Source organism: Peromyscus eremicus, chromosome 3, assembly GCF_949786415.1.
Source record: "Peromyscus eremicus chromosome 3, PerEre_H2_v1, whole genome shotgun sequence".
NCBI lineage: Eukaryota > Metazoa > Chordata > Mammalia > Rodentia > Cricetidae > Peromyscus > Peromyscus eremicus.
The window spans coordinates 137,521,519-137,665,697 of NC_081418.1; the positions used below are offsets into that span (position 1 = coordinate 137,521,519).

A 144,179-nucleotide genomic window follows, 5' to 3' on the forward strand; every position below is an offset into this window, starting at 1 on the left:
AACCCCGCATCCCTCAGAGACGCGTCTGTCTAGTGTCATTGACCTCGCTGTCCTCTAGGGTCACCCTCTTCAAAGACGTCTCTTCCTTCTATCCCCTCCCTGCCCGCTCCACCTCATTTAGGTTGAAAGCATGTAATCCTTTAGTTATTTATTTTCTAAGGATCAAGCACCCAACTTGGTATCTTCTTCCCTGGTGACTTTTAGGCACTATTCAATCCTGGGTTTACAATGCACACATCCACATAAAAACACCATTTAGTGTATTTACAAGGGAGCATTTCTCAGCTTTCTCTTCTCATCTGTTGTTTTCCACTGTATTATATTGATTTTTCAAATTAGCCAATCAGAGCTGGCAAGACTGCTCAGTCTCACCAAGCCCAATGACATGAGTTTTATCCCCAGGATTCACAGGCAGAAGGAAAGAACTGATATCCACATGGGACACCATGGTATGTTTGTGCCTGTACACACAGACACACAGACACAAACACACACACACACACACACACACATACACACACACACACACACACACAGAGACACACACACTAAAAGAATGCAGTACAATTTAAGAAAATAATTAACCAATTGGTTACCAGATCTGTTTCCTAATTGTAAAGAGGTTCCTACTGTAATATTGTTCTGTCTGAAAAACAAAAATAAAAATCTTGCCTGCATTTATTCTGTCTGCTAGAGTAAGTGTAGAATCGCTTCTGGAGGATATGCTGAAAATTCCGTTTCAGTTTTCACTGAGATTTGATACATTTTGGGTCATGGGTCATGAGACGTCACTTTTGTGTCACATGGAGACATGTGAGGAGACTAGAAGAGAGAGGACAGAGAGTTCTGGGTAGAGGAAACGACATGGCTAAAACATGGGTGGGCTGGCGAGAGGGTTCAGAGGGTGAGGGTGCCTGCCACCAAGCCTGAGCACCACAGCGCCATCCTTGGGACTCACACGGTGGAAGGTGAGAGTACGGGCTCCTGCAGAAAGTCCTCTGACCTCCACATGCATGCTGTGGCATGTGTGAGCGCACAGACGGACGGACAGAGGCACAGACAGATACACACATGCCAAAAAAACACAAACACAACCCCACCGTCCACAGATGTTTTCAAGAACACCATTCAGAAACAATCTGTCGAGCTGTGTTACAAGGCAGTCTACAAAATCAGTAGAAGCCAAAATGTGTTGAGTACTTCCTATGAGCTGCACACGACTCTAAGTCCTTTCTGGCCATGTCTTGGGTGCATGCTGCTGCTGAGCTGCATCTCCAGTCCTCCTAAGAACTTTAAGTGTATGGACGCATTCATTCTCACAGCAGTTGTGAGCTTTATTATTCCCATTTTAGAGATGAGAACACTAAGGCACAGGGATGTTCGCACATGTGGAAGGTAAAAGACGAGGCCTGCAACCTGTAGGACGCTGGGACTCGGATCGTGGGGTCTAGGTGTGAAGGGTTGTGTGTACTGAGCAGGGAGCTCCATCCTGTCCACTGGCAGATGTTTTCTGAACTTTGCTCTGCGGGAGCCAATGCTCTTGGAGGAGCTATTTGACAGAACATCAGGGTCGGTGAACCAATCCTTTCTAGGTGTTTTATTTGACAGGTTGCTGTGTAATCACTTATTTGGGAAAACAAAATATGCTGTTGTTAAAAAGAATGTCCCCAGGCTGAAGAGGTGGCTGGAGAGTTAAGAGCACTGGTTGCTTTTCCAAAGGACCTGAGTTCAGTTCCCAGCACATACATCAGGCATCTCACCACAGACTGTAATTTCAGCTCCAGGGATCTAATGCACTCTTCAGGCCTCCTAGGATACCGCTACACATTGCTGGCAAATATTTGAGAAGGCTTCTTGCATGCTCACTACTGGGTTATTCTTTTATGATATTTTGTTTCTTGAACTTGAAGACAATTCTCTGCGCTTATCACCTCCCTACATATCCATGCTCTGTATTGAACTATGGTGTCCGGCTTTTCCCCTGGTCTAGGGACTGAAGGAAGGCTAGAAGGACTGATGCCTTTACCTGCAAGGCCGCCTACCCAGATTCAGCCTGTGGTTCCAGTTGACTCCTTAACCGTACCTTTTGGAAAGTCAGTTTGACATCTGAATGAAGTCTGGCATCAGCATTCTCACGGGCGGTGCTGTTGATGTTGTATTTTGTCCATTTTGGATGATTCTCCATGTGAACAAATGGCATCTCCAGGCAGAAAACACCTTTAACAGCATATGATGACTTTGGCTGCCGGGGACAGTAGACACGCAGTGTCGATCCTGCGACTCAGTTGCGAGGCTGAGCACTGCGTGACCGCATCCCCTTGTCTCACCTGTTCATCCCCCAGAGACCTTCCAATGACTTGTATCTGTTGGCTGTTGAGAACCACGTTGCTATGGATGAGAGCTCAGAGCTCAGGTATTTCTTTAAATGACCACACAGGAGGGGAGTTCCTGGATCTTGTAGCAGGCAGTGTTTTCAGTTCCCATTGACAGTATACAAGTGATTTTCTTCTTCCCCCTGTCCTCCCCTCCCCTTCTCCTCCTCTAGCCCCTTCTCTCCTTTCTCCCATCCTTTCCTCTCTCTTCCTCTCCCTTCCCTGTCCCTTCCTTTCCCGTCTTTTCTGTCTTCCTTTGTCTTTCATTTTTCCTTCCCTTTTTGAGTATTTTCACCATGCTAGGGATTGAACACAGGGCCTTGATTACGCCATGGAAGGGCTCTATCCCTGAGCTACACCCTAGCTGCTGCCCTCCTCCTCCCTGCCTTGACCTTCTGCCCTTTATTTTAATAATTAATTAATTAATTAATTAATTAATTAATTAATTAAATGTATATGGACATTTTGCCTGCAGAAGAGGAGCAGAGGTCACTGGATCCCTGGAATGGAGTGATAGGTGGTTGTGAGAGGTCATGTCAGTGCTGGGAGTTGAACCTGGACCCTCCGCAAGAGCAGCAAATGCTCTTAACCACTGAGCCTTCTCTCCAGCCCCCTTTCCTTCTTCTTTTCCTCTTTTTCTTCCTCCTCCTTTCTGCACCTTGCCCCATCTTTTTTGAAACAGGATCTTATTCTGTAGTTCAGGCTAGCCTCAATTCCTGATCCCCCTGCTCCAGCCTCCAGGGCATTGGGATCACAGACATGTTCCATGGCGGCCCTGCCTAGCTAAAGAACTTTTTACATTGATTGTCAGAAATATCTACAGACAATAGATTTCTTTTAAATTTCTATGATAAAAATGCTGCTGGACATGGTGGCACCACCTTTATTCCAGCACTCAGGACACAGAGGCAGGAGGACATCTGTGAATTTGAGGCTAGGTTTGTTGACATAGCAAAATCCAGGCCAGCCAGGCTGTGTAGAGAGACCTTGTCTAAGGCAAACAAACAAATCTTTATTTCTCCTTATTTTTGAAGGCTACAAAATTCCAGATTGGCCAGTTATTTTCTTCAATAACATTTCATCTGCTCCTTTCTTCCTTGCATGCTTTTTGGTGAGAATTTGGATGATATTCTTATCTTTCTTCCACTACAGGTAAGACTTTTTTTTTCCTTGGCCTCTTCCAAGACTTTCCCATCACCCTTTGAATATGCTGTGCCTGAACGTAGGGAGTTTTGTTTGTTTAGGACACATCTCACTTGTGTTCTCTGAACTTTTTGGATCTGTGGTTTTGGTGTCTGACCAAACCCAATTTGGGGAAATTCCCAGTCATTATTTCTTCAAACAGCTCCCCGCCCCCTGGGGTGTGTGTATGTGTGTCGGCGGTGGGGGTGGGGTTGAACCTGAAGCCTTCTGCATGCTAAACAAACGCTCCATGAGGACATGCGTCCTCGGCCCACCCTGCCTTTTCACTTTTGATACAACCACCTCACAAACGTTTTGCCTTTTTTTTCTTGAGTTTTTCTTTTCTTTATTTTTCTTTCCAATCCTTTTTCTTTTTGATTTTCCACACTGGAAGTTCCTAATGACATACCCTCACGCTCAGGGATTATTTCCTCAGCTCCACCCAGGCTACTAATGAGTCCATCAAAGGCAGTCTTCATTGGTGAGGGTTTGCAGCCCCTCATGCTTCCTTTGGGCTGCCCGTTGCTTACAATGTCCATCTCTGTTCACAAGGCCCATCTGTTCCCGAGAGCTGTCTCCTTCATCCCTTCCGGCCCTTGCATATGAATCAGTTTGTTTTAAAGTCTCAATCCAGCAAGCTCAACACTCCTGTCATATCTGAATCTGGTTCGGACCCTCGCTCTGCCTTTTCAAACTGTCTTTAGCCGTTTAGAGCTCCTTTACCCTAGAGTTGGGCGTGGCAGAGTGAGTGGAAGGTAGCGCAATTCCCGGGCCTCTGGAGAGTGTGGGTAAGGCAGGGAGAAGCAGGCCACACTGTGATCAGGTCTCAGTGCTTTGGTGAGCTTGCACCCTGACAGTGAATTCCACCAGGGCTGCTCAGTCCTCCACTCCTCTCTTGACAATATAGACAGAAGGGGCAGGGGTTGGATATTTCCCTGCTCCCAGGCCAAGGAAAAGTAAAGGATAATTTTTTTTCTTCTAAAGTAAGGAAGAAATAAGGAATTTTTCATGAAAACAAACGGAGCATCAGGTTCTTCTGCTCAAACCCCAGGGCAGGCCTTGGGAAGGACAGACACTCTGGTGATCCCTGTAAGCACACAGGAGCCACCCTGGACTTGAACTCAGACTCGTCCCTCCAGACCCTGCAGCACCCTGCCGGCTGCGGTCTGGCTTTCTCCCCGCTCCGGTGCCTCCAGTGGTTTCTGCTAGTCCATTTTTGTGGTTCCCGTGTTTGGCAAGCTGCTTTTACCACCTTGGGGTCAGCCGTTTACCCTGTGACCTCACTTGTCTGATGGATTTAAGAAGAATTAGGTTTTCAGTTTTTGGTTTGTTTGTTTTTTGCCTCGTGGGTCAAATGGTAGTTTCTATACTTCTTGAGCAGTACACAGGACACCAGGAGGAAGTCCATGATACCCTACACCAAAGTCTGGGCTCTCCTTTGTTCTTCACAGCAGGCCTTCAGGTGGTGGGTGACTGCTGCTTTGCCCCAAGTGTTGGGAGGGGCTTAGAGGGAAGCCCGCAGTGTGCAGGAACAACACACCAATCAGTTAGAAATTTTAAAGAGATCTTGTCCTCCAGGGAACAGCTAGAATTATCTGAAGACTTGTTGTTGTTGTTGTTGTTGTTATTGTTATCACAGATGGGGACGTACCCCTGACATCAAGTACACACAGGGTGCTGCTTACCCCCCTTCCCCAGCCCCCACAAAGAAAGGTCCTGTCCCAAAGTCTCAGTGTTGCTGGTCACAACCCATCCTAGGTTGACCTTGAGGCATGTTGTCCCAGCTCGGCTCCCCTACCCCTGTTTTCAGGGTTGAACTAAGTTGATGCTTTCAACACGACCCTATGGGTTTAGTGTTCCGTTTGACTCCCTTTGTGACCTTGCCATGAGTGGTTAACCTTTTACCGTGTCTCCGGCCCACCAGGCAGCATGCGCGCTGCTTCTCCTCATTATCTGGCTTCATCCCTTCTCATCAGATGTTAACCGAGTCTCTCCTGTGAGCCAAGTACACCATGCACTGCAACATGAGGGTCAGGGGCTGCTAGCCTCGCCTTTTGTACACGGCAGAGCTGAAGCTCAGAAAAATTGTGTGACATTCCCAGCTGAACTGGGTGCCTACTGTTCTTTAAATAATGTCGGCTACTGCTACATGAGCCAAGAGAAGCCACCACAACGGCTGTCTTCGCTGGGGGCTTGGGGATGCCCAGACACTCAGGGTTTGCCAAAGCTGGAAAGGTGAGGCAGGGTTGAGAGTGAACTGTTAAGGCAAGGAGAGGGCTGGACGTGCTGCGGTCCAAGTCCCCACCCAGGTGCTTGACGGGCCTCCCAGAGAGACTGAATGGGTCTTGGTGGGGATAATTGTCCCTCCAAACACACTCAGTGCTGGCCTTTCTCATTGAGCCCTTCAGCTTTCAAACGCTTTGCTGCACAGAGCAAAGGATGGGTGTTTTGTACCACCCCCCACCCCCCAACCCCCGCACGCCTTTTTCTTTTTTAGGAAAAGCAATTTGCTCCTTTCTGATTGAGAACAAGATCTGGCAGGGAAGGCCTTGTTTTCCCCTCTTCCCTCGCTCTCCCAGTCTCTCCCCACCCTTGAGTGGAAAAAAAAAAGTTCTGGGGGGAAAGAGAGGGAATAAGAACACAGGATCTATGCTAAGCAAAACTATTTGCATAAGCTGTACACTCGTGCTTAGAGCCTGGGCCCATCCAACCTATGACGAATTCCTCTGTCTCGGCTACCTGCCAGCTGCGTTTTCATGGGGCTGGCAAGGCAGCAAGGTCTACATTCTGCACTGATTAAAGACCTTCAGGGAGAAGACCACCAATCGCAATGCCAGCACACTTTGCTTGTTAAAGGGGACAGGGGGCCTTGTTGGACAAGACCCAGGCTTTTTTCTTTGGGTGGTGGGCGGGTAAGCAGGCCAGGGAGGGTAAGGGTTGGGCTGGAGGGGGTGCACGTGTGCAGTAAATAGACCAGAAAGACAAACCTCAAGTGGTAAAGAAGAATCTCATGCCAGATCCTTGTGAGGCACCCTGGGCTTCCGCTAGGTAACCGTGGCTGGAAGGGAAGGGTTGGGGATGTGGGGTAGGACTGAGAGTTGCAGGTGGAGCCCATGCTACAATGAAGAGCCCCAAATAAAAACACCAGAGCTGCCTTGGTCACTGGCTCTGTGCTAGGGGCTTCTGGCCACACCTACAGTGCAGAGAGGCATCTGAATCGGTAGCGTCCTCCTCCAGAGCAAAGATCAGAAACAAGCAACTAGTCGCCCTGGGAGGAAAGCTCCCTGCCCCTGCCCAGACCCCAGCTTCACTTTCCTTTAGTAGTGGGTATGTGGTAGGAAGGGTGAAAGGCTAGTTCTCAGGAACGCTTGGCAGGAGGAAAGGTGGCCCTTGAGCTCACCTCCTGCCCTGCCGCTGCATGGCAGGACTGTTGGACCTTTCTGTGTCTCAGGCCATGATATGAAATGGTGGAATCTCCTGTCTCTTTTCTTCAATCCCAGTTGCTTCTTGTGAGGGCTTGAAAGGGCCTTTTAAGAAGCCATCTCTCTGGCCAACCTGACCCCTGATGGATGGGGACACAGGTGGCTCCTCCAGTGGCCTTCTTTCCCAGACACGTGTTGGAGGTGTACAGAGTCTCTGTCTAGGTAATACATCCTCTTTCAGACTCTCCTCTCAGTTGCTCAGTCCCAGGGGAGCAGCGGAGTCCTCTCTGTTCCAGAGAAGCTCTTGGCCCCCAATCATCAAAGCTTCGATTTCTTTCTTATAGACACATCCGTTGGGACCATGAGAAGTAAAGGGAGGGGCGGACAACGGTCCTGCCCTCAAGAAGGAGTCTGATGTAGAAATATGGGGTACCTCTCTGCTTACTCCAGCCTCTGCACGCCCCAACCACCCCCATATCACCAGCCCCATGCTTCATTAAGGCAGCACAATGTGTCCCCGTGGTCGCTTGCCAGCCGGGATGTCCTGTGTGACAGCAGATGCAAAGAGAATGAACAGGCGGCTGAAAGGGTTGGGGACAAAAAGAACGCATTGTCCGGGGCTCTGAAAGGGCTGCCTGAGAGGGGACATATGCATGTGAAAAAAAATACCCCAGTGGGTCCCCCCCTGCTGGCCCCAGCCGGCCCTCACCCAAACCTTCCCTTGATGCTGCACCAGGATGTCTCCAGGCTGGGCAGGGTCAATCTAACTTGGGCTAACAGCAAGCAAAGAGTGAGGGTAGAGGCCAGGCTTTGTGGCACAGTTGCTCAAGGGGACTTCCCCATCCCCAGATGGCCTGTCTGCCATCAATGCACAGGGTTATTGCACTATAGTCGTCCATACCAGCCAGATCCACCCATTTGACAGGTGAAAAGACTGAGGCTCACAAAATAGATGGATGACTTGGTAGACCTTGTCAGCAGAGGCAGAAGCTTCCTGCATGTAGTTCTCTCGTCTCCTGACCTTGTACTCTACTGGGTACCAATTTTGACCATCCAGATAGGATTCTGAAAGGGGTTTAATATTTCTTCTAGGTTATCCAACTGTGGCTCTGTCAGGGTCTGGAGCCAAAACCCAACTAAATCTCAGGCTGGATTCCATGAGTCTTGAGCTCCAGGGAATGGAAGAAGAAGGAAAAATTACCTTATTCCATGAGCTTCTCTTTTGTGAGAAACAACTTTGTGCTTCACAGTTTCCTAGAAGGAAAAGTGCCTGGTTTGCAAGTCGGCACCAGAGTCCCAGTTCTCTCCTTCCTAGTAAACTTGGGCAGTTTCTGAACGGACATCCCTTCCAAACCCATCAACCTCGGCTTTAAGAAAGTAGGTGCAGCAGCCTAGGGACGGTGCCCCAGCGGCAGTAACTCCAGCACCAACTCTCCTGCATCTCCCATACGGCCACTTGAGGCTCTTTGTACACAATCGAACACTGTCAACACTAGAATATTATTATTTTTTTTAACATCCAAAAACTTGGCAGGGGGCTGCCATTGGCCATGACATGACCTTCCTTTGTAGGGGTATTCTACATCACAACTGCTCATTGAACTGAGATCTGGGGAGGAGAGGAGGGTAATTTGAAGGGAACCAGGAGCCTTTTCAAAATCAGCTGTCAGGCAGGCCGTGGAACACACCTGTACTGCTCATACTCTGGAAGTGGAGGAAGAAGAATCAGGAGTTCAAGGTCATTCTTAGCTACTTATCAAGTTGGAGGCCAGGTTGGACTACTCAACACCCTTTCAGCTAAAAACCAAAAAAAAATAAATAAATAAATAAATAATTGTCACTGAAAATATAAGGGACAGTGAGAGGGGAGGGAGATTCTGGGGGCGGGGCAAGGGAGCTAACAGAAGAAAGGCAAGCTAGCTTACATTTTCTCCCATATGCAGACTTTGGATCTGGACGTACACCACACACACACACACACACACACACACACACACACACACACACACAGAAGGGGGACTACCTTAGGGAAGGAAGGAGACCAGAGGGTAGAGAGGGGCATGGAGAGGTGAGGGAGGCAAATATGAGCAAGTTATACTGATACTGGGTATGAAACTGTAATGAAACCCATTATTTTATACACTCCCTTAAATCAATAAAAATTAATTACTAACCATTACGTTAGGGAATATGAATAGGAACATGTAGATAGGCTTACAATATTTTTTCTTATATCTGAAATACATTTCTAATTTAAAATTTTGTGGGATTAGCAGCCTCCCCCTGTAACTATCACAACTCCAGGGTGTTTCTAGAAGGAAACTTCTCAATGGAGGAAAGAGTCTGCAGGACCACTCTCCCTGCGGCTGTCTCCAGCGGATTTTCTGACAGGAGGAAGCCCCACCCCCAACCCCCTGCCCACCAGGGCCACTTCTTTTCTCTCCCTCCCAAAGCATGCTCTGTTCTGGTGGTGGACCGCACAGGTTGACTCCCTCACCAGGGACATGAGCTCACCACTTGCTAACAGATGTGAGGAAGTCTGCGTGATCTCTACCAACAGCTGTCCAAGATTCTTTTCCCCTGAAACTCTGCAGCTGCCTGGGCGGAAGTGTGCAGGGGGTTATGGACAGGCCAGAAAGAATGTCAGCTCTCCATGCTGTCTGAGCTTAGTCGGTTTCTTGGGAAGGCTCGCTGTCTGCGACACACATGTCACACAGGATGGAAGATGTCATTAGTGAGTTTATTTTGTTCCAGATGAGTTACACCAGGAGCTCTGGTTTGGACGTACATGTCACGTTGCCATGCCAACACACACACACACACACACACACACACACACACATTCTCACACACTTACACATAAGGTGTCTCAAACTGGGCTTAACACTGGTGAATAGGTACCGGGGCTGACAGAAATTCTTTTCTCTCTTTTCTTTTTTCTTTTTCTTTTTTGCTTTCAAAGGATGCTCTCACTGTGAAGTCAAGTAGCAGTTCGTTCCTGAATCATCTGGGGTCCTGGTGAGTGCCCTTGGACCCCAAGGAAAGAGGCTTCCTTTTGGAATAGGCTGGCCAGAGAAGCTCTGTGGAAGAGGCATGCTTGAGTTGGTCGATGGAGGGCACGACTGGACCAGGAGGGCAAGAGCTAGGTATCATTTGCTGGCCACGGTGGCATGAGGGAGAGGCAGTGGGCAGAGTGAGGTCTTCACTCTCCTAGATATATCAGTAAACAGCCAGTGGCTACGGAAGCGTCACTAGATCTCAGGAGCCAAGGGAACGCAGGCTGCTCACCCAGGACAGATTCCAGAGTCTTCGGTAAGTTATTCAGGAGTTTAAACACCCCAATGACTAGCAGATCTTTGCTCATATTTGCTTCTGCTTCCTTTGGCAGCAAGTCATCCACAGTTGAAAAGTGAATCACAGACTTCTGGACCTTCAGACTCCCAAGAGTTCTTACATAGCAAAAGGATGTCATTCAACAAACTCCTTTTAAAGAAAGATTTATTTATTCTTATTTGCATGCAGGTGTGTGTGCCTTGCATGAATTTATGTTCACCACATGCATGCAGATGCCCATGAAGGCCAGAAGAGGGAGCTGGATTCCTCTGGTACTGGAGTTACAGGCAGTTGTGAGCTACCTGATGTGGGCACCTAGAACTGAACCCAGATCCTTAGACACAGAGCCTTTTCTCCAGCCCCTCAACAAAAACTAATGAATGCCAACTACTACATGCAGGCTCCAATAATTTATAGATAAATTTGGGTGTTCCTGGTTCAGGGCATAGCAAGTAACAAAAGCACAGTATCAGAAAGTATACTATAAAATACAGCCCCCCTCCCCCCAAAAAAATCTCACAAGAAAGTGTTATTAACTCTTTATCAAAGGCCAAGAAATACTAAGTCAAGTTTCAGAGGAGGTGATAGCTGCTCTGGGCATTGGGGGATGCATAGGAGTTTTGCAGGCAGAAAAAAGAACTTTTTTTCAGACATAGGAGTCAGCATTAATATGCAGAAGAGTTCCCCTTTCAATATGTGTGAACTCAGGAAGAGGTGGAAGAACACCCTCCAGGATCTTGCTCTCACACTTAACACAGAGGCAACACTGAAAGATTAATATATAAACATAGAAATCATCTGGGTTTTCACAGATTCATATCAGGGGTTTGACGATCTTAGAGGTTCAAGTGTTCATGGGGCCCAGGGCAGAATGTCCAAGACTGCTAAGGCAAGAGAGCAGAAGGCTTGGGGTACAGAGCGCACACGGTCACTGGTTTGTTCACAGGCTGCCCTGAGCAAAGAGACTCATTCCTACACGAGGTTCTGCAGAACGTCAGCAAAAGCTAGCATAACAAGAGGGGGTTGGGCAGGCTGACGTGGTCCAGTGGAGCCAGCTTCGTCACGCTGTGCCCTGAGGCTGTCCTCGGATGGTTCGCTCCTACCACATCTGTCCACTTTTTTTCCAGTTCTCAAGCACTAAAAAAGAACCCTGGGCCACAGAGGTAGCTGCCGTCCTGGTAGAGATGACAAAAATGCCACATGAGCCAGACTCGCCCTGGCCAGGACTTCACATCCTAAACTCCAGCCTCAGTTCTGCAAGGTAGGTAGATGTGAGTGGTGCCAGGCCCTGGGCTGCCAAAGGGAAGGATGTGTCAGCTCAGGCAGCTTGTCCAAGAGCACAACACTGCTGAGCACCAGAGGCTGGGGGGGGGGGGGAACTCAGGCAGAGAGGTTCTGAATTCCAGAGCCAGGCATAGGGAACCACCCGCTTGGTCCTCTCGTGAGGACAGAGGCTGAATCTGAGCTCACCGTGTGACTCCTGTACCTGTTTTTTGTGTCCCTGCCATCTTGTCTTTCCCCAGCATCAGCATAAAGCCAGAAGGGAGCAAAGCAGACGTGTGTTCTGGGGAGGACACTGCATGCCGTGGGTTGTCAGGTCATTGATAGGGGTCCCAGGTACTGCCAATTCATGGACATCCTGATGGCGCCAATGTTACTCCTCCAAAATGTTAAAAGAAAGATATTTCATTGTGCAGATGAGAACCCAAGACACACCCACAGCAGGTCGTGGGTGTTTGGGGCATCCTGAGAACCCAGGGCAAGGTAGAATAAGACTCCAATCAGACGTCCTGCCCACCCCTGGGCTCTAGCCAAAACACCATGCCCAGAGCCCGGGGGATGGCAGCCTTGTGTGTGGTGGTCCATGAGTTTTTTTTGTCTCATGGCAGGACTGCGTTCAGAACCTCCTTCACCATCCACTGTCCTGGACTTCACTGCTCAGGGATTGGCAACTCAGAATTTAGGTTATGACCCTTGTGACCTCCTGGGACCATGCTGGGGCTAGGGAACTTATTTGTTGTTGCTGTTTTTTTGTGCTATGGGCACATAGCCCAGGCTGGCCTCTAATTCATTAGGTATCTGAGAATGACCTTGATCTTCTAATCCATGCCCCTCCTCTTGGCTTACAGGCATGCACCACTACACCCAGTTTGTACAGTGCTGGCAGTCAAACCCAGGGCCTTGTCCATGCCAGGCAAGCACTCTGGCAAATGAGCCAAACTAGCAGCCCTCAAGGGGAACTTGATCTAGAACCGCACCTCCTCCAAGGGGAACTGGGCATGCTCTCACTATAAAGTCATTGAGTTAGCTACAGTTTCTTCCTTCTTAGCTGACCAGGGCAAGAAGAGCAAAGTTAAAGGCAATTGCCTTCTACTGGGTTTAACATTCCCCAAGCTTAGGATTGTGCAAGGCGCATTTAGACTGCATTGTGAATTGCATCTCACAGAGTTGGGCAGTGCAATCCACACAACTGTCCCCCGAGGTCCTCACTGTCCCTCCCACCATAGTTTGATCTCTGTTGCTGTGATAAAATACTCTGACCAAAAACAATGTGAAGAGGAAAGGGGTTATTGGAGCCACACTTCCAGGTCCTAGTTAATGAGGGAAGTAGGGTCAGGGACTTGAAGCAGAAACCGTGGAGGAATGCTGCTTGCTGTCTTGCTCTCTTGACGCATGCTCAGCTAGCTTTCTTATATAGCCCAGACCCAACTGCCTAGGAGTGGTGCTGCCCACAGTGGGCCAAGCCCCTCTATGCTGATCACTAATCAAGACAACGCCCCTAGCCACGCCCACTGACAAATCTGATCTGGGCAACTCTTCAGTTGAGGTTCTCTCTTACCAGGTGACTCTAGGTTGTGTCAAGATGACAATTCAAAATCACCAGCACACTGCCTTTGGGCAGCTCAGGATGTCTAGTTAGGGTGGCCTTTAACAAAACACCACAATAAATCCCATTGCAGCGCTCTCAGGGTACAAACAGAAAAGAGAGAAGGAGATGGGAAGACAATACAAGCGTTCCTAAAATGGGACAGCATGGAAAAGAAGTCCCCAAGCAGGATAGGAAAGGGGGAACTCATGACAGGGTATTAAGCTCGTGGACAGCGACTAAGAGTGGAGAGAGAGGGTACAGGGCAGGGTGGAGGGTGAGGGGGTGAAGGTGGGGTGAGGGGGTGGGGGCAGGGCTACATTCTTAGACTCCCTGAAGCTTACCAGGTCCCTCCCAAGATCCTCTTGCCTGGGATGCTCAGGCTGTCTGGGAATAAAAGGTCCCCAGAAGCCACCATGTCCAATGCAGAAGGGAGAGGATGAGATCCGGGGTTTTCTAGCCACACCCACAAGCCTCAGTCCCACAGTACCTCAGTGTGTAAAGGGAGAATAACAACCTCCCGCCTGTTCCAGTGAGCTGGAGCAGGAGGTGTGCAGGGCCTGAGGCAGACAGGAGCTCTTCCCAGAGGCTCCTGGCTCTGTCTGTGAAGACAGAATGGAAGGTTTTCAAACTAGCCAGTTTGGCATCCAGGAAAACCCATGACATGTGAGGAATAGGCAGCTGAGTCTGCCAGAGGTAGGGCCAGTGCTCTGAGGCTCTTTGTCCTGTGTGGTGATCGATCCTCTGTGGAAACCAGAGGTGCCCCCACCTTGGAGCTCCATCTCAGCTGAATAGAAAGGCTATGTCCTGGGTGGGCAGAGGGAGGGAGTGGGAATATTTGGAGACGACTGCTTTCCCAAGCAAAGCTCTGAGGAAGGAACCACCCATCTCTGATGGGCCTGTCAAAGCTCTGTATGCAAGGTTACAGAGGGGAGTGCCCACCATGTATGCTTACAGCTGCCATCTTGGGGCAAGGGGCACAGAAAATCCACATAGCCTCAAGCCACAGGGTAAACGCTGGCTGGCGACTGTGGTGTGGGATGGTTGTCCAAACTAGAAGCAGGATTCATGGTCACTGTTACAGAGACTTCTGATCTTGCCTTTGAGTAGAGTCCAGTGCCCACATTATGGCTGATTAAGATCCAGCCCCCCCGACCCAGCCCTTCACAACCTGTGTTGAACATCCAGTTTTTCCATTTCCTCCCTCTGTCTACTGAAAACTCAGCTCCAGCTGATACCCACCGAGGCCCACGATCTGTGCTTTATCTCCTCCGTAAGCTCACATATGCTTTTGTTATCTTACTTGGGCTGAAATAAAGTTCAACTTATAAAATTAAATTATGAGTGACTGGATCTTTCTCTGGAGATGAGACTTCTTAAGTGGGGGGAGGGAAAAGGGGAAAGGAATAAGGGGAAATCGCCCCCCTTCCCTGCCGCCCTGTGTGTGGAAGCATGCGGAAGCCAGAGGACAAGACAATCTTAGGTGTTGCTCCTCAGATGCTGTCTGCTTTGGGGAGTCAAGGTCTCACACTGGTCTAGAACTCACCAATTAGGCTAATCTGGCTGGTCGGCATGCCCCAAGGATCCCCCTGTCTCTGCCTCGTCAGCACTGAGGTCGCATGCATGCAGCACCACACCTAGATATTTTCAAGTGGATGCTGGGAATGGAACCTGACTCCTCCCGTGAGCGATTCAGTGACTGAGCCATATCCCCAATCTGACAGCGATGTTTAATTTCTATAACTTGACTGGGTTAAGAAACAGCGCACAACGAGGAACACCTTTTGGGTTTGTTCTTGAGAGTTTTTCCGGAGAGGGCTAACTGAGGAGGGAGGACCAGCCCTGAACTCCGCCCATTCCGCAGGCTGTGGTCCTGGACTGGACGAAGGGAAAAGGAGGATGCCAATCGCCAATCGAGTGCTCTGCTCACCTTCATCTCCTTCAGCCTCTGGGCTGTGAGTGTCATGTGACCAGCTACCTCAAGCCCCTACTGCCATGACTTCTTCACTGCGATGCCTATAACCCTTGAACCAAACCGTGAGCCGAAATAAGCCTTTGCTCATTTAAGTTCCTTCTTGTCAGGTGTTTGATCGCAGCGGACAGGAAAGAAACTCCTACAGAAAAGAAGGAAAGGGGGGAGGGGAAATGAAGGGAAGCTGGAAAGGAAAGGCTAGGAAGAACAAGTAGGCGGGAGGAAAGAGAGAAGGAAGAAAGAGGGAAGGAAGGAGGGAAGGCAGGAGGGAGGGCAGGAGGGAACAAATAAAAGGAAGGAAGAAAGAGGGAGGATTTCTTTGAAAACTAACATTTAGTGAGATGATCTCATATTATTTTTCTAAAGACTTTTTTAGTACTGTGTGTGTGTGTGAGAGAGAGAGGGGGGGGGGGGAGAGTTTATGTGTACCACATGTGTGCAGTTGCCCTTTGAGGCCAGAAGGTCTCTGATCCCCTCATACTGGAGTTCCAGGCAGTTGTGAGCCACCCGATGTGGGTGTTGGGCATCAAACCTAGGCCGTCTAGGTCATCTGCAAGAGCATTAAGTGCTCTTAACTGCGGAGCCTTCTCTGTTCTTGGAGGCAGACCTTACAAATATGCCCTCCTATGCAGGTATAGTGAGTCCCATCTGAAGGAGAAAAACTGCAGGCATGTGACGGCATTGAGTATTCTAATCCATGAACAATATTAGACACTTTCAATACAAACGTGTCATTATTATTTTTCGGTAGTGGTTTCTTGAGCACTTGCTCCATGATAGCTCCTCCACTGACAATCTGTACAACATGGAGCCCTGCATGGACTTTGTCCTTAGAAAAGGCTGAGTGTACCCGGAAAGGGGAGACATGGGCCCAGCACCAAAGGAGGGTCAGAAGCCCTGTAAAGTGTTGAGAAATGGAGAGGGCGTTCTATCTCGAGCTTTCCCATTGAAGGCCTGGAGCTTATAAATCACTTGTTCATTGGCAAAAAAGGTTTGCCTTGGAAACGGAAGAGACTCAGACTCAGACCTGGTGATGAAGTGTCTCTAAACTGGGTCAGGGACAAAGGCGAAGGACAGGCAACACCATAAATAATGAACTTACAGGACAGACGGTGTCAACCCAAGCGTTTAGAGGCTCTCTTCAAGGGACATGGAACCCAGAATATAATGAGTTGCTGGGAGGCTTTGGGAGATGTCAGCATCAGTCCATTGACTAGTTATTTAGCTCAGCACTTACCTAGCCGTTAGAACTACTTCTGATTCTTCAGACTTCTGTCTGTCTTATCTGTCCTCTGCAGATTTCCAAGGTGGATCTTTCTGCAATCAGATGGGCATTCGAGGTCATCTAACTTATGTTCTGCTTCAACAAGCTCTCCAGGACAATTGCCCTGCACTGAGGTTGGAGAGTTTTTCCTACAGGGATTAGCTTGTCTATAAGGAACTCATGTTCTCCCAGAATGGGGGTGTTTCCAAATGCATCTGTGAAGCTCCTTGGCCCCAACATTAGTAGCATCCATGTGCTTAAGAAAATATGGAAAAGCAGATGGTGCCTTCTGTGCAGAGGCTACAATCCGGTGGGTGCCAGGTTCTGAGGGAAGAGCAGTTAGGTGCATTACTATGTGCATTTGTTTAGTGTGTGTTGGGAGATGGGAGAATCAGGACACAGAGCACCTAAGAATGGATACAGTGACTTACAGCAGCATGAACATGGCAGAGGTGCCGGCTACTCTAATTACGCGTCTTTATGTGACTTTGCAGGAACTGGCTTTTCTCTTTATCTGTAGTGATAAACAGCAAACTAGAGGATGAGGCCAGGACAACGATGATTGTGGTGGCTTGGAGGACGGTAGTGATGGTGACAGGAGTTGTGATAACGGTGGTGGTGATGACAGTGACATAGTGATGATTGTGACAGAGATAAACACACTGATGATGATGGCGATGACTGTGGTGGTGGTGATGGTGGTAACAACGGTGATGAGGATGTGACAGTGATGGTGGTGATGATGGTGGTGGTGACAGGAGGACGATGATGGTGTTGGCAAGGATGATAGTGATGATGGAGATGGTAGTGTTGATGGTGATGGTGGTGATGGCAGTGATGATGGTGATTACCATGATGATGATGATGGTGTGGTTGAGAAGGGAGAGATAAGGTCCCAGCACTCTGACACAGTCTGCAAAGGGCAGCATGGGGGTTTAGGTCAGACAAGAACACTCTTGGTACAATAACAGTATAGGTTCTTCTGAATTGCCTTCCCTGGACATTTTGGGTCTGTGGTTAGCCTGCTCGCTCTCTCGCACAACTAGACTCTCTCTACTAATGTATCCAGTTTTGATTTTGTTCCCATCCTCCTTGCTACATATACACCTCTTGGGGTGATGTGAAGGTCCCTTGTCCCTAACTTGGATGGACTTTTCTGTTACACCGAAGATCTTTGAACCCGCCCTTCACCCTAGAACATTCTTTTCATTTCCATCCCACAAGATCAGACATGTCATGATACGTAACAGACACACAGAAAGCTACAGTGCTATGTGACTCCACAGGACCAATGCTCAGGGGCCTCACAATGACTAAGTAGTGTGTCGCCTATGACTTACTGTGTGACCTTGGGGCCAGCCACTTGTCCTCTCTGTGTCTCAAGTCTCCCGTGGTGGGATCATAATATCTACCGCCCAGCAGAGTCGGGAGCATTGAATGAATGATTATCTCGAACGCCCTCTGAGCTTCTGGGACAAAGGTGCTATGTAAATGCTCAGCACCCTTCTTCGTCTTCTTCTCGTTAGTATTATTCAAACCCAGATGGCATTATTATTGTTGTTGATTGACAGCCCTGCATAGCCCCATTCACGGGTGTCAGAGAGCCAGGCGGTAGTTAACACAAGCAAAAACCATGTTTAAAACAAAGCCCAAGGAACACTCCAATAGTCTGTGCCTTGGGTTGCTATTAAAGCCACAGCAGCTGCGGCGGCAACACGGAGAGACAGGGCAAAGGAAACGCATCCCAGAGCACAAAGAGGGGAAAGTGGGTCTTGACACTGATCATATAATCGTGCTGGGCTTTTGTAGACGCTGGGAGGCCTCAAACAGAATAACTGCTTGAACTTGAGCCACGGTTTACAGGCAGCGGCTGGGAAGGTCTTTGTTGCTGTCCCTGCCATGTTAATGACCCAGCTTGGGGCTCAGCCGCCACCGCCGGCCGCTTCTTCCAAAGAAAACAAATCAAAATGAGGAACTCCATGTCCAGCAATGAGTTTTCCATTATATAAAAATAAATATAACTCTGTTGCGGTTGGGTAGCCACCCACCATCATGGAGGCTAGTGAAGGCATCAAGGTGGCTGTGACACTCTGAGCCCCACTCACCAGATCATCCAAAGAGGGGCCTTGTCTTTTGTAATTACAAATAAACTGATAGAAATCCATGGTGGTGCTCTCCAGCTCTGAGGATGGTGTCTGTTCTGAGAGAGCCTCGAGGCAGCAGCTGCAGAGGGAGGGTTGGGGGCAGTGACTGGCTTCTTTGCCCCATCCCCTGTCTACATGGGTAAGACTCTCCCAAGGGCACATGCTGACCACACAGAAGCACCAGTATGTGCCACCGGAGGACTTGAGTCCTATGGGTACTCAGAGGACATACAATCCACAGCCTGCAGTTTTGTTTGTTTGTTTATTAGTTGTTGGCACAGGGTTTCATGTAGCCCAGGCTGACCTTACTTGCTCTGTAGCCAAAGATGACCTCAAACTGCTGGCCCTTCTATTTCCTTCTTCCAAATGCTGGGATTACAGCTAGAGCCAGGGTTAGAAACCAGGGCTTCATGCAAAGCAAGCACTCTCCCACCTAATCCCCTGGTTAACAACACTGATGGCCCATAAGTATCTGGGCCACCCTCAAAGTATCTGAGAGTCCTTGGTGATATTGGTAGATGCAGTGCACTTTCACTGGGGCATATGGACAAGTGGGTATATAACATATATCTCTGTCATTTATCCCCTGGGACAAATGTACATGGGAAGGTAAGTGACTCTATAAAATGTGGTGAGGCAGAAGTAGGGACGGTGGGGCAAGAGAGAAATCTTGGGAATGGGACCCTGTTGGGGAAGGCTTGGGGATGCAGTAGAGGGAGTGAAAGAAAGGGAGACATCTGAGTTCCATGTAGCTTGGCAAATGGAGTCCAGGGAGGCAACGGGTCCTTAGAGATGCTGGCTGTAGTGTCTATGCCATTCCCTAACTACTCCCCATTTCCCTTAAATACAGCATCAGGAGCCATGAAGCAGACAGCACTGATCCTAGCCAAAGTGAACATTCCTTTTATCTAAATACTTTGCAACTGTGCTTTCTTCTCATCTCTCTATTTTATCATGCTTTTCATTTGTATCCAACTCTTCTCCCTCATTGGCCCTTTCCAATGGCCTTTTGATTGATACCAGGAGGGCACCCTCCCACCCACCCATCAATCCATCCATCCATTCATCCACCCATCCAACCATCCACTCACCCACTCACCCATCTACTCACTCATCCACCCATCCATCCATCATCCATCCATCCATCCATCCATCCATCCTTCCAATGAACTCCATGGATTCCCTTTCCACATCTTCCATCCAGAAACTGTGTAAAGTATACCAAATGCTAATTAGCAGGGTCTCTCTTCCAGAGCTGATTCCTTTCTAGGGTTGGGAATGACACCATGGTGCTCACAGAGTGTTAATACAGAACTAAACCCAAGTCATTCTGGGCAGCTTCAATGGGAGAGAGGTAAAGCAAAAGGCTGGGACAAAAAGCAAGCTTGATAGTCAGTCACTGGGGATGCAAACGGAGAGGGTAGTCTAAAGTAAGGGGTGTAGGAAGTGAGAAGCAAGTGGGGTGCTGGTATAAGCTGGAAGGACGTTGAAGGGGATTTTAGTGAAAATACATAATGTATTAATATTTTCTTGTCATGTTGACAAAATATTCAACCAGGGCAACTGAAGGGAGGAAGGCTTGATTTGGCTCACAGTTGCAGATGACAATGTTCATCACGTCAGGAAAGAATGGAGGCAGGATCAGCTCCATCCACAGCAGTGGGAGTTGAAGCATAGCAAGCTCACATCCTGGGGGAAGATGTGAGACCATGAGGCCAGAAGCTAGACAAAGTGATTACCTTCAAAGACCCACTTCCAATGGCTGACCTCCACCAGCCTGGCCTCACGACATCCCCCAACACAACACCACCAGCTGGGAACCAGGTTTTCAACACACAAGCCTGTGGGGGGCCATTTCACGCCCAACTGGAACAGACTCACAGTGACTGTTGGCAGATACCCTACACCTTAAGAAGATTGCCTATCCAGCACTGAAGAAACATGTGAAAAGATGTTTCTGGAAGTTGGAAAGAAGAAAATCTGTTATGAAGCGGCAGGAAGTTTGGCAACACACTTTCCTACAGTCACATGGGAAGTAGAAGCTGCACCTAACAGACAGGGTCGTATATGAGGAGATCTCCAGAAAGGACTACAGGGGGTTGTGACCGCTTCTTCCAGTAGAACTTGAGGCAGGAGATAGCTCAAACTAGAGACTGTAAATACAAAGGAAGCAGGTTTTCAGAGTTTGAAAACCTCCAGCTTTTCCAGATAGAAGCAACGTGGATCAACAAGGCTCTGGACAAGACTGAACTTGGAGAATGATGAAGAGAACCTGTTCCAAAGATGAAATGAAGGCTATGACTGTAGCATCCCCTGTTAAGATATTGGGGGAGCTGAGGGAAAGCCCTGGAAAATGGTTCATTCAAAATAAAAGGGAGAACAAGAGGACAGGATTTTTTTGTTTGTTGGTTGGTTTGTTCTTTTGGTTTTTCAAGACAGGGTTTCTCTGTGTAGCCCTGACTGTCTTGGAACTCACTCTGTAGATCAGGCTGGACTCAGAGATCTGCCTACTTCTGCCTCCCAAGTGCTAGGATTAAAGGCGTGTACCACCACCACCTAGCAACGACAGGACTTTTAAGAATCCTGAGCAGCAGCTGGGGCTGGAGAGATGGCTCAGTGATCAAGATACTAGCTGCTCCTGTGGAGGACCTGGATTCAATACCTAGCACCCATGTGGAGGCTTACAACAGTCTGTAACTCTAGTTCCAATGGCTTTAACACTCTCTTCTGGCCTCCAAGGGTACCAGGCGCATATGTGGCACAGACATACATGCGGACAAACACTCATACACATTATATATATATATATACATATATATATATATATGTATATATATATGTGTGTGTGTGTGTGTGTGTGTGTGTGTGTGTGTGTGTGTAAATCCTAAGCAGATTCAACAGGAGCCCAAAGTCAAGAGTGGTTTACCAGGGAGAGAGGCATTGGTGTGACTTTTTTCTTACGGTATGAACCAAGAAGGTGCAAATTTTTGTTTTTATTTATTTATTGTCTTTTCTGTCACATAGTATGTACTAAAAACATCTCCTAAGTTGTGACTGGCAAATGGGAGGAGGAAGAAATGAGAAAGAGTGGGAATATTCCAGACGCTTTCTGTCGATAGTTAAATGAGTAGGATTGTTTTTAGTGAGTGGTTTGTTTACAGAGCAGTGTCACCGGGAGGGTGGTTTAGTAGCGCCAGAATAAGACTACTTATGATTATGTCATGGATGTCTGTCTCCAGAAAGCCTCCTGCATCTAGAGTGACTGCTTTCTCCCAGGTCTTAGGATCACCCCTGAGAGAGCACAAGGCTAGAACCTGCAGCTTCCCACTGTCAGGGAAATGCCACCTGAATGCCAGTGAGCAGGTCATGAAAGAGATGGTTCATGATGGACTGAAACAAGATTTTATCAAAATATTTGCTCATCTGTTCTTTTTCTAGTCTCCCCAAGAAAGCCTCAGAATCCAGACCTAAGAATTATTATAGATGTGCACATCCCAAACTACACACAATATATACAAAGGTGGTCCGGCCTGCAAGATGTGTTTTAAGAGGGAGAGGAAGCATTCTTTTTTTCTAGGAGGACACAGCTCTGTGACAGAGCTTGGTGGAGTAATGTGACAGTGGCCTTACAGTCTCATTCACCACCTTGGCTTCAGGCATCATCTCCAACGTCAGTCCCCTTGTTCTGGAGGCTATCATTCCATCAGTTGGTCCTGGTGTTTTAGAGGGAACAGAAGTACTGTCACCCACTGCTTTGTGAAGTGCAGGGACTCCTGGATACTGAGAAGATGTGAGGATAGACTCAGCTCCTTTAAGTGAACAACACACTATTTACTGCCAAATGACAGTGACCAGAGACCCAGCCAAGCAGGAGATACAGAGTGTTGCGGTTTGAATCTGAAATGATCCCTTCACATTTTGAACCTTTGTTTCACTGGCTGATGGGGGTGTTTCAGGAGTCTGTGGAACTATTAGGAGGTGAGAGCTAGCTGCTGGAACTAAGGCACTGGGAGCTTGTCTTTGGGGGTCTGCTATTGCAGCCAATTTCCTGGGACTCAGCCTCTGCCATACCTTCCTGTCCCTGTGAACTGAGCTGCCCCACCACAATGGACCAAAAGCCTCCAAAACTGCGAGCCAAAGTAAATCTTTTCCTTTTTAAGTTGTTCCTGCTGGGTGTTGGTGACACCAAAGTAAACAACAGAGCAAGAAGCATGCCAGGGTAGTGGCATCACCCACTGAGAGGGCAGGCTGGGAGGGTTAGCTGGAAGGCCACAGGTCATCACAGGAAACAATGGTCACAGTAGAGGAGATGGATAAATTCACTAACTGACAATTCTCAGATCCACCTTAGACCTGGGAAGGGAGATATGGGTATATAGCTCCAGAGATTTCTTTCCTGGTACTCAAGACTTCCTGGGCTATCTCTCTGTCTGGCCAATTTGTTCTTGAGCCTCAAAGCCCCATCACGAACTGTCTCCAAACTCAAGCCCATAAGAAGGTTGGCAGAGTGGGTATGGGATGGAGAAGAAACGGAAGAACAACAGCTGATGAGCAGGTAATCTAAGGTGTATGGAAAGGGTTCTGAGCTGGGCGCCTCTCTTCAATGTCATTTCACAAACTCATAAGCCCGAGAAAACCCTGTGATACGTAAACCTGTGTGTGTATGTGATCACTGTGAATGTAAACTCATAGTTCTTCTTGGGCACAGCATGGCTGTGTGATGCAGGGATTGGGGGAGCCATGTCCTGTGAGGTTCTGTATACTATGGTATTTATGGAAGTCTGGGCTGCCCTTTCCCTAGGCTGGCTCCCATCTAGCAGGTAGAAACCTGTGGGTGAGGTGGGAGTGAGACATTTATTAGTTACTTTATTATTTAAAAAGTGGAAATTCAGCAGCTGAGGGTGATAGTACATATTTATAATCCTAACACTTGGAAAACTTAGGCAGGAGAATTGTAAGTTCGAGGCTTGCCTGGGATACAAAAGAAGTTTGAGGCCAATCTGGATAAGAAAATATGACTCTCTCTCCAAAGAGTGAAACAGTTTTAAAAAGGAACATTCAGTTATTTGTTCATGAACCATCTGCTGTTGCTGTGAAAAACCATCTTTTTTTTTTTTTAAACAAAATACTTTGCTTCTTACATAGCAGGTTGTCCATGAGATCAAGAGGTTCCTAACAAGATGGAAATTTGAGCATCATGGATCCCTCTTCATTGCACCAGTACTGGGGTGTAGGACCTGAGCTGAGGTAGCAACTTTAAAAGCTGGGAGCTCCCACAGACCTCAGGCAAGATGGCTGCCCTTCTGCAGGTGATGGTCATTCCCTTGTGTGTGTGTCCTCTAACACAGACACCTTCAGCTTTCACACCACGTTATCATCCTATAGTGTTCCCACTCTTTTTCCTTTTTTTTTTCTAGACAGGGTTTCTCTGTGTAGCTTTGCGCCTTTCCTGGAACTTACTCTGTAGCCCAGGCTGGCCTCAAACTCACAGAGATCCGCCTGCCTCTGCCTCCCGAGTGCTGGGATTAAAGGCGTGCGCCGCCACCACCACCCCGCTTAGTGTTCTCACTCTTTCCTTAAGGCTCTGGTTCTTAGATGTGAGCCTATAAGAGTCTATAACCAGCAGTGCTGGTTCTGTTGGTATCTCTGGTGTCCAGTATGGTAGCCAGAGATGCACCTGGCTCCTGAACCCCTGATTCTGGGTTAGAACAACGTAAACTGTGCTGTGTGTGGTATTCAATAAACTGGATGTGATGATGCATGCCTTAATCCTAGCTTTCAGGGGTGGGAGGGACTCAGGAAGTAGGGCAGCCAAGAGTTTGAGACTAGTCTAGGCTACATAGTGAGCTCTAGGTCACCTGTCCCAGGCTACAGAGTGAGATATTGTTTCAAACAAGCAAAAGAACAAACAAACAAACATACACACATCTTAAAGATACTTTGGTGATAAAAATAAATAAGCTCAATATCGTTGTATACATTACATGTTGAAATGATGTGTTAATGTTTTGGTTGTAATGGGCCAAATACAAACATGTATATTAATTTCATGTTTTTTTTTTAAAGTTGTTATTAAGTGGTACTAGGGTGAATCCCTGGTCCTCCTCTTTATAAAGCACAGGGTCTACTGCTGAGCTGCAGCCAACAGAAACTCTATACTTACAAGGCTGTTTTGCACGTATCTGTGATGAACATGGCTGTTCTAGAACTTAATGCCATTCCTAGTCATAGTGGAGCCACTAAGTAGGACATGATATGAAGCTAAATGTAGACAGTTTGTGTGTGGAGCTGTGATTGGTGCCTTTCCTCTAAGCTATAGTCTTTCCTTAAAGGTTGTGGTAGTTTGAATATAACTGACCCCATAAACTCATAGGGAGTGACACTATTAGGAGGTGTGACTTTGTTGGAGTAAGTGTGGACTTGTTGGAGGAAGTGTGTCACTGTGGAGGCTTTGAGGGCTCATATATGCTCAAGCCACATCAAGTGTCTCAGACCACTTCCTGTTGTCTCAAGAATCAAGATGTAGCTCATCCTGCCCTCTCAGCTCCTTCTCCAGCACCATGTCTGCCTGCATGCTCCCGTGTCCTGCCATGATGACAATGGACTACACCTCTGAAACTGTAAGCCACTCAATTAAATGTTTTCTTTTATAAGAGTTGGCAATGGTCATGGTATCTCTTCACAGCAATAGAAACCCTAACTAAAAGAGTGGCTATTATCTTGTTCTCTTTTCCTTTTTAAGACAAAGTTTCTCTGTGTAGTTTGTTCTCTTTTTCAAACACGTATTGTTGCTTAGCATTAAAGATAAAATGCTAAGCCCCAAAGCCCCAAATATTTTTTCCTAAGAGCCCAAACTTTCTTTGCTGTTCCTCCCACTCCTTTTCTCTGGGTGTGCCCACTCTCTCCACCTCAGTGGGGCAGATGGACAGCCTTGAAGGAAAGGCAACTTGCAGACTTTCGTGTTATGTAGTGTATGTATTATGTAGAATGTAGAGATTGGAATTCTAGGTGATCTTAAGTTAAATTCTAAATCATCCCCAGGAACTTACCGTGGATTCAAAGTTTGTCTCTTGGAAGTAGAACATTAATTGGGGTAAGTTATTAATAATTACCTCTTAAATGTGGTGATGTGAAATAAAGCTGTGAGCTTTCATTAGGCATGTGCAGAAATAGCAATTTGGAGAATTTTAAGTCTGGATTTGTTAAATCATCAGAGAGGGAGAAAGAATCTCACACCAGTTAAGTCCAGCTTTTCAGAGAAATGAGCTCCTGGAAACAAGGAGTAAAATTCAAGTTGAAGGGCGAGGATGGCACATTTGCCATCTCTTTTGCCCACACTTCCAGCATGGAAGCTTTGCTTGGTACATCCCAGCAAGACCACTGGGCCAGGTGAATGCCATAGGGGGATTTCTGACCAGAGCATTCTGGGAAAGGACCATGTAGAAGGGGTGCAGACAGGCACCAGAAGAAGGCTGTAGTTTGGGGGTATCTGATTCTTTGTTTAATTGCTTGTTTGAGTGCATTAGTTTTCCTCTCCCTAGAAGATACACAGATTTGAGAAGGAATTAAGATGATTCTAGAACAAAAATCCTACTCAGTTGACTTTGGTCTTCACCATGACTGTGCCACTGAACTGGAAGAAAAGAAGGCTCGGGTCACTCTCCAAGGATGAAAATCCTTCTGTTTGTCCCAGGCTACTATGCTATCTTTTGCTTCTTTTGCTATGGAAGAGAAAGTAGCCTGAAGGATTCCTGGAAAGTTAAACAATTGGGCGAACATTGCTGTTTACACACCATACCACTGGGTACCATTTTCCTTGACAACTGACCTTCTCTTTGTCGAAAATGGACTAAAAAGTAGTCCCCCTCTTGAGATCCAAATCTAATCTATGGATGGACACATCTGGGATTTTATAAATATCAAGGCTATTAAACACACTGGAGCTTGAAGTAAATGAGTCTTTCCCACCGTGTTTGTAGCTTTTCTGAAAATCCGAGAGCTGGTGCTGACACCCTGTCCGTTCTTCTCTAGAGCGTGCAGCACCGTGAGGCCGAGGAAGGATGCGCAACTGGTTTTGCTCTTGTGCCTTAGCAGCTGCAAACACGGCACTTCTCCAAAGGGTGTCTTGGGACAGGTAGCTCATCTGGCTTGTGCTGGTAGTTTACTGTCCAGATGGTAAGGGGAGCTTCACTGGGAAAAATCATGCCCACTGCGGTATCCTCATTTCTAAGTGCAGTGGGTAAGTATAACACGTTATAGAAACATAAATAGTGATTGTTACTCTGGAGACAACAACATGGTAATAAAGCACGTGTTCCCTCTATTTCCCATGTATTCTCATTCATTCATTTATTCATTCATTCATTCACTCAGTACGTGTACGCTGAGTGCCTGGCTTTTATCAGGTCTTTACTAACCTCCAAGACCTCCATTCAAGGCTACGGCTTGAATGGCATTTGACTTCAGGAATCGCTCAGCCCAGCTGGGGAGATATCAAGAACTAAAACTTAAAGCTTGGGGAAATAAACAATAGGAAAAAAAAATTAACAATAGCAGACTAGGAAAGTGCTCTACGGTAGTATTTAATAGTGCTCTCTTGCCCTCAGAAAAGGTAAACAAGTTCATATGTAGGTTCCGGAGCCAGTTTCCTGGCTAAAATGACTTTTGATGAAGAACTTAAAAATAAAATGTACAGTAGGAGGGCTGTCTGGTGGAGGAAACAGCACATGCAAACAGAGTCATCCCTCAGTGTTCATCCATGGGGGGTGGGTGCTAGGAGCGTCTGCAGATACCAAGACCTGTGGGTGCTCGAGTTCCTCTGAAAAACAGTGCAGTGTTTTCATCCCCCCCCCCCCGCTTGATACTTTAAATCATCGCTAGATTGTGCATAGTAAAATGTGAATACTGTTAGAAATATCTGTCATCTGCTTTGCTCAGGGAATCAAGACAGGAAAACTATGTAGGGGCTGGTGCTACGGCTCAGAGGTTAAGAGCACTTGTTGCTCTTACAGGGGATCTGGGTTCAATTCCCAGCACCCACTCGGCAGTTCACAACTATCTCTAACTCCAGTTCCAGGGGCTCCAATGCCCTCTTCTGACCTCTGTGGGCAACGGCACACGTGTGGTGCACATACATACATGCAGGCAAAACATCCATGCACATAAAATAAAAGAAAAAATTAAAAATAAAAAGTACACGTATGTGTTCAGCACAAGCATAATTCAGAAATATATTCTCAGGCTGCTGGTAGAAGGGGATACAAGACGGAGGGAGAGAGAGAGAGAGAGAGAGAGAGAGAGAGAGAGAGAGAGAGAGAGAGAAAGGGAGAGAAAGTAAATACTCAAGTACCAAGCACTGATCGGGCCTCTGTTGGAATCATATCTGCCAATGTCCACTGGCCAAAGGAAGTCTCACAGACAAGAGCAGATAAAAGGAGGGAGAAACAGACACCACTTCTTTGATAGGAAGCATATGACAGTCACATTGCAAAGGACATTGGAAAGGATGCACATGTAGGGATTGGATGAGTGTGGCAAACCACACGAGGGTCAGGAAGAACGTCTGCTAACGATCGAGACCAGGATCATCTAACCCAGTGAGCAAGATCCAACCATGCATCTGATCAGAACTACCCACTGGGGAAGCATGAAGCTGAAGGTTTAAGATTGAGGATGAGAAAAAAAAATCCAGTGTTAAGCAGCAACATTAATATTTGACAAAATGTAACTTAGCTAAAAGGACAGAGAAGAAGAGAAACACCAGGTAATTAAAACATGGATCCTTCAAGTTCATGAAGCAATCACGATATTGCATGTGCCTAACAACATGCTTTTAACGATATAAAAATTTTGATAAATTTATACAAAATATACCCTTGTCATTTCTCTGTCAAAAAATAAACCAAATAACCTATAATATTCATAACTTTATTTATTAGATTTATACAGACTCCTGGATGCAACACATAAAGATTATAGAAACTTGACATTGAGACATTTGTAAAATTGGTCATATCATGAAAAAGTTTTTTATAATTTTCAAATAGTTCATGTCATATGTATTTTGATCATTGTACAATTACTTAGGCATCCACAAACAAAACGGAGAGTTTTAAAAACAAGTGAAATAAAACATGAAATAAACTATGTCTTCAAAAATTGAAACAAATTCACAGTTTACATTGGATTCAAGGCCAGGCGGTGGTGGCGCACACCTTTAATCCCAGCACTCGGGAGGCAGAGCCAGGCGGATCTCTGTGAGTTCGAGGCCAGCCTGGGCTACCAAGTGAGTCCCAGGAAAGGCACAAAGCTACACAGAGAAACCCTGTCTCTAAACAAAACAAAACAAAACAAAAAAATAAATAAATAAATAAAAAACCCCAAAAAAACCCCATTGGATTCAAGTGGAAACCGTAACAGGAAGTCTAAAATAATCTAAATTGAGTGAGTCACATAAAAACATGCAATGCCATTAAAGTGCATTAACATATAATTAGAACTTCTATGAAAGACAAAAAGTTCTGAGTTTGCAGGCAGCCGAAGCACCAAGGTAAAGGGAGTGTGGTGGCATATGGCTGCACTCGGGGAGGCAGAGGTCTCCAGCCTGAGCCACACCCTTCATCCTTGAGATTTTCGTGAGTGCTTTGTCCTCATGTCTACAGGAAAGCATGTGTTTCTTTTAGGTGGTGGGACAGCTAAACGGTGGCACCCTCTTTACATCCAGAAGCGGTTACCTCTGAGTATTTTGAATATGAAAAGTAAGCATTCACTTTGTGCTATCAATTGCTTTTTAGCCTATTATCATCTTCACAACCAAGCCTCATCCCACTAGATACAAAGAAGCATAGTAGTTTAATAAAGAATAATTATAAAGATATATTGCAAATTTACTTGTAATGCCCAATACCTATGAATAGTCCCCACTGAACTCATGCTGTGGATGGTCTGGAATGAACATTTATTTATACTTAAGCCAAGAAGAAGCAGAACTAGTTCTTTGGATAGTATGCTTGAAGTCTTAGCTAATACAATAAGACATGGAAATAAATAATAGATATGAGAATTTTAAAGAGAAAGGAAAACTGCCCCTATTTACAGGTGACATGGTATCCTGTAATGGACTTCACAAATTATTGGCATTAATGAGTGATCACTAAGCTTGATCCTAGACCAAAAACAAATCTCATCCCAAAAAAAGGACAGTTACAATTATAGAGTAAAAATGTCTTGATTACAAAAATGCACAAAATGTCTATATAAGTAAGTGATGACATATTTTTGAAGGAAATGAAAAATGTCCCACATGTTAATTAGAATGTTTTTACATGTAAGTTAAATTATTCAACAAGACATGTCTTAAAAGAATATTTTTAGGTCTAGGAATACAGCATTTTCTTGGCATTAATGAGGTCCTGAGTTCCATCTCATTTAATGCAAGATTAATCAATCAATCAATCAATCAATCAATCACCAAACCATAGCCTGATGCCTCATCAAATAAACACATTGGCCACCAAGCCTGATGACCTGAGTTCAAATTCTGGAAGCCACATGGTGAAGGCAGAGAACTGACTGCCCAAGTTGTTCCAAGATCTCTAAATACATGCACATGCATGCACACAACCAAGTAAGTAAGTGTAAACAACATTTTTTACACAGCAGGAAGACTAATCTAACATGGGTGGGTCCAGGATTTGGTTAATTTGGCAACTCAAATATGCCATCAAACATTCAGGCTGTCTCTAACTTTCTTCTTAATCACTCCAGCATGGTTTTTATCCCCAGGTCTGTCCTCCCAGTAGGTAGAGCCCTCTTCACGTGGATCTGTTATCTTTGCGCATCAACTTGAATAAAACCTTTCCTATGAAACTCTACTGTGTGTCCCACTGCCCTGGACTGAGTCTGTCATCAAGAGAAGATGAAGAGTACCTCAGACCTGTACAGTGTCTATTCAGAGAGAAGAGTTCCCTGCCAGTGAGAAAGGAGGCAGAGAGGAGTAACATGCTGAGGTGTAGATAACCCCAGGCCCTGCAAAAAGTGTTATAGAATATTATTTTAAAGTGTGTTACTTTTGTTTATGTTTTGGAATGTTTGTTTAATGATGTAAAGATGTGTTTGATTAAATAAAATTTATCTGCGCTCAGAAGGCTGAGTCAGCAACTAGCTGACAGGAAGTGGTAGGGAGGAGCCAGGTGAGAAAGGGTTTTTAAGGAGGGATGAGGGGAAGCATGAGGGCTCTTTGGAGGATGCAAGCAAGGAGAGGAGGTGAGCTATTTGTTATTTAGTCTCTGAAGAGCAGACTTTTATCTTAACCTTTGAATTTTGAATTTTTTAGAGGGATAGAGGTTTAGTTAAGTTTTCTTTGTAGCTTTGTGAGCCGAGCCTCTGGCTATGACCCTTGTGGCCTAATCACTGCTGGTAGTGATGGAGTTGCATTTATTGATTTAGATAGTTGTGGCTTAAAAGACAGTAACCATTAAAGAAAAAAAAAGGACAACAATTAGTGCCCCACATTGGGTGCCAATTTGTTTTTTTTTTTGGGGGGGGGGCACCTAGCTCCAAAATATATCATATACAGAGGCTTATTTTTAATTATGAATGCCCAACCTTAGCTTGACTTAGTTTTTAGCCAGCTTTTTAAAATTTATTTGACTATCTTTTGTCTGGGCTTTCTTTTTTTCTTTTTTTGTTTTTTAACTCTATGACTCATTGTGTAGCTGGGTGGCTGGCCCCTGGAGTCTTTTTTTTTTTCTCCTCAAGCTTAGATCTCTCCTGGCAGTTTTCTCCTTTTATATATCCTCTCTGTCTGCCAGCCCTGCCCATCCTTTCTCCTGCCTTGCAATTGGCCAATTCTTTATTAGACCATCAGGTGTTTTATACAGGCACAGTAACACAACTTCACAGAGTTAAACAAATGCAACATAAGCAAAAGTAACACACCTTGAAATAATATTCTACTACAATAAAGGACTCTGTCACTATCAACTCCCATAATCTATAAGTTAGGTCTAACTGAAGCCAATAGCTGGAACGAGGTTTCCTCATGGAAGTTCATAGTAAAATTAACACATGAGAACAAAGGGTCAGGGATAGTAATACAGTTCTATGGGGAGAAAAATGAGGGGCACCTGATCTAGAGATCAAACACTTTGAAGAGTCCTGCTGTGTAGGGCCTTGGCACAAGAGGGTCTAGGCACAGAGCCCTGTATTTTTGAAAGATGGCATGTGATACACGTGGCATTGTCTTACTTAGGTCAATGTTCCCATGATGACTAATTCTGATTGTCAGCTTGACACACCTGGGAAGAAAGAGCCTCAGCTGAACAAGTGCCTTCACCATGTTGGCCTGTGGGCATGTCTGTGGGGCATGTGCTTGATTGCTATTCGATATAGAAGGATTTAGCCCACCACGGCCACTGCTGTCCCTAGGCAGTTTGGCCTGAAATATATATACATATATAGTAGTTGAATGTAGCTCTAGCAGCAACCAGGAAGCAGAATTTCTCCATATTTACTGTTTCCAACTCCTGCCTTAAGCCTTGGCTTCCCTTGAGGGTGGGCTGAAACCTGTAAGAGGAAATAAACCCCTCTCCTCCCCAAGTTGTTTCTGGTCAGTGTTTTATCATAGCAACAGAAAGCTAACTGGGAGAATTTTTCAAAAAAACACAACAGCCAAACTTAGGACTCCTTTGATCAGAGTAAAAAATCTCACGCACTCTTCCCAAACTTCAAAATAATGTGTTCTCCCAAAGGCTGTGAGTTCTAGGACTGCCCCTGGATCCCCCTTACGAAACAGTTATTTCACTTATTCTTTTCAATAGATCCATTGCTTCTGATGCTTCTACCCAGGCCTCCTGTCCTCCCCGGATTTGGTAACGGGCACTAATCTCTTGTCCCCAGTTCCCATTCAACTGGGTTAAGAGCCACTGTGGGAGGGATGGAGAAGTCACGAAGAATTTAAAGCAGGAGGCTGGCAGGACCAGATCTGCCTTTTATACAGATTGTTGGATCAGAAGAGGATAGGAGACAAAAGCAAAATAACACATAATCCTACCCTCAAGGGCTTAAAAGCCTACCTGAATGGATTCTGAATACACCCAGTAAAGAGGACAAAGAAGCTATGTTTGTTGGCTTACGACCGACAGACTGCGAACTCAGAGCAGGAGGAGCAGCGGCCATCATGGAAGGTGCTAGAAAGGAGTTGAGGACTGGGCCTTGCCGCTTTGGAGCTCAAGTTTCTTTATAATTAATTAACTGATTGCTTGGTGTGTGTGTGTGTGTGTGTGTGTGTGTGTGTGTGTGTGTGTGTGCATGTTATAGCATGTGTGGAGATTGGAGAACAAGTTTGAGGAATCTGGTCCGTCTTTCCACTTTCTTGAGGCAGTCTCTCTTGTGCGCACTGTGCTGTGTACTCCATGCTGGCTGGACCGTGAGTTTCCAGCTGATCCTGTCACCACCTCCCTCATGACCGTAGCTCTGGGATCACAGATGCACACTGCTGGAGCCACCATTTTATATGGATCAAACTCAGGTAGCCGGGCTTTCATGGCAAGAGATTTTACCTGCTGAACCCTCATGCCGTCCTTGAACCTCAAATTTCACACCTGTGAAAGTTGGATAATGTCCACTGCTATCTCCCAAAGCTGTTATAAGAATTAAATGATGTTCAAAAACAAGCAAGCAAACCTCCCAAAAAACCTATCTACGTGTGGTAGTGCACACCTTTAATCCCAGCACTCGGGAGGGAGGGAGGCAGAGGCAGGCGGATCTACAAAGTGAGTTCTAGGACAGCCAAGGCTACACAGAGAAACCCTGTCTCAGAAAACCAAAACCAAAAAGCAAAAACAAAACAAAACAAAACAAAAAAGAATTAAATGATGTCTTGTATCTGTGAATTTTAATGCTTACGTATACCAACAGTACAGTGAATGGCATTGACTTTTTTGCTACTTGCCACTGATAACGTTCTTCATGACCTCTTTTTAACTCAGAAAAGAAGCACCAAGTCTTACAGTCAGAAGGAATATAGGAATTTCTTCCCACATTCTTGATCCAGGTGGCCGTCTTACCTCCAATTGTCCACTTTCCAGGATTTCATCATTTCTCCCTCATAAGGCTGCTCAGTCTGCTGGTGGGCTGCAGGGATTTGTTGTCCATGGGGATAAAGCCAGGCTCCCTCCAACCACTTTTCTGCTCTTGGTTTGACCTGCTGGAGCCACACAAAATGAATTCATTCCTTTTCCCACTTGACGGCATTATGGAGTTGGGAGTGGCCCGCTGTCAGGGCTCCTCTCTGGAATCAGCCTTCACAGGTTTTGGAAACGCCCCTCTTGTGACATGATTTCCAGGACAATTCACGAATCTAGTGTTCTCCCTGGGTTGCCCACTACTTTGTCGGTATCCTCTTTAAAATCAGCATGCCACCTTACCACCAGCACCTCCAAACGGAGGAAGTGCAAGTACTCAAAATAGAGGCATTTAAAGCCGAGCATGGTCGTACCATAGGGTAATACATATCTATCAAAGCCGTGTTTTCAAAGCCTGTATAACGACATGGGGAAACATTCATTATCTAATGATTCATTGGCTTAGTCACTTATTTCTTTTACAACGCAAGGGAATCAACTCCAGGATCTTGCATGTGCCAAGCAAACTCTCTATTCTGAGCTATATCCCCAGCCGCAGTCCCAGTTTGGTTAGTGCAGAATGTAAGTGCATAAACCTCTCTTTAAATAGTTCTCTCCATGTAGCTCCTTGAGACATTAAAAAAAAAAAAAAAAAGACTTCAGGGATCCATACCAAGATGGCAACGGTTGTCTATGAAGTGAACGTAAAGTGACGTTTTTCTTTTTTCTGCCACTCTGCCCTTTGTGATGATGACTGTATTCTTTCAGGACTAAAAGAATAACAAAGGTGGCAGTGCAGGAGAAACGTGGTGCCCATAGTAAGCCATGATGCTCAGAGACAGACAATAGCTCCAGTCTCACCGCCCTGCTCTGAACAAATTCCTCTCAATCATGGAGGTCTGCTCATTTTTGTTTGTTTGTTTGTCCAGTTGTCTTGTGTCTGTACCAAGAACTGTTTCTTTGGTCACGCCGGCTTTTTCTTAACTAAAATTCTTAAGACTTTTTTCATGTTGTCTTGCTTCAGTGCTTCAAAGAACTGAGCTTTTTTCCATTTATTTCTTTTTTAACTGAAATAAAGAACCTTTGTTTCCCTCCCATTGCATCCTGCTGTGTTTCCTTTGGCTTCTTGTTGGTAGACGCCCATCCCGCCTCTACCACACAGCAGCATGTTAGTTACTCTTCTCGCTTTGTGTCTGTCCACGTGTGCAAGCCGGCATACTGTGTCACTGGGCCCAAACAAGGGCTGGTGGCATCCTGTTCAGTCCCCCTCTGAGTTAGTATGACACTGTCTGAGGGCTTCCTGGGTACGGTGGTTTGTTCAACGAGGACTTCAACCAGTAGGTCCCTCAGTCGCTAGCTACCCAGTTTGTAAAAGGGTTTGTCCACAGCCTTGCTGAGAGACTTGCTAAAAAACAGTCTTGTGAGTTTTGGATACCTTTCAAAAGAGAAAAATACGAGATGATGATAGCATGGTGTGGTTTGTCTACAGAGCTTGCCCTGGCTGCTTGAGATCACCACTTCCTTTTCTAAGCGATTACAATCTCTTTAATAATGCAGGTTAGAGTTTGCTGTGGATCAAAGCTAAGCTCTGCAGTGCAGCGTTTCCCTAACCTACACATTCCTCACTTTTGACAACTCGGACAGTTGCCCATCACTAATCCTTTGGCATGAATACCAAGACTTCTGCAAAATTCCTGACAAGGGCTCTCTGATTAAATCTCCAAGTTCTTTCCATCCCCAGGAACCTATCCTAGACCTGAGGTGGGTACTCATTTTCCGTGAAGCTTCACACCCAGGGCTGCGATTTCCTCTCCACCATGTTTATACTACCCGTTCCTGTTTGAGGATTCTTCCTGGAGACAGAGATGGTGGAAGCTGAGTAGGACTTGGGTAACTCTGCTGTCCGTCTGTCATCTGCTGGCATTACACCATCTGCTCCGAGCACTGGTCCTGCCTCCCCCTCTTCTTCCTGTTCCCAATACACGTGCACAAAGCAGCCTGTGCTGTTTCTGAGCAGTTTCTGCAAGTCTCAGGCTTGTTTTGAGCCCCAGCCTTATAATGTTACGGGCCTAGGACACCCCTCCCCTTCTCGTTTAGTTATGTTCTCCTCCTTCCTTTTTGAAAACCTGAGAGTGTGCACTGGAGGGCTTCTCCGCTGGTTCAGGGTCTTCCCTTTACTTCCTAGTCAGGACCACAGGTGAATATATTGCCAGAATTTAATTTTGGAAATGCTGTTGCTTTAATAGGACCCCGTGCTCTTATCTTTTGAAGAACACGGCAGTAAAAAGACAGAAAGAAACTCTCCAGGTTTGCTTAATATCACAGCTGTAAGTCGGGTCACATGAACAGCTGGCCCAGCACTGTGCCTTGTAGGCTGATCATGGATAATTTCCCTAGAAAAACGTGTGACAAGTGATTTTTTTTACAAAAGTGTCCCTTAGTTTGCTTTAAACACGGAAGGAAGGTTAGGTTCAGTTTCTTGTGTAAGGAGGAAGAAGGGAGAGGACAGAGGTCAGAGAAAGAGACGGGAGCCGAACACGGGTTTCCAGCCGCATCGTCTTCGTCTTTTTAGCAATCCTTGAAGCTCTGTCCTGATGTTAGAGAGGGGAGGGGGTGAAGCACAGGTTAAGTGACGTTAGATAGCACTGCCCATGACACAGTACCCAGAGCCAGGAGTCAAGCCCAGACGGTACTACTGGACTGTTCAACTCTCTTTCCTACAACATAGGCTGCTAACAGGCAGCTTGTTGAACCACTTGCCCAGAAATGTGATGCACTGTGAACATTTAAGAATTCATATTTTACATCAAATTCTAGATTGATAGTTTCTTTTGAACATTCCAGGCCCCACACTTTTGCCCTGTAGGAACCACTAACATCATGCTCAATCCCTTTAGACAAGCGAATGTCCCATTCTAGTTGCTGACAGTCCCTGATTTTTATTTACATTCTCTACTTGGTCTTGATAGACATTTGAGTTTGGAGTATTACAAATCTCCTTCCATGGATGACTCATTGCTTTTCCTGGCTTCTAAGACAAAGTCTTCTGTCTCATAGGAAAGAAGAAACCAAGGGTGATGGAAATCAAATATATGATCCCTACACTCAAGTTAGCTTATGTATTCCCTTGGAAAATGGCAGCCCAGAAACTTGAGAGTTTTTGAAATGACTGGGCTTCGTTTATGCAGCTCATCCCTGGCCCCTTTGATCCTAACAATGTACCCACTTTCTACACTGTGTTCTCAAACCACAGAATCCAATGAGAATACTACTAAAGACCATAGACCCTCTAAGGATGGATTCTGGGATAGTAGGGTACCAGTAAGTGGAGCATTTGTTGTAGTAACAGACTCTTGAAGAGGTAAGAGCAAAATGAGGCCCCAAAGAATGAAGAGTACAGATGAAATATGAAAAGCTAGGTGAAGGGAGAACACCATTCATTTGTTTGATCTATGACTTGCTGGATACCTTTTTATTCTGTGTCCACTATCATACCCAGCTAAGCAATGGTAACTTGGGCAATTTACGTTCTGATGATGGTAAGAACTCATACATGAGCAGACAGACAAACATCTTTACTACACAGAGCTTGCACGTTACTAAAGAGGCTGGAGATGAGGGCTAGGATGATGGCAAGGATGCTGTACTCAGAGTTTTCTAAGTGGTTCTGGTGGACTTCAGGGGAGCAGAGTGCCAACAGAAATGTGGACTATAAAGAGTGTTCTTGAGGTTTCAGATGGGACAAGGACTCTGGTAGGAATGGAACTGGAGACCATTCATGTCACTGTCAGTAGACTCTCTGGGTCTTTTAACAATGTTGGAACTGGTAAGACTCCTGCCACTCTTGAAGCTGAACTAAATGCATTTTTAAATGACCAGATGCCCATGAATCTTTGGTGGTCAGTGGTGCAATGTAATGGTTTGAACTGGAATGTCTCAACAGGCTTATCTTTTACATGCTCAGAATCCAGCTGTAGTGCTATCTGGAGGACCATGGAGCCTGTACAAGGGGGCACTGGAAACTGGATAGATGACACAATGGTTAAGAGCACGACTCTTACAAAGGCTATAGATTCAGGCAGCTCACAACTACCTGTAACTCTATTTCTAGGGAATGTCACGTGTCATACATTAAAGAGTGTCATACCCTCTTCTGGCTTCCATGGGTACTTGTATGCACTTGATGCACATAAACTTGTGTAAGTGTACACACACACACAAATACACACACACAAATAAAACAATGAAATAAAATAAGTATTATTAAAAACAAAAGACAACTATTTGGGGCTGGAGAGATGGCTCGGTGGTTAAAAGCACTGCCTCTTCTGTTGTAGAGGATCCAGGTTCAATTCCCAGCAACCATATGATGGCTCACAACTACCTGTAACTCCAGTCCCAGGCAATCTGATGCCCTCTTTCTGGCTTCTGCAGGCACTGTATGCACACAGTGCACAGGCATACATTCAGGTAATGCACATAAAATCAGAATAAATAAAATTTGAAAAAAAAAATCCCAAAACAAAATGGGGCAAAAAGCCACCTGCTCTGGGAGGCTTAGAAACATCCTGAGATTTAGAGTAGGAGCCCTGGCTTGGAGATAACAGTGCAGTGGAGGAGTCTGGGCAAATGACCAACCCCAGGAACGTAAGATGTGATAGAGAGAAGGAAGGAGAGTCAGTGGGTGTTAAGGTCATACATGTTTCAATGTGTTCCCATGACATGAAAGAAAAGCATACAGCCACCCTAAGAACCAAGCAGATAATCTCAAGGAAGTCTAGACTGTCATTGAAAAAGGACCCACAGAGAGGACGCCATCACAGAGAGGACTGGGCAAGCACCTCGGGGTAGTAGTGAATCTTCTCCTCGGGGTCTTCTGTTCAGACTTTCCTTGAAGCATAGCTGTAAACTCCATGTGGCAGGTCATAGAATGTTCGCTGAACTTTCATTTGTTCAACTGACTCTTTGAAAGACTTTGTACAATAAAGAATGGGAAAGTGAAATCCCCACATGCCCACATCTGCCAGGGTGGGCACTTCCATAGCTTGGAAGACATGGAAGCAGGATGTGGTTATCAAATCTTCTTTGTATTTTTTGCTTCTTATGAACTTTTCCCTGGTTCACCAAAGCCTAGGATCACATGTTTCTTTGAGACTTGAGCCAGCACGGGTCTAGCCTGTGTGAGATACGCGAGAGTCTCTTGGTGTTGGTGGCATAGGGCTAGGCCCTAAAATGTTGGGAAGTAGCAAGCCAGTGTGCTCTGGGCTCTGAAACACTTCCTTGGATCCACCAGATAAAACCTGTTTGAACACCAGAGCCCAACCTTCATCCACAGCACGTGGCTTCATGATACTTTTCCTACTGTTGATCCTTTTCACAGCCATAGACAAGGTCTGGGAAGCTCTCAGAGCTAAAACGCCAGTGAACTGTGTAACTCTGGGGAAAAGCTTTCATTTTTTTCTTACTTTAAGGATGTGTCCATTTTATTTGCTTACTTATTTGTAGATTTATTGATTAATGCTTATTAAAGTTTAGGAAATGAAATTTTAAAAATCAGGCATTGACATTCACTTAGGGGAAAAAAATCATTTTTGTGTCATAAAACAGATGGTGTCCAACAGTTGCCCTATGTCAGTCATTGGACCCTATGCTTGGAATGGCTTATCAGACTTACTCTTTAAGGCAAATTGATAAGTGGTTATCATCTAGATTTTTAAAAGGCAGAAACGAAGCCTCAGAACTAGTCATGGATCTGAGACCCAGAGCTGGAAAGTGACACTGGGTTCAGTCCCAGTCCATGTCATCAGATTCGTGTTGGTATGGAGACGAAATGCCTGATGTTATTTAATGAGGTTGGTATTTTGTTCTGTTTGACCATGGCTGCTCAGCTTTCTGTCACTGTAACAAGCACTCATGAAAGTGAACTCAAAAGAGACGAGAGCTTTTTGTTTTGTTGTTGTTGTTTTTTGTTTGTTTGTTTGTTTGTTTGTTTGTTTTTGGCGCACAGTTTTGGAGGTGGGTTCTCTGTTGCTTTGGACCTGGGATGGCATACCATGGAAGAACATGTAACAAAATAAAACCTCACTTCACAGCTGGGGAGCCACGTGACATAGTTGGGGCTCCACAACCTCCCTCAAGGACCAGCCCTGGCGATCTAAATACCTCTTCCCAGGCTGCCCCTTGAAGGTTCCATCTCCTCTCAATAGCTCTGCTGCTGTGGTTGAATACAAAATGCCCTCTACACGACTGTGGATTTTAACACTTGGTCCTCAGCTGCTGGTGCTGTGGGTCACTGGGGATAGGCTTTGAAGGTGATTGCCATCTCTAGACTCTCTCCTTGTACATGGAGGGAAGTTTCTGGAGTAAAAAGAAGCATTTTTACAAATGCTGAGTAGGGCACACCCCACAGGAACAAATCATCTTCTCTTACATTCTAGTGGCAGCCAGCCCTGGAAGGATACAAAAGTCAACCTGGGAGCATTTCTCCAGGAAACGTGTCACCTGTTTCTTTCCCAACACAGCAACTTTTTGTGTCAAAGTCTATGTATCTTAACATGGAACTCCGCATCCCTGATACTCGTGTCCAGAGCACAGTCTGGTCTGTATTTACTGTCTCAACTTTGTGAGTTTATCTGTAGCTGAAAATTTAAGAGTGTGTGTGTGTGTGTGTGTGTGTGTGTGTGTGTGTGTGCGTGTGTGCGCGCGCGCGCGTGTCTGTTTTGCCTGCATATAAGGCATTGGAGTCCCTGGAACTGGAGTACAGATGGTTGTGAGCCACCAGTTGTGAGTGTTGGGAATCAAACCTGGGTCCTCTGCGAGAGCAACAACTGTCCCTACCACTGAGCCATCTTTCCAGCTGCCTGTAGCTGAAATTTTTGAAAGACTTTTTAATGGAATATGCTGTAATGTGTTCTTTTTTTCCACCCTGAGACAAGCACCCTGCCACTGAGATACACCACCAGCTGCACCCCTCACCACTGAGCTAAAGTCTTACCACCAGGTCATTTTCCTTGTAATGTAGAGCAGTGGCGGGAACCTGAGTACTCTGCTCAGAGTACTTACAGGGGCTGGAGCACCCAGGTTTTCCCCTGCACCTGGATGCATGGTAGTGTACAACCATCTGTAACTCCAGTTCCAGGAGATCAAATGGCTTCTTGACTCCTCAGGCACCACACACATACCTGGTGCACACACATACATACATGCATGTGAAACACTCATACACAGAAAACAAAATTTTAAAAATTAGGAAAAAATTTTAAAGCTCACTTATAATAACTTATAACTTTGCAAAGGTTATGGAGGCACCAGTAAGTTTCCCTTTCTGTGAATTAATATATTTATGCTTCCTATGTTTGCTAAGAGTTATACTTAGTATAATATCGGTGTCATAGAGTTTCTATTGCTGTGAAGAGACACATAAGTAGCTCTTATAAAGGAAAACATTTAATTGAGATGGCTCTCTTACAGTTTCAGAGGTTCAGTTCAGTATCATGGTGGGACATGGCGGTGTGCAGGCAGACATGATATAAGATGAGTTTGAGTTTATACAATATATATCTATTATACACACACACACACACAACACACATATAGATAGATAGATAGATAGATAGATAGATAGATAGATAGATAGAGAGAGAGAGAGAGACTCATCTTGCAAAGGTTCTTCTTTCTAAGAACCCAAAGATGAAAATTACAATATTGCTGTGTGGGTTTTGTTTGTTTTTGTCTTTTGTGAAAGGTTTTCTCTATGTGTTGCCCTGGCTGCCCTGGAACTCACTCTGTAGACCAAGCTCGGCTCGAGCTCAGAGACTCACCTGCCTCTGCCTCCCCATTTCTGTGTATTCATTACTCAAACACTTTGATTAAGAGAAACATTACTGATAATGCCTTCAAATTCATGCCACGTTCCTCCAAGAACTTACTGAGTGTCCCACCAGAACAGTGCCCACCTGCCCCTGAGCAGGGACAGGGCAGAGGGCACATGAATTCATAGGGGTAAAATTCAACAGAGCATCTACACCCAAATGCCACAAAGTATTATGATGAATTATGCACTGCACACATTAGATATGTGGGGAAGGAGGCTATTAGAACTCAGGATGTCTACAAAACACTTCCCACAGGAGAATTAGAACTCAGTGTAGCCTGAGAGCATGGCTGGGATCTGGCTGTGAGAGAAGGCTGAGGAGATAGTCCACCTTAGGGAGGTAACCTTAGCAAAAGGTCCTAGAGGACCATGCACAGGACACACACATCCTGGGAGTGACATGGGGTTCACAGATTTGTCCTCCAGAGGAACAGAAGATAACTGTAATGAAACACAGTGTCTAAATGAGATGGTCCCCGAGTGTCACAGTGAGGTATCTGGATTCTAAATTAAACGATGTTATGTTCCAGGCTGGTGAGGTGGATCGACATGGAAGGAGTTTGCCCACCAACCCTGACCATCTGAGTTCAATCCCCAGACCACATGGTGAAAGCAAAGCATCAACTTCCCCAAGTTGTCATCTGACCTCCACACCCTCGCTGGGTGGCATTTGTGTGTACACACCCACACGCATACAAAATAAACAAACAAGTGACTGTAAAATAATGGGTGTTCAAAATAAAAGAGGACAGAGAAAGTCACTGAGAGATACTGAGAACCAAGATAAGTGAGGAAAATTAGTGGGAAAATGCTTGCTGACTCATGACATAGGAGCCACGAGACCTTTATTTGACCTTCGATTTCATCTGGTCCAAAAGCCTTATTTCACAGATGGGGCCAAATTTGGGCTAAAACAAAATCAAAAGCTGCCTGTGCTCTCTGGGCTAGCGAATGGCAAAGCCAGGGCTGGAAACCAGTGTGGCGCTCTTTTCACCCCCCTTAATAAATTCAAATCTCCAGACTTAGACAAATCACGTCCCAGGTTGTTCAAAGAACTCTCAGAACCATTGTCAATAACCTTTGAAAAAGCATGGAGAATGGGAGGCCTGTTAGCAGACAAGAGAAGGACAAAGTTGTCCCCATTTTCAGAAGGGGGGAAGGGGCATATTATAAAAACTATAAGCCAGTCAGCCTGACAATTACCCCTGGCAGAATTCTAGAGCAGAATTTTAAAAAGCTATTTACTCCACAAACATTATTATAATAATAGAAACGAAGGGGAAATAACCCACAATTTCACCACTTTTAACCCATCAACTGAACAGATTATTAAGTAGACTCTTTGTACGTCTTTAGAAAAGCAGAGATCACTCGGAGCCAACCCCAAATCTCTAAAACAAAACATGTCTTCATTTATTCCTTTTTTGATAGGGATATTAGATTGGTAGAGAGAAGAGACATCAAAACTATCCTTGCTTTCAGCCTGGCCTTTGACAAGATCCATCATAATTGCAGTGTGATAAGACGGAACTGGCTGAGCGCCATGAGGACAGGCGAGGCTGGGCTGGGAATTACACCTGCAGAGTACTGATTAGTGTGTGGAGAAGCCTGAGGGAAACTGGGGGCTGTGAGCTCTCTTCTCCGCTTTCAGGAGAATATTTTTTGTCTTAGAAGGGATAGTCATCAGATTTTTCGTATGACACAAAGAAGAACAGCGGACCTGAGGGCTGAGCAGATAACTAATAACAGCAGCAAATGCTCATCGGTCACTCACTAGGTGCTATGAATTGTGGGAAATAGACATTTTCTAAGTAATTATCACATTATACTTGTAACCAACCTATGAAGAAGGTAGCAATTGTATCTCTCTCCATTTTAGAGATAAAGAAATTGATGCTTGAAGAAATTAAATCTTTGGTCCGAGATCATAAACAAGGTGGGAGTGTAAGGGAAGGAACAGACTTTTGGATCCCAGCATGGTAGCAGACCTGGTACTAAACAGTTCTCAATAATTTCCACAACTTAAAACCTATGACAACATAAGGCTTAACTCCTGTATTTTGCTTTGAAATAACTTAATGGGAAAAGGGCTTGTTGTGCAAGCATGAGGCTCTGATTGTGGACCCCAGCACATGAAAAAGTTGAATGTGATGGCACAGGTCTATAACCAGCCCAGCACTCGGAGGGTGAAGAGGGTGAATCTCTGGAGCTCACTGGCCAGCCATTCTAGCTGAATCTGTGAACTCTGGGTCTAATAAGAAACCCTGTCCCCAAAATAACTAGAGAGCAAGAGAGGAATACACCAAGTGTTGACCTCTGGCCTCCACATACATGCTTACCTGCATGCACCACACACACACACACACACACACACACACACACACACACACACACACACACAGAGGATTTCATATATGATAGTGGGAACAGTTCTTGTCAGGACATATCCATATGAATAACATAGGAGTTTTAGTTGACCAATAGTTCTAAAGAAAAATCAGTGTGGCATAACCATGAAAGTTAACCACATTTTGGCCCCAATTGTAGAAACAGAGCAATTGACATGCCACCGTTGGCAATATGTCCAGAACATATTTTATGACAAATCAGCCACACTTTGGCTCTAAGGAAGAACATTCTAGCTCTTGGAACCATCTAGAAACTCAATGGGTTGCTTGCTTCTCTGAGTGGACAGTTTTGGTATTACTGCAAGAATTTAAACAGATTGGAGATAGGGGGCGGGTTTGTAATGTGGAGATTCATGCAGGTGTAGGGAAGGAGACTGAGGCCAGGCAAACTCCTTTCTGATCCCAGGTTTGTCCTCAGATGTTAATGTATCAGAGATTGGTTAGTGGTTATGGTTCAAATAGTGAATCTAGGAACCTCCAAATGACCCCACAATGCACTAAAACAATCAGTACCTGAATCCAGCCAGGCACTAAGTGCATAAGACATATTCCATATCAGAATGTAAGACTCATCACCTTTGATCATAGTAACTCAGGAAATCCTCTTGATCATCTACCTGCCTCTGAGTTTGACAGATTTTTTTTTTCTGGTCTTCTACCTCCGTTTTTTAAGAGATTTCTAGTTTTAGTTAAATATCTTTATTCTTAAGTACACCATCAAGGATAAAGCAGCATGGCACAGCAGAGCCCCCTGGACACGGCCTTCACAAAAGCTGGGCTTGTCCATCCAGAAACACAGGAATTCTCTGGCTTATTAGAAAGTTTGTGGTTGTGGCTTGGCCGCCTCCTCCTGTCAGGAAAGTCGTCGCCTGTGTGCCAGCGCCATCTTGTGTTGGAAATAAGCAAAATTTCTAACCACAGAGCAAAAGAGGCTATCCCTTTCTGTACCCAGAACATGCAGCTTGGAAGAAGTCCCCAAATCAAATACTGAATGGCCCTGAGTTGTCTAGGAAAGACTTATACAAGGTCCTTTCCAAAACTGGATGTTTTTAGTCCTCAGTCTGAGCATAATACTGGAAAACTGGAGCTGCAGCAACATCCTTAGGATGAATGAAAACGAAAGTGTTCAATGCGAGAGATCACGACCAATTTTCCTTCCTCTTTCCTCTTAGTTTCGCTTTCTTAGAACCTTTGGCATGTTTAGACAGGCGAAACCATGTTACTATAGGTCTTGGGGAAAGCTTAGCCGTCACCTGGGAGGGCAAGACAGGAGCGATGCGATGCGATGAGAAGATCCTAATACTCTACAACAGAGGTTGAGGGTTTGTCTTTCTGTCTTTCTCCTCAGTACAACACTATTTGAGGACTGGTTGCCAGGTAGATCTTGTCCAACGCCATGCCAAACTATTCCAAGTCATATTTGCTTCACTGGGCTCTGGGAAGTAGACCATTATATGCATTTATATTGTAGCTTTGGGCTTATTCAGGATCTGGAATAATGTCAAGAATTATCTATCAGGAATAAATAATATATTAGAATATGGGTTATGTCAAATCTTACATCTCTGTGGGAGGTGGTGCAACTGCTAAGACCCGCTCTTTGTGACTTGGGGCCATCCATGAAGTATGTTACGGTGACCTAAGAGCCCAGCGGTCACTGGGGTAAGAGTCTCCATGTCCCTTTATTTGCACCAGCATAAGCTGATCCAGACCAGAGATCTGGCCATTTATTCCTGCAGCTTCTTGTCTTCTGTTTTGTTTGGGTGGCTTGTGCCTTTGTAAGCCGTTCGTGTGGGAAAGTTTGAATCTCCTTCAGTCTGTGGAAAATTCCTCAAAGACAGGGATAGGATCTTTGGCACACCTGTTGGCACCTTGGTAAGGATGCACTTGAGCCTTGCATCTGATTGTATCTTATTACAGTAACAGACTGTAGACTTCCAGAGATGCCAGCCACCGTGATGACCACCAAGACCAAATCATTCATTTTAGACAAAGATGCAAGCTCCAAAGTGGAATTTGATTGGCTCAATATCATGCAGTTGGGCAGGCCAGGAGTGCTGGAGGCTCCTGACCCTTTTGGTTCACTAACAATGCGTCCCAATCTCTTTCGTCCCTTCCCACTGAAGCAGCTAGTCACGTGCAAGAAAGGGCTTCAAAGTAGGAGATGAATGTGGCCTTTTGGGTCATAATAGACAGGTTTATTTAAACATGAAAGGTTATTCTTTTTCTAACAAAGAAAGTGGGAACCAAAAGTACAATGAACCCCACCCCCACTCCCCCCCTGGCATAACGCTACGAACCCTGGAGTTTGTACAGAGCTTGTAACTGTGGGCAGAGCACCTGGGATCTGGGAATAGTGGGCAACTTTCAGAGTGGGGCTCTCTATGCCCAGAAGCTCTGGGAAGAAAGATGGGGACCGAGGGAGAACAAATGAGAGGAGAAAAAGCAAGATTCTAGCTTTTAAAAGGTGTTATAGATTTATTGATGTATAATTCACTCACCATACAGCATGCCTATTCACAATGCTCGGTTCACTGGCTTTTAGTATGGAGTACCCAGCCTTGAGAGAAAAAGTTAAAGAGCAAGAAAAGCCTGGTGGGGGGGAGTACACCCCCCCCCCCAACCTTGCGGTATCTTTCAGAGTAGAGGGAACAGGAAAATACAGCTTTAAACTCAAGTCATGCTTTCTTGCCTCTGACCTGTTGGCATTATTAACCGAAGAGGCACCCCTAACCACCCCCACAGACTGGGCCAAAGCTCCTCCCACAGGCGTGTGCTTGACCTGGCAAGCAGGAGCCTTGGCCACCAAGGGCTCCTAGCAGAAAAGAGCGTCTCTAGAGCTGAGAGTTGGGAAGAGGAACAAAGGGCAGGGTAAGGGTCATAGGCGATGCAGCAGGGAGCAACGCGGCTTTCTTTTAGGAAAAGCATATGCTTCTCTTGGGAGGCTATTTGGATCCATTTGGGGTTGAGGAGTCAGCCAGAAGTGGGTGACTTAAAACCACACTGAGAAATTGTGTAAGGTAGCAACTGGGGGTTTGGGCTCTGGAGTAAAGTACTATGGCTAAGCTCCTTACGCTTGAGCCTGCTAAATTTCTCATGCCTCAGTTTCCGTGCAAGAAGAACACATGTATAATAAAGTAGCTCTTTCATGAGATTGTTGGGCAAGTATATTTGCTTACATGCATATACACCTATAAACGCACGGATACGTGTACGCTCATAGACATGCACATACGTGTAAAGGGCTTACAACAGCATCAGGCAAATGCTTAGTTCCACATAAGCTTGGCTAATTATTACAACAGGCTCTGTTCGAGTTGCAACCCTCACACACACTCTGTTCCCAAAGTGTCCTCCCCTCCAACCCCTATGCAACCATGCACTGTTGCTGCTTAGGAGTTTTGCATTGACTGTCGCCTCTGCTTAGAACGCTTCATTGGGATCTCTATCCTACACTCCTACCTCCTCTGAGTTGCTCCCAAATGTTACCTTTCTCCAGACCTATCCTGGCTACTCACAATGCTCTTTACCCTGATCTTTGTATTATACTTATCACACTGTATTGTTGCTGGCTTCCTCTCAGCTCCATATCAAGGCCTTCTGACCCCTAGTAAGGAGCACAAAGGTAGGGTTTTGCTGTTTTGTTTTGTTTTTTAACAGTTTACTGATCTAAGAGAGAGAAAGAGAGAGAGAGAGAGAGAGAGCGCCCTGAAAACGAAAGGCGCTCCATAAATATTTGGAGAATGAAGAATTGAGGAGTAATTCAAATGAGATAATTGGCTGCAATTTCTCAGTGTCCCTGGGTGTGCTCTTAGGGAACAAACTGGACCCACAGATCTGGGGTGACCTGTAAGTGTGGGCAGTCCACCTGCTCTTTTCGCTACTCCAAAGCTTTCTTTCCCTACCTCCTCACATGCTTTTCTAGACCACTTTTCAGGCCAGCGTTTGTGTTGGCGAGCTTTCTGTTTTCCATATCAAAGCTTCTAGCACCCTTCCCTAAGTCCTATGTGCTGTCTCGGCTCCAGTCATTTCTTTAAAGGCCTTTAAAAAACAAAAACAGAGAAAGAACGTGCTGATGACCCAAACCTGAATGTGGCATTCCTAGAAGGAAAGCCGCGGCCGGCCAGGAATGTGGGCTCCAGGCTTTTCAGAACGCTGCATCCTCTGATTAGGATGGCCGCGCATCTCAGCTGCTGCTTTTGCCCACTGCTGTGAGCTGAATGCTGATGCCCATCTTTGTGCTTGGATAATTTCCCCCAGCAGCTAAAGCTAATAATCACTGGTATTTTCAATAGAGTCCTTCCAGTGAGTGTGGGTGAGTTACTTAGCACTTCATTTTTGTAAAGGTCGAATTTAATTCCTTGTCATGTTTCCTAATTAAAATTTGTGGGGATTGCATTTTGATGTTTTTAAAGGAGAATTCCTTCCCAGGAATGCTTATCTCAGCTTCTGCAAATGTTTCACCTGCTTCTTTCACCTCTTAATTCCTGTTGGGGTTGTTAACTGTCAGACTTCAACAGCAGGGCAGACTCTGGGGCCTGGCCCCATTGTTGGCTCTTTCTCAGACAGAGCTGGGTCTTTACATTCAATGGGGGCAAACGCGCTTTCTCCAGCACTCCCTCACTCTCTTTCGGCCCCTCCTCTCTCCTTTTGAGCCTTCTTCCAGGCCCCTCTTCTCCTTTCTGATACAGGAGCCTGTCCCCCAGATCCTTTCCTAGTGCCCCTCAAACTCTGGCTGTGAATCTGGCCTTTAGAAAAGCAACCGGGGGAGGGAGGGAGACAGGAATAGACAGGAATGTGATCAAAGTATGTTACAGGCATGTGGGAAATCATTACAACAAACCCAGCTAACATGTGGTATTGAAACTATAGTGTTCGTGCTGGAGAAACTAAACAGTCATGTGGAAGTCCTGCGTAGCATTCTCAATAAATTGTCTCTTTAATTCTATCGAATTAAAAGTATCCTGAAATTCAACAGTAGGAATGCTCACTCAGGTAGGAGGCAAAAGTCTGAAGTCTGTGACTCCCAATACCTGGATTTCGAAAAATAGGAAGGAAGGAAGGAAGGAAGGTAATGAAAAGACCGACAATTATAGTAATATTAATAATAGGTAATGCCTTACTACTTACTTGGTTTTCTCTCTCTCTCTCTCTCTCTCGCTCGCTCGCTCTCTCTCTCTCTCTCTCTCTCTCTCTCTCTCTCTCTCTCTCTCTCTCTCTCTCTCTCTCCCTCCCTCCCTCCCTCTAGATCTAGATCTATTTATTATGTATACACTGTTTTACCTGCATATATGCCTGTATGCCAGAAGAGGGCACCAGATCTCATCATAGGTAGTTGTGAGCCTCCACCATGTGGTTTCTGGGAATTGAACTCAGATCCTCTGGAAGAGCAGCCAGTGCTCTTAACCCCTGAGCCATCTCTCCAGCCCTTGCTTGGTTCTCTTTTCTCCTTATTATCCATTCCCTACCCCCATAAATTCACTTTGAGCCCATCTTCATTTATCAGCGCATCTGACTGTTTTCAGGTTCCCCAGTGGGGCCTCTTCTCCACTCCTGGCCTCTGATCTCTCCTTTCCCGTTCTGCACTTCTTCCTACCCTTCCCCTGGCATTCAAAGACCTAAAACACTTCGTCACCCAGGAATCCCCAGGCTGTGTTTAGCTTGGCTTATGACATCTCCACCAAGGACAAACACAAGAGCGTGAGAGATAAAATCAAACGTCTGGTCTTCCTTAGAACACGGGTGCTTGTGATCAGGGTTGCTGGGGCTGGGGCTCTGGGCCCTTAGCACGATGTAACAGAGGTGTTCCCCTACCGGGTGCTGTGCTCCTACAGAAGAAGGAAACTGCAGACAGTACACACGGAAGGCTGTGAGAGGGTGAGCCTCAGTGACTAGAACCCTCCCCCCCACCCCCCCACCCCCCCACACCACCACCACCACCAAAGAAACTGTGGGAGGCAGTAATGACGTTTTTCTCCACTGGACTATTTTAGAAAGTCTAAGATTCATTTCATTCTTCAGCAATGTAAGAGTTAAATCATCATAACTTATGACCCCAAATACCCCAACGGGCCCAGGCAGGTCATTTCAGTAGGATGGAGAGCCCCGTTCCAAGTCTAAAGGGGTCAGCATGGCTGAAGCCAGTGGTTGGTAAGTGAGAATCTCTGGCAAAGGGAAACTGGAAGTACACACAGTTTCATGTAAACATTTCCATTTCTAAAATCATACTTTCTTTTAATCACATCTAATTAATATTACCTATTCGGTTAAAGCCTACCAGCTACTAACTTGTGACTCAAGGACCAGATATTCATTTGTTCACAATTCTTCCCCATACTCACGTCTTAACTTCTTAAATCAATAATAAGAAAAGGTGTCTCTGAAATTTGTGTAGCTATTTTTGGTTTCCTTCCTGTTACTTTGGGATGTGACAGTGTATTTTAAAGTGTATTTATCCAACATATATCAACATTAGTCAACCCCTCCCACCCCACCCCTCTGTCAGCCCTACACTAAGGCTTCAAGGAAGTGAAGTGTAACCCCCACACCATAAAGGATCAAGGACCTTGTCCTAACTTCCCTGGTTAACTTGCTTTGTAAAGACCCACTATGGCTTTTTTTTTTTTTTTTTTTTTTTTTGGCAGGGACAGGTTGGGGAGGTTTTCGAAACAGAGATTCCCTGTGTAGCCCTGTCTGTCCTGCAACTCCATCTGTAGACCAGGCTAGCCTTGAACTTAAGAGATCCACCTGCCTCTGCCTCCTGAGAGCTGGGATTAAAGGCATGTGCCACCACTACCCAGCTCCCACTCTGGCATTTAAGAAGATGAATTCCAAAGTTGCTTGAATTGCTACTGCTCACTTTTCAGGGCTAGTATCATCCTGATATCACAACTTATGAAAGACAATCAGGCTCTCTTTATGTAGCTCAGGTTGCCTCAAACTCTCTATCCCCATGCCCCCACACCCCAAATGCTGAGATTACAGTCATGTGCCATCATATTCAGTATAAATTTTAATCTTAAACAAAGGATAGATTAAATTAAGAAAGTCTTATAAAACTAACACACTATGACAAGTAGAGTTTATTTCAGGAATGTGAGGATGGACTAGAGATTAGTAAATCTATTTATTCAAGTCATTCATTATATTGATGACCCAGATTCAAACAGATATAACAATGAAATGAAGAAACAATTGATAACATTTAATGCCCTTTCCTGTAGTAAACTAGGGATAGAAAGAAACTGATTTTAGAAATGATAGTGTATTTAGAATATTGAGCATCAGCTAGGGACCTGTTCTTTTTTTATTACATTAAAGCTGAATGACTATTATCTATAATCTATATAGTAACTATTATCCTATAATCTCTGAAATTTTTCTGAGGCTTTAGAATATTATTTTATTTGCAAATAACATTATTGTATGCACAAAATTCACAGATTGGCTGATAAATTACAGAAATAGTAAGACATTTTCAAGGTGGTATGACAGATGGTAAATCCACAAAAATCAACAGCTTTCCTAAATTATAGCAATGAAAACTATTACACTTGAGAAAAAGTTATAAAATATCCAAAACAAGCACATAAGAATTGTGCAAATTCTGTAAAAATATCTTAAATGTATTTAAAGATATCATAGAGTTAGGAGCTAGAGGTATAACTGAGTGTCGGAACAAGTGTTGGGCTTCTGGGTTCAATATTCAGACCTCCTCCCACCAACACATAACCTAAATACTGGAAGAAGTGTGTTCTGAATGAGAACTCATTATTTTGGAAAAATTTTAAAAGAAAAGTAGAAGACATTTCTTATGAAAGAGCAAGTACATCAGGAATCTACATATTATAATATCATGGCATAGCATAGGAATAAGCAGATGGCTAGCAGACAGATAAGAATGTTCAGAAATATATTTACATATGCATATGCATTCAAATTTAACTTCAAAGCAGTGAGTAAAGAACAGATTATGCTATGCAATAAATATTTGGACAATTGGTTAACCATTTGGCAACATTTTTTGTTAATTAATTTCTTTCTTTCTTTCCTTTTTTTTTTTTTTTTTTTTGGTTTTTTGAGACAGGGTTTCTCTGTGTAGTTTTGGTGTCTGTCTTGGATCTCGCTCTGTAGACCAGGCTGACCTCAAACTCACAGAGATCTGCCTGGTTCTGCCTCCCAAGTGCTGGAATTAAAGGCGTGTGCCATCACCGCCCAGCTTTAATTTCTTATTGAATATTTCATTTTTAAGAATCAGTTCCAAAGAGCTTAATGGATAAATGACTGAACAAAAATAATGATCATAGTAACTTTTGGGAACATGAAAACCTTGTGTCTATCACAGTAGATTATTTCAGATATGTGTATAACACGTAAATGATGGAACACCATCAGTCTACTTTAATGAAATAGATTCATGCCTATGGGAATGGAAGGATATCATATTAAAATGTAAAGAATCAAGTTCTAAATCTGTGGGTATTCTTTGACCTATTTCTGAAAATGTGTGAAGAAAAATCTTTTCTCTTACTATTTCTTTGCCTTTAAGAATATTCAGCTGTCCTTGAACACATTGGCACAGGAGACAACTTGCTGAATAGAACACTAATAGCACAGACACTGAGATTGACAACTCATAAATGGGACCTCATGAAACTGAAAAGCTTCTGTAAGGCAAAGGACACTGTCAACAGGACAAAACAGCAGCCCACAGAAGGTGAAAAGATCTTCACCAACCCCACATCTGACAGAGGTCTGATCTCCAAAATATATAAAGAACTCAAGAAACTAGACAGGGCTGGAGACATGGCTCAGAGGTTAAGAGCACTGGCTACTCCTACAGAGGTCCTGAGTTCAGTTTCCAGCAACCACATGGTGGCTCAGAATCATCTATAATAAGATCTGGTGCTCTCTTCTGGCATACCGGTGTACATATAGATAGAGCACTCATACATAAAATATATAAATAAGTAAGTCTTTCTAAGAAACTAGACATCAAAAAACTAAATAATCCAATTAAAAAATGGACTACAGATCTAAACAGAGAATTTTCAACAGAAGAATCTCAATTGGCCGAGATAAACTTAAAGAATCTTTAGCCATCAGGTAAATGCAAATCAAAATGACTCTGAGATACCATCTTACACCTGTCAGAATGGCTAAGACCCAAAACACTAATGACAGCCTATGTTGGAGAGGATATGGAGCAAGAGGAACACTCCTTCACTGATGGCAAACTTGTACGGCCAATTTGGAAATCAATATGGCAATTTCTCAGAAAATTGGGTATCAATCTACCTCAAGACCCAGCTATACCACTCTTGGGCATATACCCAAAGCAAGCTCAATCATACCACAAGAACACTTGCTCAGCTATGTTCATAGCAGCATTATCCATAATAGCCAGAATCTGGAAACAACCTAGATGCCCCTCAACTGAAGAATGAATAAAGAAAATATGGTATATTTACACAATGGAGTATTACTCAGCTGTTCAAAACAATGACATCAGGAAATTTGAAGGCAAATGGATGGAACTAGAAAAAATCATCCTGAGTGAGGTAACCCAGACCCAGAAAGACAAACATGGTATGTACTCACTTATAAGTGGATACTATCTGTTAAGTAAAGAATAACCAGGCTACAATCCACAGGCCCAGAGATTAGGTAACAAGGAGGGCCCAAAGGGGGACACATGGATCACCCTAGGAAGGGGAGATAGAAGAGATCTCCTGGGTAGACTAGGGGCGGGAGGGGGTGGGAACATGAGGGATGGGTGGAGGGGGAGACTAATTAAAGAAATGACTTGATATGGGCGGGGCATTCAGGGTCAGGTAGAAACCTGATGCAAGGGACATTCCCATGAATCTACAAGAATGACCCCAGTTAAGACTCCTAGCAATAGTGGATAGGTAGCCTGAACTGGCTGTCTCCTGTAATCAGATTGGTAACTACCCCAATTGTTATCGGAGAGCCTTCGTCCAGTTACTGATGGAACAGATGCAGAAATCCACAGCCAAGCACTGGGCCAAGTCCCGGGAATCCTGTTAAGGAGAAAGGAGGAAGAATTTAGGAGCCAGGGGTCAGGGTCATCACAAGGGAACCCACAGAAGCAACTGGCCTGCTCATGGGAGCTCACAGACTACAGCCTAACGGCTAGAGAGCCTGCATGGGACTGCCTAGGCCCTCTGCTTTACGTGTGGTTTGGTCTAATTGTGGGACTTCCAGCAGGGGGAGCAGGTCCTGTCTCTAATGCTTTGGCCGGCTTTTGGGAACCTGTTCCTAATGCTGGGTTGCCTTGCCCAGCCTTACTACAAGGGGAAGAACTTAGTCCTACCCCAACTTGATAGGCCATGCTTTGTTGGCACCCGTGGGAGGCCTGCCCTTTTCTGGACAGAGGTGGAGCGGGGGTGGATTGGGAAGAAGGGGCAGAGGGAGATGCGGAGAGAGGATGGGAGGGGAAGTCGCAGTTGGATGTAAAATAAATGAAAAAATTTAATTAATAAAAAAATGCAAGCAATTAACACCGCCCCCTCCCCCCAAAATTCGGGTGTCTTAGCTCTTTTTACCCAGGTGACTTCAGTGCGTGTACCCATTTGTGGCCTTAGCTTTCAAGGCACTAGGTAAATGTGCTCAGAGACCTCTGTGCTCGCCATGCTGTCTATAATTTCATGTTATACCTTCTTGCATTTCCAAATTACTTTTTGCTTTCTTCTCTCATTTCTAAAATCCATTAGGGCAGGGACAATATATGGGTCAGTGTGTTCACTCCCAAGCCCAGCGACACCTGGCCAATAACTCACATTTTTCCCTACACTGCAAACATGGAAGTACTTGATGTCAGTCAGCTTGCTAACCCCTTAGGTAGAACTATCACCTCCACTTTGAGGGAGAAGGAGACAAAGAGGTTTGAAGCTTGACCCAAATGCCATTTTGGTCGAGCTGAGCTTCTCAGGCCTAGTACTGGGCCACCACACTCAGTATAAGGTGATCGTAATAAACCCCGGTTCTAGAGGGAAGAACTACAACCCGCCAAGCTTGAGGATCACTACGTGGAGGAGGATGGCTGGATTTAAACTCCTTTACAACCCAGGTAAAAGCCCCGCCCGCCACGACCTGCGCAGAAATTCCGGAGGGTGCCACGGGGGCGGAGCTATCTTTTGTGGTGGGCGGGACCACCACTGATTGGCTATCTCTAGGCGGAAGTCCGGAGGTTCGATGGTCCGAAGACGCCAGCTTGTGACGGGGAGGGGGAGGAGGAAGGCTTCCGTAAAGGGTGCCTTTCGGTCCCTTAGCTCCCGGGGACCCTCGGAAAAAGCCCACCATACCGACCCCGCGGCTAACCCCGCCCTCAGGCTCTCTCCGCTCGATTTCGCACCGTTATGTGGGAAGCGAATCCGGTGAGTAGCCGGCGGGACGGGGCGGGCCCAGTGGGCGGGGTTGCCTGAGAAGGGCGGGAGGCGTTCCCGGGAACTCGCCCCCGCGGTGCCTCGGGCTCGAGGTTTGCGTTCCGGGTCGCGGGTGTCCTGGGCCTCGGGCCTCCTGCGGGTCGCGGTCCCGTGGCTTTGAGCCGTGGGAACATTCGGTGGCCGCTTCCGCGCTTTTGCTTTACCCTTCTCGATTGTTGATTTTACTTCCGGGAGCTTCTCCGTCTTGGCTTTTTCCTTTATTTAATTTTTTGTATTTTGTGTTTTGCTTTCTAATTGGAATTACTGGCTTTCGAACCTGCTAATGTCTTTCGCCCCCTTACCCTCATTGCTCCTTCCCCGTTTTTGAAGCTACAGAGGTTTTAGTCTCCTCTTTATGTACTGAGTCTCAGAGGATGACGTTCTAGGATGTTTTCTTTCCGTTGTTAGAACAATGATCTGGAATTCTTCTTTGTTTTCCTTCAGTAGTTCCTATGTCTGCAGGCATTTTTTGCTACTTTGCTTTCATTCATTTATTCATTCATTCATTCAAACAAACTCCAGCCCGCCACGAATGAGGAGTGAGATCTGTTTGTCAAGAATATTCAGCCCTTGTTATGGGAATATAGTAGTGAGAAAAAAATGTACACTCAAGTAAGAGCGTAGGAGTTGACCGGCAGAATCGCATTTCAAGAAATCTGTGGACTTACTATGTAAAACCTCAGAGGCTGAGCTAACCATTAAGTTGACTTTACTTGAAATAACCCTTTTTGCTATAACCAGTAACTCCTCTCTTCCCACTTCTGGAATGTATTTCCGGTTAAGTTTATCAGAAAATTCCCCAATGTTTTAAAGTTCGTACCCAGAAGAAATGACCCATTGACTGGAATTCGGGTGCACATGTGGTTCCATTCCATTCCATCATGACAGTCATCAGATATTTTTGATTCATACATTATAATATTGCAATCAGTTCGAGTCAGAGGAAGGTACTTGTTTGGATATGATTTTAGCAAAAACGGTTAGCATTGGGATAAAACTGGCTTATAGATGTTCATACACACTTTCACTGTTAACTATCACGTATCTTCATTCTATATCTGTATCTATCTCTGTACATGTATACATGGATATGGAGTCGGTTTTTATTAGTAGTCCCTTCCTATTGATTTCCCACAGACGCCCATTGCCAGGGTATAAATTGTGTTCAAGGTCACATACTATAAATTCTCTGAATTGTCTCTATGTGAACGTGGTATGTTTACTGTAGTATATTCAACTGGAATATAGTTATCCTGTTGCATAACAAATACTTGTTGAATTCTTGACAGTAACTGGCTCAGTAATGCACTAAGAGGTCTCTGCTCACCCTGTTCATTTTCCCCTCAGGATCACACTTATATTTGTACTATCGGGCCGGTTATACTTTGGTGAGAGTTACAAAGGATCTAGTGAGTGACTCATGTATTTGGTTTATGTCACTATTTCTTTGTTAAAAAAAAAAAAAAGGCTCAGTTTTCTGTCTAGTCGTATGTAAGACTTTTCTTAAGTTTTGCTAAGCAAGCTGACTTTTGTTAATCATAATGAACATACAGCCTTGGATTCTTTTTTTTTTTTTTTGGCCCTCTGTCGTTCTTACATGGCTGAGTGCTATTGTGTTTTATTACCTGCTGGTACTGTTTTCTTTTTCTTTTTTCTTTTTTTTTTTTTTTTTGGTTTTTCGAGACAGGGTTTCTCTGTGTAGCTTTGCGCCTTTCCTGGAACTCACTTGGTAGTCCAGGCTGGCCTCGAACTCACAGAGATCCGCCTGGCTCTGCCTCCCGAGTGCTGGGATTAAAGGTGTGCGCCACCACCGCCCGGCCTTCTTTTTCTTTTTTTTTTCTTTTCCTGTGAGCACCTGAATGTTGTCAACAAGCACAGCTTAGTTTTCAAAAAATTATTTTATTATATGCGTATGAGTGTTTTGACTTCATAAATGTTTGTGCACCACATTCAGTCAGTGCTCCCCAGAAGAGGGTATTGGATCCCCTGGAACTGGAGTTAGCTGCCATGTGGGTGCTGGGAATTAAACCATGGTCCTCTAGAAGAGCAGCCAGTGTCTTAACCCTGGAGCCATTTCTCCAGCCCCCACAGCTTAGTTTTTATTTTATTTCATTTTTATTTTATGTAAACTTTGCATTTATGGGTTTCACCAATAATCTGTCAGTTTCTTTTGATAGAAGGGGCTTCTGGAAAGCTTGTTTAGCTTTTCCAGGGAATAAAATGTCACTCTAAGCCATGCACATCTGGAAAGATTTAAAATCCAAACAGAAAAGTAAAGCAAACCCCTAACCACAGTGTACTATAAATATCAGTGCAGATAATATTTGCATTCCTGGCCAAATTCTTTTTGTAATGAGGGAAGGTTTTGTTAAATGATGGTTAATTGATTTTATCTAGTTTCCCTTGTAGTTTTGATAGTCTCCATGGCCTTAAGGTACAACCTGGGACCTGAAAATGATACCTCTTCTTACTCCTATGATAAAATAGCTACTATGTGACAATTGTTTCACAATTGTTTCACAAATGTTTCGAGGGCATCTTAACACTGACCCTGGTGTAGACTCAGAAGCAGTCCTCCTGTCTGCTATGTTTAAAGTCTCCAGGAAGTGGTTAGAACATGGAAAATTACTGCAGATTTTACAATATTTCCTAGGTACCAAAGGTGACAACCCAAATTGAGATATCCAAGGAGGGATAAAGAAGTCTTATCCCATTTCACTGTTTTACTTTTGAATACAAACATAATGTCTGTATTGTTTTGTTTAGCCAAGCCTTCTGCCCAAGTGAGTCAGGTTGACTGGTGGCAGGCAGTTCTGTGAGTTCTTGGTATCTCTCCATCTGTTGTCCCAGGAGAGACTCTGGGACATTTTCTCACTTACGAAAATGGCAGCCTGTAGGAAAAGTTAGAGGGTTACTGTCCCTGCTTTGACTCTGAACCCTAATTTTATCCTTCCTTTCTAGGCTGTTTGTCTGTGTCTTCTCTCTTTGCTAGGAATGGATTAAGTATTTCCCTGGAATTGTTAGGCAGGAGCAGGCTTTAGGTCTTCTCTGTCACATAGATGAAGAGACTGAAAAGTAATAGACATTTGTTTAAGAGCTGTCTTAGTTAAGGTTCTATTTCAGTGAAGAGACAACATGACCACAGCAACTCTTGTAAAGGAAAGCATGTCATTGGGGCTGGCTTTACAGAGGTTTAGTCCATTTAGTCCATGGAGGAAAGTATGGTGGCGCACAGACAGACATGGTACTAGAGGAGGAGAGTTCTACATCCGGATCAGCAGGCAGCAGGAAGAGAGAGACACACTGGGTCTATAGTCCACCCCCAGTGACACATTTCCTCCAACAAAGCCATACCTACTCCAACAAGGTCACACATCCTAGTAGTATTACTCCCTAGGAGCCTATGGAGCCATTTTCATTCAAACTACCACAGGGGTACACACTGTTTACTACACTGACAATGTCGTTATAGAAATTGTTAAATTCTTCCAAAAGCCATTTTTGTTTATTGACTCATATTGTTAGGATAATCTGAGTTAGCTAAGGGACAGGAGAATGGTTTCCCCGAGATCACACACCACAGTTGTCTTCATAGCCAAGCCCTCTTTCTGCTCCATTTCGATCGCTGGTGCAGTGATGATTTTCAGATGTTAGTCCCTGCTTTGTCTGCACAACCACCTTTTTCACTGTTATTTTATATTCACAACTGTTTCTTGCTTCCTTGGAGCTGTCCGTTTGTCTCTCTCATTCTTTCAGACTGCTGTCATTCTTAGCCATAGTCCACTCCTGCAGGCTGGCTTCTGCCAGCAATACTTTCCAGGTAGTCTCCAAGAATCTTTGAATCACCACATACAGTATCTTAGGTACCTTTGGCTGATTCTGTTTTTCAGCAACTTGGATGCCAATTACAGAGTTCCCCTCAAACCTTCTTTTTCATTGTTCCTGGAACTGTACACTCACTAGATTTCTTCTCTTTCCCCTTTTTATTTTGATTTCATTTTGGTTTTGTTTGTTTGTTTGTTTGTTTGTTTGTTTGTTTTTCCAGACAGGGTTTCTCTGTGTAGTTTTGGTGCCTGCCCTGGATCTCGCTCTGTAGACCAGGCTGGCCTCGAACTCACAGAGATCCGCCTGGCTCTGCCTCCCGAGTGCTGGGATTAAAGGCGTGCACCACCACCGCCTGACTTTATTTTGTTTTCTTTTTATTTATTTGTTTATTTATTTATTTATTGTGTGTGTACATGGACACACATACCATAGCACAATGAACTGTCAGAAGACAGCTTGTGGGAATCATTTCTCTCCCTCCACCATGTGCTTGACTTCCGGGGACTGAACTCGGGTTGTCAGGCTGGATAGCAAGTGCTTCTGCTGGCCTTTTCTGAGGTTTGCTTTCAGTTACAGTTTTGAACTTAGCTGCACGGCCTCTTGAAACATCCCACCTTTGAGGTTTTTTTCCCTTCAGCACAATCCTTTCTTAGTAAGCTCCAAGGCTGTCCTTTGAACATACCTGCTAAGGGTCATTTTTAGTCTTGACTCCTCTCACTGCTTGTCCTTTTGGTGAAACTAAACCCTTGGTCATTAGTTCATTTCACTCAGCAAGTCATCAGGAAATGTTTTCTACTTACTAAATCAACATGATTCTGATACTTGAAGAGGGGAGTGCAAACATGAACTGAATCAGAGCCTGCCTGCCCATGAGGGCACTCAACATATGCAGTGTGACTTGTGGGAAGAAAGTGGTATCTGAGGGTGTCTGGGATGCTGGAAAGACCTGTTAAAGTAAGTTACATTTGAGTAAATCCTTATAGAAAGGAATCATGAGACGACCAAAGCAAGCAAAGTGACTCAAGCCCGTGAATGGAAAGTAGATGTCAAATACAGAGAAATGGAGAAAGTGCTTCCAAGACTAAATATTGGGATTATATCGCTAGTAATTCGTGGAGTCTATTTAATGAGCAAAGGAATTTATTTGGAGGTTAGCTCACAAGACAGAATGAAGGAATTTGGTGCAGGATCTTGGAAGGGTAAGGCATGGTTCAGTGCTGTTCTCTGGTGAGCTCTGCCCTAGTCTGTTCCAGCCTCCAAAACCACAAGGTAGCAAAGAGAGAGCGCTTATGTGCATCCCAGGCCTTGGTTCCCCAGGGGCCAAGCCCCAGGGGCATGTACTTCAAGGTCATAGGCAGGTGTAACAGTTACCTGCCACCTCACTAGGGGTAGTGCTTCATGCATGGCTCAAACAACCACCCATTATAACTAAAGATGGAGGGGTTATCCTAGTCACTGTTCTGTTGTTGTGAAGAGACACCATGAGTAAAGCAACTCTTATAAAAGAAAGCAGTTAACTGGAGGCTTGCTTACCATTTCAGAGGCTTAGTCCATCATCATCATGGCCAGGAATTTGGTGGCATGAAAGCAGACGCTGGAGCATTAGCTCAGATTTTACACCCTGATCTGTGTGCAGATGGAGAGAGACCTGACATGGGCTGTGGAAACCTCAAAGCCCACTCCCAGTCACACAGTTCTCCCAACAAGGCCACACCTACTCAAATAAGGCTACACTTCCTAATCTGTCTTAACCTTTTCAAACAGTTCCACTCCCTGGTGACTAAGTAGTCAAATATTTGAGTCTATGGGTACCATACTTACTCAGACCACCACATTCCACTCCCTGGCCCCCATAGGCTTATAGCCATATCATAATGTAAAACTGTGTTCAGCCCAACTTCAAAAATCCCCATAGTCTATCACAGACTATCACTGTGTAACAGTTCAAAGTCTCAAAAGTTCAAAGTCTCTTATGAGACACATAGCATTCTCTTCATTGTAACCCCCTGTAAAATCAAAATCAAAAAGCAGATCACATTCTTCCAATATAATGGCACAGAATATACATTACCATTCCAAAAGGGAGCATACTGAGGAAATACTGGACCAAAGCAAGACTGAAAGCCAGCAGGGCAGACTCCAAACTCTGCATCGCTATGTCTGATGTTAAAGGGCTCTTCAGATCTCCAACTCCTTTCAGCTTTGTTGACTGTATTATACTTTTCTCTCTTGGGCTGGTTCCACACCCAGTCTGCAGCTCTCCTTGGCAGGTATCCCATGACTTTGGCATCTCCAACATCTTGGTGTCTCCAGTGAAATCCAAACTTCACTTCACGGCGTCACTCAGTGACCTTTCTCAGCCTTCATGCAGGGACACCCCCTCCCCCCCAAACCTCAGCAGCTTTCCTTAGCTGAGGAGGGAGATTCCACAACCCCTTTCTATATTCTTGACTCTAAAGCCAGAACCACATGGCTGAAGCTGCCAAGTTCTGCTGCTTAATGGGGCTGGAACTTGACTCCCTCCTTCAGTTACATTTGCACCAGTTTTCTCTTGGTGATGGTTTCCTTCACTGCTTAATCTTTAATTCCTTTTCAAAAGGTGGAATCTTAGCTGGGTGGGGTCTTGCCCTGGGGTCACTACTCCCTTTATTCTGTTTATTCTATTATTCTATTTATCTCGTTGATAAATATGTTCCTTTTCTCCTCAAACTGTATATTTTGTATTTTTCTTTGCCCAGCTTGATCCTTTTCATTATAGATCTGCAGAAGAGTGATTACTAATAACCATACAACATAGTCATTAGTAGACTGTCTTGAACGCTCCACTGCCAACACCATTAATCCAAAACTCTTCAGTGTACCCTCAGGTAGATTTTTAAGATGAGGACAGAAAGCAGCCACAGTCTTTGTCAAAATATCACAGAAATGGTCCCTAGGCCACTTAATGGTATTCTTCCCCTGAAACCTCTTGAGCTGGGCCCCATTGCTTTCAGCACTGCTACCCTCAGTGCTCCTACTAGGATGGCTCATTAAGCCTCCAGTAAAGTATGCAGTTGCTTTCCTAACTCAAAGCCCCAAATCCACATTCCACTAACAAGTAGCTTGGCCAGCCTTTCACAGCAGTGCCCCACCCCCAGTGCCAGCTTCTGTCTTAGTCACTGTTCTGTTGCTGTGAAGAGACACCAAGGCAACTCGAAAGAAAGTAATTAATTGGAGGCTTGTTGACAGTTTCAAAAGTTTAGTTTATTGTCATGGCAGGGAACATGGCTGCACTCAGGCAGTCACTGGAGCAGTAGCTGAGAGGTTTACACCCTGATCTGTAGGCACTGAGAAGGAGACCTGGCATGGGTCTTAGAAACCTCAGAGCCCACCCGCAGTGACACAGTTCTTCCAACAAGGCCACACCTACTCCAGCAAGCCCACACCTCCTAGTCTGTCTAATCCTTTGAAACAGTTCCACTCCCTGGTGACTTAGCAATCAAATATATGCGCCTATATGGGGGCCATTCTTAGTCAAACCACCACAGGGGATATGTGGGCATTGGCAGCTGACATGTGGGCTGTTTCCTCTGAGTCTGAAAGTACATTTTACACATATACTCACAGGTTGGCGTGACGATGGATGTCTTGAAGGTGTAGCTTGTTCTCTTATGATTCTAGGAATAACACAGCTGTCTTTGTATTCTTGGCATTCTTTATAATTGTTCTCATCATGTTTTATAACACTGTTAAACGTCTTATTAATAAAAAACCTGGAGCCAGATATTGGTGTGAAACTGAGTGATTAGAAGAATAGAACAAGCCACAGCCACCAGCTATTACCTCACCAACTCTATGAATCCTCTGACTGAAATCCTCAGCGTCCAAGAGAGCTACTTCCTGTATACTCACACCTATATACCTTTCTGCCATCTTACTTCCTCTCTCCACCTAGCTACATCACTTCCTCTTTCTGCCCAGCTCTATCACTTCCTGTCTGTTTGTACAGACTTCCAGACCTCCATGGTTAACAAGTACTGGGATTAAAGGCATATGCCATCATGCCTGGCTCTGTTCCCAGTGTGGCCTTGAACTCACGGAGATCGGATGAATCTCTGCCTCCCGAATGCTAGGATTAAAGGCGTGTGCTACTACTGCCTGATCTCTATGTTTAATATAGTGGCTGGCTTTGTCCTCAGATCCCCAGGCAAGCTTTATTTGTTAGAGTACAAATAAAACATCACCACATTTCCTTTTTTTTTATGGTCTAAAATAAAAAAAATTATAATATAAGAAAAACTATATACAATAAGTACAATAACTATATACAATATATAGGCAATAAATACATCAACAATATCTAGTCCATTTGCATTTAACAAATTCAGCGAAAATATTCCATTATCTATCCTATTTGGTGAGTCCAAATGTACCCAATTCACTTTCTATCCTAACTTGTATTACCAACCGAAACTGTCTTTTGATGTCTTTCAAACTTACACACTTTACACCTCTTTAGTGAGTTTCTGTTCTGAATTTGTTAACAAGGAAAACTATAACTATAACCATCTAATCTTCAACTCCCTCAGAGACCCGAGAAGGAAATAATATTAACTGAATAAACAGGAATTGTAAACAAGCCACTTCCAGAAACTGTGAGGAATGACAGAAACAGCTGGCTGCCTGGACAGTCACATGAGGTTTCTCTGCAATGTTGGGATATCAATCTTTGGCCTACAGGCTTAGCAATTTGACAGACTCATCTGTGAAGCAGAATTTTCTAAAGTGCCTTCCTACCTTGTCTTGGCAAGGATTGGCAGTCCTTTCTTTGGTGTCCTGCTTGTCCATTTTGGACAGCATACTGTCAGCAGTCGAAGCAAGGGCATTTTCTTGCCCAGTGGCTAGTTTTTGCCACAATGAAAGTAAACTCCATATGGAGTTTCTTCAGTGCCCATCATAATCTCTGAAGTAGATTGGTACTGCCAGAAGCAGACATGTCTCATTGTCATAAAAAAAGAAAAAAATCTGTTATTAAAACATCTTAAATGCCATATTCTGTAGATCTCTGAAGTGTTTGAAGATAACCTGTATATCTAAAATATATTTCTGCTTGACCTTGAAAACATACCTAATAAGTTTGATTGTAATGACTAACTACTAACCTGCATTTCTTTATTATCCTAAATAGTTGGTAATAACTTCCAAGGACTAGAAAATTGCATTACATTGTTAAATGAATTGTATAGGTATACTACCTTGAACAAGATTAGAAGTATATGTACAGTATTTTCTAACAAATCAATTTCGAATTTGTATCAATATACATAATTTGTATGCAGTATACAAAAATCCAATCCAATGTAAAGTATTTAAAACTAGTAGTTGCCTTTTAAAAGTAGATTCAATTATCTGCCTTTTAATCTTATCATATTATATCTTCCCCTTTTTCCTTTACAGAGTAGATTCAGTAATCTACCCTTTTATCCTATCATTTCTGTATCTTTTTTTTTCAGAGTAATTTTTAATTGAACTGGGACTACATAAAGATCATTTGTGTTAAGTGTCTGTAGAGAAGAGCAGAAACAAACATTTAGGAAGACTTATGAATTTTTTTAATATTTATTTATTATGTATACAGCATGTATGACTGCAGGCTAGAAGAGGGCACCAGATCTCATTACAGATGGTTGTGAGCCACCATGTGGTTGCTGGGAATTGAACTCAGGACCTCTGGAAGAGCTGTCAGTGCTCTTAACCTTTGAGCCATCTCTCCAGCCCCGACTTATGAACTTTTATAGATGATATAACAATAGGCCAATTTACTCTTTTTCTTGGGACATTTTTTTCTGGATGATTTGTCCTTTTTCCTCAGATGTCTCATTTGTCCAGTGTTCTTCAGATTCCTTAGCCTTCATTCTCCTGAAAGACAAAAACAAAAACCCTTCCCCAGCCCTAACTTTGGGGAGGTTCCTTTTTGGCAAGTTCTGTCTGACCAAATGAAAAGCATTTGTTAGTGGTTTAAGTTAATTTAAATTGAATGGTCATGCTGGTTGATGAACTATCACCTCTTCTAATTAAGAGGTCTCTCTTGTTCAAATCAAACCTGTATCAGTTTTGATGGTATCTATAGCTTTTCTTCTCCTGTAGAAACAAAAGCAAAACTTCATCTCCAACATAACACATATCCTGGTTTCTATTCTGAGGTCAGCACATCTTTAAAGTATACAGGATGATTTAATTCTGTAGTTTTTTTCTATTATCCAATGTCTCTCAGCAGCTGTTGTTATTTTCTCATTAGCGCTGAGAAAATTCAAAGTTAATAGAGCATTATGTAATCTATTTCTGGAGTTTTTTTGTTACCCCTTTCTGTTTATTTAGCATATCCTTTAGAGTTTGATTTGATCTTTCTATGACTGCTTGGCCTGTAGTAGGATTGTGTGGTATACCTGTAATATGCTTTATATTGTAATACACAAAACACTGTTTCATTTTACCAGAGACATATGCTGGAACATATGTTTTTCGAGACAAGGTTTCTCTGTGTAGCTTTCCTGGATCTCGCTCTGTAGACCAGACTGGCATCAAACTCACAGAGATCCACCTGCCTCTGCCTCCTGCGTGCTGAGATTAAAGGCATGCGCCACCACCGCCTGGCTTTCTTTACTTCTTAAAAATTCTTTCTAAAGTATCTACATTTGAATCAGCTAGTAAAATATCATCCATGTAATGATAAGTTATAGATTTGGGAAATTGTTTACATATTACTTTCAATGGCTGTCATATAAAATATTGGCACAGGGTTGGGTTATTTAACATTCACTGTGGGATAACCTTCCATTGATATCTCTTAACTGGATGGGAATTATTATGAGTGGGTACCAATAAGGCAAATCTTTCTCTGTCTTTTTCTTGTAAGGGTATTGAGAAGAAACGATCTTTTAAATCGATAGCTATAAGAGGCCATCCTTTAGGTAACAGAGTAGGCAAAGGAATTCCACATTGTAGAGAGCCCATTGGCTGAATTACCTTGTTAATTGCTCTTAGATCTGTTACCATTCTCCACTTACCAGATTTCTTTTTAGTAACAAATGCAGGAGTATTCCAAGGGCTGGTTGATCTTCAATATGCTGAGCATTTAACTGCTCTTGTACCAGCTCTTCTAAAGCCTGCAGTTTCTCTGTTGTTAAAGGTCATTGCTGAACCCATATAGGCTTGTCTGTTAACCATTTTAAAGGTAGAGCTGTTGGTGTCTTTGAAAGATCAGCAGCTGTTGTGCCCTGTTCTTGTACAATCTTGATGGTCAGTGTCTGTTCTTTATAATACCTCCTGATATTTATCTCAGAAATATGTGTTAGTTTATGGTTTGTTTCTGAGGTTGGAGGAATGTTAATCTGGGTATTCCATTGTAATAGATCACGGCCCCATAGATTCATAGCTATATTAGCCACATATGGCTTTAATTTTCCTCTTTGTCCTCTGGCCCAATAAATTTGACCCATCTTGCACTCTGTTTCACTTGAAATAATGTTCCAATACCTAACAGCTGAATATTTACCTCCTAAAGAGGCCAATTTGGATGCCAAGATTCCGGTGCAATTATTGTTACATTCTCACTTGTGTCTACAAGGCCTTCAATGAAAACGTCATTTATTTGTATTTTTAATTTTGGTCTTCGATTATTTATAAAAGTTTGCCCAAAAATTTGCTGTATGGTGTCTCCTGAATTTTTTGTTCTCTCTGATATAGCTGTTCTATCTTCCTGAGCAGTATGGTTTTTTACAATAGGCATTTGGTTATTTAATTGCTCTGGGAAGGTGTTTCTTCTACCATGGCAGGAAAGGACCGAACTGAATTTGCCATGGGGGCCTGGGAGAGGCCCCTGAGGGAGTTTCCCAAATGCAGAGGTAAAGGATTACCCTTGTTGATGTACATACATTAGTTCAATGTTTGCCTTTACCACACCTTCTGTATAATCCAGAAGGGATGGGCATTCTGTTGCCATTGTTCCTTGAAAAAAACATTGTTTCTACTAATGCCCTGTTTACAGTCCTTTTTTAGGTGACCTTGTTTACCAAAATTGAAACAGTTGACATTTTGATTTTTCTTCAAACCTCTGGAAATCACTTCTCCTATCCAAGCATCATCATGATCATGAGATTCAATATTGATTGTATCTCTGATCATTTCTTCCAAGGGTGCTGGTCTTGCCTTTAATAGCCTAATTACCCCTTTGCATTGTACATTAGCATTTTCAAAAGCCAGAGATTCAATTATTATTTGTCTAGCTTCTAAATTTGGCTTCATTGTATTTACTGCTGAAGTTAATCTTTGTAAGAAATCAGCGAGGGTTTCTTTTGAGCCCTGTATAACTTTTGTAAATGACTCAATTTTCTTTCTTATTTCTTCAATTCTGTCCCAAGCATTCAAGTCTTCTTTGCATCATAAAGCCAGGGTGTAGTTATCACATAAAGATTGTCTTTGTACTTCAGCATAATCGCCCTCTCCAAGAAGTTGGGAAATTTCCATACCTCTAGCCCTACTCCATTGTTCAGGGGTCTTAGCTTCATCCTTCCTCCAAGTCCTCCATTGTAATTGGGGACCAGCCTCAAAGACTGCTGTAACCAACTCTCCAGTCTTGAGGATAATTTTATTACAAGTTGACTATGAGTTTTAACATCTGCTTCACAAAAGATGAGTGCATGCCATATGAAACTATCACTTCCTTGAATTTCCTCAAATCTAACGTTTGCGCAGGAGTCCATTCAGCTCTTATACAGTCTTGGGGATACCTATCATTTGGCAGTTCCTGTAAGGTTACTGGATAAATTAGCATCACTGTTTGAAAGCCTTAGGCTGCTTCTCTGTAACCTTATAATACACTGTTGAGATTGCTTTTCCTTTAGATTCCTCTGTCTGGGTCTGAATATCTCTATGATCTGTTTTAATAAGTTTTTCTAAGACTTGTATCTTGGCATTCATATCAACCAACTTTTTTAGGGATAAGACAAGAATGATCAAACTGATCATATTTATAGTTGACATTATGTAAATCCTATCCAAGTTAATTATCCTGTCATTTAATTGTTCCATTTTTAAACTAGCATATTATCAAACAGAGACCTAACTCCCTTCATTGTAATAATGTCCCGTGCGCCCCCCCCCTCTACAAGATTTCTCTGTGTAACTTTGGAGTCTTTCCTGGAACTCACTCTGTAGCCCAGGCTGACCTTGAACTCACAGAGATCCGCCTGCCTCTGCCTCTCGCGTGCTGAGATTAAAGGCATGTGCCACCACCACCCGGCATGTTTCCCATTTTTTAATGTGGTAATAAACTCTGTCTTTTTTTTTTTTTTTTAACTAATTCCCCATTTTAAGAAATCTCAGTTGGCTCACCAAATCTAACAGTGACGGCTCAGGTGACAGTGAAATGAGGCAGCTACCTAGTGTGGCAGAAGCCTGATCCAAGGAAAGCCACAACCCTCCAGTCCAGGGAAGAAGCCAAAAAGCCAGCTGTCTGCACTTGCTTGAATGTGGCTAACTCCTGTGGCTTTTGGAGCCCAAAGGCCCATGGAGTCTGCTGCAGAGAGGCTGCAACAAAAACATAGCCAGCAGGGTAGGGACTCCGGTCCAGGCAGCGTGGAGACTCCAGCTGCATGTAATTGTGGCTACATGTAGCTTCGGCTTGTGCCTGTGGCTGCAAGGTAAGCAGCTTTTCTTTTTTTTGGTGAATTCGTGCCCCACGTTCAGTGCCAGATGTTGCATGAATTCTAATTCATCTTATAATAAAAACCTGGAGCCAGATGTGGGATAAATGCTGAAAGATCAGAGGAAACAAGCCACAGCCATTTCTAAACTCACCAACTCCTCAGCCTAAAGGGGAAGATCCTGTCTCCATGAATCCTCAGACTGAATGCCCCTGATTCCTCAGCCGGAAAACCCCGAGTTCCTGCTTCCTGCCGCCTTATATTCCTTTCTCTGCTCAACCTTCCTAGTGCTGAGATTAAAGGCGTGTGACTCCCAAATACTAGGATTAAAGGTGTGAGCCATCACCACTCTTGTAGCCCAGGGTGGCTTTGAACTCATAGAGATCCAGATTGATCTCTGCCTCCCAAGTGCTAGAATTAAAGGTGTATGACGCCACCACCTGGCCTGTATGTTTAATCTAGTGGTTGGCCTTTTTTTTTTTTTTTTTTTTTTTTTTTTTGTGGGAGCCCACAGAGGTTTCCTGGTGAGATTGGAGGTTGTTTTACCAGCAGGGCTGAATAGGAGAATGATTGGACCATGGGCCTGGGTACCAGGTGTTTGGAAGGGTCTACACTTGATTGTATGTAGCAAGGGGGAGGTCTTTTACCTCGCCCCTTGGCATTTTTATAAAAAGCCCTTTGGAATAAAGTTCTGGGCCAGTGGATAAAGATCCAGGTCCTCCCGAGGCTATCCTGTGTTTCTGTCTTTCCTTTTGTCGTCTAGGTATCTCTTTCTATCTAAATACTTTTTACTTCTCCCTCCTAAAGGGTTCCCTGAACATAAATGTTGGAGTGGGTCTCCCACAATTTTTGCAGCCTCTTGTAAGGCACCTATGTCTCACTTGACTCTGGTTAGTCCAAGATGTAGGTTAGACCCAGGTGCTTCAATATTTTTCCCACTGAGGTTTTACTAAATTAGGAAGTCCTATGTCATAAGTGTGGGTTGTATTTGCTTGCCTCATGAGGTCTTTTGGACTGAAGATCAAACACAGCTTGAGATGCCTGGGTAGATTCCTCCCTGAAGACTCTTTATAGTGCTCTGTCAGTTGTCAGATTAAATGACCTTACATTATTAAACAGCTCTGGGTATGTTTCAAACATAGGAACAAATGGATTCTTCAGTCATTTTTTGACTGCTTCAGTGTAGGGAAAGTGTAACACTGGGGTAGGGTTTGAAAACCTGATCTCAGCATTAAAAACTGGACTATTTTGGGGGTAGGGGTGGAGCTCACTGATAAGAGTATGTCCCTGGCATGCACAAGGCCCTGGGTTTCCAAACTACATAAACTGGGCATGATGGTACACGCCTATAATCTTTGGGCTGGTAAGATGGAGGCAGGAAGATCAGAAGTTCAAGGTTGTCCTTGACAATGTAGTGAGTTTGAATCTAGTCTGAACTGAATGAGATCCTATTTTTTTTTTTTTTTAAGAGTATTTGGGCCTTGAAGTTGTAGGTTGGAGTTATTTAAAACTCTATAGGCAGCATGGGGTGGAAGGGAACTCGCTCTATGCAGTAAGGTGATTACAAGCTTGTCCCCATTGTAGTCTGGAACTGTAGGAAGTGAGCTTTGGAAATGTCTGCCCTGAGAGAAGCACAGGTACAGCTTGAGGCCCTGAGCCCCTGAGCCATTTCTGCCTGGAGTGGGTCAGGGGAATGTCTGTTTTCCCTCAGGATATAGAGCTTCACCCAGGTCAGTCACATGTGCTGCTGCCAGTGATTGTCAGTAGAAATCCTGCAGTGTTTACTGAGCAACAACTGTGCTGTGTTCTGGGAAAGGACACGGTGACGCTTGCACGTGATTTCTGCTGGACTTTATCTCTTGTGCTTTTTGTTTTGTTTTTTCTTTTTCCTTTGCTGATTGCATTCTCTATCCTTGTCTGTAATAAAATCTACAACGTCAACAACTTCTGAGTCCTAGAAAACCATTCACCCTGAAGGAGGAATGAGAGGCGTAGGTGACATCTGAAAACAACATCTGGCTATGTAGCCCAGGCTGGGCCCAAGCTAATTCTCCTACCTCTAGTATTCCTAATGCTGAAATTCCAGGTAGGTGCTACCATGCATGGCTCCTGATATACACCTCAGTGAAAGACTCACCATTTCTCCCTAAGATCAAGAACAAGGCAATGATACCCATTCCTTATTGGAAATTGCTTTAGAAGTTCTAAGAAAAGAAAGCAACACAAGAGATACTGAGATGCTAGGAGAAAGATGGAAAGGCCACAAGGGCGATTGTGGCCATGCTCCTGTTAGGAGGCATTTGTCACAGAATGCCTGCCCATCTGTCTGCAACTTTGCTGACTGCTTCTCTTGGGGCTCTCCTCTAATTCAGAGTCTAGTAAATTCTCCATTTTGTCTATTAATACTTTTCAAATCCAGAACTTCTAGTTGTTTTCATAATACCCACTGTTGTTGGATCTGTGTGCCACTCCAAAGCTAATACTTGGGGCATGAGCTCTTGGGAAAAGAATCAGCTTTATTAAAGGCCAGAACCCTAAGAAAAGGGGAGGAAACTTCAGGTACAGGAGCAGGCATTTAGAGGGAGAGAAGGATATTCAAGGGGCAGCATGCAGAAGGCTGTAAGTTACTAGGCTCTTCCTCATCCAGGTCACATCTCTGCTTACTATTCTTTACTCTGACGAGATCATTGCAGTCAGCCTTGACTTTCTGGACTAGTTCTGTAATTCCTTAGACAAACACTTTTTCTCCAAGTTAAAACTCATGGCAGTTTACATGCTTTGTGTCAGTCCATACCCAGAACTAAAGAAATAAGGAGGGGCATGGTGTTATCTGAATGCCACCAGATGTTTTAGGTTCCATAAATCCAAAGAAAGAGTTAATGTTTTAGTCATTTAGGTGTGACTTTTCTTTAGAATTTATAATACTGGACAAGGGAGATAACATGAATCTGCAAAGGGCAATTCCCAAAGGAATGACCACTGTTACATTATCTCTTTTCTTTAATTTTAATTAATTAATTAATAGACAAAGTCTCTTTTTGTAGTCCAGGCTAACCTGGAGCTTGCTTTGTAGCCTAGATTGGCCTTGAACTTTCAGACTTTGTGCCTCAGGTTTAAGGAAGCATGCACCACCATATTTAGGGATGGTCTCTGTTTGGTTAGACATTTTCACTGTTAATTACCCTGGTTTTGGTTGCATGTTTCATACATTCCTTTCTGTGTAAGTGTGTGGAAACCTGGGTATTCAGTTAAAGCAATTAATTCATTTGAGGCAGAGCCTCCTTATACAACCTGGGCTAGCCTTGAACTCAGTGATCCTCCTGCCTCCACCACCTAAGTGGTGGGATCACAGGCCAATAACACCATGTCTGACTCTGAAAACCGGTTAGTTTATTGTGTTAGTTCTGACCTCTTGGTGCCTGCTGTAGTTTGGGCTCCGTCACTGTGTGGTTTGGTTACTGGGTTGAATGTATGAATGGAGCCTTCTTCACAGTTTCACCTCCTGTCCTAACTGCTCAGGCAGCACTTCCAAGTTGACAAGTAATGGGTGAAGGTTGTACTGAGTCCCCTAGGTGGTCAGGTTTGAACTCTTCAGAAGCTGCTGTTGTGGTTGAGTGAGGCTTTGTTTGTTTGTTTGTTTGTTTTTGTTTTCATTTGTGGAGAGGTGCTGTATTAATATTTACTCAGAAATAGGTTTTCCTTTTTTTTTCTTGTTTTTTTTTTTTTTTTTTTTTTAAGCTAGGACTTCTCTGTGTAACAGCTCTGGGCTGTCCTAGAACTTGCTTTGTAAACCAGGCTGGCCTCGAACTCACGGAGATTCACCTGCCTCTGTCTCCCCAGTGCTGGGATTACAGGCGTGTGCCACCACTGCTTGGCAGAGGTTTTCCTTTTGGACCACTCCCCCAGAGGACCTAATCATGGACTTATCATCTTCCATACTGCTGGGGGTAACTGAGCTATATATTTAATTGTATGAAAATGCCATAATGAAACCTATTACTTGTAAGCTAACTTATACATTAGTTCTTGGGGTCGGTGAGATGGCTCAGTGGATAAAGATTCTTGCTGCCGAGCTTGACAACCTAAGTTTGACCCCTGGGATCCACATGGCAGAAGGAGAAGTGACTCTGGAAAGTTGTCCTCTGAGCCACGGCACACATGTGCAGGGCACACAAATGTATGTATATGCACACACTAAATAAACAACAAGATTCGAAAAATTCAATAAAAAAATCAGCCCCTGCTTCACAGCTTTTGCCCATGGATCAGAGTAACTTCCTGTGTAGTCAGTGTTTGTCAGCAGTGATGTTGAAGCCCTTTGCCTTTGTGTGTTGGCGGGGATGTCTGTCTTGTAGGCCCAGTGTCTTGCTCTGCTCGTTCCTAGGTGGGTACAAGCTTCAGGCTGTTCATACATAGTCTTTCATCTGCAGCAGTGCCTGATCCGAGAGGGCTCCTCCCTGGAGTCTCCTCTTCTCTGTATGAACTGCCGCTTCTGCCATTCCACTCGGGTCCATACCTCCCTTTTCCCGTTTTCATGAAGCCGTCTACTGTAGCCCAGAATTCCCTTAGCCTCAGGGTCCTCTGCTCTCTCCTCCAAACAGAGCTGCTCCCACAGGCAGAGCTGAGGACTTCTTCCTTGTGTCCATTTGCCCTTGGGCAGAGTCCCTGTGTCTCTGTACCTGCAGCTCAGGGTGGCAGCCCTATTTTCCCAAGGTAGCATTCTACTCCTTGAGAGGACACTAGGTGAGGGAGTTAGCAGCCCTTTCACCCTCCTGGCTCCATCCTCTTGGCGTGAAACTTCTCCCCGGGAGCAATTTGGACTGGCAGCAATCAGGACAGTGTCTCAGGCTGCCTGGTTTAAATAGAAGTGGACTCTGGGGAGGGGAGGGAGTTTGTCTTCTCTTGTTTTTGTCTGGAACAGAACTTCTGCCCTTCCTCAGCTTGAGGGTGCAGGGGCCCCATCTTTGGCTGTGCACAGAAGAGCCCCAGGACAGATGATGGTCAGTTTCTTGTGTGTATTCCATCACTTGCAGAACTCCCTAAGCACTCTCCAGAGTGAAATGATTTTGAAAGCAGTTTTACTAGTTGAAAGGCCAATCTTCTGGGAAGAGGATCCACTTCCAGAGTTCCTTGTTCTATTAGGATGGAAAGTCCACCCCTTACCAACTTTTAGTAGCAGGTTTTGGAAACATATATATGTACACATATACACAGACACCCCCCCCCAATGACCTGAGTTCCATCTTTAGGACCCACATGGTGAAAGCAAGAGAACTGACGTCTACAAGTTGTCTAATGACCCCCACACATGTGCCATGACATGTGTGTGCTATGGTACATGCATGCCCATACAAATGCAATAAATAAACAAAACGTTACTTTGTGTATGTGCATGCACTTATGTTTTGAGACAGTGTCTCCCAGCATACCCATGCATGCCTTGAACTTGCCTTTTCCTGCCTCAGCCCCACAAGTGCTGGGAATTCAGGTGTGTCATGAGGTTCAGTGCTGATTCTTCTTTATAGAGAGGCAAAGATGTCTTCATCTCCAAGTGTGACTTCCTCAAGTATGCTTATGCCAATAAAATAACTTACACTTCATAGTAACACTCACTAGAAGTGGTAAGTCTGGAAAGCAGCATTGTTTTCCAGCATATGGATCAGGATTTGACTTTGAACTCATCTTCCCTGTTACTTTTCATTGCATGATTCAGATGGAATGTGCCCAGGTGCTGTGAATACAGCTCTTCATTAGAATGGATGGCCTTGGAGACAGGCTCCACCAGTGTACACACTGGAAAACGAGAAGGATGTGTTGCCACTTGATGCTGGCTGTTTCTTCTTTGTAGCCTTCTGCACAGGAAGCATCGTTTCCTCCCAGTTAGAAAGAGAAAACTCAGGCCGAATGTGGCATTGTTCCTGAACTGGCCCATTCATCTAACATGCGTTAAGTGCCTTCTCCGTGTTAGATAACTTGCACGTGCTCTTTGGATTACCTGTAGACGTATCCTAACTAGAGCCATCATTACTATAGTGACAGTATTCTAAATTATTTCATTTAAGCCAATTTTCTCTTGGTGCCAAATTATACAAAATAGCTATTCCTTTGGAGAGGAAATACACTATAGAAGATGCTGTGGCTTTTATGATATGAAATGAATTGTGTGAAAGAAAGCCAGTGCATCTGTGAAGCTTGGCAGCAAAGGAGATGAAGACTGACTGTCGGTGGAAATGAGGCTGAGGGGCGGGCACCTGGAGGGAGATAGAACCCCTCAGCATGTCTCAAGGGCTTCTTTAATCTTCTCTGTACCGCATACTCTATGATTTTAGACAAAATAATCATATCATTTGCTGCTTTGTATTTTCCCTGACTTTAATTGGAAAGTAATGTCTTCTCTCTCCTGTACATGGGACTATGGAGGAAAAAAATAGTATAAATTGTGACCAGGAATTGGCCTAGCTAGTCAAAGCTCAGTCAAAGTTATTTATGGCAGGGAGTTCCCCTCCTTCCCCTCCCTCTCTTCCCTATCTTCCCTCTTTTCCTCCCTCCCTCTCTCCCTTCCTGTCCTCCCTCCCTCTTTTTCTGTTCTCTGCTTTCTCCCTCTTTCCCTCAGATCTCACTGTGTTTCTCAGGTTGGCCTTGAACTCGTGGACTCAAGCGATGGTCCTGCTTCAGCCTCAGTAGCTGGGACAGGCTGCAGTGCCTGGCTCGTAGACGGGCCTGCAGTGCCGGCTCGGGCACAGAGTCAAAGCGCAGAGCACACACTGGGCTGTAGCCATAGGAACAACCTTTCTGTGGCTCTGTTCCTTTTCTAATAGAGAAAACACCGAACCATGGCCCAGTATTATCTTAGGTATTTGCTTCAAGCTTGTCTTTGCAATTTTTCAGGGTATTTCCCAATCAAGAGCTAACCCTGGGTCCCCCGGCTTTCTTTCTTGCTCTCTCACAGTGCAATGGCCAAGCAGTGTGAAGAGTGCTGGAAGAGGAGAGCGGGTGTGTGGACTAGTTAGCAGGATCGTTGATTCTACATTCTAAGTCATCGTCTGTATCATCCAGTGGAGACACACAAGGTAAATAGTGCATTCTAACCTGGAACCCTGATCCCAGGCTCTTCTGTTCTGTTCTGTTTTTTTGTTTGTTTTTTCCAGCAGTTAATCGACTTGTAAAACATGAAGGAATGAAACCAAGGACATATCAGAAAAGTATTCCTTGGGAAGTTGCTGGACATGAATAAAAAAATCAAAATTAACTAGTCCCTTCACGGAGCACAGGTACTCATCCTAACCACCCAGCAAGGAAGGAACTTTAGTTTCTGCTCTGTGTTGGGGAATGTGGCCTAGACAAAATAGTGGAGACTTAACCTGGGTTACACAGCTTTTACCTTTTATATAGTGGCATAAAAATATTTTTCAGCTTATTGGGAAATACAGATTCGTTGTTAAAGACGATCAAAGGTATAGGGGATTATATTTTTTGGTATGTCACCAGTGTAGATGTGTATACAGGATTCTACAGCACACACACATACACACAGACACACCCCCCTGAGAGATGCATTGTAAAGTGATAGCATTGGTTAACTCTGGAAAAGGAAGGCAAGAGAATGCCTGTGGTGGGCGGACAAGCCTTCAGCTTGAGTACTCTGCCTTTTTTGCAAGTCATATGCTAGTTGTACAAATTTATTTATTTGTTAAATGTATTTATTCATTTATTTATTTTTGGTTTTTTGAGACATGGTCTCTCTGTATAGCTCTGGATGTCCTGTAACTCACTCTAGATCAGGTTGGCTTTGCACTCACAGAGATCTACCTGCCTCTGTCTCCTGAATACTAGGGCTAAAGGCGTGTGCCACTATGCCCAGAAAGTTCTTTGTTTAGTTTTTTTTTTCTACATCTCCTTTATAAGAAGCTACAGAGCTTCTCTATTGTAGTCTAGACTGGGATGTCACCCATCCAAGTACCAACTAGGTCTGACCCTTCTCAGCTTTGGAGATCAAGCATGTTCAGGGTGATATGGCCATAGACTAGACTAGTTGTGCGAATTTAAATCAATAATGTAAAAACCTTTAGAGAATGATGATAGGAAGTCAAGTTCCAAGTGAAGTTAAATCATTTTGATCAGCCACTTGGTTCTTTTTTCAAAGATTAGGTACACATGAGTTAATGTTCTAGTCAACATTATAAAACCCACTGATCATGAAGCATAAAACAGTATAACATGTTGCCTGAGGCCAGTCTGCCTGAGCTTAGCTTCCCCATTGTGTGACCTCTCTGTCTTAGTTTCCTAATTTCTACCAGGAGCACCTGTCTCATATAGGTTGTTGTTAAGCCTACAGTTCTTAGACCAACACTTGACATATAGTAAGAGCCATATAAAGGTTGGAGATTGTCGTCACTGCTGTCATTAGCCTCTTAACATCTTGGTGCTTAGAAGACACTATGACAGGTTATCATATGTATTCAAACTCCTTTCTTGTGTGCATGTGTGCATGTATTACTCATGCAAATATCCATGTGTTTATGAAAGCAAGTATAGATATATTTTAACTAAAACTTTATTATTATAGTATTCTTTTCTTTTATAGCCTTTTTTATGCCTCAGGTCATATTTTAGAAATGTCTCTTCATGACATTAAATAGGATGACTATTTGAAATAGAAAAACAGATGTATCTGGTCTTAAGTAGTTGTGGTGCAGGGGCACCTGACAGTCAAGCGAATGACGAATTATTTCCTGGGGCTCTATGGGTATTGACATATCCCAACCAAGAAGGATCATCAGCCTGATGTGTTAAGCAGCACTAACATTTTAAGTTGCTTATCTTCAAGGCCAGTCTGCAGATAGCTGTCAAATGTCACTGTGGGAAAGAAGTTGGAACCTAGTTCTTGGTAATGAAGTAGAATGTTCCATAGCAAGCACATTGGTCATTAATGGGTGTTTCCTCCTCTACCTCTCACTGGCTTTCCAGAAGATGTTTCACAAGACAGAGGAATTCTTTCCCAAGAAGATGGAGAGTGATGTGGATGACATGGACACATCAGACACGCAGTGGGGCTGGTTCTACCTGGCGGAGTGTGGGAAGTGGCACATGTTTCAGGTACCCTGGCCGAGCTTCCCAGGCAAGGGTTCACTGCTGTGTCATCATGTTCACGGGGCCCTGCAGAGACCAGCCCTGATGGAAACCAGAGTAGCCAGAGCTCTGTTTCTTCCCCCGGCAGTAGCCTCTTAGAAGCAGTGGTAAGCTTAGACAGGGAGCAGGCCTGGGTGAGGGACTCTGGCACATACAATCACATCCAGGTTCGATCTGATGGAAACAGAGGGTGGGAAGCACTCTGGGTGTCCTGTTAGGTGCTGTATGCATCCTGTGTGTCCTCACAACAGCTCTGAAGCAGACGGCACTGCTCCATCTGCTGTCAAAGAACAGGGAACTCAGAAAGCTCACTTGCTTGGTCCAAGTTGCAGAGTGAGTTTAGCTGAGGTTTGAACCCCCACACAAGAACTTGTAGATTGGGGACGTTTTTTTTCCTCCCACTGTTTGGTTATCAGGCTGGTGAAAGGTTTACTTGAGCCACTTAGTGTAATCATTAGGTAATGTGTGAAACTCACGATAGTATGTGAGATGACTGTCACAGAGACCATCGTAACAGTAGCTGTTTTTCCCCCCCCCGGGATGCCGTTAATCATTTTCCACGTGCAGGTTTGGTTGTGCTCCCTGTGTGTGGGGGAGGTAGAACAGGAGGCAGTAGGCATCCTTCATTCCTCTGTTCTCTGTCACTGTGACCTCAGCTCCACTTCTGTGGCCAACCCATTACTGTGAACAGCTGGTAAATGCAACTTTCTGGTTTGTCTTAAAGCCGGATACCAACATTCAATGTTCAGTTAGCAGTGAAGATATCGAAAAAAGCTTCAAAACAAACCCTTGTGGCTCCATTTCCTTTACTACTTCCAAATTCAGCTACAAGATAGACTTTTCAGGTATGTTTCCCCTCCTAGTTGTGTGTTTCTAGAGTATTCTTAGACTATCGGCACAGTGCAGTCTGCAGCTTAGGATTAGCCAAGATGTCTTGAAGCATGAAGTAAATCCTCCTGTTCTATGCAAAAGTAGCTCTGTAAAACTGCACTGTTAGACTCTTGAGCAGCACTGCCATTCATAAAAGCATGTTTCTGTGTTCATGTGTGTTAACATGCGTGGTGTTGGCTGTGTGTTTTGAGTTCATGTAAAGCTCTTTATAGCTAGCTCTCATTTTCGTGTTTTGATTTTTGAGATGAGGTCTCTGTGAATTGCTGGGCTGGTCTTGAACTCACAATCCTCCTGCCTCCGCCTCCAGAGCAGCTGGGATTTCAGGCCTGTACTGCTGCGCCTAACTTATAGCGCATATTTTACTCAGCACCCCATCCCTGGACATTGATTGGAATTGGGAACCTTTTTATCTTAAACATCAAACTGATATTAAATGAGAAAGTCACTGGTAGCCGGCAGTTGTTTCAAGACCAAAATGAAGCCAGATGAGCTTCCTGTTGGTAGTTTGCTTAGATGGCTGCCTCTTCAATGGATACTGCTCCTGATGTTTCCTCGTTTCGCTGGCTCCTTCACAGATGAATCTAGCTACTGTGCCGATCAGCTTCAGTTTAGACCTGTGCCTCTTTGGATTCACCCGCCATGTGGGGTCATGTTATCAGATGTCTCATGAAAACTGTTGGATTCAGTCCGTGACTCTCAGGCTGCCTTCACCCACTGTGGATGGCTTGAGGCAAAGGAGATTGGGATGGGCAGCTTCTCAACTGCCCATGTAGTCACTCTACACTTGGTCTTCTAGCTGTTCTTTCCCAGTTGCTGAGTGGTGTCTTTCCAACTGTGGTGGTAGTGGTGTGCTGAGGATGGAGTGTAAGTCTGAAATGCTTTCCCAGAAGTGGTAAGGGGTTTGTCAAGGACGGTATAGACTTAGCTAAGAAATACCATTCTACCAAACTTGATTTTCTTGCAATTGCTGATTATCAAGAATGATTCCAAGAATAGATGAATAAGTTAAATTTGAAAAGAGTGCAAACAATTTCATTTTACTTCCAGTTAATCCTGACTTTAAACAATAGCATTGAGCAAGCAGGCTTCTCATAAGGAATGCTGACATTGGTGTTCTATTCCAGCAGAAGGTGTCTGGCAGATGCTGCTAGTGTTCTGTGCTAGTGCTGGATACAAGCACAGTTTTGGAGGCAGAACAGACACAGTGCGATATATACAGACTTCAGGCTTTGTAAAGGGGATGCCGTTGTTGAAGTGGGTGGTAGGTAATTCAGCAGGCCACTTCTGACTAAGAATACTCACTAGTAAACTATACTCTGGAAGATTCCTAAATGCTTTTGTAGATGCTCAGAATATAGTTCACTTGGTAGAGTGCCTTCTTAGTATGCATGAAACCCCAGCACAGCATAAACCAGGCATGGTGGTGCATGCCTGGAATTCCAGCACTCAGGGTGTGGAGATAGGCGGATCACAAATTCAAGGCCAGTCTCAGCTACTTAATGTGTTCAGGCTGTTCTTGCCTACATGAGACCCTGAACCCCCCCCCCCAAAAAAAAAAAAAGACCATGCTAAAGTATGGCAGGGGTATGTGGTAACAAACAAATGAATGGTGCTGGTCTAAGGTGCAGCTGCTAGTGTTTTCCATAGACTGCTTCCAGGACCTTTAACTCCAGCCATCTTGCCACTGTCCAGCTTCTGTCTGTGAAGAAGACTCCACAGGTTTTGTGCCATGTCCTGAGATGATCTTGCTTTTCCCTGAGTGGTGGCAATGCCATGGTGTGCCGAGTCTAGGAGAATGCAGGAGTGGCAGAGCCCACATTTGACAAATGCAGTGGCATTTGTTAAGATTTACTGCCTGCCTGGAGGATAAACGGGACCTGGTACACACTGCCAAGGCCACAGTGTAGGCAGAAGATGCTAACTAGATAGTAGCCTCTGTCACTGCCATCTTTGTGTAAATATGTGTTGTCTCTGGCCGGGTTTTCTTTCCTTTTTCTTTGGTTTAGGTGTACAGTTTAAAGAGGAGTAAAGAAACACACATTTGTAAAATTGTATGAGTTGTGCAAATGTTATATGGAAATCTATCCCTTTCTAATTTCCAAATTCTTAGAGAAACCGGAGTGCATTTCTCCATGTAACAAATCCAATGGGAGATTTAGTATGATGTCTTTCTACGCTTTTAAGTCTCCTGCCTTTAGAATTCTTGTGTTTTAGTGTCAGTTTACCTGAGGTGTGATGCACAGCAGTACATACCCTGCACATAGAGCAGTGTGTGAGAGGAGCATTGTGGTAGGGGCCCAGATCAAGCACTGAAGCAGGGCCCTGCATCTTTACAACATAATGAATAGGTGGATGATGAAAGACCATAACTACCCAGCTGTCAGCTCCTCCCAAAGCCACATGGCCACCATGTATTGTGGCTACTAAGCTGCATGACACTTGGAGCACTGTGTGTTTCTGTGGCTCATCTCATATGTCTGTCTTTGTGTTCAGAAATGAAGCAGATGAATCTCGTCACTGGAAAACAGCGCCTGATAAAAAGGGCTCCTTTCTCCATCAGTGCCTTCAGGTATTGTAAATGGGGTAGCACAAAGAGCGGGCCTTTCTCTCCTTGCTCTTTCTTACTCTTTGGCAGAAAACCGGGTAGACTAACATTCAACTTATGGACTAACAGTGATTTTTCCAATATTAAACCTCTCACTCGCTGATAAAATAATCATTGTCTTTTGCCATTGTTTCCTTTCATTCTCTTCTGTCATATGTATATATATATATATATATATATATATATATTTTTTTTTTTTTTTTCAATTCTTAGACCAGTGTGCATGATAATTACAAGATGCCATGTGTTTTTTGTTTAAACCCTTAACATGGCTTATTGAGCTTAAGTTGAATTTGAACTGGACGTACTGTCACAGAGCTTTCCAGATATTTGACCATAAATCCCAGAGACCTGCCCACTTTGTCTGCCCCTGCACTGATGTAGATCCCTGTTGGGCAACTCTTAGATATAACGCCAGTCCACGTGACTAGACCTGGGGAGGATGCTCTATCACGGGCGGCAGTGCATCTTCCCTGGATCCAGCTTGCATGTTTTCATTTTGGTTCCCTTGCCATATACAGACTAAAAAAACTGTGAAGTGCCAGAGGCAAATAAATATTGTTGTACATAGGAATGGAAGACAAGTGGAAAACTTCAAGAGTGTATCTCCTATTTTCTAGAATGATTCCTCAAGCGAATGTCGAATTCTTTCTGTTTGGAGAACTTAAGATGCATCTGGGAAAGAAAACAATAGTGTGTGAATTGTAAGGAATGCCCTCCTGCTCCTTCCAAGGAGCTCTTGAGAAAGTCGAGCAAAGAATGGAATTGAAAGGACTAGTAAGGAAGGAAATACTTCCAGTGTTCTTTCTCAAGATGTTTGGCTTATATTTTAACATCACAATTTAAAAGATAATGAAGGCTTTCCTGCATCTGGGCCACAGAGAGTCTGTTCTTACCTGCTACATCATGTATGCATTCCTCAGTGCCAGGAATAGAATACAGGAAGTGAGACACAGTAACAGGAAGTGTTTCACAGTTGTGTTTTGGTATAGCCGGTATCCCTTTGAGGGGGGTGAGAAGTCCATGCTAGGGTCAAACATTTTCTTCTGTCCCAGGGTGTACCAACTGTAAAACAAAGACAGAAGGGGAGGGGGAGTAAACAGCAGAGGACAGCAATTGAGGCGGTAATGAAGGGGAGGAGTTAAGTGTGAAAGCTAAGGGGATGAAGGTCAGGAGGTGCTGATGCAGACCACACTGGGCACTCATCACAAGCCTGGCAGATGTGTGTTCTGTTAAGCCCGTGGGTTCATACAAGTTAGTTAAACCTTGCCCCCATAGCTGAAAGATGCATTGGACAAAGTGGGAAAAAATGGAGAGCTTGCAAAAAACAACTCAGTGTCTGAAGTTAATTTAAATAATATTTCCTATAGTATTTGAAGTTCTTCTAGGACTCTCTTAGGACAATTTGAATGTTCCTACAATGTTCCTACACTCATGATGAAGTATGACTTATGCCAGAGTCCTTTGTTAACTGACTGAAATTCAAAACTGGAAGAAATGCCTTTCTGGAGAGGTTGCTGGAAGATAGGCACCCTCCACATTTCTGGTGAGAAGGTTAGTAAGTACAGTGTTCCAAGACTCCATTTAGACAGTATCTATCACAGCCATCAGTAAATGCATCCTTTGACTCTGAAATGCCACTTCAGAGATGTCATTCTATAATAAATTACTGGACATATAAAATAACAAATGGACAGATTTGTTCTTTGCAGCATTCTGAATGGAGTAGCAGAAGTTGAAACAAGCTAAGTATCACCAGAAGCAAGCGGCTAAATAAATTCCAGTTCTGTCTCTGAGCTCTTCTGTTATTTGGGCCCCAAATCCTAGGGAACCGCCCACTTTGTTCCTGCACCAATGCAGAGCCCCTCTGGGCAGTCCCTAGATGACACATCAAGCCCCCAGTGACTAAAGAGGCCTAGGGAAGATGCTCCACAGTGGAAGTACCCCAGCTCCCGTTCCCTGCGCCGGGGCTGCACATTACCTCTTGCTCCCCCTGGCCATGCACAGATAAACGGAATTGCATGTGTGTGCCGCAGCGAAGGCATTTATTTATTGAGTGTTAACTGAGTGTCTGCCATGTGCTAGGACTCCTCTTGGCCCTGGGAATGAGGAGATTGCATTCATATTGATAAAGATCATGATAAGAATTGATTAAATGAACAGAACAACCTAAGGGCAAAAATGTGTGCTTTGTGCTACCATTTGTGTTGAGTAAAACTTGGCTTTCTGAAGCTAAGGAAGCTCTAAAGGACGTCTGGGTCTAGAAACAGTGATGTGTGGGGGAGGAATGAAGAGTAAGAACTGACCAGAACACTGCCTGGAGCAGGAACGAAGATCTCCACTCTGTACTTGTGGGCACTTGTAAGACCTTCCCGAGTGGTTTCCAGCACCCACACAGGCAGTTCACAGCTGGCTGTGACTAGCTCCAGGGCATTGGATGCCCTCTTCTGGCTTCTGAAGCCACCTACACATGTGTAAGCACACTTGTACACAGATACACACACATACACATGTGTAAACACACTTGTACACAGATACACACACATACAAATAAAAATCTTGAAAAAATTATGTATCGTATTGGGTTTCCCCCCTAATTTGACAGAAGTGAGCTAAGGATAGGTTTGAAGTTGGTTAGTCTCACCCACTCACTTTGAGTTTCCGAGGAAGGTTAGTGTACCTGTTTTACATTTGCCAGTGAACCTCCATTGCCACCATCTCTGTGTTGGTGTCCTGTGGCCTGACCACGTTACATGGCTTTTAAAGATTTGCTGCCAAGTGATTGACTGCACTCGGCAAGTCAGGGTGCCCTGTCTGAGGAAATAGGAGGTGGAGAAGGGAGGGCTGAGTCAGGTCATAGAGGACAGCAATGGCTGCTAGAGTTTCCAGTTTCATTCAATACAAATATCGTAGACGCTTGGAATATTTTTTTAAGTCAGCCTAATTTTTCATAGAAATTCCTTTTCTTTGGCTAAAATATTATTCACATTTTATAGAAATCTCAACAAAAAGAAATTGAATTAGCAGTTTTTGAAGCATTGAAGCCATGTAGATTTGTGTATTCCTATCAAAATTTATAACTCAGCATTTAAAAATTAGGAAAGTAGACATTCAGTAAATATTTCTAAGTGAAGCCAAAGGTTAAACTTAATTGAGTTTGTCATGAATACATTGCAAACAGAAAACTCAGCTGTGAAGAAAAGACTAAATCCCCAACACTAATTATCTGCTTCTGGATCTCTGCTCTGTCTTTTGCTGTTTGAAGTTACATCTGTGAAAATGAGGCCATCCCCATGCCAACACACTGGGAGAATGTGAATACTGAGGTTCCCTACCAGGTAAGGGCAGGTGGGCTGTAGAACAGGCCATCCTGGGGCAGTAGGTGGAAAACCACTGCTAAACTCTGCAAACTTCTTCTCCCAGCTGGTTTCCCTGCAGAACCAAACCCATGAATATAACCAAGTTGCCAGTCTCTTTGGGAAAACAATGGATCGGAACCGAATTAAAAGGATTCAAAGGATTCAAAACTTAGACTTATGGGAGTTCTTTTGCAGGTAAGTGGGTTTCCTGTCTCTCTTTTCTCCTTGTGTCACTCTTCCAAACTGTAGGGATAGCCACACAAGGTTAGCTGTGTTCTCTTGCCATGCCTTAATTTTTTTTTTTTTTACATTTATTTTATTTTATGGGTATGACTGTTTTGCCTATGTGTATGTCTGTGCACCTTGTGCATATGTGGTGTCTGCAGAGGTCAGAGAGGACATTCTGTCCCCTGGTACTGGAATTAGAGGCAGTTGTGAGCCTATGGGAGTCCTGCAAGAGACTAAGCGCTCCTAACACCCGAGCCATCTCTGTGGCCCTTGCCGGCCTCTTGGCCCTCTCTCCATCCTTAGCACACAGGGTCTCCTGGAATACATTCAGCCAGCACAGTGGGAGAAGCTCCGTCTTCACTAGGTCTGAAACTGCATCCTAGAGGTCGAAATGGAGCTCTTTAGCTTTGCTGAGGCTACTTGCCTCAGCACTTCAGGTTGAGTTAGAAATCTCTGGAAATACTGACTTAAAAAACAAACAAACAAACAAACAGTTAATACTATCCTTCCTGCAGCTTTTTGCTTGTTTTGTTTGAAAGAACACTTTACAATTTACCTTCAAATTTCTTGCTTCACTCAGTTTACGCTGTGGATTTAAAAAATTATTACTAAATCTACATTAGTAATGACTGTTAGATTTCTCAGTGTGCCTTTAACCTAAATATAAAGCTTATTACCTAAAACTTAATTTGTTATCCAAATTAACCTGTTATGTTGTACTTTTGTAATAAATAATATTTAAATAAGTGGTTCTCTGAAATATTTTAAATAAACATTTGTAGATGAGATTTGATTTCTGACATTTTTATTATAAGCTTTTAAGGATTTATTCAGAAGAATTTCAAATCAACACAGAAGTAGAATTCTACCATAATAAGCCCTGTGTACTTGTGATCCTGTCCAACATCTGTCAGGGTTTGCTACCCAGGCAGATGAGGAGGCACACCCCCACTAGCTCAGCACACAGAAAGCTAAAGCAGGACTGTGAGTTCAAGGGCTACAGAGCAAGTTGGAGGCCGCTTGCACTACTATATGGTGAGACTTTCAAAAAACCAATCAAACAAATAAACATTTGCCAAAAACAGACCAAGATTAACCACACATAATCAGTTGCTTTGTTATTGGAACGTATTTCTGTCCACCATTTCATTTGCATGTACTTGAGAATTAGGCTGAATTTTCCTTTGGTAATTGTTACAGTTTTGTTTCCTGTTGCTATGGTAAAATATCCTGACCAAAACAACTTAAGGGAGAAAGAGTTTATTTGGCTCACAATTCCAGGTTACAGTCCATCATTTCAGGGAAGTCAAGGTGGTGATGAAGGTTAAGAATATTGAAGCAGGCTGGAGAGATGGCTCAGAGGTTAAGAGCACTGGCTGCTCTTCCAGAGGTCCTGAGTTCAGTTCCCAGCAACCACATGGTGGCTCCTAACCATCTGTAGTGAGATCTGGTGCCCTCTTCTGGCGGTCAGGGGTACATGCAGATTGGACACTGTATATATACATAATAAATAAACATCCACAGTCAAGTCTTGAATGAATGAATGCGTACTAGTGCTCAGCTTGCTTTCTCCACTCTTACCCAGATTCTCCTGTCATCCACAGTGACCCATTCCAATTAACTCAGTCAAGAAAACCCCTCAAAGGCATGCCCACAGATCAGCCTAATCTAAACTGCTCCTAAATGAGACTGCATCCCCAGGTACTCTACATTATGTAAAGTCCTCAATCAAAGCTCACCATCACAGTAATGGTATATGGAATTCTTCCGTGGCTCCAAGTCTCTGGGCCCCAGTTGTAAGAAATTATAGTAACAGTGGGGCTTTCAGCCTGTGCTTTTTATAGTCTTGAGTGTTTGACCAAAAACCTTATATTTCTGACAGTCACTGAATTTACCTGAATTTAGAAGGTTTTATTCAGTTTGTTTAGGGGAAATAGAAGCCTCTGCTCCCTATGATTTTATTCTTTCAGTGATTCAGTTAGTTTTTCTAAAGTGAGTTGGTGAAACTTATTCTTTAAATAATTAGATATTTCATTTTATGTGTGTGAGTTTTTGCCTGCATGTGTGTATGTGCACCTCATGCACACCTAGTGTGCATGGGTGTCAGAAGAGGGGTCAGGTCCCCTGGGACTACAGGTGGTTGTGAGCTGCCATGTGGGTTCTGGGACCTGAACCAGATCCTCTGTGAGAGCAGCAAGTGCTCTTAACTGCAGAGCCATCTCTTTAGCCCCGGTGCTATTATTCTTAATTTCAGTCTCTGAGCTGGAGTTCATACTCACTTTCATACTTCAGAGCTCTCAGTAAAAGCATAAAAATGTAGTGCTGAGTCCTATAGCATTTTATACTAAGAATTTACTAGAAATTTTCCTTGGTTTATACCCTTTGTGATCTTCTGTAATGTCAACCCACAGACACCTGCCATGACAGGCTTGTGGTCTAGGCAGCCTGTCACTCTGAAATCTCCCTGCAGAACTCAAATAGCCTCACTGGCCTCATTGACATGTAAGCTGTAACTCATCTTCTGGATAGCCAGGCCCTGAGTGAGTCCACCTCGCTACATATTATACATTCCTTTCTTACTTCTCTCCTTCCTCTTCCCAGCAAGTAGTCTTAGCCCCCACTTTGTGATAGGCAGTATTCTAGGTACTTGGGATTTGATGATGTATAGGTCTGTAGGTCAAAGAACCAGGCCACGGCTAACCCGAGATGTATGGGGCTAACCCGAGATGTATGGGTGAGCACAAAGATGGATGGGAACACAAAGTGAGGGCATTGATTCACCCTTGCCCTAAAGGAGGGCGTGTATAGTGAACAGGGGTACTAAGGAGAGCTTCCTAAAGCTAGTGTTATTTACACCAGGCATGGGCCAGGGAGAAGGAGGGCATCTTAGACATGGGGTCATCATGGGCCAAAATGTATCTAAAAATTGGAACACAGAAAATTCAGAGACTTCCACATAGAAGAACACTGGGGTGAGTAGCATTAGAAACCTAGCCAAGAAGTGAGTACGTAGGAGCTGATAGTGCCACTGGCTGACTGTGCAATTCCCTCCATAGCTCCGAGTCAAATTGTCCAGACCATAAGTTAAAATTAGCAGGTGCCTTCCATGCAGCACTTTATAAGCCAAACTGGTCCTGCTTTATTGTTGTTTGTTTTTTCTGAAACAGTGGAAAGTCTGTACAACTTCAGGTGGGAGAGAGAGAGTTTAGAATGATAATTCACCAGGCAATACTGTAGGAAAAGCTGTAGGGTAGTGGCTCTCAGCTGGTAGGGATTTTTCCTACAGGAACATTTGGTAATGAGATACTTTTGATTGTCCTGTGGCAGAGTATAGGGGCCTTTGGCAGCTGGTGGATAGAGGTCAGGAATGCTAACTTCCTGACAGTGTGCAGGTCAGCCTCCACAACAACAACCTCCCCACCCCCAAACAGCATTCTGCTAAGGTTGAGAAGTCCTGATGTAAAGCAATCACAGCCTGAAGCAGGGAGAGCAGTTTAGGAAGTGGTTTCTGTAGTTAAACTGAGACACTTTGGACAGACAGCCTTTCAACCAAAGTGGTGTCTGCTGTGTTGGAGCAGAGGCAGCGTTTTAGAGGTATTGACGATGTAAGACCGTAGGGCTTGGTGTGTGATTCTCAGTGTACCCTGGGTGAGTGAGGAAGACAGGTGGTACCACTTCCAGATCCTGGTTTGTCTTACTTACTGAAGGGATCCGAGTAGACAGAAGACTTGGTCTTTGTAGAGACCATGGGAGGGAGTAGCAGCCGATACTCTATGGTTGCATCAGGAGTTTGATCTAGACTAGTGATGAAGGCTAGAAGATACGGGATGCTGGCAACCAGGAATGATAAGATGACCAGAGTATGTGTGTAACATTAAGAAAAGAGGACCAGACTCTGGAGAGTGTGAGCAGAGGAAAGGAAACCAGTAGAACGTGGAGTTGCAGAAGCTAATGGAGTCAGAGGGATAATCTGCAGGGTCGCATCCTGAGGAAGTGCCAGGGATGATGAATATTAGGCATGTTATTGGGGTTTGCAACAAACCATAATGAAAGGGAAAGTAATATTTGATGTTGTATCATGTGGATAAGTAATGTTTGACAACTCCTTCAGGAAGTTTGGCATTGGAAGGTGGAGAGGAAATAAGGAAGTGGGTAAAGAGAAGAGTATTTTTGTTTTGTTGGGGTTTATTATTATTTATTTAATGGTTAACATTATAATTGGAAGAAACTTACAGAAAAGGAGAGGTGAGATAACAGGACAAGAGGGGAGGGCATTTGATTGATTAAACTCTGAAAGAAGCATGATGGGATGAGATTCAATGACCATGTGCTAGCAGAGAAGAGGTAGACACGTGTCCAGTTAGACTTACGTGGAGGTGAGAGCCTGGCTATCCTACAGACTCTAATCCTTTCAGTTTCCATGGTGAAATAGTGGTCACCTACATAGAGTGAAGCCCTGTGGAGATGTAGATCAAAGTCATAGAAAAAGGAGAGACTTGAGTGCCCACTGTGGGAAGTGAGGCAGAAGAGCTGGGAACCACAGGATTTCCCACACTGAGGGTTAAGCTGAAGGTGAAGGTAGAGCATGTGGGTGTCTGGAGGAGTCCAAGAGGAGTTGCATGTGATTTACTTGAGAGGTACAGTAGAAGAGCAGCAAGGCAAATATGGCTGGAATAGCCAGAGTATTAGAGCAGTGAGAGCCCCTGTCTTGATAAGTATGTGGGCTTTGATCAAGCAGAGATGCCTGACGTGGCTGTGTATCAGAGCCCTCTCTGGGGCTCTTTAACAGGTAGAGGGATCCATCACCCAATCCAGATCCACTGACTCAGAACCCCTGATTCTACAATGTTTCTGATGTTCATCTGGAATGGAGGGCCACTGGTCTAAACCCAGATGAATGTCCTCAGTCCAGAGCATAGAGACACTGCTGCTCTGCGACAGTATATGGGCTAGAGCCTGGGCTTTTTGGAACCTCGATCCTTAGAGGATGCGAATATTGAGACAACAATATTGAGAGCTGTGTGCCACAGTACTTTGTGTAGGTCTGATCCAGTGGGTAGGGTTAGGAAGCATTTACTGTAGTTTTAGGTGTTTCCTTGCAAGTTTAACTCAGGAGTCAAGTTTCTGGAAGACCAAAGGCATGGTTTGTGAGCCCACATTTCCTGGCTTTGTTAGTAGGGGTGCAAACCTTTAACCACCCTGTCTACTTTGCCTCTGGCTGGTGTATGTGCTCCCTCCATTCCAGTAGCCATGCAGTGTTTCATGGCCTGCAGATGCCCAGTGCCAGACTGTAGATGGAGTTTTTCTGTGTCCCAGCAGTTGCTCCCAAATAACCATGAGAGACTTAATAGAAATTATAACTGCTTGGCCAATAGCTCAAGCTTATTACTAACTAGGTCTTACAACTTAAATTAACCCCTTTCTATTAATCTGTATATTGCCATGTTCTGGCTTTACCTGTCCTCTGGCATGTCTTGCTCCCTCTGTGTCTCTTGGCAACTCTTCTGACTCCACCCTTCTTCCCAGCATTCTGTTTGGCTCTCCACCTAACTTTATCCTGTCTAGCTGTTGGCTAGTCAGCTTCTTTATTAAGCCAATTATGTTGATATATATTCACACAGTGTAAAGGAATATTTCACACAAGATTCTTTATTTTGTGGTTTATAATACCTATGAAATGCACATTTCAAACCATGATTCACTTTAACCTGTGTCTGGGATGTAATGACAAGTGAGCATCTTTTAAAAACATCTATGTGTGTGTGTCTGCATGAATTTATGCATGCCACAGTTGTAAGAAGCCCTCAGAAGCCAGAGGGCACCAGAGCACTTGAACCTGGAGTTATAAGTGATTATGAATCATTTGGTGAGGTGCTAGGACCAGAACCTGAGTCCTCTGCAAGAGCAGTAAGCGCTTTTAGCCTCTGAGCCCATCTCTAGCCCCAAATATCTTCATTTTTTAGAATGGAATCTAGTCATTACAGCTCATAAAACTTGACCTTACAGGTAAATGTATTAATCAGGTGTTTGCTTTCACAAAACAACCATCACAATATGGATTAATGAATACCAAACTTAACAAGGAAAGCCTTTTGGATAATTTAACTCAGCCTCTCTAAAGTGGTTGAGAAAGTTTCTTATGACGGAAACAATGTTCCAGGTGATGGTACAAAGAGGATGAGTAACGGGTGGTGAGAAGTCTTTTGGGAAGGCTTGAATGTCAAGCTTGCTTGCTTCTTCAGCCCAGCAACGCTATCAGGCACTTAAGTGAAAGTGTAGGTTGCTTGTCACACTCAGGAAAGACTCAAAACCAGAAAGGGCAGCTTGAATTCTGAGGGAACTTCGAGTCCAAAAGACTTTGGGAAGTTGGAAATGGACCAAAACAGATAGTTTACTTTTTTAAAGAATTCTTTTCCATTAGCTGTTAAGGGAAGTATATGTGCATTGTTAAAAAAAAAAAAATGAGACAGTTCGTACACACAGTCCTAGAAAAAGAAAGTAGGTAGAATTTCTTAGTGGAAAATGTGCTGTTACTGTGTGAGTGAAAGAGTTGCTTGATGCATGCCCTTCCTATATGAGCAGTGGTCTGGAAAGACAGTTGCTCTGAATCAAAGCCCATGCACTGAAATTTGATAAACATTACTAAATGACCTCTGAGGAATATGCATTTTCATTTCTGTCATCATTTGAGTACATGTGTTTTAGTCACCTGTTACGATAAAATTTGTCAATTTATAATATGGGTATTTTACTTTGTTAATTAATTTTTACTTTTTAAACTGAAATAAGTGTAAAGTATCAGGTTTATCTGTCAGTTGTTCCAATATGATTAGCTGGGAGAGGTCTGATTTGAAAAACTCTGAGAATTTTATTTGACTGCACATAGTATGGAAGACATTCAATAACACTGTTAGCCCAGTGCAGTGTCTCTGGTCACCAGTGTCTAATGAGAGCTGGGCTGGGGTTCTGTTCCCTCCCAAGGTTTGTAAGTTAAGAGGTATCCAGCAAATTCTGGTTAAGTAAAGGTGTTTTGCTGTGGAGAAAGGGCTGGAAGTGTGAGGAATAGCTGGGGGGATAATGTGTATTTCCCAGAGAACAAAGCTGAGGGAATTGCTCATAGTTTTTTGGGGAGTGGTTATCTATGGAGTTATTTTATAAAAGAGAAGAACTGTTGTATGTTTAAAGGAATATCATAGGCCAGTCAGTAGACGTGGAAGTGGATTCTAGTTCATCGTTGGGATGAATGCACTTCATAGCAGTTAGTGTTGGTCACAGAACGACCCAGCCACAAGTCCTCCCTGTTAGAATGGATTTAAGCAACTCTTGGTTTTTCCAGAAAGCTGCTTTGCTGTCCATTCATGGTTCATCTTACAGAAGACTTCTGTGCCTCAGCCTTCCTGTTGAACCTTGCTCTTTAAAATCCTAAGTGCCACTTACCGGTCCTGAGTGTGCTTTTGTATTTCCATGTATTATGTTTTTAAGGAAGTCTCAGGCATAGCTCAGGTGAGCTAGCAGAGATGTAAGGGGGTAACCTATTTTAAATATCTTTTTGATGAAGCATTTCAAAACCCCAAATGCAGCAAATAGCTTCCAAACCCCATATCCCCATCATCATATTTGACATTCCAGTACTTGGCTCATTGTCTTTATCTCACATCTCTCTGATAGAGGCAAAGCATTTATTCCATCCCATGCTATTCTTGTTTCTTCTCAAAAGGAGGTATTTTCTGGCCTATAGTTTTGTGTTGTTATTTCATGGGTATGTATGTCTATATAACACACAGTATCATTTTGAGAAATACATTGATTTTTACAACATTCTATTTAGGCTTATTATTTTTTATATTTACAGTGCACCTGGACCTAATTTATTACATTGAACTTGTGTCTTTGTGAGACAGGGTCTCACCCTGTACCCATGGCTGGACTGGAACTCACTCTGTAGGCCAGGCTGGCCTTGAACTCACAGAGATTTTCGTGCTTCTGCTGGGATTAACCATACCTGGCTCCTGCTTTTTATTTTCATATACAAATAGATAAGGACCCATTTTTCTACAAAAGCTTTTTAGGCCTTTTGGTTTTGTCTTTCTGTTATTAATATGATCTGTTCTCCAGCTCTGATGCACTGAAGATTTGTTCACTAGGGAGAATGTTAAACTGGAGCTTGATGCTCCTTAAACTTCAAAATTCAGTCAGCTTACACAGACCTTGGGTATAAAAGAATAAAATGTGGTCCCAGCTCAGACAGAATTCTTTGTCTAAATATCTAAGAACTTTGTACTATTTGTTTCTAGTCTCATTTGTAACTATTTCTAATGCTTAGCTCTTTTAGATGATCAGCTGATCTCCCTCCCCTTTTTCCTCTTTGTTCCACAGTGCTGGGATGGAACCCAGGCTTTCCCACATGCCAGACAAGCACTGTACCCCTCAGCTATATGCCCGGTCTTTTTGGATGTAATTTTTTTTTTTTTGGTTTTTCGAGACAGGGTTTCTCTGTGTAGCTTTGCGCCTTTCCTGGAACTCACTTGGTAGCCCAGGCTGGCCTCGAACTCACAGAGATCCGCCTGGCTCTGCCTCCCGAGTGCTGGGATTAAAGGCGTGCACCACCACCGCCCGGCTGGATGTAATTTTTAACCTTCACTCTCAATGTTAGCTATACTTTTTGGTTTGTTCATTTTTTGTTTTTTTTTTTGAATAGTTTCATGCAACCTAAGCTAACTTCAAAATGTTTTTTTAGTCTAGGACAGCCTTTAACTTCTGATCCTTCTGTCTCTGTCTCTTGTACCTTGGGATTACAAGCACTAAGTACCACACCTCACTGATAGCTGTCATATTTGATGACATGATTTTTATGTAACCCAGAGCATTTGAAACAATTTCTTTGCTAGAATTGCTCTGTCTACTCATTTATCTTGCATGATTTATTTATATTGTTATCTCACCCTTTCTATTGAACTTTGCCCTTTAACGTTTTAAATTAAGAAATACCACTCACTGGTATATTTTTCTGTGTTTTTGTACCTGAATGTTTTATGATTTTAGGAAAAAGGCTCAGCTCAAGAAAAAGAGAGGTGTCCCTCAGATCAATGAGCAAATGCTGTTTCATGGCACCAGCAGTGAATTTGTGGAAGCAATTTGCATTCACAACTTTGATTGGAGAATCAATGGTGTACACGGTGCTGTCTTTGGAAAAGGTAATAATCCGAATCTCAGGTCCAGGTTCAGTCATAGGGGAACGTTCCCTCTCTCTAGGGAAAATCGGTCGCTTTATGATTCAGAGTTGGCAGCGATGAAGCTAAAAGTTAGCAGACTCTAGTTTCAGACAGGCTGGAAGTGAGACTTGCACATCTGCCATAGTCAGTAGCTGCCTGGGTTCTGGTATCCTGATGAGGAGCCTTGTTAGAGAAGCCTTGTGGTACCTGTAGTGTCTGAGTCAGCCCTTTCCATGGATGAGCCTACACACACCAAACTGCTCCATAGCAAATGCACAGAGTGATAGAAACACATTAAGTACACTCTGGTATAGCAACTAGTGGTTTTGGTGCTTTGTTTGGTTGGTTTTGCTTGTTAGAAAATGATAGGTAAGAATATCAACATACACTAAAGGGAAAAATGGGTAAAATTCCACCTTATTTCTAGTGCCATGCCAGTCTCCGTTCTCTACCCTGTGGCATGACTCTAGCAGACAGGGAGAGAGCTGAGGAGGGTAAGGGTGGGCATTTGTTCTCCCAGTCCTTCCTTCGTGCCTCACTTCCAGCAAGAGAGCTGACTCCCCACGTGTAGGATTAGGAGGTGCTAATTTTGAAGTAGTGAATTAATTTAAGGATAAGTACTGATACGGCTGCTCACTGTAGCTGTCAGAGGTCAGAAAAGTCAAGACACCAGTTCCATCGATATTGATTGATTATGAGACTTTGCAATTCGTGTCCAATTTTTTAGAATTAGGCACTTGATTGATTGTGTCAATCATTTCTAGAGCGTTGAGTGCTTTATTGAGCGTTCATGACAGTAACTGACAGTGTTCAGGAATGCTCAGGCAGGAATAAATGTGCTCAATAGCTTCCTCTTACTGTAACAAAACACCCAAGACAGCTTCAAAAAAGGAAAGATTCACTTGGACTCACAGTTTCGGAAATTTCAGTCTGGGCTCCATTGGCACTGTGGAGCCTGTTTTGAGGCAGACCATCATGGCAGAGTATGTCTGCCATAGAAAGTGAACTGTCCATCCCTCCTGGCAGCTGGACCATGGAAAGTGTTAGGAAGAAGGAGGTCTTTGGTTCATAATCCCCCTTTAAGGGCATGCCCTCTCTAAAGTCCCCACACCTCTCATTAGCACCAAGCTCCCAGAAGACTAAGCCTTTGATCCATGGGCCCCAGGGAGACTGAAGAGTCAAGGCACAGCTGTAGCTTTGTACAGTCTCAGAATTTTGTTCCTGAGTATACTTCCTGGTTCTAGAGTTACTTCTGGATTGCCCTTGTCATAGCCAGCAGCCTCTTGAGTGTGAGCTCCTTGGATAGAGCAGTATTCTACAGAGCTTGACTGGATGCTGGGTGAGGGTTATGGGGAAGAGGTTGAGGAAGGACCCAGCTGGGGGGGACGGCCTCCAGTGAAATCCAGACCTCCACACTTCTCATCCCAGAATGCTTTTGTGTTTTGTTTCCTGGATTGCCTTGCAAGCTCTCTTTTGGAAACACAAGTGTGGCACCTAGTTTGTCCAGGGCACAAGAGGGCACTAGTGAGGCATGGGACACCTACAGCTGCCTCCATGGGGTGAGGGTGGGAATTGTGTCCTGTTCTTTAGGTGTGCAGAGGAGGAGGTCCCATATCTGTCCCTGTGGTATGGCTCATGTCTGTTCTCCTGTCATTCAGAATGTTGTCCCCGCCTTTCATCTTTTCTCCAAAGTAACCTTGGCCCTTTCTGTTGAAGGAACCTATTTTGCTAGAGACGCTGCGTACTCCAGTCGTTTCTGCAAAGATGACATCAAGCATGGTAACACGTTCCAGATCCACGGGGTCAGCGTGCAGCAGCGACATCTGTTCAGAACCTATAAATCCATGTTTCTTGCTCGAGTGCTAATTGGGGATTACATAAACGGAGACTCCAAATACATGAGACCTCCTTCCAAAGACGGGAGCTATGTGAATTTGTATGACAGCTGTGTGGATGACACCTGGAACCCAAAGATCTTTGTGGTGTTTGATGCCAACCAGATCTACCCCGAGTACTTGATAGACTTTCACTGACCCCGCTTCCCAGGCTCAGTGGTCAAAGCTTTGCTCTCTCGTTGCAGGAGGATTTGGCCCCCTGTCTTCTAGCCGCTAAATATAAATATTGGATACTTTTGAAACAGATGCAGGAAAGAATGCGGCTCGATATATAAAGAAGTACTGGCTGTCAGGTTGGTTATATGTTGTTCTGTTTCTGTCAATTACAGTTTTGTTGAAGACCAATACTGTTGCCATTTAACATACATCAATGAGAGCCACTTAAAACCGAACGGGTTAGGTCTCGTTACCGAGGTCAGGTGGTCTTTAAAGGTCACATGTTTGTATCAGGTCAAGTGATTTTAGTTTGTGTTCCCCAGTAGGAGAACTAGCCCTTTATAAATTGAGTTTTGGCATTATTGTCTGTCAATGAGCATGTCCCTTTTTTGGTCTTCTAAAGGGGGCATTAAAACCCTGAAACAGGCCCTGGTGCTCCCAGAGGAAAGACACAAAGGCGTTGTCTGCCATGCTGGCAGGTGAGCTAGCAGAAGAGAGACCAAGACAGAGCCTGCTTCCCACTGCTGTAGGAAGGCAGGCTGCAGCCCCAGAACAGTTCACAGCATTCTCAACCTACCTCCCACAGCTGAGCTGACCATGGCTGCCAGTGGTCACTAGCTCACAGTTCAGCCCCCATTGCTCTGTGGTCCCTGCCCCAAGATGTTTATTCTCTTTGTTTTCCAGGCCCTGCAGTGATCGTTTCTAAGAGGCTTTATCTGTGTCCACCCCCACCCCCCACACACATATAGCTGTTCCATTGTGATTCCTAAAATCCACATGTCTTAGTAGCTGGGTATCTCCGTTTTGAATGATTGTATGTGAAGAGCATGGGATGCTGGGAAGAAGTCTGGTTTCTTTAGAGTAGCGACTGACAGATCCCAACTCCTGAGCAGCTGTAGAACAGAGTTGTGCTCATGGCTTTGTCTCTCTACTTCCCTGCTGTGCTGTCCTGAAGATGAAGTGGACATCATCTTCCTCCTGCCCATCAGTGTTCTAGCAGAGGTTAGACCACACCCTAGCATGGTGTTGTCCAGGTGTTTAAGTGTTAGACAAGGAGCTGTCTGTCTGATTGTCTATCCAGCATTGATTTTTCCATGATTCCCCATGGGAAAGATCACTCCCCAGGCCATTCACCCAGAACCTTTTCCTAACTCTTAATACTGCATCTTGTCTCTACTATCCCCATTCAGCTTTAGCTGAGATAAAGTGAGCACAATTTAGCTTCTGGTACCCCTGCCTATATTGTTCTCTTTATCATTTGAATTGGAAAGCATCTAGAAAAAATACATGTGTGGAACAGGATTAGGGATGGTGATTCTTTCAGCTTCGTATATCACCAGATTTTCCTTATAGCCCTGAACACGTGTAATTGTACGGTGGGTAGTACATAAACAGCACACAGGAAACTGTATGCACAATACTTGGGAGCACTGTGGCAGTAATGACTTCCTGGCCCAGTGTAGGTCCACCACTGGTTTAAGAAAGAACAGAAAGGACACATTTTAAAACCAACAGTGGTCACTGCAGAAGTGCCTGGAGGCAAATAGGCTAGGCTGCCTACCTGCTCACCAAACCAGTGTTCGAGGCATTAGGCATTCAGGATCTAACAGTCTCTTCTAGCTGTGTTCACGTGAAGTATTGAAGGCCCGCTTCTCTCCAGGCTGTCTTCCCCAGCTTTCCATGCACACTTCTCTCAGTACTTGAATGAAATGACTCTTGTAGTTGGGGTTGTTTCCTTTTAGACTTGTGTGTCCGTGTCAAGGTGACTGAGAAGGCAGGCGGTCTGTACAATCAGTCTCCTTCGGTGGGTTGCATGAAAGAGGCAGGGCATGTCACAGGGCCGCCCTAAGGAAGCACTGCATTGTTGGTGGACTGCCAGCCCCTTTTACAAGAAAGATGTGGTTTTGATACGTGTTTTAAACTATAATGACATAGAATTCACTCATGTTAAACTTTTACTTGTTTCGTCTGGTAAGTGTATAGTGGAGCATCGTTTCCCCTGCTCATCGAATCCAGTGGGAGGGGAGAGTAAGGGAAGCCATTGCATAGTGATGAGCTGTGCTACAAAGCTGGCTGAATAAATTCCGTTGAGTACAAACTTGTCTCATCTCTGTGTGGAGTCTACACTTGGGGTAAAAAGAAATGTGTTTATGGAAAACATTTTCCTAAATCTTTTATCTCCCACCAGGAACAGTTGAGATTAATGGATCATTTTATTTCTAGACTGGTGGTGGTGGTGGTGGTGGTGATGAAGAATTCTGATATTTAATGTCTGAGTGTATTGTTTCCACAATTGTTGATTAAAGTTTTCTATATCAGGTCTTGGCTGCTGGTGTGTGCTGTGTGTGGGCCTCTGATTTCTGGGTCTCAGTTCCAACTGGAATTTTCCTCTCAAACTTCGTAGACTCTCCAGGATTTTGCTGCCTATGTCTCCCGTGGACCTCATTCCAGGTCCTCTTAGTCTTTGTTTAGGTTGTTGTGAGCAATGGCTGATCAGATAACCTGGGGATGAAATCATGTCCTCTGCTGTTAGAAATTGGAACATATCAAGGCCTGGTGGCTGCATCGCCCTTCCCTTAAGGGTCCTGGTCCAGTGGGTCAGTTCTGGGGGTGTGCCAGATGCTTCCACTCACTAGCACTCCCAGCTGTCCACAGTCAGCCTTGCTAAATGGAACAAAGGCCACCTGTGGCCATGGCCCAGTTTGCGACCCTAAAATTGTGTCCTTTCCTGTCTAAATGTTCAACTGATGGTAAGCCTCATTGTGATAAACATTCAGTTGACTGTTGGTTGATAGTAAGTGTGCCATCTTCATAGGTACTTTTCCTGGCATAGCTAGGGTGTGGAGTCACCTCAAATGTTTGGAGGGATCATCCAAGAGCCACCTAAGAAGTAATCATCCACTGTCCCTGGCAGCAGGCTTCTCTCTAGACTTCCTTCTCTCCTTGGAGAAAGGGGATCTTGCTTGTTCAGCTTCACTTTGTTTGTTTGTTTGTTTTTACTTTCTTTGGAGATAATGCCTTACTACATGGTCTCTGTGACCTCGAGCTTGTACACAGCCCAGGAAAGTTAGCTAACTCCCGGGCATCAGATTACAGGATATGCCACCATGCCCAGTCTGCTCTTTATTACTATTAAAATTGCTTTGGGGAGCCTGGAGAGAGGGTTCTGTGGTTAAGAGCACCAACTACTCTTCCAGAAGACCAGAAGACACCTACTTTGGGCAGCTCACAACCATCTGTAACTCCAGCTCCATGGGCAGTCCAGTGCCTCTGGTATCCATGGGCGTCTGTACTTTTGTGTTCATACACCCCCCCCCACACACACACACAAAATAACAATAAAAACAAACACTTAAAAACTATTTGGGGGACCTGGTGAGATGATTCAGTGGGGAAAGCGTTTGTCATTCAAGCAGGGAGACCTGGGTTCACACGCGTAGAGCCCGGCGAAAAGCCAGGCATGGTGCACATGCCTGCCATCCCAGTGCTGAGGAAGTGGAGACAGGATTCCTGGGATTTGCTGGTTCTATAAACTGACATGACCATTCTATGATATGGTTAAGGGGAAGGTTTTTATTGTAGGTCTGAAAGAGAAAACAGCCAGAGGCATCTGGAAGAATCCAGAGCAGAAAAAGTAGTAGACTGATCATGGCCAGCAGATTGGACCTGGCCAGGAGAGAAGCAGGAGCAGGGCAGGAGGAGGGAGGCAGACTGAGGGAAGGTGAGAGATGAAGACAGAGAGGGCAAAAGAGGGAGCATAGCAGGAATAGTGTTGTTATAAGGAAAATGAGTAGGGGGGAGGGGCGTAGGGAAGCTCCTCAGCTGAGGAAGTTTAGGGTAGGAGAGGAGGTGAGAAGAATCAGGATGCCAGCATGGACTCTGAAATGTGTAACAGGTACTTGGGATAGATACTGAGGAAGCCTGGAGGTCAGCATGTGCTTTTGTATGCTCATAGGCACCACAAGTAGCCATTTGTCCCTTTGCCAGTGATAAGGGACATGGTTCCTTTTGATGACAGAGAACCAGCTTCACATGTTTAACTGCCAGAATTTGGGAAAGTGGAGTTTCTGTTGGTCCTGACTTTGGTCAGCTGTTTTTGCTGAGTCAGCTCTAGGTTCAACCAGAGACCATGCCTTAAAGAATAAGGTGGAGACTGATAGAGAAAGACACCCTGAAGTCTTCCTCTGGCAGGCCTCCACATGCATGCATGTGCACACACACACACACACATACACACACACCTTCACATGCACACACAAAAATGCATATGCATGCAAATACTTTTGCTTAAGATAGATAATTTCTCAGTGAAATTATATCTTCTGATAAAGAGGAAACATGGAAGGTCATGAAAGATAGCAAAGGAAGTAAAACAAATGTCCTTAGAGTCTCACTGTGTTACCCAGACTGGGCTCAAGAAATCCTCCTCCTCAGCCTCTGCAGTAACTGGACTAGAGGCGTCAACCTCCATGTCTGACAAAAATTGGTTTGGTGGGAAACTTCAGCAAAGTGATGTTGTTGTGTGTGTGTGAGTGTGTGTGTGTGAGTGTGTGTGTAAAACATTTAATATTTACTTTTATTTGTGTATCTGTGTTGAAATATGTGCCTCGTGTATTCAGAGGCCAGAAGAGGGCATTAGGATCCCCTGGAGCTGAAGATACAGGGGTTGATAGCCACCTGATGTGGGAGCTGGGAACTGAACTCTGGTCCTCTAGAAAAACAGCAAGAGCCCATAACCACTGAGCCACTCTCCAGCCGCCCTGTTACTTTTTTGTAACCCTTCTTTTAAAAACATCTCATCACACTATACATCCTAAGAATCTTGGTGATACATAGTCTACATCACTTCCCCCACAGACAATTTTATGATGTCACTTGGGGCAACAGGTGAAGACCTGGACATACCAGAGAAGTAAGTGGACAAGGAACCGAGAGCTTCAGGAGTGGTGTGAGTAATTCTTCCAGGGAGGGACAAGCCTTGCACATCTAGGATCTCACAGAATGTCTTTTATCTTTACTTTTTCCCAAGGTAGTTTCCCTTCTCACCCCATCCGATGGAAGGAGGAGAACTCCAGAGAGCCCAGGCAGTCTCCCCTCTACTCTTGCCCCTTCCCTTACTGCCCCGGGCTTGCTCCAGCCCAGGTAGGAAGCACCTCCGGGGTTCCCAGCACCAGACAGCAGGTCCTGCCTGTGTCTAAGTTTCCTGTCTTTTCTCAGCTTTAATTGCCTGGCTCCTGCTCTTCAGCGCCGCAGGCTAGAGGGACTTGGCTTTCAGTTATCTCTCACTGTGCGGCCGTGTAACTTGGAATTTAGCATTGGTCTTGCTCATTTTCAAGTGTCTTCTCATAAGAGCAGAACACGAGTTTTATGCCAAGGACATTAGTATTTCCAGCAGCTTCTGAGCTTTGCTGTGCCCTCTGCTGAGCCATCGGACGGCAGGCTGCCTGCTTCTCCTTGGCGTGTGCTGACTGCACTGCGGTGTAGTTTAACAGAGTCCCAGTCCAGAATTGAACTCAAATCGCTTTGCTGTGTTAATTATAAATCCAGATGGTTTGCCTTGTATTTTTCCATCCCTTTTTAAAAATACCTTTTCCTGTGGGCCTTATTATGCTGCATTGTCTCTTGAATACCAGGGAAGCTGCAGGCTTTATAAGCCTACATTTGATTAAGACTCTCAGAGAGTCAGCGGTAAACCTGCTCACTCCACTTACATTAGGTACCAATTTGGGAGCCAGCTGATCTGAATTTTATTTCTGGCTTTACTGTTTGATTCAGTGTGACCTTGGGTAACTCACCAGAGGACAAAGGTGAAATTGGTGAAAAACCAAGCAGGAAAAGGCAAAGGCTCCGAGCCCATGGCTGGATTTTGCTAGGTGCTGTCTGACTGAAAGGAGCGTGTTCCGGTTTGGGCAAAGAAAATACAGCCGGAGGCATCCTGAACAGGCAGAGAAGGATTGCTTGATTTTAAATATTGCTGTGTGAGTTACTGACTTTGAGTTCGTTAAAAAATCACTAAATGCATTTTGATTTGGATTGGGACAGAATTTCCAGCAAGGACTTGGAGTAGGAAGAAGGAAGGATTGCCCCGGGTCTCATTCAAACCCTGCCATTCAGCAGTCCTCCCATGCCCTTCAGGTTCACAGCTCTGGGCTCCTACGTGTGGGGTGCCAGACGGGGAACCACTTGAACCTCGTCTGTACCCTTATGGTAGCAAGGAGGGCACGCAACCAGAGCATCACCTTTGCCAAAGGTGACAGTTGCTAGCCACCTGGAGAACCTGGACAAAGGTGGTGTTTAACCTATCCCAGAGAGCTCTTTAAAAAAAGTGTGTGTGTGTGTGTGTGTGTGTGTGTGTGTGTGTGTGTACATGATCACGTGTGTGCAGGTTGCCCAAGGAGACCAGAAGAGAGTGCGGTATCAGATCTCCTGCAGCTGGAATTACAGGCAGTTTCAGTCAGGCCTGGGTGCTGGGAACTGAACTCCAGTCCTCTGCCTGTGTTTCTAACACCAAGCCTGCTCTCTGTGCTCCTAATGCCGAACCAGCGCTCCAGCCCCAGGGAGGACTTTGAAAACTTTGTCTGCTCACTACTCTTTTTTGTTTTGTTTTTTTTTGAGCTGAGGACCGAACCCAGGGCCTTGTGCTTGCTAGGCAAGCGCTCTACCGCTGAGCTAAATCCCCAACCTGTAGCTTGAGTTTTCTTGCCTGGCCCAGGTCAGGGCAAATCTCTCTCACCTGCCAGTCCCACAGCCTCAGACCCAACCAAGTAAACACAGAGACTTATATTGGTTACAAACTGTATGGCCGTGGCAGGCTTCTTGCTAACTGTTCTTACAGCTTAAATTAATCCATTTCTATTAATCTATACCTTGCCACATGGCTCGTGGCTTACCGGCATCTTCACACGCTGTTTGTCATGGTGGTGGCTGGCAGTGTCTCTCTCACTCAGCCTTCCACTTGCCAGCTTTATTCTCCTCCTTGTCCCGCCTACACTTCCTGCCTAGCCAATGGCCAATCAGTGTTTTATTTATTGACTAATCAGCAACACATTTGCCATATAGAACATCCCACAGCACCAACCCCTCACTATTCTTTCTAACCCAAGAAAATGTTAGGCAACCCCAAGTATATAGTTATAGTAAATAGGTACATAAATCAAATGTGTACTGATAATCATAAAGGTATTTATTTTAAAACAATTCTGTGGGATACATATAATTTTACCATTTATTAAAGACAAAAGCAAATTTATATACTAACAAAATGGATATGTTTATTTATTTTTCCATAGGGAACTAAATCTGGGCTGAATCCTAAATATTGCAGGATGTGAAGCATCTTCAGCACTATTCATTCAATCAATATTTTGATTTTATAAGCACCAGTGCTGAGAATTCCTCTTTGCATAGATGGGTAGGTAGCACTGAATGGGCAGAAATCTGTTTAGGGCCATTTCAGAAATTGCTGCAAATTCTATCTGAATCCAAAGCCAAAATGTATTTAATGATTTTTTTTTTTTATGAACTCAAGTCAGTAACTCAAACAACATTTAAAATTAACATTCTAACACAGTCCTATCCAAAGACATATCATTCTGAGGCCTATGTGCTGAACAACGGTGGTAGGGAAATATTGGAAGTTTTTGTTTTCTATAAATTAAAACATCATGTTTCTCTTAGTTCAGGAAACTTTATATAACACTGTGGGGTATATGAGAGAGGAGAAGGGATCCTGTGATGGGAGCTGGAGAGATGGCTCAGTGGTTAAGAACACTGAGTGCTCTTCCAGAGGACCCAGGTTTGATTCCCAGTACCCACATGGCAACTCACAACCTTCTCTAACTCCAGCCTCTGGAGGGCACCAGCAAGCACATGGTACATATAAGTATACATAGGCAAAATACCCATACACATAAAGTCATTTGAAAAAAAAAAAGAGCACTGTAATTGATAACATCTCAAATGTGAGCTGAGGCGTGGCAGGCAGTGTTTGCTAGCATTGTATGGTACATCAGCTTTACACACTGAAGGTATGATGCTGTGTGCAGAACAGGAGCTGTGCCAATGCTGTATGATGTCCAAAGGTTCATCACACATCTGATTTTGGTCATTGCATGTCTGGAAACATTTTACCAGATTTTCCACAGGCATCACATTTATATGACTCTGATGCTCACATTCAGTTATGAGGCACTATATAGAGTCATAGCCACAGTTTCTAAGAAGCCGAGTACTGGAGGATTCCCCAGGATTCGGGGAGGAGTTTCCCTGAGGAGTGACATTGGAATGTAGAGATGGGAGATGAAGGATGGCCCCCTGGCTCCACCTACCCTATCCTTGATGAGATAACAAGCAGAAGCTAAAGGCAGCCTGGAGCATGTCTTTCGTTGAACTGAAGGTAGCAGAATGAAAACCATCAAAATGTCTTGCCCCCAAAGCCCTGCACCTGGCCTAAGGACTCATTTTCTGGGGAACCTTGATGAGCACTGAGAGGTCCATGGGGAGAGCAGAAGGGATCCTGTAGATTTTGGGGCAGCCAGATGTTGAGGAGTCTATCAGTCTCAGGCCATCAGCCATGCCGTTCTGCTTCGGACACACATTCCTTTCTTCTGTCTCGCAAACTGTTTATCAACCTGGCCATACCACTTACTGCCTGGCCTTGGGGAGGGGACTGAGCCTCTGAGCTTGGTTCTTTGTGGTGTGTTAACCCCGGAGGGTGACTGGGAAAAGGAGACACGAGATGGTATCATACCATCTTAGGTCAAGACCCTCCTCTTTGGGAAGGGTGCTGCATCTAACGGCCTCACACAACCCGGGCTCCTATGGGAGCCCTACAGCGCTTAGAGTCGGGCAGGCTTTCTCCCCATACCCTTCACTTTGTTCAGGTCTTTCAGCCAAACCCCGACAGAAGCAACTCTGTAAGCTAACCAAATCGGCCTTAATGCTTACCACAGCCAAGGGGACACACACCAGGAGCACTGTGGGTTGGGTATTCCAGGGAGGAGAATGCAGAAGCTTTTGGGAGGGGTCGTGTGCTTGGGTCCTGTGGTTTGTGAGTGGTCTGGGTAGCTGAGATTTCACATTAGATTGGATACTATCAGAGAGCTGGATCTGGTGTGTCTAGACTTTATCTCTGAAGTCTGACTCCAGATGAGCTGTCATTGATAAGAGAGGATATTTAATATTTGCCTTTGGTGGTGGGTGCCACAGTGACCTTACTGTGTCTGCTTAGACAAAATTAAGTGGTGTCCTTGCCTTGTCTCAGTTCCTCACGGGCTCAGTAACCTTGTCTGACTAGGGTGTTTTCTGGTTTGGGTGTGTCAGATGTTTTAGCTGAGAGTGCCAGGCCATTCCAAATGTCAGGGCTCTTTTGTTGGTGTCTTTGATTTTCTTTCTCTACTTACCTTTGATTTCAGCTATTTTTCTCCCTATGTGGAATTGTAAGTGAATATGTTCATTCATTCCACAAAGCACTTTATCCTCCACATATTACTACGGTGCAAAATACATAAGCCCAACCTGGAAGGAACTCCAAGTGTGGAGTAGGAAAGAATCAGAGGGTGTAGACACCCAGCCATTCTGCTAGTTTCTATGCCTTGCCTGGCTTTCTGCAAAGACTCTCTGTGTCCAGATTCTCAGGAAGCTCCTGCCTGCTGAGGACCACACTGAACAGTTAAAGTGGATTCATTCCTGGATTTGTAATTGTAGATGTAATTCTTTTTTTTGTTTGTTTGTTTGTTTTTTTGTTTTTTTGTTTTTTCGAGACAGGGTTTCTCTGTGTAGCTTTGCGCCTTTCCTGGGACTCACTTGGTAGTCCAGGCTGGCCTCGAACTCACAGAGATCCGCCTGGCTCTGCCTCCCGAGTGCTGGGATTAAAGGCGTGCGCCACCACCGCCCGGCCATGTAGATGTAATTCTGAATGGTTTTATTAAATAAGAAACACAGAGCCAAATGCAGAGTTAAAAGCCCCAGAGGTCAGAGAGCAGTAGCTAAGAGCTAAGACCAAGACCACCTTCTTTCCACCTGCTGCCATTGCCGGCAGTCCTTCCCCTGAGAAAAAGACCTACTTCCTGTGTGTCTGTCTTTTTATGGACTTTCTATTCTGCTTTCTCATTGGTTGCAAACCCAACCACATGACCTCCTTGTTACTGCCTGTCTATACAGACCTCCAGGTCTCTATGGTTGGTATTGAGATTAAAGGCATGTGTCTCCAAGCTGGCTATGTCCTTGAACACACAGACTCTGACTGCCATGTGATCAGATTAAGGGCATGTGCTACCACTGCCAGACTTCTGCTATGGCTTGCTATCAGCTCTGACCCCCAGGCAACTTTATTAACATACAAATAAAATCACATTTCAGCACAAATAAAATATCACCACATGTAATCTCTCTCCTTGTACATTACAACTCTGAGACCCCAGTCTACCCTCAGGAGAGTTCCCAGTGTTTGCTCTCTGGTACCTCTGCATGGTTGGTCCATGAGTGGTATCCAAGCTTGCTTCCTGTTACTGTGATAAAACACTGCTCAAAAGAAACTCAGAGGAAGGGTCTGTTATGTCATACAACTCTCGGGTCACAGTCCATCACTGAGGGAAGTCAGGCCAGGAGCTCCAGGCAGGAACCTGGAGGCGGGAACCGAAGCAGAGGCCATGGAGGAATGCTGCTTACTGGCTCGCTCCAAGGTTACCTTTCTTATATCTACCAGGACCACCTGTCCAGGGGTAGCATCCCCACTATGGCTGGCTCCTCCCATGCCAATCATTAATCAAGAAAATGTGCCACCAATTTGCCTACAGCCAAAGTGATGGAAGCAATTCTTCAATTGGCATTTCTTCTTCCCAGATGACCAGCTTGTGTGAAGGTGATAAACAAACAAACAAACAGACCAGGCAACCCTAACCAGCACAGATGATGCAAGTCAACTCTGATATCCTGCCTACTCTTATTACAGTCTTCTCAAAAGAATGGTTTGTTTTTTCAAGAAAGAAACTTTCTTCAATTTTTAAAAATTTTCTCTGTGCGTGCATATGTGCACATGTGCGTGTGTGTGTGTGTGTGTGTGTGTGTGTGTGTGTGTGTGTGTGTGTGTGTGTCTGTGTCTGGTGTATGCCATGTGTATCCAATTGTTCCAGGAGGCCAGAAGAGGCCATCTGATCACCTAGAGGTGGAATTACAGGTGGTTGGTTATGAGCTACCCAATGTGACAGGTCCTCTTAGCCACTGAGCCATCTCTCCAGCCCCCAAAGGACATTTTAGTTAGGCAAACAATTTGGTATTGATTGCATTTTCTGACTGGTTTTACAGTTTGGGTTTGTTTTGCCCAGGTAAGATGTTAAAGAAGGCATCCTGGGAGGCTTTCAGACCGGTGAGTGTCTAGACAGGTCAGTGTTGTGAGAGCAGTATCCACTAGGTGGCAGCATCTAACTTGTGGACTGGGTCAGCAAAAACCCGCTTTCATATTTAAATTTTAGGGAAGATTAACGGACTCTCCAGAAACCATCTAGTCATATGGGTGTAGAGCATTGTTTGTTTTGACTAAGTTGTGTATTTACCCCATTTATAGCAATTCCTAGGGAAACTGAGCCCCACCCTAATAATAACCCAGACTCATAGTTGTCAGTTTGGCCAGTTGAGTTTTCTTAAACCACGTCACATACTAAATAACACCTGAGTTCACTTGTGTGCTTTCCTCATGTGAGATGTGACTTAATCCAGGGAAGAGTTTCTGGCACTTTCTGAGCCGGTGAACACTGTGGTGGTTTTCTGTGAGTCACCAACCCTCCAAGAAACCCTTCTCCCTCCTCATTCCTAATCTGTTAGTCTTCTTCCCAGGGCTGCTTATGGTCCTGCCCCTTGACTCCACTTAAAGAGCCTGCAAGCTTTACCATCCTCCCCGTGCAGACAAGATACCAGGCTCTCAGCTTCTCACTCAGCAGCTCAGAGCACCTGGGCACTCAGGTTGCACTATGCATGCTCTTTATGAAATGTGCATCTGAAAAGATTAGTTTAAAAGTGGAACCTGTGCCATTTCAGCCCCCCTTCCTGAGGTGGTAAACCTGGACAAGCTAAAATGTTTAAAGCTGTGATGTGTATATTGTTCCTACACAGTGGAGGCAAGATCAGGTAATTTGCCACAGTGAAGGGCCGAGGGTCTGATGTTTCGATATCAGAGTCCGACATAAGACTCTCCCCTCCTCTTCCTGTATCTTTATTCCTCTTGCTGGGATCTTACTTCCATTGTACCTTTGTTGCTCTGTAGCCATGGTGCCTACACTTCATAATAGTTTGTGTTGAAAAGCCAGGTACCCTCGTCAGCTACTGGCATCTGTCAGAGCGCCCCACCTACTGACCCTGATTTACAACTTACTAGTCACATAGAAGTTGACCTGATTTTTGGAACTGCTGCTTCCTCACTCTTTAGTGCTGCTGGGGAGACCCCAGAGGCTGTTTGAGGGTGTGAAGCCCTTGGCACAGGGTCTGACATTTGCTAGCTGCTCAATATTTAGCTGGACAGGGCCTCTGAAGAGCAGTGATTAAAGACCCAGAAGATGGAGATGCTGTAGTGTCAGATCTCCCATCAGTCTGTACCCCAAGACAGTGCAGATGTTGGGATGCAAGAGAGAAATGCTAAACTAGATACGTACACACCCCTGGCATCCGGTCATACATGTATCTCACCCATTCCAGAGAGTGAGCAGCAAGCAGGCATGGCCATGGGTATGAAGAGTGTGGACAGGTCTTGCATCTTCAAACTGCCAGCAGTGACAGAAAACTACCGCTCTAACAGCATCTAGATGCTTGTACCATCCAGTCCAGTGTCTTGATGTCATTGTTCTGGAAGGTCCTCCTGGGCTGTTGTCTCTGTGGCAGCTACCCAGTGCCTCAGATATCCACATTTACATAGATGGTTTTACAAATACTTAGGTCAACTTGGAATCTAATCTTGGCTCTTCTATCAGGCTGCCAGCTCACACCCTTGTCCTGAGCCCTGGTTCCACATTTGTGAGATGAGGAGTGGGCTTTGTGGTCCCTCTCAGATAAAATTTGTGGTAGCACACAGCTCTGCCCCCTCTACTCCTGTGGTGATTTGTGGTGGGAGTAAGATAATAATCCTACAAAGAGGCTGGTGTTCATAGTCATTCTGGTTTAGGATCAGACTTGGGCCATAAAAAAATGGAGAGCAGAGCTGGAGAGATGGCTCAGAGGTTAAGAGCACTGACTGCTCTTCCAGAGGTTCTGAGTTCAATTCCCAGCAACCACATGGTGGCTCACAACCATCTGCAATGAGATCTGGTGCCCTCTTCTGGCCTGCAGTCATACATGCTGTATACATAATAAATAAATAAAATTAAAAAAATTTAAAAAAAAAATGGAGAGCAGCCAAAACACTAGTGTGCGAGATACACAAAACTAAAGGTTCAGTAATGGAGGGCCCTTCCAGAGTAGTCTCCCGGGTGGTTTTAGAGATCCATGGTTTGCCCTCTTGCCAGAGTTGGAGAAGTCTCCTCCATCTAATCTGGGCCCACAGTGTCGCTTATGATTGCTGTGTCCATGTGGGTTTTAGCCTTTAACAGCTGAGCCGTTCCTCTGGCCGATCAGGTGACCACAGACAGAAAACAGCTGCAGAGGGATTTGGATTTTGAGAAAATGTCCCCAAATGTGTTGTAAACACGGCAGAAGTTGTAATTGACACTGTTTGGTGGGAAAGAAGAAAGTGCAGCGAGGATACTGTACGGGGCTCATAGGAGGTGAACATCATGCTTTCATCATCCATGTGAAAACAAATGAAGGAGGCGGAGCCAAGGACAATATTAAATAGTAACGTGCAGGAGGCTGGCCTTCAGCCAGGGAAACCAGCAGAGAGCCCATCTGGGGGGTGGAAAGGATCCATTGTGGTCTCCTGCTTCTTCATGATTCTGGGTGTTTGAGGCTGGGTTAACCCTTGCTGTGGTCTGGTTATTATGAACCAATACATTACTCTTTCTAGGATGAGTACTGTGCTGCAAGCTTGTAATCGCAGGTCTCAAGGGGCTGAGGCAGGGCGTTCATGAGTTTGAGGCTAACCTAGGCAACATAGTTCCAGGGTAGCCTTGAGGTTATTCTGAGACTCCTTTGCCCAAGCTGGTTTGGGTTTCGGACACATTCAACCGAGAGTCCTACTAGTGAAGACAGGAAGACAGCTCTGATTTTGATATATTACATTTCAAAAGACCCTCCCCCAATAATTGAACACAACAGAAAATCCAGAAAGGCTAATATTAGTGAAAGTATTAAGGCAACTCCATGTAGTTAAAAGGGAGGTTTATTTTGTGGGGTAACTTACAAGTGAAGGGATAGGTTACAGGGTCTGGGAAAGGTGTAGCACAGTCCGTCAGTGTTCTCTGGAGAACTCTGCTCGGTCTCCCTCCAGCGTCCAGAGTCCAGGAACCAAGAGAGCCGGCACATCTGGATCTCGGGTCTTCAGGGTCCTCTCTCGGCCCTACCTTGTAGTCGTGACAGTTACCGAAGCCTCAATGGGGGTTGAACTTCCAGATCAAAGCTGGGATGGCTACCCACTACAGGCTAATAGTGTGTATCTTCTCTCATTTCTGGTTTCTAAGTTTTGTATAGATACATAATATCATGTATTATGACATGAAAGTAGAAACAAAACTCTCTGGAGCAGTGGTTCTCAACCTCTTGATGCGACCTTTGATACAGTTCTCATATCGTGGTGTCCTCCAACCATACAATTATTTTTATTTCTACTTCATAACTATAATTTTGCTACTGTTATGGATCATAATGTAAATATGTGTTTTCCAATGATCTTAGGCAACTCCTGTGAAAGGATCATTTGACCCCAAAGAGGGTCATGACCCACATGTTGAGAACCACTGGTCTGGAGAAACAAAGGAAGCTAAAAAAAAGAGGATGAAAAAAAGAGAGGAGGGTGAACATTTTTAGCATTCAGTATATATGTGTGAAAAATAAATAAAAATTTAAAATGGCAAAGATAACCATGTAATGCATGCATGTGTGTATGTTTGTGTGTATGTGCCTGTGTATGAGATGATAGATAGATAGATAGATAGATAGATAGATAGATAGATAGATAGATCATCTTCAGAGAAGTGACTATTTTTTTTACAGGCATGGAAGTGGCTGAGCTCCCTAAGATTAAGAGGGAAGTGGTTGAGAGGGCACGGCCAGATGAAGAACTCCACCTCCCCAGACTGTGCAGAGGAGGAGGGAGCAGTTGGTGGTACTCCAGCCCTCCAGCCTCATGCTTCACAGCCCAAGCAGATAGTACATTGAACCCCATTGGGTCACTGCTAGCTGTGGGGTTTTTTAACTGCTGTAGGTCACATCTTCTATGATCTGCCTCATAAAGCTTTCAGGAATGGCTCTTATCTTTATTGCTCAGCCATCAGCCATCCCTCACAGCTTTGTGTCATCCAGAAATCCAGAACCTAAAATCTCATGACCTTAGCTCTAAATCTCTTCTTCGGGGCCAGATCTCACTTTTTCCAGCATCCATCATCTGATAAATACCATGCTTTTTGGCTTTGAAACTCTGCTAAGATCTTCCCACATGCCCTGTGGAAGGTGCAGCCGGGCAGACATGGCATTGCAGATCTGACATAGATCAGCGTGGGAAGACTAACACCCCTTCAGCTGAGCACCACACTGGCTTCCCTGCCGGCACTGTTGGACTTGTAAACAATAACAACAAAATCCCAGATTTTTTCTTCAAAAATTGAAAAAAAACGAAGCAAAACCAAACCCACAAACTTACAGCAGTATGTAATTATACAGTTACGTTTCTTAATTAATTGATTTATTTTTATGGGTGTGTGTGTGTGTGTGTGTGTGTGTGTGTGTGGCTATGGAGGCTGGCTAGGGAAAGGTAGTAAATACCCTGGAGCTGGAGTTACAGACAGTTGAGAACCACCTGACAAGTATGCTAGGATCCCAGCTCGGATCCTCTAAAAGAATAGCAAGTGCTCTTAACTGGTAAACCATCTCTCGCTCCTAAGGTTTCATTTTTAAAGCCTAAACAAAGGCCTTTATATTGGCTCAAATTTATTATTTATTTTGTACACAAAAGAATGATTATTGTAGCACAGCATAATAAGTAACTGGAAATATACCAACCCTCAAATAGGGAAGTATTAAATTTCTTATAATCCACATATGACACAGTCTCACATATTTATGAAAAGGATCTTTTTGAAGAATATTTGATGTCATGGCAGTATGCTCATGATATACTGTTAGGAAAAATTCAGAGTTCAAACTACATGTAATAATAACAAGTCCAGATTCCTGCCATGGGGGAAGGAAGGGAGTGTTCCTGTCACATTTTATCTGACTTGGATTAACTGATGATTCCACCTTCAAAAAATACTTTTTCATCTCAATTTTTTTCTCAGCTATCAGCCATCTTCATGCCTTTGTGTTATCCAAAAAATTGGTCTACTGAATAGGACATAAAAGTGCTTGCACCATTGGGCAAATAGAGAGGAGACATTGGGGACTGCCCTCCGTGTGGGGTCAGAGTAACCCAGAGCCACCTGAAGTGTTATTGAATGATTATTTTACTCTATTACAGTATATTGCTTGGAAGGACACCCAGACTGAAAGCCTCACATCAGGGGCTTGGAACTCAGTGGTAGTGTTTGCTTAGCATGTGCAGAAGCATGGGGTTCCATCCCCCAAAACAAAAAGATTCGTCCATCTTCCCACCGCTTGCCAGACTTGATGCCTTAGTCTGGTCTGTCCTCTCAGAGTGCTCTGTACCGAGGCTTAAACACTCGAAATCCACTCTTCTCGGTCCCAGAGGCTGAGAACTGCAAGCTCAAGGTGCTGGAGTGTCTAATGTCTGGTGAGGGTCTATACCCAGGTTCTCAGTGGCTGCTAGAAGGAACAGACAAGCCTCTGTCTCCTGTAAGGACACTGATGTCATTCATGAATACTCTTCATGACCTCATGACCTTCCCAAACTATGTACCTCATGAGGTAGTAGGTCTTTAAAATAGAAAAGTGGGGGGGGGGATACTGATAGCCTGGCCATAATGAGCATTTTTTAATTATTAAATTTTTAAAATTTATTTTACGTACCAACCACAGTTTCCCCTCCCTCCTCTCCTCCTGTTCCCTACTCCCACCTCCTTTCTACCCACCCCCATCCACTCCTCAGAGTAAGTACTCCCATGGGAGTCAACAATGCATGGCATATCTAGTTGAGGCAGGACCAAGCTCCTCCCCCCTGCATCAAGACTGAGTGAGGCATCCCACCATAGGGAATAGGTTCCAAATAGCCAGCTCATGTACCAGGGACAGATCCTGGTCCCACTGCTAGGAGCCCCACAAACAGACCAAGCTACACAACTGTTTCCCACATGCAGAGGGCCTAGGTCAGTTCTATGTAGGCTCCCTAGCTGTCTAGAGTCCGTGAGCTCCCACGGGCTTGGGTCAACTGTCTCTGTGGGTTTCCCCATCATGATCTTGACCCCCATAATGAGCATTTTTGTCCAGATTCTGACTGTTTGCCTAGTAGTTCAAAGTCTGAATTCCCTGGTGCTCCATTGTATGATTTCAACCGAGACCTGTAACTGAGGCTGCTGTCTCCCCATCTACAAAATGGGATTTTCTTCCGTGAAGGTCTTTGTGTCTGTCTGGTCTCTGGAGACAAGTGTGGTACAAACAAGACACTCTTGAATTCTGCTGCCAGAGAAGACAAGTGGATTACAGGAAAGCTCTTTCATCTTACAGGCTAAGTACCTTGAAGAGCCTCAGATGGGAGTTAAGCTCTGCCAGCACTGGGTGGAAAATACGAAGGACAGGCAAAAGAGGAAGATGGGAGTTCTGACAAATGGGGGTGGAAGGCACCTGCAGACTCCGCTGTTTCGATGACAGCAAAAGAGTGATCATTTTCCATGCCACAGAAACATTCTTTGTCCTTAACAAACCTTTTATTTTCACGGAGTTCTTGAAGACAGAAGAGACCCACATGTCTGCACAATATCAATCAAGGAACAGCTAAGGCAGTGACCTTCTGAATACTACTTGAAAGCTGATGTCTATAAAACATGGGCTTCTAGGAGGGGAGTGTGTTAAAATGCAAGGATGCTTAATGCTCACTATTTTAATAGCATAGCATTCCTTTTCTTTTTTCCCTTCTTTTGTTTTCTTTTTTCTTTTTCTTTTTTTCCCTCAGAGTTTCTCTTTGTAGCAATGATTGTCCTGGAACTCACTGTGTAGGTAGACCAGGCTGGTCTTGAACTCAGAGATCCTCCTGCCTCTATTTCCTCAGTGCTGGAATTAAAGGTATGAGCCATTATGTCCAACAGCAAAGCATTTCTTATTTTGAAGTTACTACTCCAGAAACTGGTATTCTTGTCCAACAACATTCCATATTATAGATTAAAATGATGACCACCCAGGACATTTTAGTCAAGTGAGTAAAGAGATGGTAAATCACTTCAAGGTTTTGCCCAGTGCTATAGTTTGTTTCCTCTAAAGTCCACGTTTCAAAAGCTTAATCTGGCCAGGCGGCGGTGGTGCATGCCTTTAATCCCAGTGCTCCAGAGGCAGAGCCTAGTGGATCTCTATGAGTTCGAGGCCAGCCTGGTCTACAGAGCAAGATCCAGGACAGGCACCAAAACTATGGAGAAACCCTGTCTCGAAAGGCTCAATCTGCAGTGGAACAATGATGGGAAGTGGCACCTAAGGAGAGGTGTTAGGTCACCTGGTTAAAGCTACTTGTCACTATAAAGGGCTTTTGAGAATGTGCTCAGTCCTCTTGTCTTCTGTCATGTGAGGACACAGCAAGAAAGACCCTCACCAGAATTTGCTTTCATTTTAGCCTTGGACTTTCTAGCCCTTGGAACTGTGCAAAACAAAGATCTATACTTATAAGTTCCTCAATCTTGGGCATTTTGTTATAGCAGCACACAGCAGACCATAGTGCTCGTGGTCTAATTCAATCAGTGTGTTGAGGTGTCAGATCTGGAGAGGCCAAAGCCATTGAAAGAAGTCTTAATAGTCAACACGAGTCAAGAGAACTTGTGGTCTTTATTGTGGTTTTCTGTGGATGGAAGGGATGATGCAGGTGAGAAGGACAAGTTTGGGGATTTGAGCAAGTGTGGGATTGAGCAGTTTGAATTTTATCAGGCTCTGGAGTAGGAGAGTGGCCTCTGTTGTTTGGTATCTGGCCCCATGATGATTTTGGACAGGGAAGTATTGCCTGACTGCATGGCAGTTAAAGGCTATGGGCCTTGGCACTGGTCAGTTTGCACATGGGAGGCAAGCAAAGGGAAGCCTCTGCTTCTCCAGGAATCAGCATTGGGAAAGGCAGTCTCCTTGGCCAGCAAGGTTCCTGGATGTCAGAACACCACTGAATAGAGAAAACAAAATGAATTAGCATTAAACTAAAATGGAATCTTGATTTCTCTCCACTCTTTATTTTGTCACCAGCTCTCCCCCCTTATTAGGGTGGTTTGTTGTGGAATATTATTTTAAGATGTGTTACATTTGTTTATGCTGTGGAATATTTGTTTTAATGAAGCAAAGATGTGTTGCATTCTTTTATGTTGCATTTGTTTGACTCTGTGAAGCTGTGTTACTTTGCCTGTCTAAAACACCTGATTGGTCTAATAAAGAGCTGAATGGCCAATAGCAAGGCAGGAGAAAGGATAGGCGGGGCTGGCTGTGGTGATATTATGTCTCCCAATATATTGTGCACTCTAATAAACTTATCTGGGGTCAGAGAACAGAACAGCCACTAGATAGACATAGAGGCCAGAAAATGGTGGCACACACACACACCTTTAATCCTAGGACTTGAGATCTCATGTCTTGCTTTCAAAAGACACATGCCTTTAATCCCAGGAAGTGATGGCAGGAAACATAAAAGTATATAAGGCATGAGGACCAGGAACTAGAAACTTTTAAGCTTTTAGGCTTTTAGCAGCAGTTCAGCTGAGATCCATTTGGATGAGGACTCAGAGGCTTCCAGTTTGAGGAAACAGGACTGGCTGAGAAGTTGGCGAGGTGAGGTTAGCTGTGGCTTGTTCTGCTTCTCAGATCTTTCAGAATTCACCCCAATACTTGGCTCCTGGGTTTTTTATTATTAAGACCATTTAGCAATTCGTGTTACAACTGGCAGGCAGAGAGAATAAGTAGGAAGAGCAAGAACAAAGAGAGGATGATGCTGGGGGCCAACCACCAAGCCACACAGCCACCCAGCCACACAGCCAGCCATGGAGTAAGAGTGAAAGTAAGATATACAGAAGAGAAAGGGAAAAGCCCAAAGGCAAAAGGTAGATGGGATAATTTAAGTTAAGAAAAGCTGGCTAGAAATAAGCCAAGCTAAGGCCAGGCATTTATGAGTAAGAATATGTCTCTGTGTATTTATTTGGGAGCTGGTTGGCAGCTCCCCCAAAAGAGTCAAAGAGTAAAAAAACAACCAATAGCAATGGCTGGCCACATATGAAAGGTATGATGGACTTCTCCCCTTTGGGCACCAATTCTGTGAGTTCTAATAGAGGTGGACTATTTGATGGGGTATATTATAGAATGGCCTATTTACTGTTCTTGGAAGATAATCACTAGCCACCTGGTAGCTGCTACCCTGATGTCACATCTGTGCCCAAAGGCAATGCTTTTTGTTCTCGCTGACACCACATTCCCCTAGGAGCTCATCAGCGATGAAAATGAAGGCTGCATTCAGTTTTCTTGGCAGTCAAGATGGGTCAGGCTTCTAGAGCTCAAGAGGAACAGAACGGCCTCTAGGAGTAGAGGGTTTGTGTGAGGTAACTCCTTCAGATAAGACAGGGACTTTTAAAGCCAATAGAAAGTTTTTATTCGTCAGCCAGCAGGCTACATGGGGAACTTACCCAAAAAGTGTTCTTGGCTTTTTATGCACAAAAACCACATTCTGGTGGACACACTTCATTTAGCAAGAACAGTTAGCAGTAAGCAGAGCTACAGAAGCCAAAAGGCAAGGTCAGGACGTTCAGGACTTTCCCAGAACTAGGGACTACGATGTGCTGGGCTCTTAGGTCAAATCGTGCCTTGGTGCCTCTAACATGGCGTCAGTTGTGCTTAGGTCTGAGGGCCTGTTACAGTAGGTGATTACTCAGAAGACAATTACCAGTAGTGACCATTCTCAAGAACATCAGAGAAGTTGCAGTTAACCATAGGCCCCTCATCCTCAGGGTAGGTATCCTGGGACCATGGGTGGGTTCTGAAACAGATGCAAACTAAACTTGACTAGCATCAGTTGGAACATGTTTCTGCTCTTGTCTTCAGCCCACAGACTTGATGCCTTTTCCTCCTCCACTGCACATACTGCATACTGTGGCAGTGGCTTGTTATTTAAGAAACAACAGCAAAATTACCATGAACTTCTTTCCCCTAGTTTGCTGTTTCCTAGATAGAAGTTTCTTCAGTCCTACTTTACTGCCCATTTTACTGATCACAGATATGATCATTTCCCCCTCTTCCTTATAAAGCATCTGGAGCCTCCCACCTTTCCCTTGAAGCATTTTTTTTTTTTTTTTTTTTTGGTTTTTTGGAGACAGGGTTTCTCTGTGTAGCTTTGCGCCTTTCCTGGAACTCGCTTTGGAAACCAGGCTGGCCTCGAACTCACAGAAATCCGCCTGCCTCTACCTCCCAAGTGCTGGGATTAAAGGCGTGCGCCACCACCGCCCGGCTTCCTTGAAGCATTTTACAGCTTCTCTTTGGATGCACTTTAGGGCCACTATTATTGTAATATAAAAGTCGTTTGAACAAAGCCGGGTGTGGTGGTATACACCTATAATCTCAGCACTTGGAAGGTAAAGATGGAAGGAAGGATCAAGAGTTCAAGGTCATCCTCAACTACATAGTAAGTTTCAGGCCAGTCTGGGCTACATGAACCCCCTCCCTCCACCCAGAAATAAGGAAAAGAAAAATTACTTGAACAAAAATACTGTGAGTCAGTCTTATCATCAGGATGGGGATACACTCAGACATCCCAGGCAAGGCAGAGCAGGGCATTGTGAGGCGTCCTTGGCCAACTCAGGAATGTTGACACTTTAAAACTTATGAAGTATTCTGAAATATTTGATTTATTTCTAAATACTTCATTTTAGTATTCTTCATACTTAGTTGAATGCAAGTTATGGAAAATACAGGAAGCAGAGATACAGGTGATGGGGGACCACTTTGCAACACAAGATGTTTTTGTTAGACCCCAGAAAGGAATGCTGTTATAGCTTGAGACACAGAACTGATGGCCAGGGTAAACCTTGAGACCACCAACAGCAGAAAAGGCATGTGAGTGCTGAGGCAGCCTGCTAGGGTGGGTGGGACACAGAAAGTACCCTTGTTGATCTCCTTCCAGGTACTCCTGTGCTTGTCCTTAGATATGCTTTTTCAAGAGACTTGTCCAAGGTGGCTTCATACCTTATGGCCTTAGCAATCTTCATTCTAATGTCCATGTCTAGTAAGGTGCCGTGCACATAGCAGATGCTCAAGAAAGAATATTTAGAGTGAATGATCTAAATCTGGATGAGTGTTGTCCTCAGAAGCCCGCCCTACCTCATCTTTCTTTTCTCACCATAAACATCTTCCTACCCAGGGCTAGCCATGAGATTTCTCTCAGTTTAGACCTTGAAGTATCCTGGGTCAATTTGTGTTGTTGCTAAACTGTGTTGCCTGTCTTTGGAAATGTGTGTTTTACAAATCATACCTAAAGGGGACTCCTGTGATAATGGGATAGATAACTTCTAGTCACACGCACATCCTTTCACCTCACCCTCATCACCGGTATTGACTCACATCATCATGCATTCACAGCAGGCAAACACAAGCTTAGAATGTGGTGAGTTCAAGGTCAAAAAGCTAATAGTGATGTAAATTTACACCTTTCCAACTCCAGAGCCCAACCCCTGTGACTGCTGTCATGCAGGATATATATACACATGAAGAGTAGAAAGAGAAGAGCCCAGGCACATAAATCTCCAAGGGACCAGTCAGTGCTGTGGAGTGGTATAAAAGAGGCATAGATTGATATGTGAGGAGCTGAACAGTCTACCTACAATCAAGTCAGCCCTGGGGCTGGAGAGATGCCTGAGTGCTTAAGAGGGTTTGCTCCTTGTACAGAGGACCAGAGTTCTGTTCCCAGAACCCCACATCAGGAACCTCTTAATAGTGCTGGCTCCAGAGGACCTAACACCCTCTTCTGGCCTCCTTTGGCACCTGCCCTCACATGTGTGCGCGCGCGCACACACACACACACACACACACACACACACACACACACACACACCAAATATCTTTAAAAAAAACAAACCCGTCCTGGTGTCCTGCTGCGCATGCCTGACTCATCCCTGGCTACTGCTATGGCCTGCAGGGTACAATGTGTTCCCCACTGTCTACCAGGGTGAGGGAGTGTCAGGTTCCAGAGGCTGTAGTGCTGCTGAGGGCCCTGTAATTGCTTCTCATCTGTTGAAAGAGTTCATTTTCATCCCTTTCCGTCATTTGAGCAGCTGGGAGTGGGGCCTCTCTGCTGATAGAATCGGACAAACCATTTCCCCTTCTCCCTGCCAACGCTCTCTCTCTCTCTCTGTATATAATCTTTATATATAAATACATATATTTATATATAGATAGATGCACATATGTAGAAAGTGAGAGGGGGTCTCACTGTGTATCCCAGGCTGGTCTTGGACTACTGTCCAGCCTCCTGCCTCAGCCTCCTGAATGCTGAGGTTATAGGCATGCAACACCAAGCCCACCCCATGACAAATATTCTCATTTTTCTGTAGCTATTCTTCTTTCCATCAACCTTCATGGGCTCATTCATTTCCTATTCCCCAACCTAAGTTCTGATTGGCCTAGATACTTCCTTTACTGGACAGTCCCCTCTTGGTGGTATTTCTCTTGGATCAACACCTGGGCTATGGTCAGCTCACTTAAGTCAGGTGCACACTTTGATCTAATGAGAGACACACCTGCCCACAACGCTCCCTGGAGCTTTGAAGGGTGGAGGGGGAGGGGCTGAAAGGACACTTAGAGGGAATAGTAAGGAAACCAGAGCACTACAACTCACAGCAGAGAATTCCCATCGAAGGGCGACAGTCCACCATACCATCAAACAGAGGGGTGACCTGGAGCCAGGGCATGACTCAGTGGTGTAGTCATGAAACCCAGAGTTCTATCACTGGCACTGCCCCAAACACTCACTATTGGGTAATTCACCACATTTGTTCCAAGCCCAGCACCCCTGTTAATTCATTTAACCTTTCAGGATGTCACATTTGATCTGCTAGGCTTAACAAATACAAGTCAGGATGAGTGCCCATGTGTCAGCTCAGCCATCAAGAGCCTCAAAAGGATTTGTTGTTTATCTGAAATGCAGACTTAACAGAGACAGTTCACTCGGCAACCCTGTGTATCCCCATTTTACAGATGAGGACATGGAGGTACAGGGACAGCTGGTGCCCTGTGCAAAGCAAATCAGCTTCAGATCCTGTGTTCTGATCCATTATGTCACACCGATGCCTTTAAGCCTGTGTCAGTGGCAGAGACATGTATGTAGACACACACACACACACACACACACACACACACACTGATGAAAAAAATATCCCACCATTTTCCTCTATTCTTGTTAATATCTTCCAAAAATAAAAATCTAAGACCAAACTGTGCTAAAGGGTTGGATCAATCAGAGTCCAGAGAAGAGACAGAAAGAACAGTAGAAATTTGAACAGGGGAAAGTTAATATAAAGACACGTTGACAACATTTAGTAAAGTGCCCTTGCCTAACAAAAGGAAAGAGAGAACTAAGGGCAGATGTATCAGTCATGACGGAAAGTGGCCACCAGCTGACCTAAACGACACTAACAGGAAGGCATTTGGAAACCTCACCACTTCCAACTACCCGGAGAGTCCCCGGTTGTCACCGGAGCACACAGCCCGCCGCCCTGCTGGTGCCGAGGACACTGTCTGGAGGCTGCCTCGGTTAGGCAGCCACTGCTGCATAAGGCAGCTGGGATAGCTGCTTGATGATGGCCATGCCACAGCACAGGAAACTGGAAACCAGAGAAAACCCTTTTGTTTCTCCAGCCCTGCCCAGTCCCTTCCACAACCCCTGTCGATATAACCCAGCACTGAGCCATCTGGCAAAGGAGAGATGCTGCGGCCCAAAGAGTCAGTTCTGATGCTACAAGGCAGGTAAAGATGGTGGCTCTGGAGTAGAAAGATGGCGAGGGCTGGCACAGGCAGAAAACTCAGTTTTCAGTCCAAGGATGGACAGGAGCCCAAACATCATCACAGAAAATGAACACAGGTTGATTAAGAGAGGCATTCGCACATTAAAAAAATAAAAAATGAAAAAGGTTTTGGTGAACACATCTCTTTGAGTGGAGTTATAAAATGTAGCCTGCCTCTGGAGCATGATTAAGCAAGACAAGGCCACAGAAAGCCCACTGTGGGGAAATGCTCAGAAGACCGAGTGATTTCCAGGTGAGCAGGTGTCCAGCACAAAGTTAATCTAGCTTAGAACTTAGAACTTCTCAACTAGGAGAACCGAGTTAAAAAAAAAAAAAAAAAGGAAAGAAATCAACCGCAGAGAGCTAAGACACCGAGGAGCCTCCTTCATTGAGACTTTGGGAGAGAAGTGATAAACATTTACTATGTGAAATGGCACTTACGCCCCCAGGCCCTTGACATTTCTGGAGAGTCTAAGAGTGATGTGCGGAGAGGCAAGGGCAGGGACGTGATGAACTGTGAGGACCCTTTCCCGTGTCAGAAGGGACGCGATCTAAGAGGGTGATGGATAGATAGCCCTGGAGGAGGAGAGGAAGTCACGTCTTGAGAGTGTCACTATCCTATATGGGCAGCTCTGCAGCTTTCCTTTTCTTCTCGGAGCCGTGACTTTCTCGCCTCCACAGCAGCCTCCCTAATTGCACAGTGTCCTCTCGGATTTGCTCTCTCGACAATCACGTCTGTCCTGCAAACTGCTGACTCTCAGCCTTGCTGAGGAAATTGAGCACATCATTCTTTGGGAGTGCGGATGTTGCCAAGGTCAGTCCAAGGGGTCATTCTTCTATATTGGGAGTATGCCTCACCCTCCTGTCTACCTTTGCAATGGTGTCTCCTAGTATTGATAAAACATTTACCTACCTGCCCACACCTGGTCTGTGCTGATTGCCTCCGAACCTAATATAAGACAGCATATCCACTGTTAGTAACTCTGCCAATGCAATAAGCCAATCAGGCCGAATTAGTAAGTCCAGGTTTAATAAACGGAGCAACACAACTCCCAGGGACTCTCAGAAAGGCAGGAGGGAAAATCACAGGGAAGCTCTGATGACCAGGTCTTGAATACCTTGTAGGCATGGTCTTGAGCAGCCCCAGGGGAGGGGCTGACCCTTGGTGGGCTTTCTCAGGGGCCAGGTCTGGAATGGGAGGAATGAGACCAGAGTGGAGATTCCCAACACCTAAACCATCTGGTTGTGGTGATATTGTGTCCCCCAATATATTGTTAAACCTAATAAACTTATCTGGGGTCAGAAAACAGAACAGCCACTAGATAGACATAGAGGCCAGAAAATGGTGGCACTCACACCTTTAATCCTAGCATTCTGGAGGCAGAGATCCATCCAGATCTCTGTGAGTTCAAAGCCACACTGGAAACAGCCAGGCATGGTGACACATGCCTTTAATCTCAGGAAGTGATGGCAGGAAGCAGAAAGGTATACAAGGCATGAGGACCAGGAACTAGAGTCCATTACGCTTTTAGGCTTTTAGCAGCAGTTCAGCTGAGATCCATTCAGTTGAGGACTCAGAAGCTTCCAGTCTGAGGGAACAAGATCAGCTGAGGAGTTGTTGGGGTGAGGTTAGCTGTGGCTGGGTCTGTCTCTCTGACCTTTCAGAATTCACCCCAATACCTGGCTTCCGGGTTTGTTTTTATTGATAAGACCTCTTAATATTCGTGCTGCCATGAAAATAACTTGTGTCTGTCGCCCAGAGCTTTGTCTCCAACGTGTCTACATGCCCTTTCCAAATCTCTTAGTGTGCTTTAGACTTCTGTTTTCTAGCACAGTCATAAGAGAAACAGGGTTAAAAAATAAATTCGGGACATGATGAACTGTGAGGACCTCTTTCACTGTTAGAAGGGTCTTGATCCAGGAGGATGACAGATAGATAGTCCTGGATGATAACAGGGAGTCAAGTCTGGGGCCTCTTGCCTTTAGTATAGATAGATAGATAGATAGATAGATAGATAGATAGATAGATAGATAGATAGATAGATAGACAGACAGATAGCATGCCAAAGTATGCAGGAGATTCTGAGGTTCAAATCCCAGATCTATCACTTACCATGTTGTCATGTTGCTTCTCCCAGGGACATAAACAATCTCTATCCACCCCAGACAGGCACTAATGACAGACCAATGAAACATTGTATCCAAGATCAACTTGGGGAACCTATGAGATCATACGTGTTTGCTGACAAAAGCTAGAGCAAGGGGTTCCATAAGGTCCTCCTACAGAGTAGGCAATAACCTCACAGAAGATGCAGCATGGAGTCTCTCCTTCAGTTCACCTTCACCTGCAATATACTCCAGCATCCCCTACGATCCCAGGAAGCTTAAGGGCAGGAGGGAGTGAGGGCTGGAATCCTAGATGGGTGTCCTGTGATGTTCCCCACTTTCTGCTTGGGAGTATTGACATCTTTATTGCCGTTCTTACAGAACTAGCTGCCATGTATTTCCTTGCCATAACTAAGGGACCATGATCATATCAAACCTGGAGGAAACTGCTTTGCCCCACACAGCCATGCAAATTCATGTAAAAATGTTAACTTCTGTGGGCTAATTCCCCTCACTTACAAGTGAGTGGAATGAGAATACTGTCTGTTTCGATAGGCTAGAATGAGGGTTAGTGTGCATGTAAGGTACTTAGCAACTGTCTTGGTCATTCTCCTCCTTCAGCCGAGAATTGAATATATTGGACACTAGGTAGTACAAGGTGGTGATACCCCAAGAGAAGAGAAACAGGCTAGGTGAGCCCCACTATTCCCCAGCTTACCTATTGGAGCTAAGGCTGCAATGGGAGGTAGGGGATCCAACAGAGTATGGTATTCTCAACAAACCTGGAGACTGAGGACAGAGTTCAGGAATCAGAAAGCTGCTAGAGGTTTTAGCATTTGAAGCAGAAACTCCAGACAACTGCAGAGGGCTTTCTTCAAGTACTGATATGTCTTTGTGTAGATAGAATTTCTCAAGGCTGAGGAAATAATTACTAGAAACTGGGCCAGGGGTTACCCAAGACTGGATCAGTGTTCACACCTCCAACCAGAAAGGGAAAACCTTGTAATACACAGGACATTGAGAAAAGTATTTTCCTTCACCGCGGACATTTGTTCTGGATCTGTTTTTATCAAACTTCAAAGAGACTCCATAGAGGAAAACTCACACTACTAGTAATTTAGCCACAGGCCAGGACAGTTGTGCATTCTTTGACAGAATACAGCAAAATCCAGCAGTCCACACCATGCAATCCATAGTGTTTGTCACAAAATGAGACATTTCCAAGCGTTCAAAGAGTCAGGAAAAATATAATCTATAACCAGAAGAAAAAGCATTATGGATGGATTTTAGATGAGCGAATTGATGAAATTAGCATATAAGGATCTTAGAACTCTATTATAAATATGTTAAAGGGCATTCAAAAAGCAAGAACATAGTCAGGAGAAAAATGGAATGCAGAATAAAGTAGAACGTGGAGGTAGAAACACAGTATTTAAAGACAAAAACACAGGGAATGGTATTAACTGAAGATTGTAAACCCCAGGAAAGGAAAGGGTGGATGCACAGGCAGATACCAGAAAGGATGCATGCTGAGAGACACAGGGAAAAACTTAAGCTCAAAGAGAAGAGCAGAGGCTCTGTGAACCCCAGGACAGCATCAGTCTACAGATACGCCATTGGCAGCCAAGACAAAAGGAGGGGAAAATCTGGAGAAGTCTTAGTTAAAAATTCCCCTGCTCCCAATCAAACTCACAAGTTCTAAGAATTTCAACAAATCTCAATTGGTGTGAGTACAGGGACTATGGCCTCAAGACACTCTGCGTCAGCTTTCTGAAAATAAATGATACAATAGAAGAAGTGTACAGAACAGAGAGCTACGTTGACTCACTGGAACCAAGGACAGCAGCTGTCTCCTTAGAGAAGTACTGTATTAAAACATTTAAAGAATTTGTTTGTTTGTTTGCTTTGTTATTTGCTTTTTGAGACAGGGTTTCCCTGTGTGGCCCTGGCTGTCCTGGAACTTACACTGTAGACCAGGCTGGCCTCGAACTCAACAGAGATTCACCAGCCTCTGCCTCCCGAGTGCTGGAACCAAAGGTGTGTGCCACTATGCCCAGCCCCTAAAGCATTTTTAAGGACTTTTTGTTTTTCTTAAAAAAAAATAAAAGGCTGAAGAAAGGAAAACGCTTTCAAAAACAAAGGCAAACATAGCAGTTAAACAAGAGAAGAGAGGACAGTCACCTAAATGGAAAAGAAATAAAACGGCCTCTGCTTGGACATGGCCTGATCTCATATGTGGATGCCTTCCAACCTAAACACAGCAGAAGAAATGATCAAATACCAAATTCAGTGAACCTTCAGAATCCAAAGGAGACACAATGAATGGAAAGGCATCCCGTGTTTCTGTGTTAGAAGTCTTACTAAAGTTAAAATGTCTGTACTACCTATAAAAATCAATTGTATTTCCTTGTACTAAAACATACTTCCCCAAAGGGAAATTAAAGAATCCTGTTTCCATCAATACCAAAAAGAACAAACTACCTAGAAAAGAATTTAACTAAGGAGGCAAGAGACCTGTGTGCTCAAAACCATAAAACATCGATGAGAGGTTATGAGAGCTGCACACACAAACCAAAACATCCCATGTCTCTGGATCAAATACCATTAACGAGTCCACGTTAACCAAAGCAATCTATAGAGTCAGTGTCATCCTCAAAACCCCGGTGGCATTTTTGTACAAAATTGGAAAATAAAAAAAAAATCCCCAAATTCCTATAGGACCACAAAGGACTCTGCATGGTGAAACTAATCTTGAGAAAGAAAGAGCTAGAAGCTTTACAAAGTCACAGGAATGAAAACAGCCTGCTATTGACACAAAGACAAGCTTACAGACCGAGACCCTGGAAGTTAACGATGGCTGTCAAGTTCAGCTAGACAAGGGAGCCAAGAGTACAGCGGAGAAAGAATCGTCTCTTCAGCAAACAGTGCTGGGAAAGTTGGGCATCCATGTATGCAACACCAGAATGAGACACTACCTTCTCCCTTTGTAACATCACTCAAAGTGGACTGCAGACTTTTAAACCTGAAGCCTGGTACTGTAAAACCCTTGAAATTGGAAGGACCTCCCAGTACCTGTGTCAGCAGACTTCTTGGTTTGAGCACAAGTGCAGACAACGGAAGCTGTGATAAATGGAGAAGCTTTGGGGCAACATAGGAAATGATCGAGAAGGTGGAAAGGCTGCCGTGCGTGGGATTCGAGGGAATGTTCTCAAGCCGTGTATGTGATGAAGGACTAATCCACAACACACAAGGAAGTCCTTCTGCCCATTAATGAAAATCCCAAATAATCTAATTAAAAAGTGATCCAAGTTGGACTGGAGAGAAGGCTCAGGAGCTAACATAACAGCTCTCACAGAGCACCTGGGTTTGGTTCCCAGCACCCACACAGTAGCTCCCAGCTGTCTCTAACTCGAGCTTGAGGGGGTTCCATTCATGCTTCTGGCCTCTGTGAACACTGTGTGCATATTGTAGGGCACGTACATACATACAAGCCAAACACCGATATGCATAAGTAAAAATAAATTCTTTTTAAAAATGTGCAGAGAATTAAAAAACAAAACAAAACAAAACAAAACAAACCCGACTAAGGTTTATATAGCCCGGCCTGGCTTGAAACTCACTGTGTTCCAGGATGGATGGCATCAAGCTCTCTAATGCTGGAATTAAAGATATGTGCCACCATACCCAGCCTCAGCAGAGATTCTTAACAGACACATCTTAAACAAACATACAAATGGATAAAAAGAAGTCCATGAACAGATCCTTAATCTCACTAGTAGGGAAAGTGCAAATAAAAATGACAATGTGCCCTCACCTTGTACTTTTCAGGATGAATATTATCTTAAATCATGAGGTTGTGGAGACCCTGGTGGGGGCATAAAACCACATGGCTGCTATAGAAAACAACGTAGAGGCACCTCAAAAATACAAATAGAAACAACATACACAGCAATCTGTTTTTTGAATGTTAGATGGTCTTTTAATAAAAAACCCAGAGCCAGACATCAGGGTGAAAGCTGAAAGATCAGAGAAGCAGAGCAGCCAGCCACTAGTTCTCACCTCTATGAAGTCCTCAGCCTAAAGAGAGAGAGTTCCTGTTTCGTCACGCCTTATATACCTTTCTCTGCCCTGCCATATTACTTCCTGGGATTAAAGGCATGTGTGCTTCCCAAGCAAAGGCATGAGATCTCAAGTGCTGGGATTAAAGGTGTGTGCCACCACTGCCTGACCTCTGTGTCTAATGTAGTGGCTGGCTCTGTCCTCAGATCCTCAGGCAAGTTTATTAGGGTGTACAATGTATCATCACAGCAATCCCATTTCTAAGCTATTTATGGAAAGAAATGCAACAGGGATCTCAGAAAGGCATTAGTTCTCTCATATTCGCTGCAGCACTGTTCACAGCACCTACGATATGGAGAAAATATAAATAGTCACTGACGGATGAACAGATGAAGAAAATGTGACAGGTTTCTGTGCACCTGAATAGTATTCAGCCTTAAAAAGGAAGAATTTCAAGGGCTGGAGAGACTGCTTAGTCAGAGCCATAGAAGCACAGTTACTATCTCAAAGCACATGTCTAAAAAAAAAAAAATCAAGAGCAATGGTGTGTACCTATAATCCTAGTGCAGGGAGGTGAACACAAGAGGATCCCTGGGCCTTGCTGGTTAGCCAGTCTAGACAAACCAGTGAGCTCCAGGTTCAGTGAGAGAGCTCACAAAATAAGATGGAGAGTGACTGAGGAAGACAAGCAACCTCTGGACACACACACACACACACACACACACACACACACACACAAAGTCTATCATATGAACAGGGATTAACCTTCTAACCTTATAGAATTTGTGCTACATGAAATGGGGCATAGTTACTCAAACACAAGCCAGCATAAAGTATCTTCTAGAAGAAATAAAATCAAATACACAGAAGCAGAGGGCAGGATGGCTAGAATGATGGCTGCCAGGGCCTCAGGGAGGAACTGGGAGGTCGCTGTTCAACAGGCATAAAGTTCCAGTTTTGCGTGCTAGCCAACTGTTAGAAAGCAGCTGCGCACCCTTGGGCCCCTGGCTAACAGCCCTGTGGTTCATGCTTCAAAGCTGTTCAGACTGAGCCAGGAACGGTGATGGGCTTGAAAGACTGAGGCAGGAGGGTCACAGGTGTGAGGGCAGGCGACAGGTTTGAGCTACAGGGTAAGACAGTCTCCAACAAAAAAACAGAACCCTTAAGAACATAGATCTTATGTTGTTTTTTTTTTATCCAAATAAAAAGAGAAAAAGATAGTTAAAATAGAGTGCTTTTCTGATCACTAGAAGTTAAAATAACCCATTGCCAGTGGATGTGTGCTAAAAGAAATTTGAAGTGAAATTCTTCAGGCAAAAGAAAAGTGATAACAAATGTAAATTCGAATCTATAAAAAGAATGACTACTGAAGATAGAATCTATGTGGGTAAGTCTAAAAGATAGCTTCTTTCATATTTAAATTTGTGTAGACTACTGACTGTCTGAAGCAGAAATTTAAATATAGCGTGAGGTCTATAAATGAGCGGCACTAAACTGTAAACACTAACAGGAAGCAAGGAGGATCAGGTAGAGCACGCTGGGTGTTTTTCATGTCATAGGAGAAGTAAAATGCCATATATGGATGAAAATGAGGCAGAATTCTAAAACTGATTCAGTTGTGAAGGAGAAGGAACAAAGAACAGACAGGTCAAACACAAGCTTAAGTCGAGAGGAATTAAAACAAGATGGAACATCTCAGCTACCCAATTAAAACCCAGAGGCTGTTAGAGTGCATAAAAAAGCAAGACCTGATCCTACCATATCCAGGAAATCACCTTTTATGTTTAAGACAGAAATAATTAAAAATGTGAAGGTGGACAGGCCATACTTCACAAATCCTAATTTCAGGGAAGCTGGGATGACTGTATCCATGATAGACAATGGACATTTCATGACCAGAAATGTCATCAACGATACAGAGAGACCTTCCATAGTGATAAAGGAGTGAGCTCACAAGGAAGACAAAACAGTTCTAAATGGATATGGGCCTGAAAATAGAGGGTCAAATATGGGGACCAGTATCTTATAGAACAAACCGTGAGGTAGGCAAATGCAGAATTACAGTGGGAGATTTCAGCCTTCCCCTCTCACTTCTGGGTAAAACAAGTGGAAAATTCCATTAGCCTGCAGAAGACAACCACCAACCGTGACCTAGTTGATATTTATAGAACATCCCATACAGCAAGAACATGACAAACATTTTCTTCAAATCCACACAAAGCCTTCACCAAAATGGACTATAAACTGGGCCATAAGATTAATTGGCAATGAATTTGAAGTAACTGGAATTAAATAGAATGTGTTCTTTGGTCACAACAGTAAAAAATAGCATAAATATCTTGAGAAAAAATCCAAATAGTTGAAAATTAAGTAATTTCTCAAAAACCTATGGCCAAACAAGCGATTGAAAAGAATTAGAAAATACTTCAAAATACGTGAAGATGAAGATGCACATGTTAACATTTGTGAAATATAACTTAAAATAGTGCCTACAGAAACATTATTTCACGGATCCTAATTTATGAAATTTTAAATGAATAATCTTATTTTCTATCTTCCAGAACTACAAAAGAGAACTGTGGTGGTTTGAGTAGGTATGGCCCACAGAAACTCATGTGTTTGAATACCTGGCCCATAGGGAGTGGCACTATTAAGAGGTGTGGCCTTGTTGGAGTAGGTGTGGCCATGTTGGAGGAAATGTGTCACTGTGGGGGTGGGCTTTGAGGTCTCCTATGCTCAAGATACACCCAGTGTAGCACACAGTTGCTTCTGCTGCCTCCAGATCAACTTGTAGAACTCTCAGCTCCTTCTCCAGCACCATGTCAGCCTGCACACTGCCATGAAGATAATGGACTAAACCTCTGAAACTATAAGCCAGCCCCAATTAATTTTTTTCTTTTATAAGAGTTGCTGTGGTCATGGTGTCTATTCATAGCAACAGAAACCCAAAGACAAAGCAAATTAAACTTAAAGTAAGCAAGAAGAAAGGAAAAGAATAAGATAAAAGCCTAAATCAAAGACACTGAAAACAGACAAGAGGAGAGAAGACCCAATGGAACCAAGAGCAGATTTTCTAATGAGATCAAGCTGAGAAGCCTCCATCCAGATAGCCTGGCAAGAGATGAGACACAAATTACCAATGTCAAGAATGCAAAGGGGCACAACTACAGATCCTATAGGCACTGAAAGGATAACTGGAATATTATTAGAAAATTATGACATGTATTTGACCTCTTAAAGGAAATGAAAAGTTCCCTGAGAAACATAAATTAACATAGTCAACTATGATGGGTAGTTGTGTCAACTTGACACAGCTGGGGAGGGGAACCTCTATTGAGGAATTACCTCCAAGAGATTGGCCTGTGGGCATATCTGTGGCCATTTTCTTGATTGCTAATTGCCACTGTGGGTGGTGCGACCTCTGGGCAAGTGAGCTTGGGGGGGAGTAGTTGTTCAAGCCAAAGGAAGTACACAGTAAGCAGAGTTCCTTCATGGTCTCTGCTTCAGTTCCTGCCTTGGCTTCTCTTATTTATGACTGTAACCTGTAAGATAAGATACCCCTCCCACCTCCACCAAGTTGCTTTTGGTTATGGTGTTAAAACAGCAGCAGAAAGCAAACTAAGATGCCCATTCAAGAATATATCATTTACATTTATAATTTACAAGCTTTTCTACAAACTTCAGACCCAAATGCCTTCAAACTGACAAATTCTGTAAAATACTTAAAGTAGAAATAATAGCGACACTACAGAAACACTTTATAAAAGAAGAGAAGCTGTGCTTCCTGTCTGTCTTAGGGTTTCTAGTGCTGTGATGAAACACCATGGCCAAAAGCAACTTGGGGATGAAAGGGTTTATTTCAGCTTACAACTCTGAGGTTACAGTTCATCAATGAGGGAAACCAAGCAAGAACTGAAGCAGAGGCCACTGCTTATTGGCTTGTTCAGTCCACTTTGTCACATCACCTGCCTAGGGCGTGGCAACACCCACAGTGGACTAAGCCCTTCCATATCAATCATTAATCAAGAAAGTGTCCCCACAGACTTCCCTCTGATGGAATTTCTCAAATGAGGTTTTTCTTCCCAGATAACTCTAGTTTGTATAAACTTGACCAAAAAAACCACCATCAAGGACACTCCATATCTCCTTTTATGAACCCAGCATTATCCTAACATCAAAGCCAAAGTTATTACTAGAAAGCTAGTATTCAGTGCTCTGACTAACATAGATGCAAACATTTTTGACAAACCACTAATAAGTTTAATACTGGAACCTAGAGAAGAATTAGTATCAGGGATGGGGAGATGGCTCAATGTGTAAAGTAGCTATCAACCAAGCAGGGAGCTTGAATTCAGAGCCCAGCAGCCATGTAAGAGCTGGGTAGGCTGGGTACCTGTAACTCTGTGGGGAATGGTGGAAACAGGCAGATAACTCAAGCTCATTGGACAGCCTAGTAGGATCCATGAGCTCCAGGTTCATTGAAAGACTGAGCCAAAAGATTTTGTAGAGAGTGATAGGAGGCTACTCAAAGTTGACCTCAGGCTTCCCCATATATCACGCAAACATTCATGGGCACATGTAGGCACAGCCACATATGCATGGGTACATATCCAGGAGTGTGGTGGTATTGTGTTCCCCAAAATATTGTGTACCCTAATAAACTTATCTGGGGTCAGAGAACAGAAAAGCCACTAGATACTTAGGATAGGCAGTGGTAGCACACGCCTTTAATCCTAGCATTCCAGAGGCAGAAATCCATCTGTTCAAGGATACAGCCAAGCATGGTGACTCACGCCTTTAATCCCAGAAAGCGAGCCTTTAATCCCAGGGAGTGGTGGTAGAAAGCAGAAAGGTATATAAGGCGTGAGGACCAGAAACTAGAAGCATTTGGCTAGTTAAGCTTTTAGCTGGTTAAGCTTCAGGCTTTCGAGCAGCAGTTCAGCTGAGAGCCATTGGGATGAGAACACAGAAGCTTCCAGTCTGAGGAAACAAGACCAGCTGAGAAGTTGTCCAGGTGAGGTTAGCTGTGGCTTGTTCTGTCTCTCTGATCTTCCAGCATTCACCCCAATAACTGGCCTCAGGTTTGATTTTATTAATAAGAACTTTTAAGATTCCTGCTACACAGGAGAACACACACATGTATGTGCATTGATCTTTAACATTAAAAAATAAAAACCATCAACTTGGCAAAGGGGTGTATTCCAGGAATGCAATATTAATTTAACTTTTTGAAAGTCAGGTAATGTGATTTATAACATTAATAGCCAGGAAGACAAACCACACAGATATCTCAATAGATGGAATCTAAGGATGAGAAAATTCAAAACTTGTTCATGATAAGAGCTCTCAGGAAACCTGGAATAGAATAGAACTTCCTTAGACTAATGAATAATATGATATCTATGAGAAACCAAGCAGTGGACCACTGTTCACTTTCTCTTTAATACTAAAAAAAGGACAACATTGTCCTCTGTACTTCGACTTCTCACCACACTGGATGACCTTGATGGATGGCCTTGATAGTGCAGTAAGGTAAGAAAATGGAATAAAAGGAAGAAGTATGTTTGGAAGGAATAATTTTAAAGGCAATGTAATTTTGTATGTAGAAATCTTGTTCTAAAAAACCCACAACTAATCAATAATTACACAAATTGGATAGGTATAAACTGTACAGTTTCATGACATGCCAAAAACTATACTAGTGGTTCTCAACCTGTGGGTCTCGATGTTATGCCCAGATCGTGGGGACCCCCAAAAGACCACCATGGAGACTGAATCCCATATGTAAAAGCAAAGAGCCTTTAATTTCAAGCTCAGAGCTTGGACTCTCTGTCTGAAGCAGTGGTGAGAGCAGAGAGCCCAGAGCTCAGGTGGGGTGGGGCTTTATCATAGCAGAGGTTGGGGTGAGGGGATTTACAGGGTTCAAGACCCTTATTGACTGACATTTGTCTAGGAGTACAGAGAATGTTTGGAATGTCAGGTGTTTCCCCTTAGATGCAGGTCCCACTGGGTGGGGTCAGCTTATGGCTTTTCCTGGGTCCAGGTGTTGCCTGACAGAAGCTGTGTCTGGGCCTCTAAGCCTGTCATAGCAGCTGTGTGGTCAAGCTGTTTTGCCTCCCTCACTTGATCCCTTTGGGGGTCATATATCAGATATCATGCATATCAGATATTTACATTGTGATTCATAACAGTAGTAAAATTACTATGAATTGTGAAGCAGCAATGAAATAATTTATGGCTGGAGGTCACCACAACATGAGGAACTGTCCATGAAAAGATATTCAACATTATGGAGTTGTTTTGAAAATGCAAATTAAAGTCATTGAATGAAATGCTATAACATACCCCCCCTCCCCGAAATGGCCAAGATCAAAAAGATTGACAATACTAGGTGTTGGCAAAGATGTAGTGATGGTAGACCTTTCATATATTGCTATGAGGAAGCAGAAAATGATACAGACTGGAAAACAGAGTTGTAGTTGATCATGAAATCCTGCAAGACCCAGCAATCCTACCCTTACACACGAAGGCAAGGTCTTGAATGATTTATGTGTGGATTTTCTTTCTTTCTTTCTTCCTTCTTTCCTTCTTTCCTTCCTTTCTTCTTTCTTTCTTTCTTTCTTTCTTTCTTTCTTTCTTTCTTTCTTTCTTTCTTTCTTTCTTTCTTTCTTTCTTTCTTTCTTTCTTTCTCTTTTTTGTTTTTTATGAGGGTATAGCCTTGGCTGTCCTAGAACTAGCTCTGTAGATCAGGCTGGCCTTGAAGTCACAGAGATTCTCCTGCCTTTGCCTCCCAAGGGCTGGGAATAAAGGTGTGCGCCACCACTGCCTGGCAGCTTGTGGATTTTCCCTGCTGCTTACTTAATCCAGAATGGCTCCATGCTGGAAGAAGCAGCAAGGTATCCACTGACTGGTCAGCGGGTAAGGTCACTGAGCTGTATTCATTCATCAGAATATACTGAGACAGGAGAGGCCCAGGCCTCAGCAGAACTGCAGCCACAGCAAAAACGCCTGAGCAGGAAGCCCCCACCCTAGACGGCCCCTGACCTTTGCCTAGCTATCGAGAGAGCCATGAACTCCTCACCCCACAGGGGAGGGCCAATCAGAAGCCATGAACACCTCACAGGGAAGGCCAATCAGAAGCCATGAACACCTCACCCCCACAGGGAAGGCCAATCAGCAGCAGACAAACAGCTCCCGGTGTCCCTCTGATGAAGCTACAATGTTGCAATTGCCTAGACCCAAGAGAGCCAATCAGCTCAGTCCAGAGACCCCAACCAAGGCTTGAGCCAATCCCAGGTCTGTAACTGGGCAGTCTTGGAATCCCCCAGCCCTGCCTTTGTCCAGCCCTATGAAAACCGTTGCGTAGTGCTGCTGCGCTGGATGGACAGAGAGGCCCAAGTCAAGTTGTATTAAAAACTCTGGTTGTTTTTTTGTTTTTGTTTTTTTTTTCATCAGATTCGGTCTGTTGTGGTCCTTGGGGGATCTGGACTTTGGTCACAACAATACACAGAGTGTGGATGAATTCAGAAACAGACCACGTGGTGGATGGAACTTCTTGCAGGAAAATTTAGGCAAGGCAAAGCTCTCATGATAAAAAGCAAATTTCCTGTATACGGTTCCCAAAACCCATCGGACTATGGACTTGAGATTTATGGATTTCATTGTGTGCAAATCATACCTCAGTAAAATTCTCTTTAAAATAGCAAATGTTTTTATTCACATGGTTTCTTTACAGCTTTTGCTCATAGAGATCAATACAGCAAATCCTTTCCTCATCTCAACTTCTAGGAAGACAGTGTTCAGAGCTAGGGACAGGGGCTTGCTATGGGACTGCGGAGGCTGAAGCCGTGGGATGGTGAGTTTGGGGTTAGCCTGGGCTAATTAGTAAGACTCTGCCTCAAAACAAAACCAAAGCAGAGCAAATAAAAAAAGGATGAGGAAAAGAAAGTGTGCAGGAGGTGGGGTGCGTGTGTATGTGTGGGGAGGGGAGTGGGGGTGGGTTTCCAAGCAATTGTATAACTTGGCTGAGATCACACAGTTGGGAAAAGAATTCAATCTTTTACCCCTATTCTGTTCTTCCTCCTCTGCAACATGCTCTTTAGTGTTCTTAACTGAACTACGGAACACAGCATAGCTGGATCTTGTATAAATAAGCAAATAGAATATTGTGCTCCGTGGCCAAACCAAACCTATGCGTGTTCCTGAATCCAGGGGACTCAAACAAAAACAAGAAGATAAAAATATCCCCAGAGTGGTCTCCGCAGGCAGAGGCTCAAGGCTTCCGTCCATTGCACTCACTGCCCACCAGTCTCTCCACTCTTTGTTAAATTATAAAAGAAAGCCACTCAGGAGCAGAGAGCGATTCTGGTGGGCAATTCACAGCTAGCCAGCAGAGCTGCTGGGGGCCTCTGTGCCGTGCCTGGACATGTTAGGTTCACACAGTATGAGGCTGCTTTGTCTTGGACCTGTGCCCGTCCCTACTGCAGTGTCCATGCCCTGAGCCGGGACTACCTCGGTCTTACAGACGCTCCTGTGAGCCCAGGGAAGCGATTGGCTTCCCTGCACAGAGAATCATCAGGCCATTAATGAAGGGCCACAAGTGGTGTGGAAGGAGCGGAGCTTCCACAAGGTCTGGCTGCCTGAAGTAGAGTACTCAGGGCTCTGCTGTCGGAGGAGAAGCAGCAATCATATTTCTATTAATAAATTCACCTTTCAGGTCACTCAGTATTTTTGTTACTGTTCTGGGTTTTGCCATGAGGCATGTGAGAAACACGTGCGAACCAATTTCTAGATGATGTTTCTCCAGACCGCCTTAAAATATTACTCAATGTGGGCAAGCTCCTGCTTTGCCTGCTTTCCTGGGGAAAATTTTTAGAATAGGTTCCGTCTTGAGTCTTCTGACCTCTAGATGGCGCTCTTCTCATTCCTTCCCAGGTTTCAGTCTCCACATGCACCAGGAAGATGGCACAGATGCTAACTGCCACATTCTCCTTCTAAGAAGGTTCTCACCAAAAGAACAGTCTTTCCTCTCTCTCCTTCCTTCCCCCTCTTCTTCCCTCCCTCCTCTTACCTTCCCCCCTCTTTTTTCCTCCTCCCCCCTCTTTTCCTCCTTTCCTTTCCCTCCCTCCTTCCTTCTGCCCATCAAGGTTACTGAGTACCACTGTGTGCCAGGCATTGAAACTGTGAGGACGACAGTGACAGAATCCTGCTTCCGGTTTCATCTAACGGTGGAGTTCCCTGTGTGTTGAGATGAGCACAAGACAGTTTTAAAGCCCTACCATGAAGTGTCAGGTGACCTTGGGATGTTGAGTTGGGTCTGCTCGGAGAAGCAGCATGTACACTGTGCTAAAGGGTGAGACTGTCTTAGACAGAGTGTTGGCGACAGGGATGAATCACAACCAGAACTGAGCAATGGAAACATTATGGCCTCCAAGAGGGATGGATGAGAACTGTAAAATCAGAGCTTCCTGCACTGGCATGGCCTTCTCTTCTGTCTCAAGTCTTCCTTTCTTCCTCAGCATACTAAACATCACCATGATCCACCCAGTTACCAAGCCACTCCCACTGTACATCTGTTTCATCCTCAGTTCTGACCCCAACTGGCTCATTAGGTCTAGTCTGTGTTTAAAACATAACCTGACTTCATCTACTTCTCTCGATGCCCTTTGCCATCATCCTAGGCAAAGCCCCGTGATTTCTCTACACTCTGTTCTAACTGCCCCCCCACCCCATTCTTGGCTTGCTATAGGAAAGGCTGGCTGCCTGCTCTTAGGCCTCAGCTCCCACATGTCCTCTGTAGCCACTCTGTTTATGCACTTCACAGTCCTCAGTTATTCTCCTGTTATAGATCATTAGCCTTCTAGAACATTGTGACATTCACCTATTTGCTTTTTCATTAGCTAACACTTTCGTTCAAATGCAATTTCCACAAAAGGACGGACATCTCACCACAGTACCTTCGGAGGCTAAAAGAGACCTTGGCTTAAGACACACATCTTGGGGATGGGAACATGTTTCATGTAGGGATGGTGGCAATAGTCCAGTGAGTGATTGTGAGGGTTCAGATGAAACAGTAGGTGTGGGGTTGGGAAGGAGCAGCATCTGGGTATCATAGCAGACCAAGTCAGTAGACTCAGCACTCAGTGAGTCGGAAGTGAGGAAAAGATAATCCATAATGGTGTCACCGGTATGACACACACTTCAGGGAGGCTGGATGGGGCCAACAACAACAACTCCATCTGTAGAACACACTAAGGTTCTAAAAACTTCTTATGGAATTGGGCTACAGATATTTATACTCGGCAATTCATGCTTCTGCGATTTTAGCATGCTTTACATATATCATTTTGGGGAGGTGCTTCATTTTTCATATTATTATTTCTTTTGTTTTTTGAGATTATAATCACATTATTTTCCCCGTCCCTTTCTCCCTACAAACCATCCCACAGGACTTCCCTTGTTCTCTTTCAAATCTGTGCTTCTTTTTCATTATTTTGACATACATATTACATACATATATTTACATACATACATATATTACATACGTAGGAATACATGTGTATTTCTAAATACATAACTAGAGTTTTCTTAGTCTGTATGGTGTTATTTGTATACACATGTTTTCAGACTGACCACTTGGTATTTGACAAACAGTTGGTGTGCTCTTCTGTGGGGAAGATTATTTCTCCCATTTTTACAATCCTTAGATTCTAACAGTTCTTTAGCACAGTTGAGGCCTCATGAGCTTTCCCCCCATCCATGTTAGCATGTCTATTGGTGTTCTCCTTGTTATGCTCAAGTTTAGGCAGCCATATTGGTGACACTTTATGGGTATTGGCTTCTGATATTTCTAGGAGACACAGTCTCACAGCAAACTTCCTGTTTCTCTGGTTCTTACAATCTTTCTGCCTCCTCTTCCAGAACGTTCCCCGAGCCTTAGGTGCAGGAGTAATGTAGATGCATCATTTGGACTGGGTTCCACAGCTCTGCATTTTGATTGGTTGTGGTTTTCTTTAACGGTCTCTGTTGCAAAGGGAAATTTCCTCAATGAGGGGTGAGAGGCTAGTCCCTGGAGAAGGATGTGTAGCATCTGGCTGGGTGGAGAGGTTAGATGTGGCATGGGAAGTTAGCTGTGGGTCAGGAGTTGCCAGGGCAGGGTGGGTCCTGGCAGAAGCCTAGAGGTTGGTTGTGGAGCAGCCTGGGGTGGCAGACTAGGCTGAGACATTGGATGTGGGATCCAGCTAGATCTGGGGAAGGGCTGAGAAGTGTTCATGGAGGGAAGGCATTAGATAGACTCTTAAATATATTATTTTTGAGTCTAGTTCCTCTCTCCATTTCTGTTTCAAACTATTTGTCTCTAGAAATATTTTCCTTTCAATATAATCAAAGAAAATTCAGGAAGATTGTAATATAATTTAACTTATCAAGCTTCTGTATAAAATATGTGCTTTTCATTTTTCTAATATTAAATCCTTTTGTTTTCAGAACATTTAGAGTTTTCCCCCAATCCCTTGGCTTTTTCAAATCTTTAACATGCTGAGAGCCCAGGTAGTGAGATTTACTAAATCAAAGAAGTAGAATACAGTTGAAGCAGAAAGGCCTTCAAAGATCACATAGTTTAACTGAGTTAAATTATAGCTTACACCAGTGCCTGACTTTGAACAGCGCTCAAGGCGGACTTGGCTAATGAAATCTACTGAATGGCACTGGATCCGAACCTCGGATGTCTTCTGCATTCTGGTAGTGGGTTTCATTTGTCCTCACCCCCCAACTCCAACTCCAGATCCCTGTTCCCCTACAGTTCCTACTTGTCTCGGGCAGTGGCTAGCTTCACTTTCCACTGCTCTGTTAGCACCTCCCCCTCCCCCCATGCTCAGCTGACCTAGACATGCAGCACGGTGCTGGTGCTTCTGTCTGCAAGCCCTCCCTCTTTCTCTCCCCTCTGTACCCATTGCAGGATTTCTACCCTAACAGGCGCTTTGTGTCCACTGCATCAGCCACAGCTAGGAGTCCAAAGAGCCACCATGGGAAGGGAAAGCAGGTGGAGAGTCCAAAATTTTGTCTGAGTTCTCCAGCTTGTCTCAAAGTCTGCCTGGACTCTCCCTGTTCCTCCGTGGGGAGCATTTGAGACTTCATTTGGAGAGTCACAAGAATCACACAGTTCTAAGACAATATGGTACAAACCCATTGCTATATGGGTAACATAGACCAGTCAGTCTACCTGGTATTTGAAACCCAGGCAGAGTCACCTGTCTGAAGGGTCTATGCCTCGTGCCACAGATGGTAATGATTTCCTATATCCCAGAGGAGCTCATTCTTAGCAAACCCTGTCCTTGGCACTTCTCAAAGAGACCAGAACTTTCACTCAGGAGCCATACAAAGATCTGGTCACACATGGAACCCAAAGGCAGTTTATTTTCTGTTCATAGTCTTCCCGAGACCACCTAATGCTGCAGTTCTGGGACTGGATGAGACCTGACGCTCATGGAGCACATCCACCCATATGCTTGTGGCCATATTGGGAAGTTTTTCAGGGGTAATGTATGCATCCTGTCAAAAGAGAGCTGAGTCTGGTCTCCATCATTTAAATGCCTTTTGAGTGGAGAGGTTAACCTGCCTGTCTAGGGATGAGTTAAAATTGCAGCTGACATTCAATGTCCTACATACTGTGACTCTGACTTGTATTTATAGACTTATCTGCTTCTCGGAAGCAGATGTATATTCTGCATTCCTCCCAAACATGCCCGGTGCTTTCCTGTTTCCAGAACCCCCTTCCATGTACAAGGCTTTCCTTCACTCTCTATTTCCTTTACTCTGGCAACTTTGCCAATCAAAGTTCTCTCCATTCTTGAGCCCTAGTTTAAAGGACACTTTCCCACCAAGATTCCTGGGTTGTTCTGGTTTGAAGGCTTGTCCCCTTCCTCAAGACTGGTAGTGTCCTTGGTACCTAGGTTATCAACTGTTACCTGCTACTGTGGTCATTTATGTCACCTATCTCTCTCCTGCTTTAATTAGACTCTAAGTTATCTGAGGAAAGGTCCTTTTATCCCAGTACCCCCCACAGCATCTAAGATGGACGTTTTCACCTAATAGGAGCTCAATAAACACCTCCTGCTGTCTTATTAGAGTTCCTACTGCTGTGATAAACCACCGTGACCAAAAACATCTTGTGGAGGAAAGGGTTTATTTGGCTTACACTTCCACATCACTGTTCACCATCAGAGGAATTCAGGACAGGAACTCAAGCTGGGCAGGAACCTGGAAGTGGGGACTGAAGCAGAGGCCATGGAGGAACACTGCTTCCCCAGGGGTTGCTCATCCTGTGTTCTTATACCACCCAGGCCCACCAGCCCAGGGGTGGTACTGCCCAAAGCGAGTTGGGCCCTCCCACATCAACCACCTATCAAGAAAACGCCCCAGAGGTTTGTCCAGGGGCCCATTGGGTAGGGACATTTTTCCAGTTGAGGTTCTGTCCTTTCAAATGACTCTAGTTTTGGTCAAGTTGACAAAACTAGCCAGCTCAGTTGTAAAACGATCAAGGATCAAGAAATGAACTGCTGAGGAAACATGAAATGAATGGGTAGCCGAGGGACTCGGGCGCCCTGGAAGACTTAGCTGCTTCTGGTTCAGACAGAAGGAGAAAAGCAGGGGAGAGAAAATGGGCCGCTTTGCTCTGTCTTCAGAGGCAGCCAGCTGCAGCCCCTGAGAAGTGTCTTCCTGTTAGAAAAATAAGAAACCAACAAACCAAACCAAGTTGGCAGAGGAAGTGGTGATGTCAGCCTCTCATTCCTTCACAGATGCGTCACCCAAGTAAAACTCAAGGGCTCAGACACCAAGGACCACATCTTCACCTCCCATCTTCCACAGATGCCATAGGAATAGACATGTGCATGTACATGGGTTCACACACACACACACACACACACACACACACACACACACAGCCCCCCCCAGCCACAAGCACACACATGTGCATGCACACACACTCATGCATCAATGAGAAAGTGGAAGTTTGTACATATTCTCTGCAGCATCCCGGGGTCTCTGTCACCATGGTTCTTTGTGATGGAGAAACGGAGCTAGAGATGCATGAGCAATAAATACGTGTTTCTAATGTTTCACTCTGTTTTGGTTAAAAGCCAAGAATGTAGATAAGAATTGATTTCAGCTGGGTTTATACCATTCCTGGCATCAAAGAGATTTCCTTTTAATGATGCTGAAAAGGATTGGGCAAACCTGGCACACGGCCCCAGAGCTTCTGGCACAGAAACGAAGTGTCCACAGAAATGGTAGACAGCTGGAAAGGGCATGGCCTGAACAAGGCTGACTGGCTGTAGCAAGGGCCGGAGTGGAGTGGTGTAGGTCAGGAGGAGACTGAAGAATTTATGTCACAACAGATTTACTTGTCATGGGTTGAGCTGGTCACTCTGTGTTTCTACATCTTCCAGAGATCATTCATTTTCTGAATCCATAAGGAGCTGTAGCTTGGTGTGGTTTGGGTAGGTTTTGATTTTTCTTTTGTTTTGCAGATTTATTGAGATATACTTTCTATACCTTAAAATCTACCTATTGCAAGTGAGCAACTTGCTGGTTTCTGATACATTATTAGAACTGGACACCATGGTCACTGTCCATTTTTATAACACTATCACCCTAAAATCCCATTAAGTGTGCTCTCTTGAGGTGACCTGACTCCCTTTCCCTCCCCTTCCCTCCCCTCCCTCCCTGGCTAGTTAGTAATCTGCTTTTCATCACTGTAAAGTGCCTTTTCTGGACATTAAACATACAGCAAATCATGTACACTGTAGAGTCTTTGAATTTGGCTTTTTAAGCAAACTGTTTGAAGTCAATCCATGTCACACCAATTACCAATGTTTCTCCAGACATTTGCATGATTTCCAGTTTGAGACTGGTTTAAATAATGCTACTGTGAACATTCACTCACAAGATATTTTCATTCATTCTGGACCGTTTTCTCCCAGTAAAATCTCTGGACCTCCAGTAGGTTTACATTTAATTTAAAAACAAACAACCACAACACAAAACTAAGTGTTTTTGTGCAGTTTGAACCACATTCATTTCTGCCAAGACCACGCCGGCGGCACTCTGCTTTCTCCGTGTCTGCATGGAAACTGATGCTACCTACCTGTCTGATGTCGTCTTTGTGGTGTGGATGTGTTTGTGCAGCTCTCTGCAGGGAGCACTGGTGGAGCATGACTTGAGTTTGCGTCTCCTGATGACTAATGCTGACTAATGTTGAGCTCTTCCTCCCGGGTCTGTGCATTACCCTTATATCTTCTTTGATGAAGTGTTTGCTCAAGTCTTTCATCCATTCTTAATCGGGCTATTTGTCATATCAAGTTGTAAAACCTCTATTTAGAATCTGGATATAAATCCTCTTTCTCATGTACATTTTGCAAATATTTTATCTCAATGTACGGCCAGCCTTTTTGTCTAATTTGGGTTGTTTTTTGAAGCACAGAAGCTTTTAAATTGAATTAAGTGCAATATATCAGGATTTGTAGGGTTTTCATAGCTCTTGTTTATGGATCCATAGAGATTTATACAAGATTCCACTGAAATGTTCCTCCTAGAAGTATCATAGTTGTCATTTTTTGTTGTTGTTGTTGTTCAGACTACAGCTCATTTTGAGTTCATTTTTACTGTGTGAGCTGAGAGAAGGATGTAAGTTCATGGGCATCCCTGTCTTGGCCCCTACTATTGGAGACTACCCCTTCTACAGTGAACTGTCAAATGATCATGAATATAAGGTTTGTAAAGGATTCTCAGTTCTGCTCTAAGAACTTACATCCCTATATGCCAAGTTGTCTCGGGAATTAAAGCTTTACAATAACTTTTGAAATTGGGTGACAAGTCCTTCAACTTGATCTCTTACAAAATTGTCTGTCTTATTCCAGATTGTTTTGTAGCTCCATATACATTTTAAACCAACTTGTCACCTTCTATCAAAAAGCATGATGGGGTATATGTTGCTTCTATAGAACAGCTTAGGGAGTAGTGAGTGTTGTTTTGTTTTTCCTTTTTGAGACAGGGTCTCTTGTAGCTTAGGTTAGCCTCCAATTTAATGTCTACTGGAGGGTGGCCTTGAACTCCTGATGCTTCTGCCTCCACCTCCTAAGTGCTGAGATCATGTAGTGAGATTTTTCTTTGGGCCCTAAGCTCACAAATAATGACTTATTATTAATTATGAAAGCATGGCCTTAGCTTAGGCTTGTTACTCACTAGGTCTTATAACCTAACCCATATTATTTAATCTTTGTTTTGCCACATGGCTCATAATCTCATCTCCATACTGCCCATCCTGCTTCCTCTGTGTCTGTCTGGCAACTCCACCTTCTTCCCAGAGTTCTCTCTCT

At 44.3% G+C, this 144,179-nt stretch overlaps 1 protein-coding gene and 1 long non-coding RNA gene across 5 annotated transcripts; one reads left to right on the top strand and one right to left on the bottom strand.

Annotated features, from left to right (window-relative positions):
• Positions 1-33,434: 33,434 nt before the first annotated feature.
• Positions 33,435-55,805, bottom strand: LOC131907433 (uncharacterized). The gene is made up of 4 exons (XR_009378397.1): positions 55,339-55,805; positions 53,916-54,004; positions 34,354-35,115; positions 33,435-34,095 (listed from the first exon to the last, which is right to left on the bottom strand). It is a non-coding gene; the product is annotated as an uncharacterized LOC131907433 (long non-coding RNA).
• Parp11 (poly(ADP-ribose) polymerase family member 11) lies at positions 55,173-98,709 on the top strand. 4 transcript variants are annotated; one of them, XM_059258655.1, is made up of 9 exons: positions 55,173-55,360; positions 75,866-76,187; positions 77,884-78,012; positions 78,770-78,890; positions 81,430-81,505; positions 84,807-84,879; positions 84,965-85,095; positions 94,171-94,322; positions 96,057-98,709. In XM_059258655.1, exons 3-9 carry the CDS (start codon positions 77,887-77,889, stop codon positions 96,371-96,373), a joined length of 996 nt encoding a protein of 331 aa, XP_059114638.1. In that variant the 5' UTR covers positions 55,173-55,360; positions 75,866-76,187; positions 77,884-77,886; the 3' UTR covers positions 96,374-98,709. The 4 variants fall into 4 exon arrangements, with proteins under 4 accessions (XP_059114638.1, XP_059114639.1, XP_059114640.1 ...); XM_059258656.1 differs by lacking the exons at positions 55,173-55,360; positions 75,866-76,187; positions 78,770-78,890 and having other exon boundaries at positions 77,900-78,012; XM_059258657.1 differs by lacking the exons at positions 55,173-55,360; positions 75,866-76,187; positions 77,884-78,012 and having other exon boundaries at positions 78,861-78,890; positions 84,723-84,879.
• The last annotated feature ends 45,470 nt before the right edge of the window (positions 98,710-144,179 follow it).

What these genes read in the sequence shown, in the direction of transcription:
- Parp11 (XM_059258655.1), top strand. Translation starts at nt 77,887, where the DNA reads ATGTTTCACAAGACAGAGGAATTCTTTCCCAAGAAGATGGAGAGTGAT. An exon ending in TTCTCCATCAGTGCCTTCAG is followed by an intron (nt 81,506 to 84,806) that starts GTATTGTAAATG and finishes TGCTGTTTGAAG; the next exon opens with TTACATCTGTGAAAATGAGG. An exon ending in ATACTGAGGTTCCCTACCAG is followed by an intron (nt 84,880 to 84,964) that starts GTAAGGGCAGGT and finishes TTCTTCTCCCAG; the next exon opens with CTGGTTTCCCTGCAGAACCA.